Below are 144,179 nucleotides of genomic sequence, written 5' to 3'. Positions count from 1 at the left end.
TCATGACTTCTTCCGAGCTTCACAGGGACCTTCAGAAACTAGATTTGAGACAGGGGGACCTTCTCATCAGTATGAGCGCCATGAGACCGCTAGTGTGCCAGTATTCATCACATATCAGAGGGGCACTATACATTTGTTTGCAGCAGCAAAGCGAGTGTTATCTCCACCCGGGGTGGAAGGGGCCTCGCTTCCGACATCAACACTACAGGTACAGGACAGAGGTAAGGAGCCAATGTATGATGAGGGGTCATCAGGTGAACGAGAGACCGACTCTGTTCTCCTTCATGATGATGATATAGATACGGATCCGCAAATTGCACAACTTAAAGAGATCATCCAGTAGCAACAAACAGAGATCCAAGCCTTATCCCTTGACTTGGAGAGAGATAAATGGAATATGAAATACCTGGAGCAGAGGAACAAACAACTTGAGGATTGGCAAGCTAAGATAGAGTTGCAACTGATCAAGGAAAACCGGCAACACATCATGGCAGCACAAGGCAGACCTATGGAGCAAAGAGATGAGGACCGGGAGTATGTTTTAGAGAAAGTGAACATTCACTTGGAGCAGCTATTGGAGAAGGCTAATAGGGAAAAAGCAATGCTGAGGCGCATGACTCACCATTACATGGCCCGAAACATGAGCTCCAAAGCGAGAATCAGGAGCCTAAAGACGAAATTGAGAAAGGTGACAAAAGGACAAAAGAGGCAAAAAGAGCAAGATCGGCTCTGAATCTTGGCCGAGGCCTCTTTGGTCCAGCATGACATGTGATGGAGAAGGTACAACCCAAATTTCAAGAAATTTGGAGCACATTTTTGCATTTTGAAATTTTTTTGCACAAAAAACAGGGTTTTTCTCCCTGTGCGTCGCGCCACTCGGCACGCGCTTTTGCTAGGGAGCTCCAAATGACAAAAAGTTTATATTTTTGGATTTTCCATGGAAAATCATGACTTCTGGTGCATGGCCAAGAAGTTTGGGCAAGTTTTGAGTCCTCAGGAGGTCAAAAACACCCAAAAAATGACCTCTCTGCCCCTATTTTGACACACAGGAAGCAGTCTTGGGAGATTGCAGTTTTGGAGGGGCAAATGACATCCAAATTGAAAAATTTCACTTGGGTTGGAAATTAGATAGGCAGGGATTTCCAAAAAGCACACTTGGGCTCAATTTGGACTTCAGGAAGTGCCTCAAAACCACCTCCAAAGTGGCGCGATGCATACATCTTTTGGCGCGGCGCACAGAGATCCAAAGGCCAAATCACTTCCACTCTGCAAGAATTCGATTTGTTTCAGTGTGATTTTCTCCAAGTAATTTTGTCAAAGCCTGTTCAATGAGTTTTGGCTATGGTGCTGTGGTTTATAAGCGAAGACAGTTGAAAGTGAATATTGGTGCGTGGGTGAGTTAAACAGAAATTGCAGGTGGGCCCGCTCATTAACAATATATGTTTTCTCTTCATTAAAGTCACATCTTATTTAAAGCCATGTTATTAAACTGATAGTTGTTATTCAAACGGCCAAAAGGAAGGCAAAAAATCGCCCCAGAAGATCTACGCTACATTTTTGTTTTTTTTTATTGGTCATCAGAGAAATTAAATGTAACGTTGCTCCTATTACTGATGGTTGGATTTCATGTCCGCTTGTAATGATTAAACAATCCCTCAACTTTAGGTCGGTCCACTTTCTCATAACGAAGCTTATTTATTGTATTGAAAGTCATTTGTAAGGGGTTGGAATTTCTGGGAATAGCGTGGAGAAAACCCCAGCATTTTAATTGTACAGTTTTGGCTAGGAGATTAATAGAATGATGCAGCTCTGATTCAGGAGATCCCTATGGTATGGGTTTAGCAATGTGTTACTTCTCTGTTTCATATGTACTTTGTTATGTTTACAGTTCATTCATGATCATTTCCAGTTGAATGTTTTTTAGTGAGAAAGGTAGAATCCATTTTATTGCTCTGTCTTGGAAAAGCGTTCATGTTCTGTGTTTTTTCTTCTGTCTGAAAAGGATTCATCACATATGCCCCTTTCAGCCCCCTCAACAAGCTTCCCACTCCATGTTAATTAAATCTGATTGCTAAACTTCCTGCCTATCTTGCCTCATGAACTATTATGTGTCTTCGATTTAATTTCCCAGCTCATGCGATCCTTTGGTCCCACACTGCCCAGAAAATTTAATCATTCAAAAAATTTCCTTTTTCCATATCTATTTACTAGCCTAAAATCAGTATTTAGTTTAAGTCATCTCAGACCATATTGTTTATTTCTCACTGAGCGTGACCCAGAGAGAGCCCTCTCCTGTTCTGGTAGGGCTAGCTACCAGACTGAGCATGGTTTGTGGTTACCCTGAATTTTTCCTTCCTTCAGCCTAAGGCAGATTTAGGCCCTAACATAGTGGTGACTCCACTGGGGAAAAACAAATTGTTTGTTTGTTAGTCTTCTTTGTCGCGTAAACGGCAGGCTTAACCTACAAACACCCCAATACTTCTGATAATTCTAAGCTTCCGGATGATAAGTTTAGGATTTGATAGGCTGAGTAAGTTGTTCATGTCCTTTTGATTTTTTGAAAATAGCACGCTGGCTTCAAGAAGATATGCTAGAGCTAATCCAGATCCTCCTCATATCTACGAAAATCCCAATTTGATTCCAAGACTTCTTTGTCAAGAGAGCTCTATAACTCCCATGTTCAAATCCCATTCATGTCCTGACATTTTTGAGTATCTCGAAGAGCTTGATTTTGATGAGCAGTTTGAAATATCATTGTTCGAGACCAAATCCGAAAGGGCTGTTGACTCTATTGTCCCCAATCTGTAGTTTCTTGTAGACCTAGAAACTGAAAGGGCTAACCGGTCAATTGATGATTATATTGTGACACAGCTTCAAACTCCAATTGTTAATTCCCGACAAGTTGCACACACTCCTCCAACACCTCCAAGACCAAACCCACCAAGAGTGATGGCTGCTCGTTTTGCACCTCTTGTGCTGCCTCAAGTTTTAGATGATATGCCCGTAGATTATCAAAGCAAAATCCCTTTGTTTGATGGTGCTCCTAACAACATTACCGCTTAGCAACATGTGGATAGGATGGCAGATTTCTGTGACTTTCATGAAATCGATGCAGAAAATGTGACAATGAGGCTCTTTGTACAGACATTTGTAGGTGAAGTTAGGAAATGGTTCAGAGGTTTGCCGGCTGCACGTATCGCTACCTTGGCCAACCTGCAAAGACAATTTTTAGACCACTGGGAAGTGAAAAAGAATCCTCTTCAAATTCTGGCTGAATATGAGCAAATCAAACGAAACGTTGGTGAGTCCGTCCAAGACTACTGCATTAGATTCAATTCTGTTTATAATGAAATACCCGATCATATAAGACCACCTGTGGGGCTAGCCATGATGAAGTTTCCGGATGGTTTTGATGCTGACATGGCTTATCAACTAAGAGAGAGAGAGTCGGCCACAATGGAAGACATGCAGAAGATCGCGGTTAGCGTTGAAGCAAATCTGCTGACCAAGAGGGCTAGAGCAAAAGCAGAAAAGAAGGTCACGGTAAAGGAAGAGTCTTCCTCGATGGATCAATTACTCAGGAAGGTAGAGCAGATGCTTGAAAAGGTGAAACTTGACAAACCTGAGCCACAAGTTAGAAATCCTAACTTCTGTGGCCAGCAGCAGCCACAATATAGAGTAAGGCAGAGAGATCAGTGAGCCCAAGATCCGACAGCATAGCAGCGAGTACAGCCACCTTTGCAGTAAAATTTTGTGCATGGACCGGTGTCTGATGAGGAGGGGAAGGTAATAGGGGAAGAGAACCACTTCTTTACTCCTGATTATTTTCCTATTTACATTACTGAAGATGAGGAGTATGCTGAAAGTTCAGCTGCACACAAAGACGCAGATTTCATTCTAGCAAGTGACATAGTTTTGGAAGAAGAATCAGATGAGTATCAAAGAGGCTATATGAATGCTCTGTCAGCTCAGCAGCGACAATATTCACTTAGAAACAGAGATGTGCCGGTTAACCCAATTCAGAAGAGGAAGGAAGTTTCAGCATCAAAGAATGATTCATCAGTTGCACAAAAGAAAGGTAAAGAGGCACTTGATCCTGATAGCAGCAAATCACCATCAGCAAAAAAATCAAATCAGCAAATTGTATTGAGAGAAAAGGAAAAGAAAGAAGTCCCAGTCAAAGAGGTAGAAAAGATTTCCGCTTTTAGTTTATAGAATGAAATTTCTAAATTGAAGGTATCCATTCCCTTGACTGAAATAATGAGGAACAACAGTTATAGAGGGAAAGTTTCTAAAATTTTGAATTGTGATCCAATGTCTGATATGGTGAATGTCGAAGATGATCAACCCGAAATGATTTTTGGGCCAGCGTTGAATGGTGAGTCTCCAGATAGTGATGTGCCACCTTTTTATATCAATTTAAGATTGCATGATTTTGTGTTACATAATGCCATGTTCGATTCCGGAGCTTCTCACAATCTCATGCCAAAGGCTATCATGGATAAGCTGGGTTTGGACGTCACCCGGAAATACCATGATCTCTATTCGTTTGATTCCAGCAAAGTAAGATGTATCGGGCTCATCAAAGACTTGGTTGTGAGTCTGGATCAAATCCCAATGAAGAATGTTTTGATGGATATTGTTGTAGCGGATATTCCTCCCAGGTTCGGCATGCTTCTTTCCAGGTCTTGGGTAGCAAAATTGAAAGGGACACTACAACTAGATTTCTCCTATGCAACAATTCTGGTGTTTGGCCAGATGAGAAAACTGTATCAGGAACAAAAAATGAAATACATGATTACAAGCAAGGAGAAACCCATTAATCATCTGATTAATTATGTACATACATATCTAGAGTCTTTTGTTTTGTATTCAGATAGCTTCAATGATATTGATAGTCAGTTAGTAGAAGTAGAAAGTATTCCAGAAATAGCAGCAAATTTCAGAGAAGTTTTGAAGAAAGAAGGATAAGAACAGCAGAACATCGTTGAGCAATCAGCTGAAGGTAATGGACAACAAGCAGGAAAAACAGAGCCAACAGAATTTTATCACTTGGAAGAAGAGGAAGAAGGTTAGTGGACCATGGATTTCGACGGTGCAGTGGGAAATGATGGTGCTGGAATTGGTATTTGGGTACGCAATCCTTTCTCTGCCCCGAAAAAAGTGCCTAGTAATGTGTGGGTATGTTCTTACAAGTTAGCTTTTGATTGTTCGAACAATGAAGCTGAGTATGAAGCTTTGATTGTTGGCCTAAAAATTTTAAGAAAGCTGAATGCTAAGAGGATTGCAATATACGACGACTCCGAATTGGTGATTAAGCAGGTCAAAGGCGAATATCAAGCAAAGCATCCTCGGATGCAGGCTTACCGGAATGCAGTTCTAGACATCCTGAAATTATTTTCAGAATATACCTTAACATGTGTGCCTCGTGTTCAAAATAGCATTGCTGATGCTCTTGCTAAGGTAGCCAGTAGTTTGAAGATTCCAATGAACTCCAGTGATAAATTCGAAATCCATGTCAAGCATCGTCCGACTGTCCCAGACAATCAGAGATATTGGCAAGTTTTCCAGGATGATGAGGAGATTGATGATTTTCTGCAAAACAAAGGTAAGTTCAAAGAAACCGCAATTGATGTAGAAAATGACGATGGTAAAGATGATGTGCAAATCAATCAAATGGACGTGTTGCAGCTAAAGGATAACATTATTCCTAAAGGATTGATACCTTTAGAAGAACTCTTTGATCAAGATGACGTAGCCCGCAAACCAACATTGCAACCAACAGAGAAAGGTGTTGAAGAGGTCAACATCGGAACAACTGCTAATCCTAAAATGGTAAAACTGTCTAAAGCATTGCCACAAAAGATAAAAGCCAAATATATCAGTTTGTTGTCTTCATTTGCTGATGTGTTTGCTTGGGACTATTCTGACTTGAAGACATACGATACCAATATAATTCAGCGCACTATACCCATTAAGCCTAATGAAAAACCTTTCAGACAGAAGTTGAGAAGGCTAAATCAAAAAATGCTGCCATCAATTGAAAAGGAGATAAATAGGTTGTACAAATCAGGAATCATTGTTCCCATCAGATTTTCGGACTGGATCTCTAATTTGGTGCCCGTACGAAAGAAGACAGGTGAGATTTGCTTGTGCATTGATTTTAGGAATCTCAATAAAGTTTCATTGAAAGATAACTATCCACTGCCCAAAATGGATCATATACTTCAGCGAGTAGTTGGAGCATCTCGTATGTCACTACTCGATGGTTATTCTGGATATAACCAAATTTCTGTCCATGAAGATGACCGAGACAAAATAGCGTTCACCACTCCGTGGGGAACTTTTCATTACGCTAAAATGCCTTTTGGTTTGAAGAACGTGGGTGCCACCTTTCAACGGGTAATGGACTTGGCTTTCGCAAATGAGAAGGATGTCTTTTTGGTTGTGTACCTTGATGATCTGACAGTGTTTTCCAAATCAGATGAAGAACACATGTATCATCTGAAAACTGTTTTTCAAAAGTGTAGAAAATATGCCCTGTCGCTGAATCTGAAAAAGAGCTTGTTTACCATGGAGAAAGGCAAACTACTTGAGCACATTATCTCAAAAGATGGCATTCGTATTGATCCAGCACGTGTACAAGCGATTCAGCAAATCGATCTGCCCCGGAATAAGGAGATTCAATCTTTCAATGGTAAAATGAATTTTTTACGCTGCTTTATACCTAATCTTGCCGAACACCTAAGAGAGATTACAAACATGCTTAAGAAGGACAACCAAGTGAAGTGGATGGAAGAGGCTGTAAAATCTTTCAATTTAGTCAAATTGGCTCTTTCCTCAGCTCCAGTTCTAATCAGCCCGGAATACACTCAGGATTTCATATTGTTTTCATTCGCTTCGGAGCATACTATGGTAGCCGTGTTGATGCAGAAAAGAGATGATCACGAAAGACCAATTGCTTTCTTCAGCCGAGCTATAATAGATGCAGCCTTAAAGTACAACATCGTTGAGAAACAAGCCCTCGCACTTGTGAAAGCATTGAAATATTTTCGGGTATGCATTTTGCATTCTCATATTTTGGATTATGTTCCTAACGTTATTGTCAAAGATGTTTTAGTGCAGACAGATCCAGAAGGAAGACGAAGCAAGTGGATTGCAGCTTTGTTGGAGTATGATATGGAAATAAAGCCCACAAAGCTTGTTAAAGGACATGGATTGGCAAAGTTAATGGTCGAATCAAACTTGCACGCCTTAGACATAAATCTGATCGCTGCTATGTCTGATGAGAATGAGGAAGGTTTGTCAATCTAGGTATCTGAAATTTTTGCTCTTTCTTCGTGGTATTCAAATATCATATATGTGCTTCAGAATTTGTCACCACCGCCTGGCATGACTAGAAACAAAAGTAGAACTCTCAAATTAAAGGCTGCTAAGTTTTGCATTCTAAATTCTACATTTTATTGGAAAGATCCCGGTGGTGTTCTGTTGAATTGCTTGGTGGAAGAAGAGGCAAAGCAGGTCATGGAGGATTTCCACGAAGGAGATTGTGGTGGTCACCTTTTTTGGAAAAAAACAGCAAATAAAGTTCTGAGAGTGGGATACTATTGGCCGACATCGTTTGCTGATGTATATAAGGTTGTCAAGAGCTATCATAAATGTCATATTTTTGAAGGAAGGCAGAAATTACAGCCTTTGCCACTTAAGCCCATTGAGGTGAGTGCCCCTTTTCAGCAATGGGGGTTGGATTTCATTGGTGAAATTCATCCGGCTTCTTCCGATCAGCATCGGTGGATTCTCATGGCAACAGATTATTTCACGACATGGATCGAAGCAATTCCCACCAGACAAGCTACAGATGCGGTAATTATTTCATTCCTTGAAAATAACATCTTGTCTTGCTTTGGTTGCCCGAATAAGTTAATCACTGGTAACACAGCAGCTTTCAAATCAAAAAGGATGGTAGAGTTTTGTCATAAATATCACATCATTTTGGGTCACTCAACTGTCTATCATCCACAAGGCAATGGTTTGGCGGAGTCTTCTAACAAATCTTTAGTCAACATCATTAAGAAGCTGCTGGAAATCAACAAGAGCTGGCATAAGAAGTTGGTCAATGCACTTTGGGAAAATCGGTTCAGTCAGAAGAAATCCATTGGTATGTCCCCCTTTGAGCTTGTGTATGGAGTTGATACATTGTTTCCTACCTCTCTCGCAGCCCCGGCAATCAAACTTCTTCAAGAAGCCGGCAGTGAAGACGATTCTATACAGAGAAGATTGAATCAAATGATTCATTTGCAGCAGACCAGAGAAGAAGTTTTCCAAAACACATCCAAGTTGCAGGAGAAGATTAAGAAAATTTATGACAAAAAAGCAAAGGCGGACAAATTTCAATTGGATGATGTGGTGCTGAAGTGGGATGCAAGGAATGAGGAAAAGGGTAAGCATGGTAAATTCGAGAATCTCTGGAAAGGTCCCTTCAAGATTGCAGCATATAGGGGGCAGAATGCCTTTCTTCTGAAGGAAATGAACGGGGAAGATTGTCCAAGAGGGCCGATCAATGGTCGACTGCTCAAGTGGTACCATTTCTCAGTTGTTTATGCTGCTTCCATTGTCACTGTAAATACCATTTTATTTCAGTTTTGGTTTGAGTTTGTCTAGTCAGTATTCGAGTCATTTTAAGTCCAAATTTGAGTCAGTTCAAGTCAAGTTTCAGTCAATAAATGGGTCAAGAGTTTTTTGTTGTTTGTCGAAATAATGACTCCATAGCCCAATGGATGAAGGCACTATCTGCTCTCCCAAAGATCAACCGTTCTTGGCACCTCTGAGGAGCTACCATCCCCCATTGGAGCCAATGTTAGAGTCGGTCTTGTCAGTCCTCCGTCGGAGATCAAAACTCTTTCTGCATTTCATTTTTAGGTGTCTCGCTCCATTCACTCAGCTGCATTCCGCTAGGGGCATGCCATAATCTGACGGAAGGGTCTTGTCAGTCATTACCCCTCATGCTTTGTACCTGCTGGCTCAGGTCTGTTCATCAAAGTTCATTAAATGACAGTCAATATTTGGTTTTTTGATGAGGCAAAAAATCATGTCAGTCATAGGTCTATGGTTTCATAAGTAGTGTTTTCAAAGTACCCAATAATGCCAGCAGGCCAGAGGGAGGTTCAACAAGTTTCATCTCTAGATTTTCATCATCCATAATGCTCAAGGGTGATTCCTCTTCAAAACTCTGTTTTGAAGAGGAAATCGTCAAATTAATGTTTATGATAAATATGTAAATTTCTCCACCATGAAGTACTTCAAAAGCTGATTCTGATCATCCTTTTCCAAATTCCATGTCGGCTACCCCTGCAAAAAAATTGCCAAAAATTTCATCATTTTAGTGAAAAATCCAAAAAAGGAATGTGAAATACAAAGTTGCATTAAATTGTGGAAAAAGTGCCAAAACAAAACATTGCAAAAGTGGGTTTTGAAGAAGCAAAAATCAAAACCATGTCTCCATGTCTTTATACAGATTTTCTCATAAGAATCAAAGTCATTTTACATGCCAAGGTTGGACAGAAGCACTTCAAAGTGAATTGGGTGAGCCAACGCACATTTTGGGCAAAGTTGGAGGTGTCTTGACAGGCACGGTGCATATAATAGGTGATGCAACGCACTGGGCCAGCGCGGCGCATTGGGCGCGATCCTCCATTGCAATTTTTAATGGGTGCGGTGCACCGGTAGTGCGCGGTGCATAGAAAGGGCGGCACGGCGCATGCAGTTTAACACCCAAAAAACGCCCGACATTCCTCCAAATCACCATTGAATTTCTTGGACGTGCCAGGTAGTGTCGACATCTCGCTGGTTCATCCATTTTTGTGTGTTGTGTGATGGTGGTTTATGGTTTCAAATGCTTGAAATAAAATTTCCAAACCCTACCTCTAAAAATCCTTATGTCAATTGCTGTTAAGGGTTTCAAATTCATCGTTGTGTTACCAAGGTTCCCCTTCCATCCCATCTGTCCCTTTTTCCTTCATTCCTTTTTTTTTCTTATACCATATCCCTTTGGATGTCATTGCCCCCTATCCCCTAAATTTACTAAACCCTTATCCCCAATTCCCTTTCACCCATTGTCCAATGTAAAACCCCAAACCCTACCCTATAAAAAGTTCCCAAACCCTCCTACATTGCCCTAAATAAAATCTATCCTAATACTCCTAATCCCTTCATATTTTCCCTCTCTAACAGTCCCTTGTTACATTGCTTCCTTGGTGACAGATTTCAACCATATTACAACAGCAGTCCAACACACTCTTGCGACCAGCATTCATTTCTCCAAGCAATTTTCATAGCATCAATTATGTCATCTGATCATTCATCCGACTATGAGGTGGAAACTCATAGTGACTCACCCACGGAAGAACGTGCACCCTGGAGGCCTCACAATGGTGGCAGTCATGTTAGAGAAGAAACGACTACCCTCACAGAATTGCAGGCCTGCCCTTTTTCCATCTCTTGTTTTTAGTTTCAGTCATGTTATGAGTTTTGTGAAAAGGTTGCAAATGTTCAATTTCACCATGAGTTGGCTTGCCTATTTGTTCTACATTTGCATGGTGCTCAAGTTACTTTGGCCGGTGTTACTTTCACACTTACACCGGACTCTATCTCATTAGCTACCGGCATGCCTATTATTGGAGAGCCATGGAACAAGAGACAAAAAGTTGACCGAAAGCATTATGAGCCATATGTTAAACCTAGTTTCTTGAGGTAGCTTAAGAGGGTGTTTCCCTTCCGATATCTTAAAGATGAATATGCCCCTCTAATGAAGTTAATTATGAAGTATTTCAGTTGTGAAGGCCGTTTCTCCCGGTTATACGCTTATCACATCAGGTTCCTCATGCATTTCTCTCGGGTACGCATGATGAACATCCCATATTTCATATGCCGAAACATAGAGAGGATGACCGCCCTTGTGCAACACAAGACCCCTGAGCAGCAGTTCAACAACATTTGTCATTTTGCTCTCATCAAGATTTTGGTGGTGCATCAGCTTGATTTACAGGGTATCACTTGGGATGATTTCATCTCTCGTGACTTCTTCCGAGCTTCACAGGGACCTTCAGAGACTAGATTTGAGACAGGGGGACCTTCTCATCAGTATGAGCGCCATGAGACCGCTAGTGTGCCGGTATTCATCACATATCAGAGGGGTGCTAGACATTTGTTTGCAGCAGCAAAGCGAGTGTTATCTCCACCCGGGGTGGAAGGGGCCTCGCTTCTGAAATCAACACTATAGGTACAGGACAGAGGTAAGGAGACAATGCATGATGAGGGGCCATTAGGTGAATGAGAGACCGATTTCATTCTCCTTCATGATGATGATACAGATACGGATCCGCAAAGTGCAGAGCTTAAAGAGATCATCCAGGAGTAGCAAACAGAGATCCAAGCCTTATCCCTTGACTTGGAGAGAGCTAAATGGAATATGAAATACTTGGAGTAGAGGAACAAACAACTTGAGGATTGGCAAGCTGAGATAGAGTTGCAACTGATCAAGGAAAACCGGCAACACATCATGGCAGCACAAGGCAGACCTATGGAGCAAAGAGATGAGGATCGGGAGTATGTTTTAGAGAAAGTGAACGTTCACTTGGAGAAACTGTTGGAGAAGGCTAATAGGGAAAAAGCAATGCTGAGGCACATGAATCACCATTACATGGCCCGAAACATGAGCTCCAAAGCGAGAATCAGGAGCCTAAAGGCGAAATTGAGAAAGGTGACAAAAAGACAAAAGAGGCAAAAAGAGAAAGATCGGCTTCGAATCTTGGCTGAGGCCTCTTTGGTCCAGCATGACATGTGATGGAGAAGGTACAGCCCAAATTTCAAGAAATTTTGAGCACATTTTTGCATTTTGAATTTTTTTTGCATAAAAAACAGGGTTTTTCTCCCTGTGCGTTGCGCCACCCGGCGCGCGCTTTTGCTAGGGAGCTCCAAATGACAAAAAGTTTATATTTTTGGATTTTTCATGGAAAATCATGACTGCTGGTGCATGGCCAAGAAGTTTGGGCAAGTTTTGAGTCCTCATGAGGTCAAAAACACCCAAAAAATGACCTCTCTGCCCCTATTTCGACACACAGGAAGCAGTCTTGGGAGATTGCAGTTTTGGAGGGGTAAATGACATTCAAATTGAAAAATCTCACTTGGGTTGGAAAGTAGACAGACAGGGATTTCCAACAAGCACACTTGGGGCTCAATTTGTACTTTAGGAAGTGCCTCAAAACCACCTCCAGAGTGACACGACGCATACATATTTTGGTGCGACGCACAGAGATCCAAAGGCCAAATCACTTCCGCTCTGCAAGAATTCGATTTATTTCAGTGCGATTTTCTCCAAGTAAGCTTTTCAAAGCCTGTTCAACAATTTTTGGCTATGGTACTGTGGTTTAGAAGCGAAGACAGTTGAAAGTGAATATTGGCGCGTGGGTGAGTTAAACGGAAATTGCAGGTGGGCCCGCTCATTAACAATATATGTTTTCTCTTCATTAAAGGCACATCTTATTTAAAAGCCATGTTATTAAACTGATAGTTGTTATTCAAATGACCAAAAGGAAGGCAAATAGTCGCCCCAGAACATCTACGCTACATTTTTGTTTTTTTTTTATTGGTCATCAGAGAAATTAAATGTAACGCTGCTCCTGTTACTAATGGTTGGCTTTTCATTTCCGCTTGTAATGATTAAACAATCCCTCAACTTTGGGTCGATCCACTTTCTCATAGTGAAGCTTATTTATTGTATTGAAAGTCATTTGTAAGGGGTTGGAATTTCTGGGAATAGCGTGGATAAAAACCTAGCATTTTCATTGTACAGTTTTGGCTAGGAGATTAATAGAATGAAGCAGCTCTGATTCAGGAGATCCATGTGGTATGGGTTTATCAATGTGTTAGTTCTCTGTTTCATATGTACTTTGTTATGTTTATAGTTCATTCATGATCATTTCCAGTTGAATGTTTTTTAGTGAGAAAGGTAGAATCCATTTTATTGCTCTGCCTTGGAAAAGCGTTCATGTTCTATGTGTTTTCTTCTGTCTGAAAAGGATTCATCACATATGCCCCTTTTAACCTCCTCAACAAGCTTCCCACTCCATGTTATTTAAATCTGATTGCTAAAATTCCTGCCTATCTTGCCTCACGAACTATTCTGTGCCTTCGATTTAATTTCCCAGCTCATGCGATCCTTTGGTCCCACACTGCCCAGAAAATTCAGTCATTCAAAAAATCGCCTTTTCCATATCTATTTACTAGCCTAAAATCAGTATTTAGTTTAAGTCATCTCAGACCATATTGTTTATTTCTCACTGAGCGTGACCCAGAGAGAGCCCTCTCCTGTTCTGGTAGGGCTAGCTACCAGACTGAGCGTGCTTTGTGGTTACCCTGAATTTTTCCTTCCTTCAACCTAAGGAAGGTTTAGGCCCTAACAGGATGCATAAAGGCATAAGTCACATATTAACTAGATGAAATCAACATAATATTTCCTCAGATGGAATATGAGGCAGTTGAAAAAATGAATGGAACTATGATTATGAGTTCCTGGGAAGTAATATGTGAATAAAGACAAAGGAAGAGATTATGAGAAAATGAAACTATGGAGAAGGAAATAAACATCCTGTGACTAGAAGAATTGACTATGATATCCCCATGGGAAAGCTATGAAGACCTTGGAAATGTCTAAAAAGAGAGAAGACCCTTAACAAAGGAATATCTTGGATATGTGTCAATATGAATGTAGGATATTGATGTTGCAACAAGAATATGTCATGATGAAGGGCCATCACAAAAGGTAATTTTTGATTTGATGTTCATTTCTGATTTTTGAACAATATCTAGATGGGCTAATACATGGCTACAGAAAGAAAGGTGTGGATTTCATCTACAAATAGTATTCATGTGATGGGATGGAAGATCCTAAAGGATACATGATGTAGAAAAGGTAATTGTATGAGGAAAAGCCAGATATGGTCTAATGGATCACTCTCTAGTAAAAGGAAGAAAGACATGACTGCTCTTATTTGAGAAGGAAAGTGATGAATGGCCGATGCCCTGAGAAAAAGTCTCAAAGATGAAGACTCCATAATTTAAAAAATGAAATTCATGACATTGAATAGAGGAGCACTTCAAGCAGCTGAAGGTCCCATCATCTCCACCAAGGAAGAAATAGTTGTTGCTGGAAACAGGTCCCTAATTAAGAGGGAGCCTGGAAGCAAGTTTCTAATTAAGAAGAAACTTGGAAGCAGGTCCCTAGCTAAGAGGGAGCTTGGACAAGTCCTTGGATAAGAGGGAGCTTGTGTACATTCCTTTTATAGGAATTGGTACATTCCTTCATTGGAATGGGTATATCCTCCCTAGTTGAGAGGGGGAGATAAACACGTCATTATTGTCTTCACTTGGGAAGAAAAGAATGGAGGATTGGATAAGCACCTGGCATACGATACTCTTTGAGGATGTGGTCAGGAATCCAAGATAAGAGTAGTCGTAGAGCACCAATATTCTTTGAGGACTAGGAATCCAAGATAAGAATAATCGTGGAAGGACACACTGTGAACACCCAGGTGGGGTATGCTCCTGGAGAGGCAATGATGAAGGTGTCTATAAATCATTGGTCTCACCAACATTGTGCTCTGATCTTGTGGAGATATAGAGATATTAGTCAAGGCCTTTCTATGTGACAATGTTGGATGATATGATGCTATACAGATGGGTTACCAATCCGACTCTTCTTATGATAATTCTTCATATTGAGAATGTCCAAGTACCTTGTATGGATTATGAATACCTCCCTAATTAAGAGGGAGTGTTGGAATATGTAACTAGGTTTAGTCTTCATAATAACATATGTAATCATGATTTTATGTATTTGATGTAATGAGAAAAATAAATTTATTATTGTTGATCTTGAGGCATGGGTTTCATGCTCAAGAGAGTTTATTTTTAGATTAAGTTCCCATTGAGAGATTCTAGGTCTTATCATCGAGTCTACAAGTCTAGGGAGTCATTGTCATGTATGAAGGACCCTTCTTGGGCATGTTACATATTGTAAGAAAAATTATTTTGAGTCATTATAAGAGTAAAAAAGACACTGCAAGAGCTCATCACAAGTGCACAACAAGTCAACATTCAAAAGGAGCTATAGATCTATCTAGAATAATATGTCGACCTAAACATGACGACAAGTCTGCTAAAATATATGGGCAAGATGACTTATAAAGGAGGACTTGACCTCACTTGAGAAGGCATCATTCAAGCATCCAAAAAGGAGAAAGAAGTGTGAATAAAGGAAGGAAGGAAGCCTCTCATCTAGTTAAGAGAAGGAGAAGAAGATCGAAGGTTTTTAGCATTTTTTTTTGGTCCCCTACTTGCATGTGTGACTACAGCTAGGGTTTATACAATAGGATTACATCAGTCCTCTAAGGAGTCGAGACAAAGGTCAAGAAAATGGCATCATTACTAGCCAAAGTCATAAGGAGAAGTGTGCAACCATAGTGAAGGAGAAGAGCCACATAGATCTACTCAATCAATCTCACACATGTGACATCTTGACAGTTGGAGGTAGGTGGAAAATTACAGGTCTGTGAAAAAAGGATGAAATTTCATAGAAGCTGAAATCAGAAGTGCAGAAGTCAGTTTGACTAGCATTGACTTGAAGAAGAATAAGAGTTGTTCAAGGAATCCTTGTGACTTGGTATTGGATAGGTTCTTAGGTCAAGGGTCTTGGTCTTGGAATTCATCAACTGAATATTTTATAAGAAGAAGAATTCAATGGGTTTTCCTCTCAATATTGGAGAGGTTTTCGCCCTGGATGATAGCCTATATCTGGTGTCCTTTATCTCATCGTTCATTATGTTTTGGTAACTGTTTGATGAAAAGAACTTAATAATTATCAAGCTAAAGAATATTATAATTAAGATAAGTAAGGAGTATTCACAAGCAGTTATTATCAATAAAGAAATCACCTTCACTTGCTGCCCTAAATTTCTCAACACAATTGTCATTCAGTTTCTTTCGAAACCATTCCCTATTCATTTTTCATGACTACTATGGAGCACAGGGGTTATAATCTAGAGGGATCAAGTTGTAATAACATACAAAGCCTCTGCTTGCAACCCTTATCAATTATTAAGATGAAAGCAGAGACCTCCAATGGAATATTCCCCAACAATGCAACATTATCCTATTCATGGTTGAGGAAATGAAAAAGCTTCAAGCCCAAGTGAATTGTCAAGAAGATAAGATTTATGCCCTTCGTTAACAACTAGTTGAGCTTCAAATTCATAGGAATGAAGGTGATCAACGCAACACTATGAACAACTCTCTTGGAGGCCAGTATGATGAAATGTCTATTGATCCACCCCCCGTCTTATGATCTCATACTAGAAGTTGTGTTTTTGTCTGGTCAACTTTTTCATGTTTATAGTTGTCACTTAGTTGGTAAAATGTATGTTAGCATCTTTTATTTTTTCCTCCCTTAAATAACATGCATCTTGGATTACAATGTAAATATTTCCCAGGTATTTTGCTACCACTGAATGCAGATTTAATAGACAATCTACTCAATGTTACTTACATTAAAAAAAAACAAAAAAACAAAACAAAAAAAACATACTTAGCATTTAATGGGAAAAAATATGTCAATAAATAGATCATCATCATCCCAAAAACACTTGCATCCCATTTATTGAAAATAATATATTGGGAGACTTTTTTCAAAATTAAATATTATACTATCAATATCAACCCAAAAAACTTAATGCCCCAAAATGTTTAAAGTATAAATATTGTCATGGAAATAAATCTAAATGTCAATTCAGAAGAGCTCTCGATGTATGTCCTTATATATATATATATATATATATATATATATATATATATATATATATATATATATATATATTCCCTCATTCTTTGTATTAAGAGAATGTGATTTGGAATGAGTTAAAATCGATTGAGATGATTCAATTCTTGGAAGCTCTTCCAAGGGCTTATTTCTGTTATCTCCTTTTGGAAAGTGGGTCTAAGGCAGAGGTTTTTTGTCAATTTTAGGTAGATAGTGAGCAAAAGAGGTAATTGAGGTGACAAGTAGTTCATTTATAGGTGGAAAGGGTGGATCTGTTGGGCTTGTTGGTCAATTGATGATACTATAGGGCGATCTATAAGATTATCTCCCCAACCACGGTTTGAGGCTATTTTTCAAGGATGTTGATGATACTTAGGTGTGGCTAAAAATGGGGATTTAGAGGGGCAAATGGCTTAGGCAAAGCTTGTTGTCCACCAATGCTTAAATGCCATGTTTGATTCAACTGGTTAGTCTCATTTGAGTTTACATCAAAATGAATGGAAAAATGAATTTTTGTATTCCTACCTTCCTGCCAAACAAATAAAGAAACTCATCTAAACAAGTTGCATGAAATTAATTAAAGATTCTCAATTATAAAATGCAATATGCCAAAAAAAAGTACACTTTCAAATAATTTGTGTAATATGTTTTAGTAAAGTCCAAACTCAAGCATAGTAAAACTAAGAACGTAAAGAGGAGAAGGTGAAAATGAATTAATTCATGATGAAGGGAAAGACTCATAACAACCTTGACTCATGCATAGAAATGTATTATCCATATAATTAATTCATCCTTCTTATTATGTAATAACTTTCTTCTAAAACAATATGCCAATCATATCTAATCCTCAAAACATAGTGCTTCTAAGATGCATATTTATGCAATAGAGATATGAATTCATAGGGTCCAATGAATGAAAAATAGTAAGTATGGGTGACAACAAAAACCTAGAATGAACAATCTTCTACCAACATTTTAATTATTTTCATAACTACGAATGTTTTATTAATAATAGAAGAAATCTATGGTTTAAAACAAGACTTTCATATTGTGAACCTCTTTGAAATTAGCTATTTCAAACATGGCTAGATTGAATATCTCAGCTCAACATTTTTATTAGCTTTAGAAATGACTTAGGTATATGGAAAATAATAAAAAAACTAAACCACTGAAATTTTCAATATTTTTCATAAGGAAATAAAATTTCTTTATGATCCAAGATACAACCTTCCAAAAAATATTTTCAAAAACCCGTGGGTTATCTTAGTAGGGTAAACCAGGCAAAACATTGTAGCAGCAATCTCAAAAATACGCTAATGCAAATTATGCCATAAATCCCAATCTTTTTCGTGAGCATGATATACAAAAGAGCAAATTTTTTCTTTTTAAACAATAAAAATCTAACATGAAAAAACCTTGTTATTTTCATCGTTGAATATTCTTTAAATCTAGTTGGTCATCGTATCGGGTAAGCGAGATAAAAGAAAGAGTGTTTGATTTTAACAGTAACCCAACATAAAACCCTTCTTTCTTTTCACATTCCATTTAAAACATAACAAAATTCCTCCCTAACAAAGTGTATAGAGTCATTTGGTTGGATTGGAGTGAACATAGTGAAATGTGAAAGTATGAGTGAATGAAAACAATAAAATGTGTCAACGCAGAACTAACACATGTTTTCAATGGCCCAAACACCGTTTTCCATACAAGACAATTGATACTAGTATCATACATCTTTGAAGGAGGGAGAAAATGCATGGAAATGAACAAGTTGAGGCCAACTCATTTTACTTAAATTCAATACAAGCAAACATAACAATTTATCAATGATTTTGACTTACTGAATAAGAAATTCCTTTATATTTCATAAAAAAAATTCATGAAATATGAAAACAAGCTCATAACACCATACTAAATCAGGCCAATATAAAACATTTGATAAGGAAATCAAGCTACAACAATACTTAATTTTACCGGCACACAAACTACTCACCATTATTCCAACCTCTCCTTTTGTTTCATAACACATCTTGAACTTAAATACCTTCCAACATTTTGTTGTGCAGTGGCAAAGGTATTCGTACAACTCCGAACCTCACATACCTTATTAACGACAAAGTAGAATATCCAAATGAACCAAGTTTATGAACCCTAATGAACTTCAAGAGAGGAAGGTGAGCTGGAGACCAACGCCATTAATGCACCACCAAACTCAAATTTAATGCATATCTCAATGTGGTGCATACAAAAACCAACCTCAATACCTTATATTATAATTTCAATATTTCAACATCATGTATTGAGAAAATTCAAACTCACATAACTTACCATACACCTTACATCCACTATCATGTGTCAACACAAGGTTGAAGCATATGATATATCATATCAATATGACATACAACTTAACCTTTATACCATGTACATTTATTTGACATCATACAATATTCTTTAAAACATGACACTTGCCATATAACATACATTCTTTCAACTTTACCTTATGAACAACATTATAACATATATGATTAACATACTTTGTATGATAGCCATACAGTATGAGCCTTTTCCAACCTTTCATATATGCCAAAAATATATACATATGTAAACAAACTTTGTACCATGGGTATATTTGGAATTAAATTCATTTTTGAAACTTGCGATAGCGTAATATTATGCACCTATCATGGAAATAGACCATCAATAATGTATATTTGAAATAGAAAATTTCATGCCATAAAAGTCACATCAATCACTCATAATACGGGACCCCACCTACTTTAGCTTAGGAAAACTCAAGAATATCAAGCTTTCCAATACTTTGCAAACCTATATATATAGCCAAATAATGCATGTGCAATGGAGTTGTGGGAAGCATATAAACAATCAAGGAGAATCAAGGAGAAGAGCATTAGAAGGAGTTAAATTGAATTTTTAGGTGTTTCAAAGGTGCCACGGGCCAAACATTGTCCTTTGAAGGTTTAAACATTGATTTATAGGGATATGTTCACTCAGATATGGTAGTTGATATAGATAAGAGGAGGAGCACAACAATGTATGCTTGATAGGTGGAACAACAGTAAGTTGGATTTCAAAATTGCAAAGGATTATTGCACTTTCAACAACAAAACTAGAGTATGTTGTTGCTACAAAGGCTAATAAATAGATGATTTGGTTATAGAGGTTCATGGAGGATGTGGGAAAAAAGCAAGTGAATAGTCAGTTTCATAGTGACAATAAGAGTGCCATTCATCTTACAAAGAATTTATCCTTCCATTTTAAGACTAAATATATACAAGTTAGGTACCATTACATATGATCAATTGTGGAAGACGTACAATTGAAGTTTGAAAAGATACACATTAGCCAAAATCCTTTAGGCATATTAAAAAAGGTAGTAATTGAGGAGAAAATGAGTTCCTACCTAGTTTTAGTTTCTTTTCAAGCATGATGGTGAAGATGGGAAACTTCCCAAGTCCAAAGTTGAAGTATAGTCTAATAGGAGTAGTAGTGATGGAGTTGTTGTAATTAGTCTCCAAGTGAGAGATTGTTGGTTGTCGATCATGATTGTATTTCTAATATAGAGGTATTATTTTAGTTTCATTTCGACCCTAGTTCCTAATGAGGGGGTTTAGGGGGTCTTCTCCCACCATTATTGCCACCAAGGGATCTAGTGGGGGAAACAATGATATCTTGGAGCCCTCCCTCCCTAACAGGGGCTCAGGGGAACACCCTGATTTTTTTTTGGGAAAATTTTCCTTCTAAAATATTGTAATTTCTTAGTCAATATGGAACATTCATTATTAGGTCACAAATATGATGGTATAATTTATTTAGAGGGTTTTCCCCTAGAAGGCAACCCTATTCTTATGAGGTCATTGTATTACAATGATGTAGTATTGAGAAAACATTGTAATTGAGACAATGTAGATTGTGAGAGTGAAGAGGAGGTTGAAATGAATGTGTTGTATGTTGTGTCCTTTCACTTTGTTGGATGGAATAAAAGGAAGGAATAACTATTTCACTGTGAACATAGTCCAAATTGGGTGAAATAATTATATTGGCCTCCTACGTATTATGTTATTTATGTTTCATTTATTCATTCGTTTTGATTTTTTTGTTCCATGATATTATTCCTAACACAACCAAGCTACCCATTGTGCTTATGGACATAATTTGATATCAATCACCAATACTTTCATCCACCAAAAGTAGAGGAACCAAGTTTCATCCACACACTTGGGAATACAAAAAGCCCTCCCAAGGAGGAGGCTAAGAAGACCAACTACTCCAAGGTTTTCTCCCCTTGTGTCATAAAAGGCCTTCCCATTGAGGTAATAGAGTATTTCATTCATTCCTTCATATGTTTGTTTTATCGTTGTTCATTTTATGTAGTTATTTATTCATTTATTTAATAGCATGTATGTTAGAATAGATCATTTACTATATAGCTAAGGCTTCTAGTTTATTTTCTACATTTGTTTTTGGTCTACCACAACCCTAGATTAGTGAATTTCGCTAACTGTTGTTGTAGATTCCACATAATAGAACTCTTGTATCTTCTTGTCATAGTATTTCTTAGAAAATAATTTTTGTTGGAAATATTTCTTGAATTGCTTCGAAGAAATACTTCTCTCATTAGTGTGCTTGACTTGCTTCAATGGATCCCACCACATAGAATCCTTTCCTTGTAGATAGTATGCAACAATAATGGCTTCTAGATTGGATGAGTAGCCATATAATTGAAAATATCCTTTGATCCCAAGCAAATAAGCTTCAACATCTTCCCCCCATTTGTTTTCACCATCAAAGTTCGGTGGCCTAAGCTTCCTAAGCTCTCCTTGCAAACTATCTAATTCTCACCTCTTTTTTTAATTCCTAATAGGGGACACTTCTAGGATGCTCTTTTATTCTTCAGATGCATATGGCTTCTTAACTAAAGTAGTGGGTGAGTAGTGATTCCTCTGAGTTTCGATAGCACTTCTTGAGTGTATGGCTCTTCTGTAACTATGCCTCTTTTCCCCGAGCTCTTATTAACCTCTCATTATCAATTTTGTAACTCTATGCCTCCATATTCAAAATCCTTATGGTTTGTACCAACTCTAATGGCTCTATTTTGTCTCTAATTCCATTACACTCCATCTCCTCATTTCTTAAACTAATGTTTAGGCTTAACTTCTTCGTCATGACCATAAGTTCCCTATGCACCTTCCATGTCTCCTTCTCAATGTTTCTCTTTAACCATTATCATTACTTGTTCTTTATATGGAAATAATTCTACAAGAAGTTTCCATACAAATGAAATTGTTAAAAACATCTAATTTTCCATCTATAGCATTTATTTTACATTTAGAAATTTGCACATTGTCATTTTCATAATTTAAAGTTACAAATCAATATTCTCAATTTTTGAAGAATCCTAAAGCATTTAGCCATATTCTAATCCTTCATACACTTTTTCCTTTGAATTATCTTTCAAATGACTATACTCATGCCCTGGTCTGAGTTCAGAGCTAAAAGTTACCACTATCAAAATCCACCATTTTTATCCAAATTTTGCACTTCTCTCACTAGCACAATCAAGCTCAAAGGCCAACTTTTATAACCAATAGAATAAAATTGTGCAAGAGCTAAGAATTTTTCTTTATATTGGGCACAGATAACACTCACGTTTATTAATACATATATATTTTCGAACCGGTAAACTAATGCTTTTGGAAAATATTGTGTCAACATGGAATTGTCAACTCTGTCCTTTTTACACTTTCTATACTTAGAATTTTCCAAAACAAATCTCTCTTAAACAAAACAAAATTGAGAAATCGTCATCAATATAAAGTTGTGTGGATCATGGAAGAGGTAAAATGTTGACTCAGATAATTTTTCCAGATCAATGATCTAGGGTCCCTTTCCCTCTGAAAATTCCAACAATCCCCCAAAGTTTTATGAAACAATGGACTTTGACCTATTGTTGCATCTACATTTGAAACTCTTTGAAATTGATTGAATGCTCCAATGGGTTTCATCATGTTTATCCCATTTGTACATTGTCTAGACTTCATCAACATTAGGGTCTTTATTAAGGAGTACCACCCTATTATTCAAAAACCACTAATATGGAATTTTTGAAATCTAGAGAAGAATTGGCTAATGACCCTCATTGACATTTATGGTCCTAACTATGAATCTTTCTTTAAAATTTCACCTAGTTCCAACTAAGTATGCTCTTGTTATGGCCAAAACCAGCTTTTGGTTCCAAACTTTTTTATATCTATTTATTTTTCTCCATTGACATGGCACCCTTATTGATGTGGTATAGCATGAGGCTGCTAAATGTGGCATAGGTTGTAACAACCCATCTTAAGTTACAAATAATGTGATTATTAGCACACATACGAAGTCTGGGTATGCTAGCTACATAAGCATGCATCACATGCATTAGTATGCAAATTGATTTGATCATATGAATAGCTAAGTAAATAATCGTCAAAAGTATTAATTATGTCCCTAGTTATCAAATAATTACCATAAAATATTAATTTAATGTTCATTAATAAAATCATAAATTAAATAATAAATCATTGTGAGTAGTTAAGATCAATTTATAAAACTTTGGACAAGACGTGACAACTCTCGAAAGAACCTCCACTCAAATCACTAGTAAGATTCAACTAATATGTGCACGTTTAATTGAAAGGTCGTGCAACTAATCCAAATAACCATTAAAAATTATCTAATATGTATATTTTATTCAAAGGGAAAGTAACTAAATCACATAACCATTAAGAGTTCATTCATTAACTATTTAATTAAAAGACATGTGACCGACTCAAATATTAAAATATAAATTTGTATGGATAAGGGAAGGGAGTCTTCTTCAAAGGGAAGAAAACCTTCCATTTAGAAATAAATCAAATTGAGAATGAAGGGGGGCTTTTGTAATCTAAAGGTTAACTTCTGTCAATTAGAGTAAAATGGAGGGACAAGCCTTGGGGCTCATAATTCAGCGATAGGTCTACGAGATTGGGTGTTGTTCTTGGAGTTTTGGGCACGGGGCTAGAAGATTTCAACCACGAAGTCTTCTAGGCTTGGGAGCCAGAGAGGCTGATCCAAAATAGGCAAGGAGGAATTGGTCGGTTCAGTAATAGAATCTTAGGACTTAGATTCAGCCACAAAGCAACATCAACCAAGATAAGGAGGTATATATATATATATATATATATATATATATATATATATATATATTGGTATGTTTACTTATGAATTTGATTGAAATAAATATGTTGCTATAAACGATAATGAAATGATAGTATTTCACATGTGAATGCATTTAGATTAGTATGTTTAATTATGAACTTGATTGAAGGAAATATGTTGCTATAATTGATAATGCAAAGGTAGGTATTGCATAGGTTTCCACCTAACAAACTTTTACATGGCCATGTCATCTTTCGTCATTTCTTACTTACCATAAGTCCTTTATGGCCCTCCTTTACCTTCCTCCGCTTTATTTTTATTATTTTATTTAATACATTTGTGAGTGACTTGTACTCCTTGTCCTTTTTCACCACTTGTCACACTTTTTTAACATAGATGGGACAGGTGGTGCCACTTTATCCTAGCATCCTATGTTTGGTGCATTATTATTGGCCGATGTGATTATTGGGGATCCCATCTTTGATAATCTTCAATTGGCGCACAAGTTTCCCTATGTATATCTTAGATCAAAGGTTGATATCTATTATGTGGCCATAACTTGCCTGTGGCTTAATTTTCTCCTATGGTCTCGTAACCGCTTACCACTCTCATATCACCCAAGGGAAACATGGCACCCCAATAATGATTGTGGATGTTATGCAACCCTTTGCAAAATTGCCTAGCATGGGTTCATAAACGCTTTTGCTAGTCTAGTAATTTTCCATTGTGGAACCTATGATGTAACTACTACCAATCCACCCTAACTCCACTTAGAAGCACCCTAATGCCTTCACATCATCTTTCCAATCCATGTTTCTTGTACAGTTCCATTTCACATTTTCTCCAAAAATTCAAAACTAAATATTTCCTAAAAAAATTACAACTACCATGGATTTTCTAGGCTTGGCCTATGTGCCTCGTTTGCTTTCTATATTCATATCCTCTATTGTAGAATTTATCCCAATGGCCTATCAATTTGACATCATTATGCCAATTTAGCTTTGGATTTCATCCAAACTTGGAGAATTTTCTCCCAATCTGATTTCTCCCTAATTTTTTCACAAGCTCAGCTCTATAACCATGAATTTAAAAAACTCATGCCTCTACATTGTCATATAAATGTTGTCTCATACCATATGGGCAATTCAAACTCATAAATTCTTCAATTACAACCTTTGCACAATTTTCCACATAAACATTTTACCAAACACTTAGTCTACAACCTGTGATTTCTTCCTCTACAAGTTTTAGTTTCCAAACCATACACGCCTAGTACAACCATAGTACTATAACCAAAAGCTCTAGTTTCTAGCCCGTATAGTTCTATTGTTGTAACCTGATTGTGGCACCACCTTGTAACATACCCAATACCCTCTGTAAATTGTTAAGGATATGGGGTACATCAGTTTTTCCTTCTATCAACTCAAAATTTTACTCTAATACATTTCTATCCCATTACCAATGAATTAATGTATGCTATTATGACAATGCATCAAACAAAATAAAAATCCCATATTATACATATACAACATAACAACATTTAACTTCATAATACACATGACATTCACTTAATAACATAATAACATTAAATTCGACATAAGAAACAATTAGCTTTGGCACTTATGGAAATTAGATACCAAAAGACCACAAATATCAAACATTCCACCCAACCATAAACTCTGTTGCACTTAATATTTCTACAATAGGTCACCCTTGTGTTGGGGTTATGGGTTCACAAGGACAAATTTGCTCCTATGGCGGGCTCTAGTCCTCTCACAAAACCCATTTTTCCTAATTACTCACAAGTTGTAAACTCCCACAATAATTCCAATCCACCAACTTTCTTTCCCCTTCAACTTGCACAACCCAAGGAATAGGATCCCCTTCTCTACCACATAGTCCCTCCGGCTATCCCACTTTTCTTCAATGCTCTAGCACAAGGCGACTAGGAAATATTTTTAATGGGGACTCCAAGAATTCTTAGTTGTAACGCAATTTTCACAATGACAATTTCCTCATGCACATGGTTCAAATCCCCCTATAATTATGATAATAAACATAACCAATATTTTGTTATAGTCATGGCAATGTGGGCTCTCCTACTAAGCTTCTTGTAGAATAATGGACAAATCTCTCCAACAACTTAAAACCACGGGTTATATTTGCATGCACACAACTAATCGTGTGGTTTTCTAAGAAGCCCACATATCACACTTGGGCAACTTATCCCAAGGTTAATGTGGCTTAGGATATCATAAATTCAAAGACTTAGGCTTATGATAAAGTATTAATATTTTACTTTGGCTCCCCCTTTAAGCCCTCTTGAGCTCCTTTCATTCCTTTATTGTCGAATCATAGTCCCCCATGATTTTGTCTTTCTCATTTGCAGTTAGTGATATATTTTTAATATTAATTTTCAATGTGCAATATTTACACACTGTAATATTTATATACCATATTGCTTGGTTATTTAACATATACACAAATACACATTGTTAATCTAAAGATAAAAAAACTAGATGTTACATCAAATCAAATTGTTTAACCACTTCCATATATGAATATTTAGAACAAGTGGTTGTATTACAACACATACTTCTCACCAACATAAGTGCCTCCCTTTCCTCACAAGTGTTTACATTTAACTGAGTATGGCTTGAGGAAAATGAATTCAATAGAGTGGTCATGATTGTCTGGAAATCATATGCGATTTCCCTAGGTACGTCTGCTATGGACAAAATTACCAAAAAATTGGCCTCCTTAAAGAGCCAGGTTCTCATATGGGAATGACACAAAAAAGATAGGATGTTTAGAGAATTGAAGGCCCTGATTGAGGAGATCATGAGGATTGGGGACTCACTTTCACATTCAGTACCCACTGAACAAACTTTGATTCGATTAAAGGAATTGGAAGGGAGAAAAAGGCACATACTGCAAATACAATAAACAACTTGGAGATTAAAGAATTGGGCTTTATGGATCAAAGAGGGAGACAAGAATACTAAGTTCTTCCATCGATTTGCACGCCATTGGAAGAACTGAAATGCTATCTGGCACATCCAAGGGGCGGACGGGAACGTGGTGCACTCCACGCGGGAGATACAAATAAAGGTTGTTCCCTACTTCTTGGATCTTTTCAAGGCTCGTGGAGAGGTTGATATTGTAGACCAGTGCTGGGGGGTGGAGGAATACCCCATTATGTTTCAAGGAGATACTAATGATTCCCTCTACCGAGTAGTCATTTTGGACAAATTAAAATCGATATTGAAATCGTTTTCCAAGGACAAGTGCCCTGGCATGGATGGTTGGACAGTAGAATTCTTTTTGCATTTCTTTGAGCTCATGGGTCCCGAACTACTGGAGATTGTGGAGGAATCCCGGATCACAAGGCACATGGTTGGTTCCATTAATTCAACTTTCATCACCCTCATTCCAAAATTCCCAAATCCTTCTACATTTTTTGATTTCAGGTCGATCTCGTTATGCAATATCATATACAAAATCATATCAAAAACTATTGCAGAACGTGTAAAGGGGATTCTGTCGGTTCACATTTCTAGGAAGCAATTTAGTTTTCTACATGACAGTTCCATCCATGACGCCATTGGCATCGCCCAAGAATGTATTCACTTCGTACATATAAGAAACAAAGAGGTATTAGTTATGAAAATAGACCTTCGGAAGGCATATAGCTGTGTGGACTGGTCTTTCCTTAGGATGGTGCTCTTGAAGATTGGTCTTGACATACAAAATGTGGACTGGATCATGGCTTGTGTGATGGGGGCATGGTTCGCGGTGCTCATTAATGGTTTCCCATCTGATTTTTCCTGGGCCTGGAGGGGCCTCAGACATGGATGCTCCCTATCCCCTTTACTATTCATTCTGGTCATGGATGCCCTCCGTAGGAAGATAAATTTTGCCAAACGTATCAGGATTTTCTCTCGCTTGAAAATGTCGCAAGAGGTCAGCGTTACACATATTTTCTTCGTTGATGCCATTCTTACTTTTGGGATTTTAACCAAAGGACAATGGATCTCTTTGCATGATATCTTTCATCAATATGGCAAGGCTTCTGGTTTATTGGCAAATGGGCAAAAATCGATTTCTCTACTCTTCTGGTAAGAAAGCGGAGATTGATCATATTGCATATTACTTTGGCATGGGATCCATGCCTCTCGCAGAGAGTTTCACATATCTCAGTTTCAGACTTAAGCCATGTAACTATAGATATGGAGATTGGGCGTGGTTACTGGCTAAATTTCACAATAAGATAAAATGTTGGACCCATCATTGGCTCACTCTTGGGGGCAGATATACTCTAATTCAAGTCGTACTTCAACAACTAGGCACACTTAGTTGCCCTTCTAACTCATATCACCTCTCAGACTCGCTCTATTTTATCTCACTTTCTATGGTCTGGTGCAAATATGGGTCACAAAATTCATCTGATCAAATGGTAACATATCTCCAGGTCGAAGACTTGATGGATGGGGTATATTGAATACTAAATATTTTGGTTGTTCTCTGCTTATCAAATCTCTTTGGAGAGCATTATTTGGTACGGGTATATGGGCAGAGATCACCAGAGTGAAGTATCTCAAATACAAGACCTTCTTGGATTGGTTCAGGTTTGACGAGATTGGCAAGAAGAGTGGATTGATCATATGGCTGAGCTTTCAAAAGATCAAATCATGGTTCCTAAAAAGGATTCATTGGTCTTTCAGTTTGGGTAACAATATCATTATTGGACGGGATAATACTATGGGGGTTCGCAGAGACTGGGGCCTTTCTGATACAACCATCGAGGCACTTCATCAATGGGGCTTGTTCTATCTCGCACAGGTCATTGGCAGTTGGAACGAGATCCATCCTATATGGAAATCGACGAGGGAGATCAATTTACGCGGAGACATCGCACTGGAATGGGATGAATATGTACTGGACCTTAAACGGGCTGGACTCAGTATGAATCAAGGGGGTGACACGTTGATGTGGAGCAGGACTTTGCGGAAGGGCTATGTTGAGGTAGCTAAAAATTATAGGTATATTATGGGCAATATATCCAACTATGTCATTGCCCCTTGGTTACTCTGCATTTGAAAGTGGAACATTCCTTTGAAGATCATATTATTCACATAGTTAGCTTGCGATAACAAGATTCTTACATGGGATAACTTCATCAGACGGGGTTTTCATGGCCCGGGATGGTGTTCCCTCTGTGGTACGGTGGGTGAGTCTGTAACACATCCCTTTTTATGCTGTGATATTTCCAAACAAATATGGATGTAGGTACTCTCTTATTGCAGGTTCTCCTTTTTTCAATTTGATTCTGTGGAGGTATGTATCCGATGGTGGATAGCCACTCATGGTGCTCACAACTATCTCCCCCTGTTTATTTTTTAGGAGATTTGGCGAGCCCGGAACAAGTACATTTTTTATGGGATCCAGGTCAACACTTTTCGCATATGCTCAAAGATCATCACTTGGCTGGAGACACAGGATATTCGCCCCGAGCACACAAAAAATCTAACAGTCAAACTTGTTCACCCACATCTTGACTTGTTGGTTGGCTTCTTCGATGGGGCTGGGTAGCGCGAACGTTGTGGCTGCGGAGCTTCGCTCAGGATCAGTGTAAGGGAACACTACAAATTACATTGGTTTGCTAGCAATGGCACAAACTCCAGAGTGAAGACATGCACACTATGGGGCCTCCTCTGGTTTGCCAAAGAGAAATCCCTGGAGACCTCGCATGTCTATGGGGATTCAAAAACTCTTATTGATGGAGTTCAAGATTTCACATCATATGATCCTCCAAATCTTCGAGGCTCGATGGCTCGTATTAAATCCCTCATTAGAACTTTCCAATTTTTCAACATTTACAAGGAAGTTAATACCACTACAAATACTCTATCTAAAGTTGGTCTCAACGATGAAGAAGGAACCATAAATTACTGCCACTATTTGGATGGGACTAGTTGTGAAATGGGAACCATCAATTGACCATAAAAATGATAGACTAGTCTTTTTAGGCTTGCTCTTTTTGGATATGTCATTACAGGTTGATATAGACTTAATAATCTTTTTGATATATTGATAGTAGTGCCTTAGCTATTTTCATGAAGATTTATTTCCGATATTAGAAATAATTATGACTCTTCAATATAGATGGCTACATCATGTGAATGTACTCTATGTATTTGGTTGATGTATCTGTGTAATCTGATATTGATGGATAGACACTATTATGATCTCATGATCGACATATATGTACTAGTTTTGGTCATTAATATATTACCAGTGGTTCTTCTGGAAAAAAAAAAAAGTGCCTCCCTTTCCAATATCAAATTACATATTCTTCTTAAGTGACACTTGATCATGAAATCACATATTAATTTTGATTTTTATGGCAACCCATGATCTTATCTTGTTACTTCCAAAAGCCATTGTGTTATGATTTTCCTGACACTTAATAACAAAGTTGAAAAGATGACTTGGATTTATTGAACAAATAAAGAATATGATATTTAATTTTAAACAATGGCAAAAGCTGTGAAATGGAAGCAAAAATTAATAGATAGAAAAAATAAAATAAAACCTAAGTTAGAAAATTATAACTTGATTTAAAATTTAAAACTTTTAACAACATTTAATTAGAAAAATAATTTCATTTAAAAACTAAATATTTTTAAAAATTAATAAACAAAAATGTAATTAAACAATACTTCAAATATATATAAAATTGTTTAAATAATCAAAATTAAAATTAATAAAAATATTAAATTCACTAGAATATTTTATTTAAAAGTGTTAACTATATCTTAACTATATCTTATAATTATTATTATATTATATGAGTAATAATATTATTTATTATTTTATAATATAAATGATTATATCGCAAGTTAGAATATAAAAAACTGAATAAAAAAATATGGTGTACCAAAAAATATTCCTTATGGGCACTAGGTTTGTTATTAAAGCAAACCTGGTAAGTTGTTCAGGTCAGCCTATATTAAATTTAACAATGTGTTTCAAATGTTAATTTTTAATATGTCCATGATGCACCAAAAAATATTCCTTAACAACATTAGGTTTGTTATTAAAGCAAACCTGATAAGTTGGTCAGTCATATTTTAAACTTAGTATATATTAAATTTAACAGTGTTTCAAATGTTATTTTTAATATTTCGGGACAGCTCACTAAAACTCAATTAGTGAGTGAAGCAATGTGAAATAGTTTGTTATTAAAGCGCATTAGGTTGGTTATTAAAGCAAACCTGATAAGTTGGTCAAGTCATATTTTAAACCTAGCATATATTAAATTTAACAGTGTGTTTCAAATGTTATTTTTAATATTTCGGGGACAGTGCACTAAGGCTCAATTAGTGAGTGAAGTAATCTGAAATCAGTGCAAAATTAAGAAATCCAAAATTCAAATCTCCTTACTAACTCTTAACATTATTTAATTTTAAATAATGTGATATATTTGAAAAAATGATAACATTCCTTTATAGCATTATGTTCACTACCAAAGTTATGTTCAAGGTGATTAGTAGGTACGTGTGTCAAAGGTTCCTCCGGGATTAAGGAAAAAAAAAACCGTTACTACAGAAAATAATGTGATGTATTTGAAAAATTATAACATTCCTTTATAGCATTATGTTCATTATCAAAGTTATTTTCAAGATGATGGGTATATATTATTTGGTAAGATAACCAAAACATGAACAAAAAAATGTCATCACCGAGAGGCGTGTCAAATGGGAACCTAACATTCCTAGAGATAAGCATTATGTTCATTATCAAAGTTATGTTCAAGATGATGGGTATATATTATTTGGTAAGATAACCAAAACATAAACAAAAAGTGTCATTACAGAGAGGCATGTCAAATGGGAACCTAGAGATAATTAGGTATGGTAGCATACTCTAATAACGATAGTTTTACTATTTTCTCAGGGCTTATTCAGCAAGCTTAACTTGAAAAAGATGTAAAAGTAAATTTCAGTAGAAGATTCATGTTCAAATCTCCAAAATTTCTAAGTCATATTTGGTGTGGACTTGTCACCCAAATACAAACCCAATTGCCAATTCATAAGATTCAGCTCCTCGATCGGATCCTACAGAGTCATGTACATCATTTAAATGAGGAAAGTTTGGGCTCGTAACAAAATCTGAAACAATTATTGTAATATAGCTGTATGACAGAAATCACAGTAGTTGGGTCAGTATTAGGGATGACATCCCAACAGAAAATAGACATGATGCACGAGCAATGCAAAAGTAGCTTGGGCTTGCAACTGGTGAATTGATTATAAAATCTACAGTGGCTCGGATGGCTCCATCCAGTGGACAAATTGGCCTAAACATCTGAGTAGATTATAAATCCATAGTAAAAAAATGAAACAGCTCTTCAATTTGCACACAACTTTAAGATGCAGTCAGTCCAGGGTCCAATCCTGGATCTCGCTATTGTGATCGTGGATTTCTCTACTGTGTGCATTGTTAATCGCCTCCCCGCATGGATGATTCTGTGATTGGCCATTCAGTATTGGCGGGCGATTTCTTCTTTTGCAGGCCACAATTGATGGATTTGTTGAATGCTCCCCTGGCCGCAGCACACAGCGCTACTAGCACTTGATCAAATCCCTTTTCAGTGTGGTGCCGAGGGTATTAAATCGTTGTGTACAATACTCCATTTGAAGGGGTTTGTGCATTAAATTATAATGTTACATGGAAGGGTTTCTTGTCTTACACACATTTAAGGTCCTATATATCAGATGTTAGGGTTTCTATGTCAGATATCACTTCCGATGTTCTATAAATAAATTCTATGTCAGACATCAATTCTATATCAAACTGTAGCTTTAAATTAGATTATATAGTTGTAGATCTTCTTAGTTTTGGCATTTTATTTTTATTTTTTTAAGCTAATTTGATCAGAAATTAAAGATTTCTTAGAACCACAATTTTGAGTTATGGAATTTGCATGATTTGAATGCTCCAAGGGTTTTTCAGAACACTGAATACATTTATATACATTTATGCATTCAAAAACACATTTTAAATAACTAAAAACCACAAATTCACCAAAAATTTTAATATAGAAAAAATTAAAACACCTTATAATCATAATATATCTATTTAAATTTATCATTAACAATTAAATAAGTTGTGATAATAGACTTGTTCTATCTTCTATATGATCAAGCTACTGCAAGGCACCTGAGCTCTGAAGAGAACAAAATGCACTTTGAAGAGGTGCAATCACCTCTTTAGTTTCAGGCACATAATTTTAGAAAGCAGTCAGTCAACCTGAAGAAAAAAAGAATAGATACATCAATCCATCATAGTTTACTGAACACTAAATGACGATGCAAAAGATTGTGTTTCTTACAGAAACAAAAAGCTGAAAGATAATGTCTCTGCTATGAACTCATGAAATTACACTGGCAAAAATCAACAGTCTCAAGTATTTTCAACTAGCCTGAAAGAAACTGTACAAGATCTGAGAAATTTCTTTTTCACTTTGCGTGCGCATTTACGGATCGACGCACCATTTCCCAGTGCTCATAAGTTGGGATAAAATTATTCAGACGAACAACCTATTTTAATTTCTCACAGGATTCTGTTACAGAATAATGTTACTCGGGTAAGTCAAGTTAATTTTCTCTAAAACCTGTGCTTTTCCCTACGTTCTTTAAGCACCTACCTAATTGTAGCAGCATGTGAAATAAAGAAAGGGAACGGTGGTGCTGAATTTATCAGTTCAGGGTGGCATTAGAAGAAGCAAACTTTGCTTAGAATTGCACTGGGTTATCAAATCTGATTTCTGAGCCTGGAAAATTAGCAGAGCTTGGTAAGCATTCTTTGGCTCGCTACCAAGCAAAAGTTTGATAAAATGTTTCCTATTAATATAAACAGACACGTAGATATGTAATTTATTTAAAAATCAAGAACAAAAAAGTGACCTCAAAATTCAGAAGCCACAAGCACTCAGTAAACTAAGAAAATTGGGCTGGTAAACAGATACACACCTGTTAACCTAATATAAGTCCCTTGGGCATAGATTTAGCATAGAAGTCTATACAGTATCCAAAACACAATACAATCAAATGGCTTGAGGACCAGGAAAACCCCCGATTGTAACACCACATTTACTCTCTATTCGGTAGAGCATCAAACACAAGGGTTCATCCCAGGCTTAGTGAATTTCATCTCACTTCTAGGAGAAGGAATATATATATGTATAAAGGGAGGTTTATTAGCTATATTAGTACCGCAAGAATAAAGAGTCTACTTCTAGGAGATTTATCACCTTACTGAGAAAGTACCTAAGTGGTTTATTAGTTCCAAGGAAAGTCACTTAGGGGTTTATGTGACCTTTCAACTAATTCTTGTGTATATCCTTGTGGTTTATCAATTGGTTAGCCACTACCCAGGTATTTAGCAACTCTCTCTGTAAGCACTAGATTGGTTTATCAACCTTGGCTAGCACATGAGTGTCAACAACTCCACTGAACTCTCTTTGGCCAATCAATTCATGTGCTTCAGTAAACATAGGGAATACCATCCCAAAGCATAACACAGGTTGTAATAGGTTATATCTTCATAGTGGATTCACATTAATTGCCAATTCCTACTTTGTATTGTCCTTTCTAGCTCTCTCTCTCTTTTTCTCGATTGCTACATTTTTTGTTCACTTGTTTAAATGAATCCATAACGCCTGAATATTTGTATTTTCCCTTTTCTCCTCATTAGGATTCTCCCTCATACATTTCCAGATGTTGACCATGCCCACATCTCTACGAGAACCGAGATTACATGTTTGTCTTTTACTTAGGGAGCCCATTCCTCAATTCAATGTTACACTAGTAGTGCCATAAATCTATTAGGGATAAAGGTGGTGAAATAAATACAGTGGTTTGGGTTTACAAACAACTCTCCTGCTTATTCCATTGAATCCATTTCCACTTCCTTCAGCGAGTCAATGTGTTACATTTCCACATTATTTACATGAATTATAATTCATAGCAATATTTACTAGCGGGATTAGGCTTTAGCAAAAATCGTTATCACAAAAGACATCAAATTGGTGTATGAAACCTTCTATGTGACACTGTTTGATGTATGAGACCCTCTTTTCCATGGGACAAGGGAGCCATCAAATTGGTGTATGAGACCCTCTTGTCCGTGGGAGAAGGGAGTTGCCTTCTACACAATGATTTCATTGCTAAAGCCTATGGAGGTGTACATGGTATATGAAACCTTGTGTATGAGACCCTCTCTTGTTTGTGGGACAAGGGAGCCACCAAATTGGTTTATGAGACCCTCTTGTCTGTGGAACAATGGAATGGCCTTCCACACAGTGATTTCACTGCTAAAGTTTATGGAGGTGGACATAGTTGGTATATGAAACCCTCTTGTCTATGGAACAATGGAATGGCCTTCCATAGTGATTTCACTGCTAAAGTTTATGGAGGTGGATATAGTTGGTATATGAAACCCTGTGTATGAGACCCTCTTATTTGTGGGACAAAAGAGCCACCTACCACACAACAGTTTGACTACTAATGTATATGGAGGTGTACATAATCTACCCGCCTCTAAATTTGAATTATATCCTTTTATGTGGAAACACATATTTTTAATCATTTAACCCACTCAATAATATATTGTAGATATTGATTGTCTTATTAAACTCTTTAACATTTTTTTAATATTTTCTATCCAACATTACAATGACTAAATCATTTAATCTTTTTGAAACATTAATTACAATTTTTAATATTTTTTTTAATATACATAATAAAAAAAATAATATATATATATATATATATATTTTAATGTATGAGTAAATGGTGCAACTCGAAAAAAGCAATAGTTTTAATTCCAACTTCATCATTTTCCAGCTATTATACAAGACCTTTCTTTATATATCTTTCAGGATTGGTCTCATTGTAACTTATGGGTAATGATTATTTGTTTAGCATTGTTTAGCCATTGCAAATTTATTATGCCAGGATGTATTTAATTTCAGACAATCTTGAAATTTGATTCCCTTTACTTACTATAATTTATCGGATATCATTATTTTTTATTAATGTGTTTTCATTATTTTTTATTAATGTGTTTTTTTAATTGAAATATAATTATTTTTTATTAATACATCTTTTAAATTTTCTTTTATTACCATTTCTAAATATGGCTTTTTGATTTTTTTCCATGAGAATAATATTGTTTACCATCATTAAATTAAAATTAAAATCATGGTTCATTAAAATCATTTTCTATATAAAAAGCTCAACTTTATTTTAGTAAACTCTCTATTTTAATTCTAATTCTAATTAACTACTTTCTGCTACTTTCTTTTGAGCTTTGTAATATGAGGATGTCAAATTTAAGGGGTTGTCTTATTTTTTTTGGTATTTTTCTTTATTTTAGCTTAATTAATAAATGGCTGTTTTTATTAACTATTTACCTTGCATTTTTTAATTTGGTTTAAGAATTTATTTCTTTTTTAAATTGGAATTATATGGTAATGATATTTTGTATTCAGTTTTTTAAAAAAATAGTTAAGGAAATATAATATTTTAATTTAGATTTTTAAAAATATTTTTAATTTAATTATGGGAATCAATTTATATGAATAATATGATATTGGATGTAAATGATGTTATTACATTAGTATGATTTGTTTTAGTGTAAAAGATGTTTAATTAATGAATGTTTAGGTAAGAAGAATATTATTTAAAAAATTAAATTCTAGTATTAATAGTATGCAATTGATCAAACTAGGGGTTGTTGATTCATCACATGCATGAGCTTCTAGATAGTCTCATGCCACACTCAAATAACCATCCATAACATCTTGTCTTAAGGTTAATCATTAACATATTTACACATGCTAGAAGATTAGAATCAAAATCATCATGATTGTGCATAACATAATCTTCAAAATAATGCTAATTGGAACCAAGCAGATAGTCATCATCGTGATTACATGTAATCATCAAATAGGTGCATCACCAACATCATCACAACCAATAATAACATCAATTTGATCCATCACAATCATCATCGCGTCCCTTATAATAATAGTAAAAATAACATGATCCTCGACTTGAGGTCTTTAAAGAATAATTTGTGACAACCCCGATTAGTTACATTTATGTATACAATGTAAACAATTTGATAAAAAGAGAAATGGGTTGAGTAATGAAATACAGATTCCAGAGTGTTGTGGTGATTACTTGTTGTGAATAATATTAATGTACAAAAAACTTAAAATTAAGAAGGGTAGGCTCTCATCTGGCAAGAAATGTTGGCCTCTCATTATAGTAAATAAAAATTGCATTTAAAAAACCTTGGGAATAGCTAGACAAGTGGAAAATATTGCATTGGCTGACAAGATCTTGCTAGAAGGAGTTATTGTCAACATGAGGCAAGAGAAAGAGCAAAATCAAACTGTTGGAAATAAGGTAGCTCAACAAGGAATTTGAACGGTCAAGGGACAACATAGCAGGGAAGAGGAACTTGAATTGTTGGAGGAATTGGACAAGAAAGAGGAAGAGAGTTGGAAAAGAGGAGAGCGCAGGCAACAATAAGACAAAGAGTTGGAAAAAAAGGGAAGAGTGCAGGTAGCTATGGAAGAGAGAGAAAATCAAATTCCAATAAAAGATTAAACAACAAAGGGAATGATGTTTTTGGTTTGGCAAGGGAGTAAAGAAATCACCAAGTGAGGAATTAATTCCCTCTCAAGTTCCCATTGGCCAAGAGGGTGGAGATGGCGTTTCTCAAAAAATCCTTGAGGGCTAGGGTGGAGGAATTAATCTTGGAAAATTCCTGTATGATTATGTTTCCTTGCAATATCTTGATTTTATTAAGAGTTCTAGAATCCCTGAAATTGAGTGGAACTGCAGTGTTGAGTTTTGAAAAGTGGAGACAACTAGTCTCTACAATTCCTGTGCATTTTGTTGATTTCCATTCGATTGGTGGGTGGAGTTGGATGAATCTCTAGAGTCCCTGGTTCAATTGATGGATGTGTTTAATCCCTGAAGCAAAAGATCCCTTGGCCTTTGGAATCAGGCTCAGGGGTGACATCTGCAAGTGAGACTTGGTTGAAGTTATCTATGTTGGGGTGGAGAGTCATAGTCCCAGACCTAGTTTCCCATTAGTTTTGAGATAATTATCTCCTATGTTCTCATGAGACAACACACACACACACACATATATTTTTGGTTTGAAGATGTTATTGATGGCATGGTTTATGATTTCACTATCTATATGATTGAACAATGTGTTGTTGTCACTGTTTTAAATGTACTGGAACAACATGTGGCAATATTGATCATGTACTTGTAGTAACCAACATGGAAATATTTCCTATTACAGTGATATGATTTTGTCTAATTACAAGATTGTGTATGTTTATGTTGTAGCGGCTACAACCACCCTCCTGATCCAGGTGGCTCCAGACACATGCAGAATTCCAGGAGGACTCATGAAGGGTAAACAGTCTAAGTGTTTGGATTATGCTCAAACCAAGTTCATGTTAAAGATATCATCGTCATGATCGTGGTGGTGCGAATGGTTCGTCAATCCGAGTCCGGATGAGGAAATTAAAGGCAGTCAAAGTTTTGGTTGACTTTTGCTGACTGGGCAGGATTAATGAACACATAATTTGGAATTTTTCCAGAGGATGGAATCCGGCCAACTCCAGCCGGATTCTGGGCGAAATTGTCACCTTGTTAAAATGTCTTCTTCGGCCTAAAATCGGGATTTTAAAAAATGGCCATGCTGTTTGTTATAACAAAAATTATTTTAAAAAAGGGTGGTGGGCCACCAACCCTGCCACCCCAACCCTTATCAACTATGCATAATATTGGAGGGGCAGGCCATTACCCCTTGCCCCTCCCACCATATTTGGAACCACGTGTTTTGGGCGGGCAAAAGACCGTGCGTACGCGGAAAGGTGGGTCGGCCCTTGGGGTACGGACCCAACCTCAAAGCCACCGCCCATTTAATAAGGAAACGAAGCCGGTGACAGGTGGGGTGGGTGGGCCACCCAAGGCGGGCCCAACCCACCTCCTCCACGACAAGTGGATCCATAACCAATTTGCCAAACAATGTGTTTGTAAACTTTGCCCGCCTTTTTTATATTTAAACTCAGTCATCAGTGCACCCAGGTAGAGGAGGAGCACACACATAGTTCAAGGCAGCATGGAGAAACCAGGAGTGGGCACGAAAATCGAGACGTAGTTTTTTAATTAATTTATTGCAGGTGGAACCATGATTGAGCAAAAATTCCAGGAGGGTGAAATTTTTGTAGTGTCCAAATTGGACAAATTTTATGTCGATCTTACACCTCTCAACGATGCAAACCTAATTGTTGTAGGGAAAAGTATCCGACTCGGATGACCCTATCCCACTCTAAGGGTGATAGTACCTCAGCAACAACTGTAAAGAAAACTACTTAAGGTTTACTTCTTTACGAAAGCAAGAGAGAATGAGGAAATGCACTAACCGTTGCCTTGCGCTTAATGTCGAATCCAAACTCTTCTCTTTGGCTGCTTGCTCCCAGCTCCTTGCTCTTTTGCTGGCCCAGCTACAATGAGATCCTGCAAAATAACAAAGAAGGAAACTACAAGAAGCATGCAATCATAACTGATTCAAGGATTAGCATAAATCAAATATACAATTATCACAATATATCATTGAAACAAGTGCATATAGAAGAACCTCAATAGCTTTTATTAATGAAGAAGTAAAGTTCTGAGAGAGTTACAACCATTGAAGGCCCCAATCCAGCAACACCTCCCAGCAGAAAGAATTTCTCCTCTTCACCTCCTTCAAGCAATCACCCAATAGCTCTATAGTGAAACCAACATCATATCATTACTTTGCACAAAATTCTAGCCTCCTGAGCTCATAGGAGAGAGCTCAATATATAGATGAATTGAGAAAGGATGAGTCAGCTTGCAACTGATGTGTAGCTGCCTTGTGTCCTCTCTCTCTTTAGTTGATCTTCAGTTCTTGAGTCCACTTGGAGAACCTTGCTTCCACTTGGAGAAACAGAGCCTCTGACTCATCACAAGGCGAAATCCCTGATCCAAGTGTCATTTTTGGAAGATTCCAGAGCAATGACTCAGTGTGCCACTTGTCCCATCTCGTTCAGCGCAGGTGGCCTTTGTTCCACTTGCTTTGCAACGTAGGTACACCATGGAGGAGTTGAGTTTCAGCGCAGAAGCCTAGTGGAGCACCTGCTTTGATTTCAGGATTGCTTGTTTTTGAGTGTTTTCAGGTGGAGAACTGATCTGAGAGCTGTTGGTTTGCTGACCTTGTTCCTCTAGGGGTAGGAACATCATGTTTAGGGACTTTGGATCCCTTGGATTATTGACAATTCATGCCTGATGCTGCAAGGCACAAAATTGTCTATAACAGATGCCCCCTAAAGTATGAGGTCGTTTATCGGGTGAAATGCTTTATTAAGAGGATCCGAAGTTCATTCAATCTGCTGAGAAGTGTCCTGTAATAAGATACAATACAATACATTATTTTTCATTCTTTTTCATGATCTAGCTGAGGCGGGCATTCCCATGCTCAGCTTTATAAATACATTTTGGTACATAGAACAGACGATCGTCTGATGATAGACTGATAATTCTCTGCTGTAATTATCATCCTTTGAGAAGGATGATCATCTGCTGCAATGATGTACATATCAAATGTCTTTATATCTTGAATATATATCGCAGCCCGGATGGATGAAACTAGACCCGGGGTCTTCAATCTCTTCCGATCTTCACTCGATGCACAAGTCGATCCATGTGAGAATTTCTTGAAGTCGAACATGGAAAGACATCGCTTGATTACCGGTCAATGATGTAAACCGTTAACAAGCGTGAGAGGAATCACCGATAAGGATGATGACCCTCAAGGTACGGCAGTACAATTCACATGGTGGGAATAAAGGACTTGGCGTCGACCACCATGCAAAATCTTTTGGTCGAAGGTCATTGATGTATACCTGTCACCGGAAGTGAGAAACTTGCCATTGAGGCATGCAAGCTTCAAAGTACTGAAGGGGGTGTTCCTAGATCAACTCCTTGGATAATGAGCTGATGTCGACAAGGAGCGATCCGTCAAAGGAGGGCCTTAATGAATCCCACATCAGTGACACGGAACGGAGCTAGTGATTGCGATGAGGTGAAAACAAACTGTGATGTATGATTCAGGGTGGCGGTCATGAAATGGATGAAGGACAATGTATGGCAGTGGATGGGACACGGTTGACTCTTTGCAGAACAACATCTCTTGAACATATAACGACACTGATGTGATGGATTGGTAGCATTACCCCAAATGTGGATGGTGTGGCGAGGACCATGGTGATGAGACCGGTGAATGAAACAACCCAACCCGATGTGATACAGAGGACAAAGTGTCATGTTCAAGAGCGACTTGCTACCATTAAAGCTGTGAGGTTCTCCCAATTTTTCCCCAGTCATTGCTGACTAGTACCTCTTTATTTTTATCAAGCTTGAGGAGGATAACATATGCTTGTTCTATAACCTGCCCTTCGGGCAAGCCCATCGCTATGTTTTAACGAGCCTAGCGATAGGGAAACTCGTTCTCGTCTAAAGACAAGTTTGTCGCTATTTAATGAATTTAACGAGTCTAACGACAAGGATAACTCGGTCCTTTTCATTTTTAGAGAGTCTGAAAAGGTACATAAAGTCAACTCCAAAATTCCTTTTTCGTCATCTAATCCCTTAAGTCCGAAAAAGTATAAAACAATACAGAAGGGATGAATTTTCGATTGCTTTAACGAGCCGAACAAAACAAGCGCTCGATCTTTTTGTGCAATAATCCCTCAGGTCCAAAAAGATTAAAATCTAGAGGAGGGATAACTCTTCCGGTCGTTTAACGAGCTGGAAGGCCAAAACTCGGCAAACTTTTCATATTTTACGAGTCAGTGAAAAGAGCTCAAAGAAGACTCGTCTTTTGAGGAACGAGTGATGAACAGGGCAGCAGCAGATTCCAGGTACAGGTTGGAATATTCCAATCACGGCAGTGTCACAAGGATGGCTAAGCGAAATCACTCTTCGCAGCTGTTCCTCAAAATGGGTAAACAATCATATGGAGATGAACGATTGGCCAAATGAACGGATGGAGGTGACGGTACACAAACACGACCAATGGTTTTTATATGGCTGTCAAAGGTTACATTTACCAAGGTTATTTACCGGGATGGGTTCGTTTTTTAATGAGCTTGAACACTGCTCAAACTTATGTTTATTTTTTAACGAGCATGAACTATGTGCTAAAACTGCTCGGACATAAGTTTGCATGCCCCCAGCATAATAATGCAAATTGAGGTGCATGCCCCCCAAGCTTCATTGCATCCAACTCGGTGGTTGGAATGAAGGTTTACCTCGGGGATTTGTTTCATTTTTTAATGAGGTTGACACAAGATAAGAACTATCCTCGATTCCTTGTTTCATTTTTTAACGAGGTTGACACAAGATAAGAACCGTCCTGGGAGCCGACAAAATATCTAGGAATCTTCCGAATCCAACCAGAAGATTGGATTATATTTCATTTTGTAGGTTTCCACCGTGGCCACTCCCGCCAGATTACTTGGAGGCGGTAGGGCGAAAGTACCCATTAAGGCAGGGTCTTTTAGGAGACCTACTCCGATATTTTGGAGCAAATGATTCCTTCCATGGATCATTGGAATGCTTCCTGTAACTTGTGAACTGTCGTGGAGAAAAGTTTGTTGGTCAACGATTGTAATTCCTCCTTGGAAGGGGAATGCAATCTTCCTGAAGTAGGTTGACACAACTGCGGCCATGGCATAGATCCATGGTCTTCCAAGTAGGATGTTGTAATCGAGGTTTCCATCAATTACTTCAACATCAATTCCTACTGTTTTGCCCCCCAGTTCAACTTGCAGGTTACTTAAAATCCCGTATGGAGTGTATGATCGTCCATCAAATGCTTTTAACGTCGTCGACGATTTCAACAAGGGTGGTGAGCCTAAATCTTTCCAGCAACTCATCGACATAAGACATGTAGATGCCCCCTCATCAATAATTGTTCGATGAACAGTTTTGTTGAGGGCTTTCACTTGAATAAGGAAAGCTAGTTGAGCTGGTAACTGAGGGTCATATCCTTTATGATCAAAAGCCACAAGATTGGAATCCATTGGGCCAATCCCACCTATTGCTGATAATAAAGCTTTCTCTTGGGAGGGGCAATCTTGTGGTACCTCAAGTGTCGACATAGTGGACGGCGATTGGGCCAGGTCCTTTACTATATTATAATTCTGTGCTCCTTTGGCATGAGGATTAAATGTCGATTTGTGTACTACTCCCTTTGGCGACTTTATCATTGGCTCAGGAACGATGGGTGGCACAACTTCGGTCAAAGTTGCTGTTGAACTACTAGGTCGTTCATTAACCTTGTTGTTCGACAGCTTTGGATTTCCATAATCTTTACTCCTTGTCAAAGCATTATTCTGTTGCTTTGAGGTAGACAACATAAGCACTTGGGATCCGGAAGCTTTTTGATTAGCAACCAGATTTTGACTTGGATTAGGAAACGGATCAGTCAATACTGCTGGGGTTTTTGAACTCTTGAAGAGTTTCTTAACTTCAACTATATGTGGACAATATTTCGTCCAATGATCCTCATCGCATATATGACACCCTGCCGGGGGTTTCCTTTTTCTCCCTGTCTTTTTCTTCTTGCCCCCTGGTTGCTTCAGTTGTTTGCCCTTGTCGGTCGACATGGCATTTATTTCTGAGGCAAGAAGTTTTTCATTTGCATTTTGACTATAAATTTTGTGCTTGCCAATCACGCCCTCGCCGGCGTGAGAGTCATTGTTTGATTTAGGAGGAGGAGGAATTGAGAAATCCGGTCTAGGGGCGTCAGGTATTTTGTCGTAGAGCATGCCAGACTGAGTATAAACCAAGTCTAGATATTGCGCACGAGCTATAACTTGCTCTTTTGTTACGACTCCCCCCTTGGCCACATCTTCCGTTATGGCCGGAAGTAATGACTTTATAAACCATTCAGCTAATAGCTGATCGGGAACATATGTTTTTACCATCCTACGACGACGTCGCCATTCATGTATATGATCAGATATATGAGTGGCCGTTGTCTGTTTGAAGTTGGTAAGGAGTTCTGTTCCCGTTTCATACCTTATCGGTAATTGAAAATGGGTTAAAAAGGTTGTAGCTAAGGCACTGAAGTTGTCGAACGAAGCTCTAGGCAATTCAATGTACCATTTTGCCGCTGGACCCGTTAACGTCCTCTGAAAAAGGCGAAGTCTTATTGAATCATCATTCAGGGTGTTTGATGAACACCATAGATGGAATGTCATCACATGATTCGACGGGTCTTCACCTGGATTTCCATTAAATTTAGGAATGTCTGATGGAAGTTTGTGCGGAATCGCTGGCCACCAAGGGGCATAAGCAATTGGATCATTCGTCAGCCGGTTTAGATCTGGTAATTCTAGAGTTGCTACAAAGGGCAACTATTGATTCAGGTTAGGCGAAGCATATCCAGGATAAGATGGAATCGCCTGAGCAGTGGGTCTTTGCATACCAGCATAATGTTGGCAACTTTGACAAGGTTGATGGGCATAACCATTATAGTATGGTTGCCCATTACTTACAAAGACTTGTTGCTCAGGTCCTTGATATGATTGCTGGAAATGCGGTTGTTGAGTTCGAACCAGCTCTGGTTGTTGGACCATTTGCTGATGCCCAATACTCGATGATTGACCAAGATGAGGAGTCACAGTACTTGTTTGATCCTGAGTCGCTCCAGATAAGGAGGCACTGACCTGAGGTTGCGATTGAGATGTCGAGACAAGAGGCTGTTGTATGGCAACCTGAGAAACTTGGGATTGACATACAGTAGGCAGCGCTTGTACTTGCGACGCAATCACCATACCAGGTATAGTGGCAACATTCGACACAGGGTGGACTGGTTGCATTGAATATGCAACTCTTGGTTGCTGAGGCAGTATTGGTACCCATCCGCTGGATGTATTTCCAGTTTGACCTGAATTTTGTTGTAAACTCCCATATGGTTGTTCTCCAGGGGAGAACAATGAAAAGGCATACTGTCTTCCATATGGTGGCAATCCAGTACTTAAAGGGCAGATTGGCCTTTGAAGACACGTTGGATTGATTTGTTGAGTTTCAACATAAGAAATACCAGATGATAATCCGGACGAAGAAATAGGAACTAACCATGTCATCGTCCCTGATGGGGCTCCGGCTTGTTGTTGATAACTTGCCGGGACAGATGTGTCGGATGACACAGTCCTGGATGTCGACGGTTGTTCAGACATATCTAGTCTATCCAAGAGATTTTCTCGCGACTCTACAAGAACTTACACTTGTGGTGGACTAACTTCGAAGATCAACGAGGGAAAGGTGATGATTATTCCGCTTAAAATAAATTTATCAACGACGCTTTAGACACAACTTACTTTTTCATTTTTTAAGAGTCGAGAAAAAGCTAAAGATGACTCTAGTCTCCTTCGATGTATTAACGAGCCCGAAGTGACAAATGCTCGGTTGGACTTTTTCAGTTATAGAGTTTGAAAAAGGCCAAAAGAAACTGCTCTGGAGATCTAGGCAGAGGGTGTGCCAAACCTTTCGCAAAACCACAGAATACGTTTTACGGTACGGGTGGTCGATCTTCGTGAATGCTGTGTTCACTGCATCGCGATCAGTAGGGCGGCCGACACGGCTTCCTATGGATAAAGGCTTTGTTCCTATAGGGGTCTCCCAATATATACTCGACGGTACGTGGGAGCACAAGTCCGTATTAGTGCCACCGACTCTCAGGAGGAATCACCCACCTTCTTCGAGATCGACAGTCACTACGTTTAACGACGCCGGAACACGTCTCTAGCTTAGACCTCTATGTGTTTGCGTTATGTTTCAATGCGTTGTTAGGTTCATTCAGTATATTTTAAGTTGATCTTTTTAAAGTTTGCCTTTCAAGGTTCACCACGAGATGTATATGAAAAATTCCTAAATGCAGCCTAAGATGAGAAGCAAGCTTTTTCAAATCTTTTTGACTGATGAAAATCTTAACTACTGAGGCAGAAGAAAGGCATATCTTTTCACACAGTTCATACAACACAAACTAATGCACTTTCTCCTAAATCATCATGCAAACTTTTTTCAAATGCAAAATGCACAATGCATGTATTTTCTTTTCCCTTTCTTAATGTTGATGTATTACAAAAAGAAAGTTGTTATATAACTTTGATTTCGATTTTCAAGCGAAAGTAAACAAGCTAGTCCAAAATCAAAAGACACCTTAAGATTTACTTGTTTAAACACTGGAAATGCATGAAATCAAACCATAATGACGAAAGTAAAAAGACTAATCAGCTATGGACACCAAACAAGCTAACTCTTTAGACCAGCAAAATGCCTAACACAGGTTCAGATCTAAGAGGCCAAAGCAAGACTGGTTAACTTTCGTTATGGGAAATTGTAAATGATGTAAGAAATACAAAAGAACAAGTACAATTTCGTTATATAACAGAGGCGGAATGATGGCAAGTAAGGTTGGTTTCAGAATAGGTACAAGAAAGACAACTTGCTGCAAAAACTATAGTGAAAACAGGCAAGAAAAAGGGAGGAAACCCCAACTGCACAAGGAAAAATTGGGCCAACGCAGGTGCTGCTCAGCCAGTCTGGCTCTCAGCGCAGGTAGCCCCTTCGGGACCTGCATTGCAAAGTAGGTAGCCTGTGTACTACCTGCTTTGGAAAACGAAAGTTGCGTTTTCTCAGTTTCCGGGTCCCAATTTTCTCAAAAATGCACAGTTTTTGCTCAAATCAGAAGCAATCAATCAAGCACACACTAAGGGATGACAAGGAGGATGAAAAGCTATCACTAAGAGCTTACAAGGATCCTTGTAGATCAGCTCTTCAAATCATGAACATGCTCAGAAATGAGCTAGAGTAGCTGCCCTCTACTTCGCTTTTGATATAGTCAAAAGCTTTTCGATTTGGTACTCTTTTGTTCAAGAAATGAATAGCAAAACACTACAAACAATCAAACAGATACGATCCCCAGTGGAGTCGCCAGTTTGTTGTAGGGAAAAGTATCCGACTCGGATGACCCTATCCCACTCTAAGGGTGATAGTACCTCAGTAACAACTGTAAAGAAAACTACTTAAGGTTTACTTCTTTATGAAAGAAAGAGAGAATGAGGAAATGCACTAACCGTTGCCTTGCACTTAATGTCGAATCCAAACTCTTCTCTTTGGCTGCTTGCTCCCAGCTCCTTGCTCTTTTGCTGGCCCAGCTACAATGAGATCCTGCAAAATAACAAAGAAGGAAACTACAAGAAGCATGCAATCATAACTGATTCAAGGATTAGCATAAATCAAATATACAATTATCACAATATATCATTGAAACAAGTGCATATAGAAGAACCTCAATAGCTTTTATTAATGAAGAAGTAAAGTTCTGATAGAGTTACAACCATTGAAGGCCCCAATCCAGCAACACCTCCCAGCAGAAAGAATTTCTCCTCTTCACCTCCTTCAAGCAATCACCCAATAGCTCTATAGTGAAACCAACAGCATATCATTACTTTGCACAAAATTCCAGCCTCCTGAGCTCATAGGAGAGAGCTCAATATATAGATGAATTGAGAAAGGATGAGTCAGCTTGCAACTGATGTGTAGCTGCCTTGTGTCCTCTCTCTCTTCAGTTGATCTTCAGTTCTTGAGTCCACTTGGAGAACCTTGCTTCCACTTGGAGAAACAGAGCCTCTGACTCATCACAAGGCGAAATCCCTGATCCAAGTGTCATTTTTGGAAGATTCCAGAGCAATGACTCAGTGTGCCACTTGTCCCATCTCGCTCAGCGCAGGTGGCCTTTGTTCCACTTGCTTTGCAACGCAGGTACACCATGGAGGAGTTGAGTTTCAACGCAGAAGCCTAGTGGAGCACCTGCTTTGATTTTAGGATTGCTTGTTTTTGAGTGTTTTCAGGTGGAAACTGATCTGAGAGCTGTTGGTTTGCTGACCTTGTTCCTCTAGGGGTAGGAACATCATGTTTAGGGACTTTGGATCCCTTGGATTATTGACAATTCATGCCTGATGCTGCAAGGCACAAAATTGTCTATAACACTAATGGCACAGTCAGTTTCCTCATTTGAGCAGCGGATTTGCAGAGGACCCAGAGGAGGGAATCTTTGAGGAATCTAAAAGATTCCTTAAGCCCTAGATTTTCACTTTCTCAGAATTCAGAAATTTGACAATCGATTTTGCACTATTCGACGCCACAAATCTAATGGTGCATTCAGATTTTCCATTTGATCATTTCATTTTCAGCCACTTTTCAAAGTGGAGTGTAGGTGTCAGCATCCATGTGTGAGCAGTTTTCAACGAGATTGAAGGTACAACCAACTTCAGCAGTTTGACATCCTCTTCTTCAGATGGCCTCAGGATGTGAGGTGTATGTAGTGTGTTCATGTACTTCTTTTGCTATGCATTGTTGCGCAGATCCCTGTTTGATGATTGATGTGGGAACTTGTTTTCTTACTTGTTTCATGATTCCTGCTTGATGTGACATGAAATCATTTGTGGGATGTACTTATTGTCATGATTCATCATGTTTCATTTGAGATCCCTCTATCATTATGTTGATGGGATACTCATGTGTTGCCATGTATGTCTGCATTGAGATTCTTTTTATGCCATGTTGGTGGGATGCTCATCATGCATGAGTTTATGTCATACTGATAGGAGTCCTTTTTGACTGAGAGTTCCCGCAACGGAACATCTCTTGGAGCCACTCCTATGTGAGGGAATTTTCCTTGTATGATAGCGACATCACCTCTTATGTACATCATCACTATTAACAACACTTAATGCAGCGGCCTACACCATCTTGACACTAGGGCCCAGAGACGTAGTCCCTCTTGGACGAACTCCGTTATCAACGGCTTATGTTTTCATGTGTTGATGAATGTCATGTTCCTCTTCTTTACAACATGCAGATGTATTCATTTATGTTCTTTTAAAAATGAAATTTAACACATCACGAAAGTAAAAGGTCTTGGAAGGGTCCTTTGTCACACCTGGAACCGAATCAAGTGGTATCAGAGCGGTCTTTGCGTGAATGTGAATTACAGACGTGAACAATGGAATGTGCAGCAACAGAGGATGAAAAAGCGATATATGAGACCATGCTCAAAATTTCCAAAAGAGTGGAAATAATGTATGAAACTCTACAGAAAGAGATAGAGGAAAAGGAGCGATTGCAGCTTAAGTTGCAAGCCACGGAAGAGGTCTTGGAAGAATTGAAGCACAACAACCAAAACCTTCAAACAGAGAATGTTGAATTGAAGATGTGTCTACATGAAGAGAAAGAGGAAAAACATAGTTTGCTACGACTGTTGCAAGCAAAGGAAGAGGCCTCAGAAAAGTTGCAGCGTGACCCATGTGAGGTAAAATGCAATTCTCTGAATTCATGTATATGTCTTGATGATGATTTTGCTGTTTTTGAAAATCATACCATAGGAATTGGCTCCAAACTGTTGAAGAAAATGGGGTATGAGGGAAAAGGCTTGGGTGTTAATTGCCAAGGCATTGTCAACCCCATCAAAGTACAAGAATTACCCCATCAGGCAAGACTTGGGTATGTTAGAAAGGAAGTTGGGGAATGCGCCAAGACAGCTAGTGAACCACCAACAATAGATGATGAGAAGCCCTCATCAGTTCTCTCCAAATCGACAGAGGAGGTAAAAGATGTTGATTTCATTTCAGTTTCATCTTTACATAGTATGATTTCTGTTGGAATGTGGAGATCCCAATTACAGGGACAAACATGAGGCTCGTTACCAGGACGAGGCACGAGGAGGAAAAAGAACTTGGTGTTAATAACCAAGGCGTAACTCAACCATTGGAGGTTGTGCAAAGACCTCAACTTGCAGGCTTGAGATACACCAGGGGAGAATGCTCGAAGGTGTCAAATTCTTTCGAGATTTTGTCAAAATCATCGAGGAAAGAGAATGATGGGAACCCATTCCCATCATCCCATGGTAGTTTCCATTGCAGGGAAAGAGCTGAGGCAAGCTCTCATCACCATACTTGCAACAAGGAAAGGTATAACCACTCCCAACATTCGAATGTTCATTTCGATTATAATCATGTTGTTAATGATGAGCATAAAACGTGGCATTAAAAAACATGTACCTTTTTTGGATTACATAACCATATATTTTTGAATTGTTGGAAAAGAATAACAACACACAAAAGGATGAGGCATGAACGACCCTCTCAACAACATGTGAAGAAACATGTTAAGAAAATTTGGAGGAAGAAGATGTATTGCAGTCATTGCAACAGAGGTGGCCATCAAAGAGTCACTTGTTGGAGGCTCCATTCAGAGCAACGCCTTAAAGACAAAGTGTCGGTGCATGAACCAGGTGAAACGATTGTTCGACAAGCAAAAACACCACAAGGAAGCAACCCATTCACATTGATAAGTGAAAAATGGTTTCTAGATATGTTAGCTTGTCATGGTCGTGCTTTTGTAAATCATTTGTTGCATTTTAAAATGTAAAAGTGATGATGTGTTTCCATCACTTGCTAAGCAACAATGATGTTTGGTCTTATTTTGAGTTGCATGATAAACTGTGAAAGTGATGTCGTGTTTCCATCACTTGTCAAAACAAAATAGTGTTTGGCCTTATTGTTGTAAATCATGTGTTGCAGTGATGATGTGTTTTCCATCACTTGTTGAAGCAACAATGATATGTTGGCCTTGTTTTCGTAGCTGGGGTATTGTGTCCATCTTGATGTAAACTTGACCACTGAGTATGTGTTATAAACTCGTGGCAAGTATGGGATGATTGGGTCATTAGTTGGTCATGTAAGTCAAGCATATAATTTGAAAAACAATGTACTACAGGTTGCGGAGGTTGTAGGTGTCGCCTCATTGCTTAAGGCTCCGAAGAACAAAGGTGAAGGAGATGGAAGCGAGACATTTTCAGGATGCTTGTGATGCAGACAAGGTACATAAAAGTTGCAGATTATTTTTCATGCTTTTGGAGGACCAAAAGCTCCTCAGTGGGGAGGATTGATCCAGGTGGCTTCAAAAACATGCAGAAGTCTAGGAGGACTCAAGGAGGGTAAAAATTAAAAGTGTTTGGATTATGCTTAAACCAAGTTCATGTTAAAGATCTCGTCATCGTGATCATGGTGGTGTGAGCAGTTCGGCAATCCGAGTCCAGATGAGGAAGATAGAGGTAGTCAAAGTTTTGGTTGCCTTTTGTTGACTGGGAAAGATTAATGAAGACACAATTTGGACTTTTTCCGGCGGACAGAATCTGGCCAACTCCGGCCAGATTCCGGGTGAAATTATCACTTTGTTAAAATGTCTCCTTCGGCCTAAAATCAGGATTTTAAAAAATGGCCATGTTGTTTGTTATAACAAAAGATTATTAAAAAAAAGGGTGGCGGGCCACTAACCTTACCACCCCAACCCTTATCAACTATGCATAATATTGGAGGGGTGAGACACTACCCCTAGCCCCTCCCACCATATTTGGAACCACGTTTTTTGGGCAAGCAAAAGACCATGCGTATGCGGAAAGGTGGCTAGCCCTTGGGGCACGGACCCAACCTCAAAGCCACCGCCCATTTAATAAGGAAACAGAGCCAACGAAAAGTGGGGTGGGAACCCCTTTTAAAATTAGAGTTTTGTTATGTAAAAAAAGGAGGGGGCGGGGTTTGACTGCCCAACCTCCTCCACAACAAGCGGATCCATAACCAATTTACCAAACAGTGTGTTTGTAAACTTCGCTAGCATTTTTTATATTTAAACTTAGTCATCAATGCGCCTAGGTAGAGGAGGAGTGCACACGTAGTTCGAGGCAACATGGAGGAACCAGGAGCAGGCACAAAAACAAAGATGCATTTTTTTAAATTAATTTATTGTAGGTGGAACCATGATTGAGCTGAATTTCCAGAAGGGTGAATTTTTTGCAGTGTCCAAATTGGACAAATTTTATGTCGATCTCACATCTCTCAGCGACACGAACTTGATGGCGCAGTCAGTTTCTTAATCTGAGCAGCCAATTTGCAGAGGACCCAGAGGAGGGAATCTTTGAAGAATCTTAGGGGAATCTAAAAGATTCCTTAAGCCCTAGATTTTCACTTTCTCAGAATTCAGAAATTTGATAGTCAATTTTGCACTATTCAACGCCACAAATTTGATGGTGCATTCAGATTTTCTATTTGATCATTTCATTTTCAGCCACTTTTCAAAGTGGGGTGCAGTTGTTAGCATCCATGTGTGAGCAATTTTCAACGAGATTGATGGTACGACCAACTTCAGTAGTTTGAAATCCTCTTCTTCAGATGGCCTCATGATGTGAGGTATATGCAATGTGTTCATGTACTTATTTTTCTATGCATTGTGTTGCACAAATCCCTGTTTGATGATTAATGTTGGATCTTTTTTTCTTACTTTTTTCATGATTCCTGGTTGATGTGACACGGAATCATTTGTGGGATGTACTTGTTGTCATGATTTGTCATGTTTCGTTTGAGATCCCTTTGTCGTTATGTTGATGGGATACTCATGTGTTGCCATGTATGCTTTCATTGAGATCCCTTTTATGCCATGTTGGTGGGATTCTCATCATGCATGAGTTTATGTCATACTGATAGGAGTCCTTTTTGACTGAGAGTTCCCGCAGCGGAACATCTCTTGGAGCCACTCCTGCATGAGGGCATTTTCCTTGTATGATAGTGACATCACCTCTTATGTACATCATCATTATTGAAATCACTTAATGCAGTGACCTACACCATCTTGACACCGCGGCTCGGAGACATAGTCCCTCATGGACGAACTCTGTTATCAACGGGTTATGTTTTCATGTGTTGATGAATGTCATGTTCCTCTTCTTTACAACATGCACATGTATTCATTTATGTTCTTTTAAAAATGCAATTTAACACATCACGAAAGTAAAAGGTCTTGGAAGGGTCCTTTGTCACACCTGGACCTAGATCACCTCCAAAATTTTGCCTTAGCTTCGTTTTGGAGCCTCCCTAACGAACATCCTCAGCAGCATGTCTTGCACTATCAAGCACATCATCTTCATCTGTTTCATAGAGTCATGTCAGCCTGTGCATGAAAGTTTGTTCCACCCCCTTCACATGATTCTTTCCAGACTTAGTGTCAATTTTCGGTTGAGCAGCTCTCTATGGGAATTGCACAATTCTAGAGGGGAACCATCCTTCCCTCCAGAAGTTGTGCAAAGAATTGCATAATTATTTCTAACATTCTTCCTCTAAAAAATTGTGCAATTCATCCAAGGATAGTTTCTCAGCCCAGAAATTGCGCAATTCTAGGCAACAATCACCTGTTTCTCCCAGAAATTGCGCAATCCCTCTCGGACAACCAACCCAACAGCTAGTAGAAATTGTGCAAATCCACCTAGGGAAACCTGCTGGGCTCAAAAATTGTGTATTACAATCAGACAGGCTTCCTTGATAAAATTGTGAGGTCTGACCCAAGACAGCTGCTCAGCCCAGAAATTGTGCAATCCTAGGAGACAATCACCTGTTCCTCCCAGAAATTCCACAATCCCTCTAGGACAACCATTTCTGCTCAGCCTAGAAATTGCGCAGATTTTCATCCCAGGCTTGCAGACCGATGCATGTGCCTTCAGGTTGACCGGCTCCCTCCAAGACTGAGAAAAATTGATTTGCATGCATGGACTGCTTCTCCAAAAGCAACATGCAAAGGCATCCCTTGATTCAGGGATCTACTTTTAGCAGCTGGAGGTTACATGCAAGGATCATTTTAGAAACCTCCCGCCAAGTGTCGCTTTTCCTAGATTTGTGGCATGCGCGTCACAACCTCGATTTTATAAAAACTCATCAACCAGACACTACAGAGTTCATTCCTCACATCAACCTTGTAGCTCTAACACCTCATATTTCATCTAGGAGTCGTCGGCACATTCAACTTAGATGTTTCGGGATAAGCTTGCTTTTCATGTCTTGTGCGATGTTTCTGTCACTTTTTGTGTTTCGCTTTGTGTGAGTGCTGTCTGCTTGATTCAATGAGCACTTACTTTTGTTTTGATGTATGTTATATTATACAAGCACTGTTTCAGTTTTTGTTTGCATCTCACTGTTGTTACATGCATGACATTGTTTTTGCACGGATGATCGCCATTGCGGCGACTCGCTTCACAAACATGCATGCTTTCCTGTTTTCTGAATCCTGCACTTGTTGTTTGTGTGTATAATCATTCACTCTTGTTTTCAGTCACCCGTCGGCCGTTCTAGGCTACCTTGGCCCGGACCGTGCCTTCCCCGGCTAGCATTGTGCATTTTCGGAAGTGAAGGCTCTACCTTCCCTCCAGAAATTGCACAAGTCTGGTCCAACACTGACCTCCAAGCTTGCATTACGCAATTCTTGGACGCAGTGTCCTATTGGCCCCAGAAACTGTGCAATGCAGTTTGCTGGTTGCATGCCATTGTTGACTGAAATTGCGCATTGTGCAGTTTCACTCCTCAGCTGGCCAGGCTGGACTGTGCATTGTGTGGTTCCAATAGTCAATCAGCCTCCTGACAACCCGGACTATGCCTTGCATAGTTTTGGCAGTCAATCTCCCGACCTCATGGTGGAAATTGCGCAACCTTCATGATCAATCACATAGGTATGGTGCAAGTCAGTCCTCAAGTTTGTTTTGGTTTTCGACTGACAGATTTCTTGTCATGAGTGTTTCTATGCCTCTAGGTATCACAGGTGTTCATCTGCCTCTCAGCAGCTCATGTACAATGGCTTCCAGGAGAGCAGAGTCGAAGACACCATCCAGAGTACACTTGGGGATGCAATTGATCAAGTGTCTATGAACTTGCCTATCTATGAATACATCAAGTTGTTCATGGATAATTCAAGATGAAGTGTCAACAACGTCACAACAAGCAGCACCATCAACAACACTAGAAAGTAGCACACCTGCACGCAACGAGTGCAAGAGGAAGGTTGTTGACAACACAAAGGTGGAACAAAGTTGCAAGCTCAAGCAGATCTACTTATGATGAAAGCAACTTTGGAGACTGAGGCTATGAGGTGACAACGCGACATGAATATCGCGCGAAAGGAAGAGAGAGAAATAAAGAAGGAGTTGCATGTACTGAAGCGAAAACTTAAGGAAGAACAGGAGCTGCACAAACAAGAGAATGAGTTGCAGCAAGAACAAGTACAACAGGGGCCACAACATGCAGAGACGGATGAAACTGTACATGTACAAGTTATAGATCCATCCTAGCAGTTGGCACAAAGTAGACAAGGTGAGAAGTGTTGTTGATCGCATGCAAGGGAATTCAGCAACATGCATGTCATTTTGCACACGCATGTGATCCCACCCATTTGGCACACTCACCGAGGTGAAGAAAAGAAACAAGTCTGATTGGAGCTAAAATGTACTTCGACAAGTTAATGTGCATGGTCACCAACACACACTTGGAGATCATCATAGACATTATGCATCAAGATGTTGCTGGTCTAGCCACACTCAAGATAATGATGCACATTCTATCAAACGAGTTGGACAAAGGGACCATATCAGTGTGCCCAGATGCAATAGAGGCAAGAGTTCACTTTCAGCATGATGTCACCATTGAGTGCACGAACACCATCACCAAAAGCTTGTATAGGCTTTTGGTCAGCCATGCTTCCAATAGGAGTATCTTAGAGAAATCTTAGACAATATTGTAACGAGCCTTGGCTTCTCCACTGTGCAGAGCTAGTATATCTCTTTGTAGGAGCAGGCAGTTGTGGCTGTAACATTCCGCTATCAGAGATAGTGGTTGGACATGGATGTATTGTATGACTGGAACTTACACTTCTTAATATAACATAGCCAACACGTTTCATGCATATGTCATATTGTATTCCAGCTATCTTGTTTACTCTAAATGGTATTAATGCATGCATATATGGACTATTTTGTATAAGTATGTATGAATCTTACTAAAATGTGCTGATTGGTTTAAACATCACTTTGGATTTCTTGCTAAGTTGCTTTCTAGTTGGTGATGCATCTTCGCTCGTGTGTTCCCTTCCAAGCTGCGTACTATTACAGGTTTCCAAGGGGTGCACTCACCCCACTTTCCATGTGTTAGAACTGTTCATGCACCTTCCTTGACTCGTCGCAGCTGTCACACCCTTGCTACCAACAGGGACATCTTACTTGCCTCTATGCGAAACTGCAGTCAAGGCGATACCGTACGACCCACTGCTAGGAATCCTACACCAAATGGTCTGAGGTCTAATTGGGACTTCTTACTAGGCAGATCCCCTGACATGTTGGCGGGTCCAGCACCGTCAACAATTTACTGTGTGTAAAATTGTCGATTGCAAGCTGCATGAGGATGTGAATGAGTAATTTCATGAGATGCATGGTCTTACACTAACATCATAAATGTGGGGATTATTTCATTATGATGGTGTTGGGTTGCACTAGTAATAGTGATTGCTTAGTAGTGTCAATGGGCATCATGGAATGATTGGTAATCTTGTGTTGCTTGCATGTTTAAAGTGCTATATAAGTTATGGCAGACTTGTTGCATGCAAATTGGTACATTCATGATTGAAGGGGATTCTTGATGTCATCTCTTCTAGTTGAATTTTGTAATTTAATTAACCATGCATGAGTTAATGAGTTTGGTTACTTAATTGCTCAGTTGATAGGGTTGTTGAGCCAAAGAGAGCAAGTTTTCTGCTTTGTTAATAAGTTGCTACAACTCCCTGTATTTTTGGAAGAAATACACTTATGTTATTGATTTGTTATTATTCTTATGACTACTTTTTTCTCAAGTTTGTGCATAAATTTCTTATGAGTTTAATGGTCATCAGGTGCTCGAAGCAATGCTTAAAAATCCTGCTAAGTTAGAAAAATGATAGTTGTGTTGAAGTGTTGGAAATTGCTAAAAAATTAAGTTAAAATTGAATTTTTTTATAGCTGGTCAGCCAAGACAAAGGTTAGGTGGTTGGGAAAAGGTTCAGACCTCTGGCGGGTTATTGCCCCAACTCAAAGCAGTCTGACATGGCTCTCCATGACCCGCAGGTTGGGAGGTCGAAGGGGTCAGGGAGTTAGGAAGTCAGCTAGTCAGGAGTCTGGTCAACCCCGACCCAACACAATAGAACATTGGGGAGATTGGGCCAACCATGACCTAGGTCAAAGGTTAGGGGTTGGGCCCGAACTTTTCAAATTATGATTGTGTCACTAATGGGAAAGGGCTAACCCCAACTTCCCTTGGGATTCATACCTACCACGTGGACTTGTTTATGGTGGCCATGCATCAGGTGCCACGTGGTTTCGCCAAAATGGGGTATGGACTTATCACCTGCCACATGGGATTGTATGGTGCTACAACATGGAGGTCATGATGATATGACAAGGTGATTATGGTCTATCTTTGAAGGGCCATAACTTTTGATCAAAAAGTTGGATTGAGATGAAATTTATATCATTGGAATCGTCTCTATGAGACGAATGGAATGATGTTAATTTGAAATTATGGAAAATGTTATCTCTCGACAATTTTTCTTGGTTGTAATAGAAAACTCCCTAAGGTAACCTTTTAAAACCAAGCTTGTAGATTGAAGGCTAGCCCCTTCAATCCAGAGAGGGCTCTCTCTAACAACCTAATCACTAAGCTTTGCAACTAGTTTTGTCTTCAAATAATGACTAGATCTTCAATAGGGTTTTCGGATTTTGAGTGTGGTGGTTGGGATGAAGCAATTAATCCATTGGGAAATGAGGTCAACAAATAAAGTTTTAGATGTAGCTACCAAGATCTTGACTGTATGAATCAAGAGGAATAGATGCAACATATATGGAAAATTGTAGACATATCAAACATCATCTGAATGGTAGTAGAAGGAGAAAAAAATCCACTATAGCAGGGAATGAAACTTGAATCCTGCAAGCTTTAGGAGAAATAGTGCATATGTCTAAATCATATGAACTAGAGCATTAAACTAATGAATTTAGTCACATAATCTCATTTAAATACTAGAAGATAATAGATAAATGATATCAAATAGAAAGGAAACTATCACGAAAGAAAACTGATTGAGCATACCATCACAAGAATCTTGGTATCAAGAACATAATATCCTAGTCCTCTTGGAACTTGAAAATATGAATAATTTGATCACACACACAACAAAATAATACTTTGTTTCAAAGTACAACCTCTCTTCCTTCTTTTTCATTCAGTATATAGGAAAAATACATAAATTTGAGATCCACAATGTTTGGGGAAGTATTAATTACAATAAGCACGAAGACACAAAAGAAATGGATCTTAAAAACCTGTTCACCCATCTTTAGTATGATCCCCAAGTCGAATTTGATGAGGTGGCCTTTAGCTGTTGACTTGACATTTTTATAGGAAATAGAATTTTGAAAAATCTAGCAAATTTCTGAAAAATATGCTGCCAAAATGCATTCATATCTCCCAAAACATGACATATTTGTAAAAGCAGAAAGTTTTTTTTTTTTTTTAAATCCTTTCATTCCTCACAAAAACCTATTTCACATTTGGAAAATTCATCTTCATATTCTCGAAAACTACGCCCAAAGTGGATGGCTAAAACATGAAATAATTAAATATTTAAATTGTGAAAAGTAGGTTGCAAATATTCCTTCATATCCTTTAAACCAATCTAGCTGGATAAAAAATGAGAGTTTTTATTTTTACTTGTTATGCTACCAAAAAAAAACCTCTTTTATTTTTTATAAATTCATCTCCATATGTCCGCAAACTGCATTTGAAAATAATGAATAAAATAGGAAAATAACAGAATTACAAAATCTGGAAAAATAAGCCTTAAATATTCCTCTGTAATTTCTAAACCATGACACCTGTTATAAAACTAAAGGAGGTTTTGGTAAATAATATTGTTCCAAAACAAAACCCCTTTTAGTTTTTTAAAATTCATCACCACTTATTTGAAATATGTGTTTGAACATAGTGACTAAAACAGGAAAAACGTTGGAAATTGTCATTTAGGGCAAACAATCATTTTAGGGTTAAATTAAAAATCTCTCTCTTAGGCTTGAAAAATCTTCCTAATCTCATATAAAGGTTTAATAAGGGTAAATGTCCTTGAAAAATAGTTTGTAAACTCATAATTTTAAACTTGCTATGGGCGCTACAAAATATTTTCGTAGTGCCACCTGTAGACTTATGATAGGTTGATTTTGCTGCAAAAACTTAGGGAACACTTAGGATTAGGTGAAATAACTATTTAGAAATGTTCCTAAGATTATTTTGTATTTCCAAAAAAAATAATCATAGGCCATTACATTACCCCTTGCACAATGAATTGATAATAATAACTTTTGGACCTTTAGGAAAGGTACAAACTTGGTGCTAACAGAAAAGTTGAAAAAAGTAAAAAAAAAAAGATCTCGTTCCCATTGTTGTACCTTGGGAGATATATTAATAGATTAACCACCTCTTTTTAAATTTGGTTGGGTTTATGGGTTAGGAGGGGTGTGTTTACTGGTGGTATCAGAACATCCAAGTTCAACACTCATACTGGATGGTCTCTATCATTGAAAAGTAATAAGACAAGCATTTAGGTGTTAAAATTTGGGTTGTATTTAATTGATGGCATGCATGAATGATATTCTCATTTTTTGGTTTATGCAGTAGCATGGGCTAGTAATTAATATGTTTTCATTGTTATTGATGGCTAAACATATTTGTGTTGACAGATATAAATTGTTGCGATGCAAGCAAGTATATTGATGCTAATTATTTGTTGATCAATTAATATTATGGTGCTAACATGGATCGTTGTTACAACTGGCCTTATTATAACAACTTTGCAAAAACTAAACTCATGGCATGATTTATTGTCATTTATTTACTTTATCATGTATCTAACAATTGCATGTGAATGACAACACATCATAAGCAAGAAAAGACATGGAAAGACAAAGAAATGAGGATAGGAATGGTACAATACAATTTTGATCAGTCATAGCATGGGTATGAAGAAGTAACGATAAATGAAGAAGAGAGATCAATTGGAAAAGGGGGAGGGAAAAAATATCTTGACTGGACAGATACCTTGCAAATCTTAAAGGCTAAGATCTAAATCTTCAAAGAAAATAGTGAAATGTTGATAAAGGCCTAGGAGAGGCAAGTTGAGGTGAATGTAGTCATACTACAAAGCCTCTAAGAATTGTAGAGGAAAAAGCAACATGAGCTGGGGACTAGTCATAGAGGCAAACAAAACTCTTTGGGGTCAAAAGAGAAAACAAATGGAGCAGATAGTGGTAGGTCTAGGAAGAGTCACAGAAGGGAATGTGAGGACACTATGAGAGAAGATGCATCACTCTGTAGACATTCTAGTTCTGCTACTAGGAGGTATCATCACCATTCTCATCATCATTAGAGGAAAGAGAAAGGGATTATTGCCTAAAGAATTTAAGAAGGAAAAACCAATCATATTTGATGGAGAGATGATGAAATATAAAGATATAGAAACATGTTTTCTTGGCATAAAGAAATTCTTTAGAATTCATGACTACTATGAAAATAAGAAAGCAAAAGTGGCCACCTATAGTTTGAAAGGAAAAACAAAAATATGGTGGGAATATTTCAAGAATTTCAAAATCATAAATGAAGAAAGGTTGAAACAGAGTGAGTTTGGAGGCTTCTTCAAAGACAAGTATTTATCAGAAAGATATTATGATAGCAAGGAAATGGAATTTTATGGGCTAAAAATGAGATAATTATCAGATGAAGAATACATTACTATATTTCTAGAATTGTTGAGATATGTGCCATATATCAAGGAGGAGAAGACAAAATTTTAATGATTTATCAGTTGAATTCCCATGTCATTTAGATATTGCATTGAGTTTTATGAACCTAAAATTTTAGATGATGCCATAAAGAAATCAAAACACTGCTATGAACAAGCAAATCATAGGCTATAATTTAAAATTGATTGGAAAGTAAGGAGCAACATTAAGGATAAGAACAAATGACCCAAGAAAATTGTGCACAAGAAGGAATGAATTCACACAACCAATGCAAATTGATCTCAGGGAAAATTTGGTCCAGTTTCCAAGGGTAGTTTGCATCAACTGGAAGGAGAGAAACGTAGGTTTGAAAATAAAGAGTGATTGAAATGCTAGACATATTGGGAAAATCATGGAAAGAGGGATTGTCCACACCCAAAAAATGCAAGTCCAAAAATTTACTGCACCCAATAAGCTCGTACTATGGGGGATGTGCCACAGAGTCTGTCCAACATTTACGTAACTTTGGATAACTGCCAGGCAGACCACCAGGAATCCATAATTGAGATGGAAGGTAAGTTGTGTAGTCAGATTATTTCTATTTTAATTGATCCCAGTTCTAATTACAACTATATCAGTTTGGAGCTCATGGAAAAATTAAAATTGGCTAAAGAATTGCATGCAAAACCATGGTTAGTTCAGTTGGAAATAAGAACAAAGAGAAAAATCAGTTATTGGGTGAAATTGTGTGCATTTGAGCTTAGCGACATACCAACAACACATTTAAATTTGTTGTCATTGGGTGCATACAACATGTTAATGGGAATGGACTATTGTACATGCACAGAACTAAAGTTGGCTATTTTGAAAAGGTAATTGAATGCCTAAATGATGCTGGAGAAAGAAAAAAATTGTAGGGTAATAAAAAGCCAACTCCAATGATGTTGATTACATCCATGCAAGTGAAGTGTAGTTGCCAAAAAAACTACATATTATTTTTTGCACAAATTTTCAATGATGGAAAAGCAAATGAAAACATTGGGTAAGAGAAAATTGAAGTGCTAAAGAGGTGCCTCGTGTTCCAGAAATACAAATACACGTTTCCAACTTATATCTTGGGACTAACTCCTCATAGTTAAGTTGATTTCTCTATAAAATTAGTGCCTAGAGCAGCACCAACGTCTAAGGAACCATATCAAATGAGTAAACTTGAGTTGGTTGAGTTAAAGATACAGTTAAAGGAGATGCTTGAAAACATGTTACATATGGCCAAGTGTATCACTATGGGGAGCTCTAGTAATATTTGTGAAGAAAAAGTATGGGACACACATACTTTGTATTGATTATAGACAGTTAAACAAAGTGATAATCAAGAACCAATATCTGTTGCCACAAATTGATGATCTATTTGACTAGTTGAGTGGAGCAACGATCTTCTCCAAGATATCGGATTTGAGGTCTAGGTATCATCAAGTGCGCATCAAAGAAGAATACATCCATACGATTGCTTTGTAAACAATATATGGGAACTATGAATTTTTAGTGGTACCCTTTGGGCTTACTAATGCCCCCTGCCAATTTGATGTGTTTAATGAACAATGTGTTGCATCATTACTTGGAAAATTTTGTGATTGTCTTAGTTGATCATATAGTAGTATACTTAAATATTGAAGAGGACCATGAAAAGGACCTAACTGCAATTCTACAACTATTGAGGGAACATAAGCTTTATGCAAAACTCAACAAGTGTGATTTCTTCCAGTCACAGATACATTATTTGAGGCACATTATCTCTAAGGAGGGTTTATCAGTTGATCTGGAAAAGGTCAAGGCCATCATGGAATGGCTAACATAAAAAAATGTGAATGAGATTAGATCATTCATGGGATTGGCAGGCTACTATAGGAGGTTCATTAGAAACTTCTCCAAGATAGGCCATTCTATCACATCCTTGCAGAAGAAAGGAAAGAAGTTTGAATGGAAAACTGAATGTGAAAAAAACTTTAAGAAGTTGACACAGTTACTCACTAATGCACCCATGTTGAGGATTATAGATCTGGACAAAGATTTTGTGATTTGAACAGATGCTTGCAAAGAAGGGCTCAGTGGAGCCTTGATGTAGGTAGGTTAGGTAGTTTGATATGAGTCACGAAAATTAAATGAACATGGGAAAAACTATGTGAATCATGACCTAAAGTTACCTGACATTATTCATGCATTGAAGACGTGGAGGCATTACCTCAGCAAAAATTTCATGCTCATGATAGATCACGGTGTACTCAAATATGTGTTTGATCAACCTAAGTTGAATGTAAGACAAGCTAGGTGGTTAGCTATGCTTAGCGAAATTGAATTTGAGATATAGTACATCAAACGAAAGGAGAAGAAGGTTGCAGATGCAATCAATAGAAGAATTCAATTGAATCACATGGAAATCATAAGTTCTTCTGGAGTGGACCAAGTAAAACGGATCAAGCATGTTGGACAACATGATGAGAAATATCAACAAGTGTAGGAGAAGCTACAATAATGTGGTTAGGATGAGGGATATCATCTCAAAAATGAGGGTATAATTATATTCAAGAAAGGAATCTATGTACCAAATAATGATGATTTGAAGAGGCTTACAATGAGAGAGGTCCATGTAAATCCATATTTCATCCACCCAGGATACCAAAATAATCTCATGAGCAGGAAGAAGTTTTATCATTGGCCTAGTTTGAAAAGGGTGGTGGCTGATTTTGTTAACAAATGCATAAAATGGAAAAAGGTGAAGGTCAGATGTAAACATCCAATAGGCTTATTACAACCCATTCACATTATAGAATGTAAGTGGGAAGTTATCTCCATGGACTTCATCATTGAATTTCCAAGAACCCCGAGGTAGCATGATGCAATTATGGTGGTGATTGACAAGTTGAGAAAGGTGGCTCACTTTATAGCAGTTAAATCCAACAATTTTGTTAGTGAGGTGGCTCAAATTTTCATAAAGGATATTTTGAAGTTGCATGGAGTTCCCAAGAAATTATTTTAGATAGAGATTCCAAGTTCACTTCCAAGTTTTAAAAGGAATTGTTTGTAGGATTGGGGACAAAGTTGGACTTTTATTACAACTTATCATCCACACACAGATGGGAAAACAAAGAGGAAAAATAGAATCCTTGAAGACATGTTGAGGATGTATGTGATGCACCAAAAAAATAAGTGGAAAGAGTATATTCTACTTGTAGAGTTTTCATACAACAATGGGTACTAGGAGTCTCTAAAGATGAGTCCAAGTGAGGCATTGTATGGAAGGCATTATAATATTCATATCAGTTGGAGTGATTAAGTGAATAGGGTCCTTATTGGGCTTGATATGCTAAAAGAGATGGAGCAATAAATGCAAATCATTTGGTAGAATTTAAAGGTGGCATAAGATATGCAAAAGAGCTATGTGGATCAACATAGGGTGGATAAGGAATTCCAAGTTGGGGAAACATGTTTACTTGATAATTAAACCCAAGAAAAGTTCCTTGAATATTGGGCCATGTGCCAAGTTGGCACTACAGTTTTGCAAGTCTTTTCAGATACTTGTAAGGATAGGACCGGTGGCCTATAGGTTGCCAGAATTACCTCCATCATTTAAAACCCATGATGTTTTCCATGTTTCTTTGCTTAAAATATATGTACAAGATTCTAATCATGTGATTGATTGGTTTGTGCTATATATGGAACAAGAGGGAGAATTCCACCCAGAGACACTATGTAACCCAGATTGGAGGAGCCTCACACTCTGGAATAGACCAATAGAGAAAGTTAAAGTGTAATGGAGACACTTTGGGCCCGAGGAAGCCACTTTGGAAATGGATAATTTAATGAGGGTAGTATATCATTTTTTGTTTTTCGGTTGAAGCAAATGTATATAATTGTAAATATCATACAAAGTTGTGTATATAAAGCTCCATAAATAGTATGTGTTTGTTTTTAAGCATGTCTTTTGTGTTGCATATGGACAAAGAACACCGAGGACAATGTTCCCCCAAGGGGGAGGGGTTTGTGACAACACTAATTAGTTACATTTATGTATGCAAGGTAAACATTTGATTAAAAAATGGGCTAAGTAATGGGACACAAATTCTAGAGGGTTATGGTGATTACTTGTTGGGAATAATATTAATGTACAAAAAATTTAAAACGAAGAAGGGAAGGATGCTAGCTAGCAATAAATACAGGTCACTCACTAAAATAAACAACAACTGAATTTAAGAAACCTGGGTAACAACTGGACAAGTGGAAAACATTGCATTGGTTAACAAGATCTTGCGGCAGGATTTACTATTAGGAGGAGGCAAGAGAAAGAGAAAAATCGAACTGTTGGAAATAAGGAAACACAACAAGGAATTTGAACATTCAAGGGATAATGCAGTAGGGAAGAGGAATTCGAATTGCTAGAGGAATTGGACCAACAAGAGGAAGAGAGCTTGAAAAGAGGAGATCACAGGGAAAAACAAGAGAGAGAGAGTTGGAAGAAAAGGGAAGAGCACATGCATTTATGGAGGATAGAGAAAATCAAATGCCAAGGAAGAATGGACAACAAAAGGAATGAGGTTTTTCAGTTGTTAAGGGAGAAAGAAGAAATCACCAGGTGAGGAATTAATTGCCTCTCGAGTTCCCATTGGACAAGAGAGTGGAGATGGTGTTTCTTACAAAATCCCTGAGGGATGGGGTGGATGAATTAATCCTGGAAAATTCCTAGAGGATTTTTGGATGTTTCCTTGTTGTATTTGATTTTATTGTGAGTTCTAGAATCCTTGAAATTGTGTGGAACCATAGTGTTGAGTTTGAAGGGTGGGGATAACTGGTCTCTAGAATCCTTGTGCATTTTGTTGATTTCCATTTGGTTGGTGGGTGGAGGTGAATCAATCTCTGGAGTCCCTGGTTGAACTGATCGATGTGTTTAATCCCTAAAGAAAAAGATCCATTAGCCCCTCGAATCTGCCTTAGGGGTGACAACTGCAAGTGAGACTTGGTTGTAGTTGTATATGGTTTAGTGGAGAGTTATAGTCCCATACTTAGTTGCCCATTAGTTTTGAGATAAGTATCTCTCATATTCTCATGAGAGAAGAAATACACACACACACACAGATATATATATATATATATATATATATATATATATATATATATATATATATTGTTGGTCTAAAGATGCTATTATTGATGGCATGGTTTATGATTTCATTGTCTATATGATTGACCAATGTGTTGTTGTCCTTGTTTTAAAGGTACTAATTTTAGGACTATGCATGTTTACTGTGTGTAAAATTTTGGATTACAAGTTACATGAGGATGTGAATGAGTAATTTCATGAGATGCATGGTTTTACACTAACATCCTGGATGCAGGGATTATTTCATTATGATGGTGATGGGTTGCATTGGTAAAAGTGATTTCTTAGTAGTGTCAATGGACATCGTTGAATGATTGGTAATCTTATGTTGATTGCATATTTAAATTTTCATATAAGTTTTGGCAGACTTGTTGCATGCTAATTGGTACATTCATGATTGAAGGGAAGGAGAGTATTGATTCCATCCCTTATAGTTGCATTTTGTAATTTAATTAAGCATGCATGAGATGATGAGTCTCATTCACTTGATTGCTCAGTTGATAAGGTTGTTGAGCCAAAGAGAGAAAGTTTTATGCTTTGTTATAAGCTATTACAAATCCCTATATTTTTTAAAGAAATTCACTAAAAAATGCTATTGATTTTCTATGATGATTATGACTGATTGTTTCTCAAGTTTGTGCATAAATTTCTTATGAGTTTAATGGTCATAAAGTGCTGGAAGCAATGCTTGAAAACCCTACAAATTTAGAAAAAGGATAGATTTGTTGAAGTGCTGGAAACTGCTAAAAATTAAGTTAAAATTGAACTTTTGTATAGCAGGTTGGCTAGGTTGGAGGTCAATAGGTTGACCAAAAAGTCATACCTCTAGTAGGCTACCGCCCCAACGCATAGTGGGTTGAACTAACTCTCCATGACCCGTAGGATGGGAGGTCAGAGGGGTTGGGGATTCGGGAGTCAGGTCAACCCCAACCCAACGCAATACAATGTCGAGGAAATTGGGTCGACCCCGACATAAGTCAGAGGTAGAGGGTCTGGCCCAACCTTCTAAAATTATAAATGCATCACCAATGGTAAAGGGTCGACCCCAAATTCCCTTGGGATGTGTGTCTGCCACATGGGCTCATCCACAGTGGTCATGCATTAAGTGCCATGTGGGTTCGTCATGGTGGAGTATAGACTAATCACCTACCACATGGACCTTTGTGGGGCTACCACATGGAGGTCATGATGATGTGGCGAGGTGATTATGGTCTATCTTTAAAGGGCCTTATCTTTTGATCTGTAAGTCAGATTGAGGTGAAATTTATATCGTTGGAATCGTCTCAATGAGACAAATTCAAAGATGTTGTTCATTTGAAATTCTATAATTTTTTTATAAAGTCAAAAATTTTAGATACCATTCCCATGGTTGTACCTTGGGAGCTAGGTCAGTAGAGTAACCACCTCTTTCTAACTCTGGTTGGGTTTATGGGTTAGCAGGGGTGTGTTTACATGATGTATGTTCCAGAAGGCCATATCAATGTTAAGATAAAGTAAAATACAGTCACCTAGAACATGGCACTTCATTGAGGACCTTCAATAAAAAACCACTTGATGCACCAATATGTGATATTTTTCTCCACCTTTCGGTATAACAAGAAGGTGATCTCTTGTGCCATAATCATTGGGATTTAGGATAATATCCAAACACATTCGTACCTTATTGAATACAATAGCTTAAAAAGGTAGGATCTGTATGATATCATTTGCATGCCTATCAATAAGTCCATTAAAGGAGTGGACCACCTTGGAGAAGGCCGTTGTAAGGCTTAAAGGAACTAAAATGGAGCCATTTATAAGAACAAAGAAAGATGCGTAACTCAAACATCCTTCAATCCAATTAATAAAAGGAAGCACACATGTTGTGTGGGTTAAAATGAGTCTAAGAAATGACCACCTATTGTAGCGACTACAACCACCCTCCAAAATTTTGCCCTAGCCCATTTTAGAGCCTCCCCACCAACCTTTCACATCACTTTGTCTTGCTTCATCAAGTAATCAAGATTTAGTGTTTTCCATGCATAAAGGCACCCTATTGATCAAAGTTGATCCATTCCCCTCACAAGCTGCTCACCTGGACTTGGTCCAGCTGCAGGCTGAGCAGCTTCCCCTTGAAAATTGCGCATTTCGTGATGGAAACCAACCTTCCCTCCAGAAATTGTGCAATCTTCTCTGACATCCTGTTGGGCTCCAGGATTGCGCAATCTTGCCAGCCAACCCTCCCAATAGGATTTGCACAAATTTTCCCTGCAGTAGGCTATTCAGCCTAGGATCTGCACAAATATGGGTAGCAGTTAGCTGCTTTGCATAGAAATTACGCAAACCTCCTGGGCAGTCAGCCCAGCTCCCAGCCAAGAATGCACATTATTCCCATGTAGTTGAGCACTTGCATGCATGGATAGTCCGGTTGACCAGTTCCACCCGGGACTGCGAAAACTTGACTTGCATGCATACATGACTTGATCTTCCTAGAATAGCAAGAGACAACATGCAAAAGGCATCCCATGATTTAGGGAAATATTTTTAGCAGCCGAAGGTTACATCTAAAGTTGTTTTATAAGTTTCCCTCCAAGTGTTGTTTTTTCCTAGATTTGTGGCATGCGCGTCATGAGACCAATATTATTTATTTGACGCATCAGATCTCATTCATTCACATCGATCTTGGAGCTCTGACACCCCACAACACATCTAGGACTATTCAACACATCCAACTCAGCGATTCTTGAGTAGTGGCCTCAACTTGTCTTTTTCAACATTTTTGTCACTTTTTGTGTATTCGCTTGTCTGAGTGTTGTTTTCTTGATTTATTTGAATGCCTAATTTCATTTACATGTATTCTAGCTTGTCCTAGCTCTTTTTCAATTTTTTTTGCTATCTCATTGTTTTCACATGCATGGAATTTTTTTGCACGGATGTTCGCCCAACCGGTGAACTGCCTCACCCACATGCATCTTGATATGTTGCTGAATTTTTCATTCATGTTTTGCATGCACTGTCAATCACTTTTTCTATCACTTAGTGTCGCCATGCATTTACTGTCTTAGTTGCTTTCAGTTTCCCGTCGGCGAGTGGGGCCAACTTTAGGCTGAGCTCTGCCTTCACCAAGGTTGCATTGCGCAATCTGGGGAAGGAAGGCTCACCTTCCTTTCCAAAAATGTGCATTCTTGCCCAGCACTGGCCTCTAGGACTGTTTTGCACATTTCTAGAGGATAGTGGCTACTTGGCCCAAGAAATTGCGCAACTCTGTCCTTGGGCCAGCAATCCTTCCAAGTTGGAATTGTGAATTGCGCAATCCCAACAACCACATGCCTGACTGGATTGCACATTTTGTTGATCCAGCAACCAGTCCTACCTCCCAGACAACCCAGACTTCATTTTGTATAGTTCTATCTACCAGTCACCCAGCCTCCTAGTAAAATTTGTGCAATCTTGCTCATTAGTTTCCTAGGTATGCGATGTGTCCTTTCCCAGATTTGCTTTGTTTCCACTGACATATTTCTTTCCATGCATGTTTCTTATTTCTAGATCTTTCACGTGTTCATCTATCTCAATGGATTCCAAGAGAAAAGGATCTTAGGAAACGGATGGTATTGCAGCTGGAGTAGCAGCTGAACAGGTGTCTTCTGGTCTACCAATCTACGAAGATACGAAGTTGTATCTAGATAAGTACATCAAACTGAAGTGGCAAGAGGTTAATGAAGCATTCGCAAGAACTTTTGGGGAAGACCTCGAAGAATATCATGTGTACGTGAACATTCACCAGTCCTACTTGTATTGAATTGCATGCAGATACCCCGCGTTCCTTTGCGCGAACGTGATTCACTAGATCGTCTCTCACACTGACACCAAGACGATGACCTTGAGCAGTGTCAGTGGCATGAATATTGCAACCTTATGGGCATGATATTACGATAAGATGTATTAGTTGGCCAAAGCCGTGACTTTCATGACCCCTCCATTCAACTTGCCCAATAGCAGAGCTCACTCTAGAGACATTCTGAAGGATTGGGTAAAGGAGCTAGCTCGCTTCAGGATGACAGCCAACCAGATCTACAAGACAAAGATATTGAGGAAGGCATACCAATACTTGGTCATATTCGCATATCGATTGAGTGCCAAGCAAGCACTAAAACCTTTCCCCAGAGTTGGGTGATTGCATTGGACCAAATGGCTAGAAAAGGAAGACCATGCAACTGGTCTGGCATACTGGATCACTAGCTAAAGAAACAAGTCACGAAGGATCGAAAGTCACCCGAGGGTATACATGTAGAGATTTATATGTCTTCTTACATTCTAGATGTAGCCTTTGCCCAACATGAGTTCCCGGGCTTGGAGTTGGCATGGTCACCGATGGAGACTGTTGTGAACACGTATTTCAAGTTGTTGTCCGAATGCAACTTCAGAGGAGTGATCATACGACTTTCCGACAATTTTGTCACCCTAGTGTACAGGTTGATATCGGAACAGGATCCACCCTACATGTCAGAGGAAGCGATGAAGGCATTGCAGATTGGTATGCCTCATCATCCGGCACGTTCATCTGAGTGTTCAATGTAGAGAAGCCTCCACATGTTCTGCCAAAGTTTTCCTTGGACATACTTGTCATGCAGGAAGTAGCGTACCATATCTCAGTAGGATTGATAACTAGACTGCAGCGGAAGAATAATACGCCTTGGCCCACTCTTCCATTGCGAATTGGGTTATATGAGATCCAAAGTATCAAGCAAGCAAATGTCGAAGAATAACAGATGAAGAAGTACCTGTTCGACCTCCAAAGCTTCAACCCATATGACCCACATTGCATTGTGAAGGATCATTGCATGAGGTTTCAATTCAACTGGATCCATGGGGCATTTCATTGGGGCAAGGAAGACTCGTGGAGGTATTGTTACAATTCCTCCAGACCCAATGAACAACTTTGCTTAACCGTAGAGTGGTTAGCACAACAACATGAAGTGGCATCACAGAGAGCACCAACAACAAAAGTAGTAGCAACAACAACAGAGGAAAAAAAGGCAAGCATACATGTGCGCGCAAAGGGAGGAGGAATATTGTCAACTGCGTGGAGGAGGAGCAAAGCTGCAAGTTTCGAGTAGATCCACTTGTAGAACAAGAAGCTATGTCTATTTAGGTAAAGAGGTAGCAACGCAACAAGCACATCGCGTGACGATAGAGGGATAAGAAGAGAATGGAAGAATCAGAGAAGGACTTGCATGAGCTAAGGTAGAAACTCTGGAAAGAAAAAGAGTTGCACCAATAGGAGAAGGAAGTGCAGAAGAAACAGATATAGCAGGGGGTGCATCACGTGCAGACATATGAAGCAGTGCCCGAATAGGTAGTTGATTCATCTGAACAACTAGCATCAGGCGAACAAGGTGAACCATCATAGGGGAAAGACTTTGCTCATGAGATAGAACATGTGCTTGAAAAGTTGGATGTAGACATGGAGCAATATGAGTTGGAACATGATATGGACCTCATGCCTCACCAAAAAGAGGTCAACTCACCCACTTCATTACATCCTGATGATGAGCAAGTCTCAAATGACCAAAGGGGAATTGAGATCCTTGGTGGTCAGCCGAAAGCAGAGATGCACAACATCTCCTTTGACGAATCTCATCAAAAATTTGTGCAGTCTCAGAGAGTATTGACTTCAGAGGACCAAACATCCCCTATGCAAGTTGAAGAACAAGTGATCGTGACTGATGTGCACAAGCATCCAACTACTTTGGCTGATGCAACTAGAGTGTATGCTGAAGCCACTTGCTCAAGTGTTCATTTCCTCATAGTTGAGAATGAGTGAATGACGAAGGAACTACAGGTGGCCAAGCAAGGAGCAGAATTGGTGACAATGTCCACTCGAGGCGAACTAAAGAAGGAAATACTAGATGAAGTATTGCCCCGGGATACAATTATGCGAGCATTGTACTCCAAGTTTGGTATCGTGCACCAAGCAGTTGTCCATCTCCATGGATGGCAACAGTGATGTGTGAGAAGATCATGCATCTTGAAGAAAATACATGCTGTTGTTCATAACATGCAAGCATGGATGATGAAGTACAAGGGAGACCCGCTTCACTTGCCAAAGAAGATGAAAGCCAATGTGGTCGAGCTGCAAGAACGTATCCAGAGTCAGATCCTGAACTATGAAGACCTACTGCAACACATCACTAGCATATAGGCTTCCCATGCACGAGTATTCAAGAGCATGGATGTTATAGAGTACACCCACGTGATCCCATCACTTGGGACTCTCACCTAGGTGAAGACAAAGAATCAGGTCTGATAGGAGCTTGACTCGTACTTCGACGAGTTGATGCATACCACCACCAGCCCAGACTTGCCAATCAGACAAGTACATTACTGGTCTGGCCACATTTAAGACAATGATGCACATGCTCTTAGATGAGTTGGACAGAGGAGCCCAAGTAGTGTACCTAGATGCTATGGAGGCAACATTCAAGTTTCAGACGAATGTCACAACAAAACACATGAACATTATCAAGGACTACCAATCTTGGCATCAATATGTCACTATTGATTAGCATGAGGATGCTGAGCAGTTAGACTTCTATGGTTATCTAAGTCCGCATGATGTCTAGTTTGGCTTGTTCAAGCCATTTTTCACATGGGTACATGTGCATTGTAATGTTGAGTCATGTCAAGTGTAAGTCAAGTCTCAATAGTGGATATGACAATCATAGAGTAGGTGAAGAGTCATGAGGGTAGTTGAATGGTCACAAAGGGGAATGTCAAGCGTCACCCCACCCTTTGCTATAAATAGTCCCTCATAACTCATTGTATGGGCTTTTGGTGAGCCAAGCTTCTGATAAGACTATCTTGGATAAAGCTTGGACAGTATTGTAACACGCCTTGACTTCTCCACTGCACAAAGCTAATTCATCTCTTTGGAGGAGTAGGCAGATGTGGCTATAATGTTCCATTGTTGGGGCTAGCAGGTTTACATGGTGTATTATATGATTGTGACTTACACTTCTTTATGTAATAAGAGCTAGCATATTTTCATGCATATGTTGTTATTGTAGTTGGACTGATCTAGTTGCCTTAATGATATATGTTGTTTAACTTACGTACTTGTGTATGAACTCATTCACATGAAATTATATGGATCTTGTTGTTAATGTGTTGTATATGTTGTTAATGTTATCACCATCCGTGTCGACTGCTCTGCCGGACACCAGACAAACCTTTCACATGAACCTTGGTGTAACAACTGTAGCACTCGTCTCGGAATGATTCGTAAGTGTTGTATGTGTTATCTTACCTTGTATGATGTGACTGCCACATCTGAGTGGTTGGTTCTGCCGGAATATGTGCATGTCCTTTTGTGTTGTGTGTTCCTAGCCGAGTTGGGAATGATCCCTTTCAACCTGGAACTCACCTTCACCTCCTTCTCCCTTTGAAGTGTTAGAACAGCTCATACACCTTCCTTTACTCACAGCATCAGTCACACCCTTGCTATTGAAAGAGTTATCTTACTTGCCTCTGTGCTACATCGTGGTCAAGGCATTACCTTACGACCCACTAGTAGGACTCCTACACCAAATGATCTAAGGTCTAATTAGGACTTCTTACTGGGGAAATCCCCTTGACATGTTGGCGGGTCCAAAACCGTCAACATTTTTGGCGCTAGAAGGAGGGCTTGATGACAAGTTGTGTCCTCTCATCCAGTTTTAAACCTTTGCATATCTTTCATGGAGTCTTGCACTCTTCTTCCCCAAGGTGTTTTTGAAATTGTGAAGATGTCTCTATCTCGGGGAAGCTTTTCGATCTCTTGTCCACTCACATGTATGATGGTGAAGGCAAAGTGGCTTGGCCTGAGCACTTACATAACTTTCTTTGCATGATTGATGAGGAAGATGAGTTTTTTGATGAACAAGCCAGTTTGTTGCTTTCATACACACTTTGCAAATCTCCATTTCGTAGGGTGCTTAGCCTACAGGCTGAAACCGTGCACTCATTTGAGAACTTCTATGATCTTATTGAAGACACGTTCTATCATTTTTATCCAGAACATCTTGATTGAAAATTGTTACAAAAATGGAGGGCTCCGCATGGATCCGTTATTGATTTTTGGCAGTGCTTCCGTGACTTGCAGTTTCAAGCTCCGAGGAGCCAGATGAAGTTTTCTTATCTTTGGGACCAGTTCGAGTATTGCCTTAAGAAATATGCCTGTCCCAAGAGGAAGCTTGAGATCAAGCCTCGCTCAACATTCTTCATTGATGGAACTGCACAATCTCATGTGGGAGCAGGAACTGTCTCAACTGACTGTCTGCCTCCCTCTCATTCAACAACTCCACCACTGCCCAGTGATGTTGAGGATCATGCTCACACACCTGTTCATCCTTCACACTCTCCCAACATCACTCCACTCAATTTTCACGCAGATTTGGTTGTGAGTCCTTCAAGTTCTCATTTGCATTCTTTTCTTTGACCTCCGTCTTCACACTTAGGTGTTCCTCCGAATGATGTTGTCTTATGTTCATCCATTCCAGACTCTTCACTTGTTGTGAATGAGGAACAAACCATTGACGGAGTTGGTGTTGCATAGCCAACATGCATTGTCATTCATGAAGAGTATGAGTGGGAGCTTGAACATCAACACTCGGCGAAGGATGACTCCCTTCTATCTGAGCTCCCTCCATTCTTTCCTAACCTCTTTGGTGAACCTTCCATCCATGATTTTGCATGTTTGTCTTCATCCACGGATGCACCCATTTTTCATCACTTGTAGGACTCACCAGATTTTTATCTATCATTTGACAACGGAGAGGATAATTTACTCGTTGAAAATCCGCTTGATCCTTCATCTGTCTTTTCTGGAAACTCTGAGAATGAGTTTGTTCACTTTTCATCTACCCCTATGTTTGATTAATCTGATCATGAGGATGCCAAGGAATTCATTGATTTTTCTGATCATGGCGGTCGTGATCCATTTGCTTCAATTTTTTATCATGATCATGAATCTATCACAATTGATCTTTCAAAGCCACCGGTGTATGATGATCTACTTGATGATGAAGTTGGGACACCCAAGACTGTCGAGGCACTTCAGCCCGAGTTGATGGTTATGTCAGGCCCTTGCTCTCTTGGGGTTAGTCTCACTTCCAATCGTGAAATTGTTCAATCACCCAAGGCTCCTCATCACTCACATATATGCATTAAATATCCATCTCACAAATAGATCACACCTCCTCCACTCGAACTGCATGATCCCATTTCTCATGCATTGGAGGAGTCTTACATGTCATACGCGACGCAAGTTATCTTCATTTCTTTCATTTTCTTTCATTTCACAGTCAACAGTGTGCTTATGCTTCAAATTTGCACATAGTGTCACACAACACCATGATAATTCCATGGGTTGTCCGTCATGTAGTTGCACTCACTTATGTCCCATGGGAACTTTGAAACACGAAGTGTGGTTGTCTTTGTTGTTATATCTTTCTTTCTTGCTGGTTCGTACAACTGGGTTGCTCGCGGACCAAGCCTTCATCAACATGGGTCTACCAATGTGCCAATGGCTACATTGGAAGTATCACTTCACATGATCAGGGCCATGCACCTTTAGTGTAGGAGTAGGAGTAGTGTTTTCTTTCAGTTGTTTGCTTGCATGCTTGTTTGCTTACATGCTTTGTTTACTTGTTTGTTTGCTTGCTTGTTTTCTTACTTGCTTTGCTTTCACTTTCGCTTCTACTTTTGCTTTGCTTTGATGTTTGTTAGTTCGTTTGTTTCGTTTCGTAGGTTAGTCTTGCATGAAACCATGTATGACTCTTGAAGCAAGCTGGGTAAAGTACAAGAGGGCTTGTACAACTATCACTACTTGGTTATCTGTCATCTTGCCTCTGTATGATGAGCTTGTTACTTTTATTCCATGATACATCGAAGGAAAATACATACTGTTCAAAGTGAACCTTGGTGAAAACACAATGCTTGCGCGCTAACTAGTGTCACCTTCTCTAGTTGGTTGTTTTTGGGTTAACCCTTGTCAGCTCAGTCAAGTAGATTAAGGTGAGGGGGAAAACCTTAATAGGCACGTCATAGGTACAATAAACTATCTCTCTGCTGGAACAACCTCCTATGCTCTCAATAAGTTGGGATCCCTCTTCCGCCTCTGGAATGAATAAGTGTTATGCACAATGAAAATGAAAATGAAAAGTAAAAAAAAAATCAAAATGAAAAATAAATAAGGTGAAAGAAGAGAAAGGCTTCCTACGCAGGGAGGTGATCCAAGTAACTTTGTCGGGGTACTGACTAGGCTCACTGGCAGCGGAGCCATGTTTTTGTTCCTATGTGACTCCACCGGGGTACTATCCAGGCCTGTTGGCAGTGGAGCAACACTAGAGATGAAACTAAGACTTTGACGACTATATTGCTTGTGCACCTATATACTCCTCAACCCTAATCGAAACAACTATGTTGCCTTGGCTTGGAATGTGTGTCAATAAACCAAGGGCTTGGCAGATGCTACATCTTACAATCAAGTTAGTGTGAAACCAAGATGAGCTAAGAACTGAACAATACTTTCGGAGGTGTTAGACTTTCTTTCCACGAACAAGGTCTATGTAGAGAGCTGGAGTTCTACCAGTGTGTCACCAAGTGTTGTAGCGGCTACAACCACCCTCCAAAATTTTGCCTTAGCTTATTTTGGAGGCTTCCTACCAACCTTTTACAACACTTTGTCTTTCTTCATCAAGTACTCAAGATTCAATGTTTTTCATGCACAAAGGCAGTTGGTTGATCACAGTTGATCCATTCCCCTCACAGGCTACTCACCCGGACTGGGTCCAGCTGTAGGCTGAGCAGCTTCCCCTTAAAAATTGTGCATTTCTGGAGGGCAACCAACCTTCCCTCCAGAAATTGTGCAATCCTCTCTGAAAGCCTGTTGGGCTCCAGGATTGTGCAATCCTGCCAGCCAATCCTCCCAGCAGGATTTGCACAAATTTTCCTAGCAACAGGTTGTTTAGCCTAGGATTTGCACAGATCTAGGCAACAGTCAGCTGCTCTTCCCAGAAATTACACAAACCTCCTGGGCAGTTAGCCCAGCTCCCATCTAGGAATGCACATTTTTCCTAAGAAGTTAAGCACTTGCATGCATGGATAGTCTGGTTGACCAGTTCCACCGGGAGTGAGGAAACTTGACTTGCATGCATGCATGACTTGATCTTCCCGGAATAGAAAGAGACAACATGCAAAAGGAATCCCATGATTCAGGGAACTATGTTTAGAAATTGGAGGTTACATGCAAAGTTGTTTTAGAAGTTTCCCTCCAAGTGTCGCTTTTTCCTAGATTTGTGGCATGCACGTCATGAGACCAAACTTATTTATTCGACGCATTAGAGCTCATTCATTCACATCGATCTTGGAGCTTTGACATCCCACAACACATCCAGGACTCTTCGACACATCCGACTGATCTATTCACGAGTAAGTGGCCTCAACTTGTCTTTTTCAACATTTTTGTCACTTTTTGTGTATTCGCTTGTGTGAGTGTTGTTTGCTTGATTTATTTGAATGCCTGCTATCATTTACATGTATTCTAGCTTGTCCTATCTCTATTTCAGTTTTCGTTGCTATCTCACTGCTCTTGCATGGATGAAACTATTTTGCATGGACGTTTGCCCAACCGACGAACAGCCTCACCCACATGCATTTTGATCTATTTGCTAAAATTTGTATTCATGTTTTGCATGCATTGTTAATCACTTCTTCTATCACTTAGTGTCACCATGAATTTACCATCTTAGTTGCTTTCAGTTTCACGTCGGCAAGTCGGGCCAACTTTGGCCTGGGCTTTGCCTTCAACAACGTTGCATTGCACAATTTGGGGAAGGAAGGCTCTCCTTCCTTTCTAGAAATCTGTATTCTTGCATAGAACTGACCTCCGAGACTTTTTCACATTTCTGGAGGACAGTGGCTGCTTGGCCCAACAAATTGCGCAAATCTATCCTTGGGCCAGCAATCCTTCCCAGCTGGAATTGCGCATTGCATAATCCCAGCTTGACTGGATTGTGCATTTTGCTGATCCAGTATCTAGTCTTGCCTCCCAGATAGTTGAGACTTCCTTTTGCGTAGTTCTGGCTATTAGTCACCGAGCCTCCCAGTAAAATTTGTGCAATCTTTCTCATTAGCTTCCCAGGTATATGTTGTGTCCTTTCCTGAATTTTATTCATTTCCACTGACATATTTCTTGCCATGCATGCTGCTTGTTTCCAGATATTTCAGGTGTTCATCTGTGTCAATGGCTTCCAAGAGAACAGGATCTCAAGACACTGATGGTATTGCAGTTGGAGCAGCAACTGAACATGTGTCTTCTGATCTGCCGATCTACGAAGATACGAAGTTGTATCTAGACAAGGACATCAAACTGAAGTGGCAAGAGGTTAATGAAGCATTCACAGGAACTTTTGGGGAAGACCTCGAAGACCATTAGGTTTAGGTGAACATGCACAAGTCTGGCTTGTACCAGATTGCATGTAGATACCCTGTGTTCCCATGCGCGGACATGATTCACTGGATCGTCTCTCACACTGACCCCGAGACGATGACCTTGAGCAGTGTTAGTGGGATGAAGCTTGCAACATTTTAGGCACAAGATTACGATGAGATGTATCAGATGGAAAACCTGTGACTATCATGACCCTCCATTCAACTTGCCCAATAGTAGAGCTCATTCCAGAGACATTCTGAAGGATTGGTAAAGGAGCCAGCTCGCTTCAGGATGACACCCTACTAGATCTACAAGAAAAAGATATTGAGGAAGGCGTACCAATACTTGGTCATATTCGCATGTTGATTGAGTGGCCAAGCAAGCACTAAAACCTTTCCTCAAAGTTGGGTGATTGCATTGGACCAATTGGCTAGAGAAGGAAGACCATGCAACTTGTCTGGCATACTGCCTCACTAACTGAAGGAACAAGTCACGAAGGATCTACAGTCACCTGAGGGTATGCATGCATAGATTTATATGTGCGCTTAAATTCTAGATGTTGTCTGTGCTTGACATGTGTTCCCGAGCTTGGAGTGGGCATGGTCACCGGCAGAGACTATTGTGAACACGTATTTCAAGCTGTTTTCTGAATGCAGCTTCAGAGGAGTGATCATACGACTGTCCAACCATTTTTTCACCCTAGTGTACAGGTTGATATTTGAACAGGATCCACCTTGCATGTCAGAGGAAGCGATGAAGGCATTTCTAGGCATTGCAGATTGGTATGCCTCACCATCTAGCACGTTCATCTGAGTGTTCATGGCGGAAAAGCCTCCGCATGTTCTGCCAAAGTTTTCCTTGGACGTACTTGCCATGCATGAAGTAGCGTACGATATCTCAACAAGATTGATAGCTAGACTACAGTGGAAGAAGAAGGCCCCTTGTCCCACTCTTCCATTTTGGATCAGGTTATATGAGATCCGGAGTGTTAAGCAAGTGGATGTCGAAGCGGAACAAATGAAGAAGTACCCATTTGATCTCTGAAGCTTCAACCTGTATGACCCACATTGCATTGTGAAGGATCACTCCATGAGAGTTCAATTCCATTGGATCCATAGGGCATTTTAGGCCAAGGAAGACTCATGGAGGTATTGCTACAATTCCTCCAGACCCAATGAATAGGTCGGCTTCATCGTAAAGTGGTTATCACAACAACATGAAGCAGCATCATGGAGAGCACCAACAATAACAATAGTAGTAGCAACAACAGAGGTAGTAGAGCTAAGAATACCTATGCGCGACAAAGGGAAGAGGAAGATTGTCAACCGCAGGGAGGAGGATCAAAGATGCAAGTTTTGAGCATATCCATTTGTAGAACAAGAAGCTATGGCTATTCAGGAAAAGAGGCAGCAACGTGACAAATGCATTGCGTGAAGGCAGAGGGATAAGAAGAGAATGGAAGAAGCAGAGAAGGAGTTGCATGAGCTGAGGGAGAAACTTCAAAAAGAACAAGAGTTACGCCAATAGGAGACGGAAGCACAACAACAATAGATACAACAGGGGGTGCATCACGTGCAAAGAGACGAAGCAATGCTCGTATAAGTAGTTGATTCATCTGAACAACTAGCATCAGGTGAATGGGGAGAGCCATCACAGGGGCAAGACTTTTCTCATGAGATAGAACTTGCACTTGAATAGTTGGGTGCAGACATGGAGCAGCAGGAGTTGGAACAGGATACTGACCTCATGCCTCACCACAAAGAGGTTGACTCACCTGCTTCATTGCATCTTGATGATGAGAAATTCTCAAATGACCAAGGGGGCACTGAGATCCTTGGTGATCAGCTGGAAGCAGAGATGCACAACATCTCCTTTGACGAATCTCATCATAGATTTGTGCAGTCTCAGAGATTACCAACTTCAGAGAAACAAACATCCCCTGCACAAGTTGAAGAGCAAGTGATCGTGACTGACGTGCACAAGCATCCAACTGCTTTGGACAATGCAACTAGAGTGTATGCCGAAGCCACTAGCTCAATTGTTCATTTCCTCATAGCTGAGAATGAGCGAATGGTGAAGGAATTATAGGTGGACAAACAAGGAGGAGACTTGGTGACAATGTGCGCTTGAGCCAAACTGAAGAAGGAAATACTAGATGAAGTATTGTCCCTGGATATAGTTATGCGAGCATTGTACTCCAAGTTTGGTACTGTACACCAAGCAGTCATCCATCTCCATGGATGGCAACAATGATGTGTGAGAAGATCACACATCTTGAAGAAAATACATGCTGTTGTTGATAACATGCAAGCATGGACGATAAAGTACAAGGGAGCCCCGCTTCACTTGCTAACGATGATGAAAGCCAATGTGATCGAGCTGCAAGCACGTATCCAGAGTCAGATCTTGAACTATGAAGACCTACTGCAACTCATCACTAGCATGCAGGCTTCCCATGCATGAGTATTCAAGACAATGGATGTTATAGTGCACACCCACACAATCCCATCACTTGGGACTCTCACCCAGGAGAAGACAAATAAGTAGGTCCGACAGGATCTTAACTCGTACTTCGATGAGTTGATGCGCACCACCACCAGCCCAGACTTGCCTACCATTTCAAACATCATGCGAAAGTATGTTGTTGGTCTGGCCACATTGAAGAAAATGATGCACATGCTTTCAGACGAGTTGGACATAGGAGCCTGAGCAGTGTAACCAGATGCTATGGAGGCAAGGTTCAGGTTTTAGATAGATGTCACAACAGAACACACAAACACTATCAAGGACTACCAGTCTTGGCATCAATATGTCACTGTTGATCAGCACGAGGATGTCGAGCGGTTAGACTTCTATGGTTGTCTAAGTCTAAATGATGTCTAGTTTCGCTTGTTCAAGCCATTGTTCACATGGGTACATGTGCATTGTAATGTTGAGTCATGTCAAGTGTAAGTCAAGTCTCAATAGTGGATATAACAACCATAGAGTAGGTGAAGAGTCATGAGGGTAGTTGAATGGTCAGAAAGGGGAATGTCAAGGGTCACCCCACCCGTTTCTATAAATAGTCCCTCGTAACTCATTGTATGGGATTTTGGTCAGCCAAGCTTCTGATAAGACTCTTGGATAAATCTTGGACAATATTATAATGCGCCTTGGCTTCTCCACTACACAGAGCTAGTTCATCTCTTTGGAGGAGCAGGCAGATGTGGCTGTAATGTTCCACTGTTGGGGTTGGCAGGTTTACATGATGTATTGTATGATTGTGACTTACACTTCCTTATGTAATAAGAACCAACACATTTTCATGCATATGTTGTTATTGTAGTTGGACTGCTCCAGTTGCGTTAATGATATATGTTGCTTAACTTACGTACTTTTGTATGAACTAATTCAAATGCAATTATATGAATCTTGTTGTTAATATGTTGTATATGTTGTTAATGTTGTCACCATCTGTGTCGACTGCTTTTCCAGACACCAGACAAACCTTTCACATGAACCTTGCTGTAACAATCGTAGCACTCGTCTCAGAGTAATCCGTGAGTGTTGTACGTGTTATCTTACCTTGTATGATATGACTGTCGCATCTGAGTGGACTGCTCCATCAGAAGCTGTGCATGTCCTTTTGTGTTGTGTGTTCCTAGTGGAGTTGGGACTAATCCATTTCAACCTGGAACTCACCTTCACCTCCTTAGTCATTATCCCTTCGAAGTGTTAGAACCTCTTATACACCTTCCTTGACTCACTGCATCAGTCACACCCTTGCTACTGACAGAGTTATCTTACTTGCCTTTGTGCGACATCACGGTCAAGGCATTACCTTACGACCCACTGTTGGGACTCCTACACCAAACGGTCTGAGGTCTAATTGGGACTTCTTACCGGGGATATCCCCTTGACATGTTGGTGGGTCCAACACCGTCAACACCACCCAATATCATCATAAGCCTTGGATAAGTCCAATTTAATAACCACTAAGGGAATTTTTTTTTTAATAGAATGCAAACCTTCTTGAGAGAATTTGAAAATCTCAAAGATCTACCATCCTCTAGAAACCTTAATTGTTCTAGACATATCACTTCATAAATAATTTGCTTCAACATACATGCAAGCACCTTCGAGATAATCTTGTACTATATTGTGCTACATTAGATATAGGTATAAGATCATCGAAGGAGGAAGGTTTATCCCTTTTTTCACTAAAGGCCAAATGATTACATGTAATCGCCTTCAAACTCTTCTAACAATTTCAATTCTTCAAACACAACTAAAGTGTCATCTTGCATTCGTCTACAAAACCCCCAAAGAAAACCTATGGACCAACTATTCAACCCCTCCATTTTTCTTTTTTAAAAGATAAAATAATTTCTTTAAGTCCCTCTTTAGACACCTAAGCATATAGATTGTCATTACTTATTAATGCAAAAATTGTGGAAAGAGCTTAAAAATATTAATAACCTTTTCAACATTTGATTTTTCTAGTTCGTGTAAGAAAATTTTGAAGTAATAAACTGTGAAATCCACTAGTTCTGTAAAAGTAGAATCTTTTCTACCATAATCTTTTTACAGTTCACTAATGGTATTCCTTAATTTCCTATCTTTGGAAAAATCTTGAAATAAATAAATAAAATAAAAATTTTGTTTTCCTATCAGGTAAACCACAACACTCTACTCTTCAATCTTCACTTCATCTTTTCCCATTCAAATAAATAAAACTCAACTTGAATTGTTTGCAGATGTAGAAATTCCTTGTAGATTCAAACTGATAATTGTAATATGCTAAAACAATAGACTTGAATCTACTATACTCATCAGTAGAAACAATTAAATGACCGCGAAATCACAAAGCATACAAGAGAAAGAACTCAATCAACACATTAACACAATGATTTCTTGGGGAAGGCCACAACTAAAAACCCATGCTATCTGTATATTGCATTAGTAAGAAAATATGAGAAGATTATAATGCTTTTCTCAAGCTCGAGCAACCTTTGCATTATCTCTATCTATCTCACACCTTCCTAGGCTGACTATGACCAACACTTAGCCAATTTCCTAGCTTTCCAAGCTCTTACTTCCTTGCATTGTTCCTCAAGGAATAGCCCCTTATTAATTAGGTAAATTCCTCAATTAGAATTGCATAATCCTCATAGGAATTCCTATGACTGCATGCACCACCTATACAATTCAGATGATTATACAACTGATAATACACTTTCCATGAACTCCAATCTCAATTGGGTCTTTCTCAGATTTGACATGCATGAGTTATTTATGAGTGAATATTCAATTTACTGGTTGATCACTATAAGGAACACCACACTGCACTTTAGGAAGCATCACACTACACTTCAGGAAACACCACACTACTAAACCTCCCACTAGTTCCTCCATCAGTTGGAACTAGTTTAACTGACTTAGTTAGACTGAATTAATTAATTGCAACTCAAAATAAACTCAACCAGGGCTCCTATAATGTAGGATACACTCTACATGACTCTAGTTAGACCTTCAACTTGAATTAACTAAGCCAACTAAGTCAAATTAACTTAGTTAACTAACACAAGTTTTCATGAGATGTGGAATTACAAATTTAATCCTAATTTAATTCAAGGAAAAAATTTAAAGCAAGATATTTCTTGATGTTATTTTCAACATTTCTTGTTGAAATTTTCAACACTCCTCTCAACAAGGAATGGGTTCACATATATCCTAATAGAGTATTTTGGAATGTATTACATGCAACACTTCTCACTATTGTTGTTGCTATTGCAACATCTGCAACTGAAAAGCTTCCAAAAATAAATAAAATCAACTAAATCAACTATATCTACAACTGTCTACTGGGAAAAACTATGTTGATGTTGACTCTTCTATTGAGCCTTCTGCTTTGCTGTCAACACTGCTCTGCACTCCTCAGTATTTGACTGACATTGATACTCCTACTACTGAATACTATGGGCCCCTGTAGCAAGGTAATGATCCATGAGACAAACACACCTCAATGGACCCTGCCCAATTTCTGAAACTCTCAAACTAAGGTTTCATACCGCCCCACCTCTCACCTAGAGGTATGGTTGCATGTGCTCCCTATTCCCACTTGGCTCAAAATTTTCCCCTACTGGAGGTCTCTGTTAGAGTGTATGTCTCCACTTGGCCTCCTCTCTGCTTCTCCAATTATGGCTGCTCCACAACTTGTTGAGGCTTCTTCTGAGGCTGCATGTTGAGAGGTAATTCATGCTCCCTCTCAACCACCAAGTCTCTAACCTTTGCCTTTCTCCTCAAGGATTTTCATGCATCTTGTACCTCAAGTTCATACAGGTTCTTGACTCGCACACCGATCTGCTTCACCTGTCTCGTGGTGACGTGTCTAAGGAAAACCTTTCCTTTGATAAATATCATAATGTAGCCATAGTCTTCCAATACCATGACATAAAAAATATTATTATTTAGTCCTAGAACATACATCACATCTGTGAGTCTAAGAGAGGAGCCAGACTCCCTCTGAAAAGTAATTGTATTGTTACTGGTATCGATATACCTCTCATCATCTCCAAACTCTATGTTATACTTGAGGTCTTTCTCCTCTAGGTCACTGAAGAGATATTTATTCCCTGTCATATGGAATGAGGCACCATTTTCGAGATACCACATTTCCATTATTGTGATTTCCATACATGTAATGAGAGTAAAATCAAGTTCGAATTGTGAAGCTAGAGCTTTGCTTGCTGCTGATACTACAGGCTCCTTCTTGCTTGCTTTCTTTTCTGGGAATTTCATGGCATAGTGCTTGAACTCGTGACAATGAAAAAATTTGATGTTGGACAAGTCTTTCTTCTTTCCCTCCTCACCTTGGGACTTGTTTCCCTTGGATTTCTTTTCTTTTCTTACTAATGCAAAATCCTATTCCACTTCATTGGATGAGGTCCCATCTCTGGTGTTCTGCCAAATCTCTTCTTGCATCAAGTCGGACTACAAACACTCCCACTCTGGTAGCTTCTCCCTCCCATTTACTGAGTCCTGGTAGCTATGTTAGATATTGGGAAGGCCTATAAGTGCTAGGCTGACTAGATCATATTCAACAACTATAACATCGACACTTCCAAGCTCATCCTGACATTCGGTGAACTTGGTCAAATAATTTGGCATTTTGTCGCCCTTATCCATCTTGATTTTTCTGAGCTTTTCCTTAAATGCCAACTTCCTGTGGTTACTGTTGTTTTGAAACAGGTCTATCGAGGCCTTCCACATCGTATATGGAGTCTCCTTATCATGGAGGTTGGAGACAATATGATCTCAAAATCCTTCTAAGATAATCCTTCTTGACTTTGCCACACATTTTCTCCACTTTGCTGGATCTTCAGAATCATTTGTTGGAGGCTTAGGAATACCTTTGTCCATTCCTTAAGCCTGTTGTCTTACAACACTGCTTCCATCATATCCTTCCAAGAAATATAGTTCAAACTACCCTCAATGGAATCTTTGAGTTTCAATCCGTAGAACGGCATCCTACTGGATCTGAAGTATGATGCTGCAAATTCGATTTCACCTACAAAATACAAACTCATATTCTTCTCTTCTAGAGTGAATTATGCTATGATACCATGTAGAAATTCCTTGTAGATTCAACTACTTATTGTAATATGCTAAAACAATAGAATTGAATCTACTCTACTCATCAACGGAAACAATTAAACGATCGCGGAATCATGAAGCATACAAGAGAAAGAATTAAATAAACACATTAACACAAAGATTTCCTGGGGAAATCCACAACTAAAAACCCTTGCTATCTGTGTATTGCATTAGTCATAAAATATGAGAAGATTACAATGCTTTTCTCAAGCCGGAGCAACTTCTGCACTATCTCTCTCTGTCTCACAACTTCCTAGGTTGACTCTAGCCAACACTTAGCTAATTTAATAGCCTTCCAATCTCTTACTTCCTTGCGTTGTTCGTCAAGGAATTAACCCCCTATTAATGATGGAAATTCCTCAATTGGAATTGCACAATCCTCATAGGCCTTTCTCTAACAATATAAACTTTGAAACGGGAACTGTAATTACCCATTTATTTCAGGTAGCAAAAGAATCTACCGATTTTGAAAAGTGTTGATTCAGAATATATATATATATATATATATATATATATATATATATATATATATATTAGCATAATTTTTGACACTTCAATTTTTCTTATGTACATTATTTTTAAAATGTTAGTGATTTTCATGCTGATTTTGAAAAGTGTTGATGCAACGTCAACCCCTTTTTTTATAAGACTTATTTTTGACTTTAAATTTTCTAATGTATTAAGTGTGAATAATTATTTTCTAAATTTAACAGTTTTTGAAGTAGTCGTCTTCTTCATATTTTTTTGTTTTTCTTTTCATATTTTTTTGCATAGTTAAAAAAAAGGTAGATATTTTAAAGTTTCGATCTTCTATATATTTATATATCATTAATTAATATTTCAATGCACATAAAACAATTCACTAAAAAAACAATAATTTTTAATAGTTGACATAAAAATACACATTTTGAATATAGATATAACAAAAAGATTTACACATTTTAAGACGTTTTTGCTAAAAATGACATGTCAAATAAACAATTTTTATAGGAAAATTTTAACAAAAAATGGTTAAAAATAACATTTTTTTATGAATTTCATGTCAAAAAACAATAATAATCACAGGTTTTTTACAAAAAAAAAAAAAAAAAAAAAAAACGATTCACATAAAAGTTAAAGTGAAAATCACATAATACATATATTAAACATATAACAACAATAATTGAATACTTATTCTTCTCATAAAATCTCAAAGTTAAAACATTACAAGTATAACTAATTAATAGTTACAAAAATTAAGCTTGATTTCCAAGCATAATTTACATTTAATCAATAATATCAAGTAATCTATAGTCTTCATCTTCTAGAGTTTCATTATTGTTTTCTTCCATAATATTTTATGCTCAAGTTTGGTCATTTTCCTCTTCTAATGGATCTTTGATGTCTGCGAATCTCCAAATGGATGTCTTTCTAATCATTCCATTTAATGGTGGTTGAAGTTCCTTTGCCTTCTTTTCCACATGTGATTCATTAAAATCCCCTTTCCTCAAACCAACTTCTTGCATTAATTCTTTGCTGAATAAATTTGCACTGTAATGGGTCTTTTTCAATGGCAATGTAATTTCTTCCTTTTTGTAGGCAACATGCTAGTGTTGTACCTAATCATCAAGTATAAAAGAAATAATGAAATAAATTAGTATAAACACATGAAAAATAAAAAAATAATATATTGAAATTCAATTTATATAATAAAACTTACGTGAGCCTAAGAATAAATCCAAAACCCAATCTCATTCATTTGAACATAAATCTATAAGATAGTTAATAAATGACTGTGGTTTTTGATAAATGTTAACTATCTTTCCTTTTTCTTATTTATCTTCATATGTTAGTTTTTTACAACATCATGAACCAGTACTTGGCTATGACTCTTTCCATCTACCCAATTCAAAAGCATAGGCTTATAGCTATCATATTTAGTCCAACATTCAACATGGATGAACTCACAATCACTTATAATTGATTGATCTTCGTGGTTAATAAGATTTGACTTTTTCCTGTAACATGAAATAGTAAAAGTTCAATTAACTTGTACATAAATGATTTTTTTAACATTATTCAAACATACAATTTCAACGTCTTACCATGTAAGTTGCAACCTTGAGTTTTCTTTTCCCTTGAATCGTGTCAATAACATTGCAAATTGTGTGTCTGAATCAAATGTTAGAAATCTCCATAATGGTGATGTTGTGACTTCTAGAAATCCCGAAACCACTTTACTAAGAGCTTGATAAGTATAAAGGTCACTATCATATTCAATGTTTGGGATATTGAAACCATGAGGAATATCTACAATAACTAGGGAATAATCCATTTTAGGCATGAGTTTTGAAATTTGTTCACAATCACCTTGTATTATTTGATATTGGATAGTCTCAGGCCAATTCCAAATGAAATTAGTAAGACTAGGATCAAGTTCAACATTACTACGATGTTGCTTTCTCAGTCTTTCCATCTTGATTGTTTCAATAAAGTTTCTGAAACTATCTGGTGCTCCATTTACATCCTTCTTCATCTTTAATGAAATAAACAAATATATGTATAAGTTATAAAATAAAAATAGTATACACATGAATAAAAATGAAAGTATAAATTAACACACCTTTTTAAATGCAAGATAACTAGCATTTGCACCAGATGTTGCAAAGGAAACGCCGTAAGGCATAAATTGAAGAACACAAATACAAAAAAAGAATACTTTGATAAAGAATAAAAATATATTGAATGCTCAAATCAATGCCCCATTAACTGAAACCAGTTAGTAGACATATCTATCAACATTAGGATTATACACAATGATCAAGAAATTTCCCATATACAAACAACACCTTCCACAACAACCTTTTGTCACATCCACATTTTAAAAAATGCCTTGGAACGTGATTGGAATCTCCCATATTGTCTTTTTCATTATGCAGATAAATCTTCCATATTGCTATTTTCATCATGAATATTGTTAGTTCATTGTTGTAAAGTGTTAGTGTGTTAAATTCAATACTATAAGTTTGACAAGCGAAAAACATTCCTCAATTAGCATAATATGCATTTTTCTCTCACCGTGTATTTTTCAGTCATGCATTACAAAACTTCCATCAAAGAGCACAAGTAATAGATTAACATGTATTTTCCCTTCATTATTTTCATCATAGAGCCAAGAAATCTACGCCTTATCTATAAAGTAACAAAAACATTTTTAAATAAGTTTAATATTTCAAGCCAGTGTATAACCTATAAAGTAACAAAAACTTTTTGAAATAAATTTAATAGTTTAAGCAATTGACTAACCTAATTTAATAAATGAAAAATTCTCAAAGATGAATTATATTCCATAATAAGAGAGCCAACATTGGAGCCCATACTTTCATTGAAACGAAAAGAAACACAACCACTTGTTAAGAAGAAATTCAAGTAATAATAATAAAACAAAAATAATAAACATTAAAGTATAAAATGGTATGAATTCCTAAAACAAAAAATACTTGTGCCATTTTGACTTCTTTTGAAGTTGAAAATTCTTCGGAGAAAGACGAATTTCGAGATTTTTTCAATTTTAGGACTCGAGCTCAGACAGTCAGATTGCTGCCACTCCTCCTTCCATATTTCCCTGCAGATTTGATTGAATGAGACCTTCAAGCATCAATGTACCATTACAAGGCACCATGGCCCGCTGGCAGAGAAAGTAAGTTGTGAGCTGAACATCCCATGGCTAAACACCGTGGCAACACCTATCTCCTATGTAGCATGTGCATTAAGCTGCAACCCTTGAAAGCACGTTGGCTCCTAAGGAGTAGGGTTACTGACTAATGAATGATCCACATACATGGTGGACCAATTTTTGTTGAAATTTATGATTAAATGGATTGAAATTGTAGAGCCTGATTGGCACTGATGGATTCAATAACAAATATCTACTTCACTCTGATTATGCACTGTGGGTTTCATATACAATTTCATGGAACAAACAAACAATTTGATTAAAACTGTAGATTGTGATGGTATAGCTGGATTAAAAAATAAACATATACTGCATCCTGATTTCTGCAAGATCATGAAAATAAAAAAAAAAAATTGGCTATAATTGTATTTGTAGATTTTGATAGCATAGAAGGATTTAGTAACAAACAACTTACTGCACCTGAATTATGTCAATTGTGACATACAATTTTCTCAATCAAAGAAACAAGAATATTTTTAGAAATGAGAGCCAAGGTCGCTATTAAATGCACATTCTACATAACAAATAGGTAGAGCCAATTTCTTTAAATGAGATTTTTTGGAGTTTCCTAGTGAAAAAATTTGTGGCCAAATCTTGATTTGTGTTGTTTAAACTGGTTTTTTAATTGCATATATAGATTCAACACCCTCAAAAATCCCTGGGCACTTTCCTTGTGAAGAGTTCACCTCGACAACGTGTGATTTCAATGAATCCCTAGCAGATTTTAGACAAATTTAATCAGAAAAATTTCCAAAAAATCACATTTAAAAACTATTAGAATCTAAAAATATCTTGCAATCCTAAAAATAAGAGCAAGTTCAAACCATTAACCTTGCTGTTATCTGCCAGATTCCTGAATATATAAAAATTCCCATGGTTTCCCCTATAAGCCCCTATAAACAACATTTTCTCACCTAAAATTAAAGCACTGCTATGAAAGAGAGGGGAGACTGCAGGAATCACAAACAAATGAAAGAGACTATTAAAAATTGTTGCTTGTTGCAGATTCTGTTTCTTTCTTGCTTGTAGTTATAGTATCTGTCCTTACCTTTGAGTATATTGGCTATGAGATAAGAAGTGAAGAGAAGCAGAGGACACCATTAAAGCAGCAGTAGTAGAGGAGGTTTCGACTGGGGCGACTTGGGAACAGATCCACATTACTCTAAACTCTTGATTTCTCCATTAGTCCTGTGAATGTGTTGCAAGGTCACCCCAGTTGAGCCTACTCTATCTCATTTATTCATGTGAGACCAATATGCAGGGGAAACCCTTTCTGAAACTGAGTCAATGAATCTATGTAATTTATAATTTATTGAAATGAGATTGATAGAGAAGGAGAAAGGAACCGAAATCTGGTAGTACAAGCAATACACATGAAGTGCATATATGACCCTGAGATTTATGTTGAGTTAGGTCGAAATTAGATGGTTTCACACACTGTCGGTGGAAGCAATGAAAGGGCTTAATCTCCTCCATATTTAGGTTGAAAGGACAATGCCACGATGGGAGGTCAGTATGCAATTGCAATGTATGGAATGTACTCCAGTACTATTTTTACTAGAAAGAAATTGAATAGTACACACAATAATACTTTATTATAATAATAGAACGAATTGAAGTATAGTAAGGTTTGAAGGTGTCAAAGCCAGTGTGAATGCTGACGTGTCTATGAGACTCAGTTAATACAGTGACTATTGAGACTATGACATTAGCTAGGGACTTGTACACCAAAACCAGTTTCTGGCCTGATAAATCTTTTGTTCACGGATGATATGTTATAAATCATATACATTTCACAACTTGCTTGACCATGGTAAGATAAGCACCGTACCTACCTAATGTATAAAAGAAGACTGATAAGCAGGAGGAGGGGCAGGTAGTCCACTGCCAAAGTGATGGTTGCTGTAATTAGTAGAGTAATTGTAAGAACCGTGCTCTAATATGTCTGATTTTGAGTTCGAGTTAGTAAAGAAAAATGCTTAAATTTAACTATGTGCTCCTTCAGCAACCATGATGTCATGGTGACTTGGGAGCTCCACAGGGAATTTGTGAATTTCTAACCATTACATTAACCCACTTGCAACTTCTCTCAGTAATTCTTTCCTCGCATCTCTATTAGATACTTAATAGACATTTTAACATTGGATAATGTCTAAAACACAGGGAGAATATCAAGGTCTACAATGGAATTTATTGTGAGTATTAAAATGTTTAGATATTTGTTTTCAGATTTCTAATATAATCCCATTGCAGCAGAGTGAGGTACAAATGCTGGAGAATTCCTAAAACAAAAAATACTTGTTACATTTTGACTTCTTTTGAAGTTGAAAATTCTTCAGAGAAATAATCCCAACAACAATGTTAAGATACACACAATAATCCCAAAATAGGGACATCCAGTTATGCCACTGCAGTAAGATCACCTGAAATATCACATAGAGAACAGCCACAAACCAAAGATCGCCCATGTGGCATGGCACTGAAACCATTGACAATGTTAGTAACAAGGTGAGGAAGGATACTATAACATTAGCCAGGGACTTGCACACCAAAACCAGTTTCTGGCCTGATAAATCTTTTGTTCACTGATGATATGTTATAAACCATATACATTTCACTTTGCATATGTATAGAAGTTTAGTTTGGCTAAACTTAACAGAAAGGAAGTATATCTCTAGGTGATAATGACAACTCTTCCATGTTACACTTAAGCTCAGTGCCTTGTAAGGATTTTGTGCTAGAGGGTGTAGATTTGTGTAATAGTAGATAAAAATCAACTCTCTAATACCATTTTTAAATATTTCTAATAAATTTTTATATTTCTAAATCAAATTCCATGAATTTGCCAGAATTCTTAATTCCATTTCTAATTTGTAAATAGCTGCACACATATGTTATTGCAGTTTAGGGTGGGATAACTATGTACATTGTTCCAGGTGGGAGAAAACTGTGCATACATTGATAAAGGAAAAAAAAAACCACTTGCTATTCAGAAAAAATACCAAAAAAAGTCGTGAAAATAAATTAATATAAATACATACCGGCCTTGATTTTTAACCATTAAAAAAATTAGCATTTATTTTTTTCAATATAATATAAATAACAAATAAAAATCTTCAATGAAACGAGAATCGATAGAAGGAAAATATTGAAATTGAAACTATGTGGCATGTAAGTTGTCTGAGATTTGAATATACAAACTGAAATTAATGAACATCAGTGACATTATTTCTTCAAATCTCTACTCATTGGAGCCAATGCACAATATATTCGTTCACAAATTCCAAATACAGTCAAAGGACACACAATAGACAGACCAAACGCAGAAGATAGTCTTACACAATTTTCAAGTATTGATATCATTATCTGATTGGATACTCAATCAAAGTAGAAAAATAGACAGATACATTCAGACTATTCACGTTCAGTGCAAATATGTAAAATGCAAAAGGGAAACCCTTACACTCGCAGCAACCCTCACAACCACCAAGGAAAATACATTGTTTTCAAACAAAAGATCAAGCAGTGTACGCATGTTGCCTCATGATCTCAATAGAACAGGAGCTCCAGTAAAGCACATGTCCACATAATAGACTATCATTACAACACATTATCAAAAATAATATTCTTTCGTATTGTTCTGTTGATGAAAATTTCCATATAAAGAAGTTCTGAATAGGATAACTTTACTTTCTGATTCAAAAATGGTTTATGAATGGAGCCTTCCATAACTTATTACTTAAATAGGAAAATGAAAAAAATAATGGCATCTCATCAATGACCCACTATATCAATTTGTACTCTGCCAAGTGAATGAAACAACACTAAAAATTATGGGTGTATGCTTTCTGCTCAATGAACCCGATTACAAAGGGCATTATGCATTAAAACGATGTGAAATCTAAACAATATAGAAAGGTAGAAACGATTTACAGTGTGCCACAATAGAAAAGCTAAGATTAGTGACATGAACATGTCATCAGATTAAATACTTCAGAATGTGAAGAACGCATAAGTCAACTGCCTTACTTTGTTATTAACAGCATAAAAACAACAAACCAACGAGGCTGCAAGTACTTGAAGTTTGATCATAACACTTTCGGATCCTTTGTATTGACATATATTGACTCTCTTTTATTAGGAATTCCTATGTATTGCCATATATTTACTTTCTCATCTACCAATACACCATCAGATGAGGAATCCCAAGCACAATCAGAGAGAGGGCCTTTCATCTACAAGGATGCCACAAGATAAGGAATTCCAAGCACAATCGAGGAGACGACAAGCAGGCATGAACACCTCATAATACCTCTTGGGATGACAAGTTGGTTGAAGAATCATAGTATATTGAATCTTATATTTTACCATCGACTAATCTTCACAACTAATGTGGAATTGTGGAATTGTAGAAACTCTTCCAAGAAACCACAAAATAAGTATCTGTCACACATCGATTAAAAAGGCTACACTGAACAAAAAGACATAATCCAGTTTAGTGCATCCAGTGTCCACATATATAATAGACAAATTTGGTGTATCGAGGAGGTGTATAGTTGGAAAATATAATAATTCAAGTCATTTTACAACTATCAAGTATCATACAACATCAATATAACAGTAAGGTAAGCTAGTAAATATAACATTAAAATGGGTTGACTGGTATGTTTTAATCAATACCACCATCCATAGTAAGAACCATTTTAATCAGATTTTCTCTTGGATCAACGCTTTTCTCTAAGCTTTCAATTAGAAATAGATTTCATGTTGAAAATAGATTTTCAAAAAGTGGTTGACCAAATTGCAACTTATCCAAAATTAGTGTTAAGAATAAATTCAATACAAGATGAATGTGTGTCCTTGGAGGGTAGAGATCCTAACAAGGTCTCCCACGAATCTATAAACATGATATTATTTTTGTCTCTGTCATGCATCTCCATGAAAGAAATAAAGAAATTACTAAGCAGAAACAATATAAATAGAATAATAGTGTTGTACTTCAATATGGTCTCAACTGGTAACTAAATGTAAAGTAGTTGCACCTCGGCTATTTTTGCACCAAATAACCACATTGAGAGGATGGTGGTTGACTTCTTAATGAACCCGATTACAGAGGGCATTATGCATTAAAAAGATGTGAAATTTAAACAATATAGAAAGGCAAAAACGATTTACAGTGTGCCACAACAGAAAAGCTAAGATTAGTGACATGAACATGTCATCAGATTAAATACTTCAGAATGTGAAGAACACATAAGTCAACTGCTTTCGTCAAAGCTCTACTCATTGGAGCCAATGCACAATATATTCGTTCACAAATTCCAAATACAGTCAAAGGACACACAATAGACAGACCAAACACAGAAGATAGTCTTCCACAATTTTCAAGTATTGATATCATTATCTGATTGGATACTCAATCAAAGTAGAAAAATAGACATATACATTCAAACTATTCACGTTTAGTGCAAATATGTAAAATGCAAAAGGGCAACCCTTACACTACAAGGTGGGTCAGTGCATCTCAAGAACTAAACCAATAAGAAACAACCCTCGCAGCCACCAAGGAAAAGACATTGTTTTCAAACAAAAGATCAAGCAGTGTACGCATATTGCTTCATGATCTCAATAGAACAGGAGCTCCAGTAAAGCACATGTCCACATAATAGCATATCATTACAACACATTATCAAAAATAATATTCTTTCGTATTGTTCTGTTGATGAAAACTTCCATATAACGAAGTTCTGAATAGGATAACTTTACTTTCTGATTTAAAAATGGTTTATGAATGGAGCCTTCCATAACTTATTACTTAAATAGGAAAATGAAAAAAACCATGGCATCTCATCAATGACCCACTATATAAATTTGTACTTTGCCAAGTGAATGAAACAACACTAAAAATTATGGGCGTATGCTTTCTTCTCAATGAACCCGATTACAGAGGGCATTATGCATTAAAAAGATGTGAAATCTAAACAATATAGAAAGGCATAAACGATTTACAGTGTGCCACAACAGAAAAGATAAGATTAGTGACATGAACATGTCATTAGATTAAATACTTCAAAATGTGAAGAACACATAAGTCAACTGCCATACTTCATTATTAACAACATAAAAAAAACAAACCAACAAGGCTGCAAGTACTTGAAGTTTGATCATAACAATTTCGGATCCTTTGTATTGACATATATTGACTCTCTTTTATTAGGAATTCCTGTGTATTTCCATATATTTACTTTCTCATCTACCAATACACCATCAGATGAGGAATCCCAAGCACAATCAGAGAGAGGGCCTTTCATTTACAAGGATGCCACAAGATAAGGAATTCCAAGCACAATCGAGGACAGGGCAAGCAGGCATGAACACCTCATAATACCTCTTGGGATGACAAGTTGGACAAAGAATCATAGTATATTGAATCTTATATTTTACCATCGACTAATCTTCACAACTAATGTGGAATTGTGGAATTGTAGAAACACTTCCAAGAAACCACAAAATAAGTATATGTCACACATCGATTAAAAAGGGTACACTGAACAAAAAGACATAATCCAGTTTAGTGCATCCAGTGTCCACATATATAATAGACAAATTTGGTGTATCGAGGTGGTGTATACTTGGAAAATATAATAATTCAAGTCATTTTGCAACTATCAAGTATCATACAACATCAATATAACAGTAAGGTAAGCTAGTAAATATAACATTAAAATGGGTTGACTAGTATGTTTTAATCAATACCACCATCCATAGTAAGAACCATTTTAATCAAAACCAGGGCTTTTCTCTTGGATCAATGCTTTTCTCCCAACTTTCAATTAGAAATAGATTTCATGTTGAAAATAGATTTTCAAAAAGTGGTTGACCAAATTGCAACTTACCCAAAATCAGTGTTCAAAATAAATTCAATACAAGATGCATGTGTGTCTTCGAAGGGTAGAGATCCTAACAAGGTCTCCCACGAATCTATAAACATGATATTATTTTTGTCTCTGTCATGCATCTCCATGAAAGAAATAAAGAAATTACTAAGCAAAAACAACATAAATAGAATAATAGTGCTGTACTTCAATATGGTCTCAACTAGTAACTAAATGTAACGTAGTTGCACCTCGGCTATTTTTGCACCAAATAACCACATTGAGAGGATAGTGGTTGACTTCCTTAACAGCTCTGTTAAGATCTGCGAGCATCTTCCTTTTAATTCCTTGGGTTTTCAGCTCTATAAAGATCTGCTCGCTTTTTCCTCTTGATCCCCTAGATTTCAGGTGAAAACAGAAAACAGAGATCACATTTCCTTCTCAGCACCCCTTCTAAGTGACTCTTCTCTTCTCCCATTCCTCCAAATTCTCCTTGCCAATGGAAAACTAGGTCTTAGTAGAGTTTGAGCATTGGAAACAAGAGGATGGGCCAATATTCGTCTATCCAATGGGCAAAGTGCCTGGGCTGGGATTCAAACCCTCAGACGTGATTCCAGGATTCTCAGGTTTCCTCCAATTTCTCCTTCCTAATGGAAAAGTAGGGCTAATTAGAGTTTGGGCATTGCCCAGATTGGTCTATCCAACGGGCAAAGTGGCTGAAGTGGAATTGAAAACCTGCAAAGTGGCTGAAGTGGAATTGAAAACCTGGGATGTTTGCTTCTCCTTCTTGATCCCCTGGTTTTCAGGTGAAAATAGAAAACATAGATGATGCCCACATTTCCTTCTTAGCACCCCTTCTCAGTGACCCTCTTCTCTTCTTCTCCCATTCCTCCAAATTTCTGCTTGATAATGGAAAACTAGGGCTTGGTTGGGTTTGAGCAATGGACACAAGAGGATGGGCCAATATCGGTCTATCCAAAAGACAAAATGTCTGGGGTGAATATCAAACCAAAGACGTGACTCCAGGATTTTCAGGTTTCCTCCAAATTCCTCACTGCTAATGGAATACTTGGGTTTCACATTGCTAATGTCAGGATTCTCAGGTGATTCTCAGGTTTCCTCCAAATTTCTCCTTGCCAGGATTGCAGCATAGGCCCAGATTGGTCATTCCAACGGGCAAAGTGACTGGAGTGGAATTGAAACCCTGGAACATTGTCCCAGGATTCTCAGGTAAAGCATATATACTGGAATGGGGGACGAGATTTGAACCTGAACTAATTGTGATGCTTATACACTGGAATGCGAGAGGAGATCTGAACCTGAGCTAATTGTCATGCTTAATATACTGGAATAGGGGAGGACATTTGAACCTGAGCTAATTGAGATAAACTGTCACATATCTACCACAAAATCACAGCCTAATCTTGCCCAATAAAACCAATCGTCTAGATAAGTAGCCTAATTGCACAATCTTTGTTTATAAAAAGATTTCTAAAAAATAAATAAAAGATAATGACCTTTCTCTACGTAGCAAAATTGCTTTGTCACCAAAGTCCGGAACAAAGATTAAGAGGTCAGGAAATCCACAATACATTTTATTAAAAAGACATTTTCCATTCGGCCAGCAAAATGTCCATAAAAACCTAAAGAAAGAAGAAATGAGAACCAATCCAACTGTCTATTATACATAATTAATTTACTGTAAATTTCTCACATAGAATCTATCCTGCTAGACTTAAATTAACAACTAACAGCAATCAGTAGACTTCTAATCATTGATAATGATGATTCCAACCTGTGTCTAGAAGAGGGGAGATCTACACAGAGGGCAACTGTAGTTCTCATAGTCGATCCACTTATCCAAACACTCCATATGGAAAACATGGCCACATTTAGCTAGCCGGCTAGAAGAGGGGAGATCTACACAGAGGGCAACTGAGTAACCATCTCACTCATTTTTTAACGATTCGAGAACGAACCGTACGAGGGTTTACCCTCCGGAACAGAGCACAACATATTTTCCAAATATCTCCCCTCGAGCTCCGTGACCCCGCTCGTTGATGTGCTCTGGCTGGTAATAGCCCTAGGCTATTTCTCTGTCTCTGGCTTTGTCACCAAAGTCCGGAACAAAGATTAAGAGGTCAAGAAATCCACAATACATTTTATTAAAAAGACATTTTCCATTCGGCCAGCAAAATGTCCATAAAAACCTATAGAAAGAAGAAATGAGAACCAATCCAACTGTCTATTATACATAATTAATTTACTATAAATTTCTCACATAGAATCTATCCTGCTAGACTTAAATTAACAACTAACAGCAATCAGTAGACTTCTAATCATTGATAATGATGATTCCAACCTGTGTCTAGAAGAGGGGAGATCTACACAGAGGGAAACTGTAGTTCTCATAGTCGATCCACTTATCCAAACACTCCATATGGAAAACATGGCCACATTTAGCTAGCCGGCTAGAAGAGGGGAGATCTACATAGAGAGCAACAGAGTAACCATCTCACTCATTTTTTAACGATTTGAGAATGAACCGTATGAGGGTTTACCCTCTGGAAGAGAGCACAACATATTTTTCAAATATCTCCCCTCGAGCTCCGCGACCCCACTGGTTGATGTGCTCTGGCTGGTAACAGCCCTGGGCTATTTCTCTATCTTTGGCTCTATCCATGGATCGCTGGAGGATCAAATTTGTACTTCTCAGGGAGTTAGGGAGTTGCAACTACCTCAACATAATTGAACGACTCAACATGGCTCAATCATCTAACATATCATCTAATGGTACAAAGTCATGACACGTAGGCAGAGAGCAAAGTTGATTTCAAAGGGAACGCCTTACGGTGTAAAAATCTTCTAGTGTTGATGTAGAACTTGAATCTGAGTAGTTGTGTACAACATCATCCAAACTATCTCCATTCAACAATGTAACCATTTGTTCTTGTATTCTCATATAAACCTTGTGACTGAATAAATAAAGTAAAAAATGTTAATATAATGATATGTATAACAAATACTAAAAACAACAATGTGTTATATTTAAAAGAAACTTATAATATAGAAATAAGTCAAAATAATTCAACAAACTTACTTTTGAAATTCCTCACACATTTTGTCCAATGAAAATTCCCCTGACTTCACACAAGATAATATTGTTTTGACAAGCTTTTCATCCTTCACTCCTTGCAATGATTTCCAAGGTGTGATAGCGATATCTTATAGGAGGATCTTCTTTTCAGGACCTGATTTACTGCTGCTACATATCAATGGTTTAAACTTTTTGACCTTTTGGTTTTTTATGCCAATGTTCTCAAAATTTAATTTGCCACCTTTTGAATTGATTTTTTCCTCAATTTGATAACCTATTTCCATACAACATTCCTTCTGAAAGGCTAGACTAACTTTTGTCTTATCCCCACCACATTTTTCTTCAAATTCATTATGAATAAATCTAACCCTTTGGATGAAATTCATAAACATCTTATACTCATTATATGTATTATTATCCCATGCTAATAAGTTTTCTTTTGTATCTGTTAAACCAACATAAATGATATAGTTCATTGTTTCAAAACGCGGGTTATTGGGATATTCCTCCAAAAATTTCCTTTGAGCTTCTAGAAAATGGTTCCCCCTCAAGTACATAATATTTGTATTCAAAACATTTTGACTTCTCAAATTCTTCTTTGTTGGAAACTTGAATTGGATCAACAAAAAGCACATAATCAACCACGTGAGCATATGGATTGTACCTCATCAATTTTTCCAAGTTGTGAACATGCAGGTGGTGTGACTTTCTAATTTAATATTTAAATTGTCCTTCTTTTGGCTTATAGAATTGGATAACATTAAGTTGAAATGTATGACCACCCTCAATTAAGTTTGTCTTCGTCAGTTGATGTCGAATGGAATTTTGTTTTGTTTTAATAATGCCATCCTCTAAATCATCTCCTAGTGTAATGATTTCCTTGATTCCTTTTGAGTTTTCACTACGATCTTCACTACTGGCCATCATTTTTTCATAATGATCAACTTTTAATTTCTTCCTCCTATCCGTTATCATATTTTCTTCTACATAAGAAATCTCCTTCTCATCAACTAGAAGGGAGACATTCTTGGGAATTTTTTTTTTGGCCTTTTATGGCTCTTCTCCTTTCTAACATCAGTTCTAATCTCATCCTCAATAATGGCAACATATTCTTCAGTTTCCTCATCTTCAAAAGTGAGATGTCTAGCTTTGCTAGATTTATCCACTATAGACATTCTTTGTTGATCCCCTGTATGTAGTATTGTAGCATCATGAAGTACTTTTTTCTTCTTGTTTTTCATATCTTCTTCTAGCCTTGAGTAGAAACTGCCAACAACATTCATAATATCTTGCTCTATAAAATAAATTCCCCCCAACATAATTGAAATACCCTCAGTAAAATTTTGTCAAACAAAATATAATATTTCAACAATAACTAAGTTATAAAGAATATAATGATACAATTACAATAACACAAACACATAAATATAAATAAAAATACTTACGATATTTTATGCAATGTTGTTTATGATTTGTTTACATATCTTTGTAGAATCATCCGTCGTGTCATACATCGACAATGAAAACTGATATCCAATGTTGTCATGTGACTTGGGCGGTTTTGTATGTACATAAACAACTTCAATATTTGACATCAAACATATGTCTAGTACTTTTCCCAACACCTCATAACTTTCACCATTATAGATCGTACCAGCATATACATATATCTGCATATTTTCTTCGCCTTCTCTATCTTTCACAAACCGCAAAAATTTTGTATGCTTCACTTCTTGTGATTTATTCTAGTAAGAAACCAACTTCTTTTCCTTTGAGGAGCCACTTGTTAGATTTTTATTCATTAGCTTGAAAAAAAACCCATTCCTCCAATTTTTATTTTATTTTTATTTTTACATTTTTTCCCCCAGCCCCCTGCCTTCTACGGGGCCGTTGTGCTATCGTTGTGCATGCCCGCTTGGGGCACAATGGACCCTTGGCAGGCAGGGGGCGTTGTGCCTTAGACGGGCGCACCCACGGTCGGGCGTGCCCACCCAAGGCACAAACACTACCTGTGCCTTAGGTGGGCACACCCGACTGTGGGTGTGCTCGCTCGCGGCACAACGAGTGTGCTAGGGCATAGCGACCCCCTAGTAGGCAGGGAGCCATTGTGCCTTGGGTGGTGTGAATTTCCCTCTTACCTGCCAGGGGGCTGCTGTGCCCCGGGCGGGCGTGCCCACTAGTGGCACAATAGCCCCCTGATAAGCATGGGTTGATTCTGAGAATTAGCCTCTGCCATCCAGGGGGCCGATTATGAGAATTAACCCTTGGTAAGAAGAGGGTTGATTTTGAGGCATTTTTCCCTGGGCAAGCACGCCCGACCGTGGGTGTGCTTGCTTGTGACACAATGGGTGTTCTTGTGCCTTGGGTGAGCGTGCCTGCACGCCCGTTGTTTCACGTGTGGCATGCCCATGGACGAGCGCGCCCGTCCAAAGGAACATGAGTACTTTTTCATTAGGAAGGCATTCCTAGTCATAGGCATGCTTGCCCGCGGCACAGAGAGCGTGCTTTCCTGGCACGCTTGTTGTGCCGCAGGCAGACACACCTACGTTTGGGCATGCCCAACCAAGGCATAACATCCCCCTGCCAGGCAGGAGGTCAATTATTAGAATCATTCTCCCGGCAGGTAGGGGTCGATTTTGAGAATCGACTCCCTGGCCTGCCAGGGGCTGATTCTAAGTATCGACCCCCTGCCTCAGAATCGGTCCCCTTCTTACCAGGTGGCCACTGTGCTTTACACGGGCGCATCCGACAATTTTCGTGTCTACTTGACACGCCTTGTCTGCGGCATAGCAGGCAGGCATGCCCACGACTAGGTGCGTTCGCCCAAGGTACAGGTAGTCTTGTTCCTTAGGTGAACATGCCCGGCTGTGGGCGTACCCACCCACGGCACACCGTGCATGCACACTCCTATGCCTTGGGTGAGCACGCCCGTCCATGGTCGTGTGCACTTGTTGTGCTGCGAGTGGGTACTCCCATGGCTAGGTGTGCCCACCCAAGGCACAATAGCCCCCTGCCTGCCGATTCTGCTAGGGGGTCGTTGTGCCACCAGTGGGCATGCCTGCCCAGGGCACAACAAACCTTGGAAGGCAGGGGGTCGATTCTGAGCCTACCAAGCAACACAGAATCATCCCCCTGCCTTCTCGGGGGCCGTTGTGCCACTGGTGGGTGCTCGCCCAGGGCACAATGATCCCCTACCTGCCAGGGGGCCACTGTGTCGCTTGTGGGTGTGCCCGCCCAAGGCACAACGACCCCCTGCTTGCGAGGGTGTCGTTGTGCCCTAGGTGAGCGCACCCAAGTGTGAGCGTGCCCACCCAAGGCACAGGACTCCTGTGTCACAGGAAGGCACACCATGCCCACTAGCGACATAGAGGCCTCCTGCCTGCCAGGGTGCTGTCGGGCAAACCTGACCCATGTGATTTTTTTTTTAATTTTGAAAAGGAACATATGTTTCATTAACTAAATGTTAAAAAAAATGGAATGATTTTTTTTTTTTTAAGACTTTCACCAAGTGGTATTTGAACATAAGTCCACCTAGTTTCAAAAATTTCCTAAGTTTTGAATTAATAAATTGAGCTGCTCCCCAAGGCAAAAAAAATAAATTTAAAAGAAAATGATTTGTGGGAATATAAAAAACTATTTTCCCAAAATTTCTCATTGAATGGTCAAAGTAGAAGGGAAACTAACCTTTGAAATGTGACAATCTCCTATTGAATGTGTTGTCTATGAAAATCTAGTTGCTCCACAAAATCTCTCCAAACATTTTAACGAAACCTCGAGAAGCCTTGATGTGATGTGAGGAATAGTGATAATGAAAATTATTATATAGCGAAAGTTACAAAATTGTTTTATCGCTTCTTGAATGTGGTATTAAAAACAAAATTATAAAAACTTAATATATAGTTAATATTATGACGATACACTAATTTATGTTACATGTGGGATAAAAGATATAATAAAAATAAAAATAAAAATGAATTTCTAGTAAATGTTATATAATTTAAGTGAAAGATTTAGTTTAATTTTGAAGAAATGTATTAAAAAAAAAGTGTGGAAAATTTGAATGGAAATTAGGGTCAAAATTTTCAAGAGAAAATTTTAGTGGAAAATTTTCATGTAGAAGAAATTTTGGAGGGAAATACTTCAAACGAATTTTTTTTTTGGGGGGGGGGGGGACTTTGGAGGGGAATTTTCATTCTTTAAGCTATATATTATCATTATGAGAGAGTGCATTTGTATCATTCAACCTCTTATGTTCGAAAGTCATGGATTCTTCTAATAGTGAAGTTTCTCTTTGTGCAGCATCAACATCTTCGTTGCGTAACAACTCTATTCATATTGATGAATATAACGAAAAATTCTTTCACTATGAATAGAGAGTCAAATATTCCACTTAGTCCTAATCCTAAGGACTATGAGAGAAACATTGATGAAGGGCAGGATGAAGAATTTCAAATAAATAGAGAATCACATTTTCCATTTAGTTCTAATCCTATGAACCATGAAAGTAGCAGTGATGAAGGTTAGGATGAAGAATTCTCAATAAATTGAGAGTTACATTTTCCACATAGTCCTAATCCTAAGGACTATGAGCATAATAGTGACAAAGGGTAGGATGAATAATTTCCAGTAAATAGAGAGTCACATTTTCAACTTAGTCCTAATCCTAAGGACTATGAGAGCAGTAGTGACAAAGGGCGGGATGAACAATTTCTAGTAAATAGAGAGTCACATTTTCCACTTAGTCATAACCCTAAGGACTATGAGAGCAACAATGACGAAGGGCAGGATGAATAACTTCCAGTAAATAAAGAGTCACATTTTCCACGTAGTTCTAATCCTAAGGACTATGAGAGAAACGCTGACAAAGTGAGGGATGAAGAATATCTAGTAAATAGAGAGTCAAAATTTTCACTTAGTCCTAATTCTAAGGACTATGAGGGTAGAACTAATGAAGGGTAGGATGAAGATGATGAGGAATATCCTCCAAGTCAGTATTTCAAAAGCACAAATGATGGTAGCGAAAAATTTCCTGCAACTGGGGATGGTAATGAATATTTTTCAAACAATGATGGTGATGAATTTCCTAACTATGTTCAAAATTATCATAGTGAAGATAATATTCCTCCTAATGATGATGAAAATGCTTATACAAATAATGATGAAATGATGGAGACATTGCCAACAAATATTGTATCTAGGAGTAGGAGTAGACCTTTTTGTATCAATCCAAGATGTTCTAGTTATACAAGGGGTAGAGCAAAATATCTCACGATAAGTTCTATTAGTGATATCATTTCAAGTGAATGTTGTCAAAAGGATTGTTTGAAACACATGGTTTCAAGTTTGCATTGGATAAAAGGAAGATATATTTGTTAATGAATAAAAACACACAAAATTGATATTCAGTGGGGTGCATGCAATCTACATTTTCAGGTTATGATTATCATATAGGGACTTTATTTCTTTGTATAAAGGATTTCAAAATGTTTCATTCAATTGGTAATTTTCATTTGTCAAGAATCCAAGAAAATTGGGAAAAAGATCCCACATTTTATTCAGAAGTATGTCATAAACAAGAGTTTGGGACATTAGCAAATACTGCAATGTCATGGATGAAAGACTTCTTTACAAATCATGGAGAGTGTATGCCAAATAAAGACACAATACATATTCCAGATAATTTCTCAAGAAGAGAAATCTACAAATTATACAAAGAATATGCAGAAGGTGTTGAAGGAAATGGTCATTTTATTACTTATCAATATTTTGTGAAGATATGGAAGAAAGAATTCAGCAATGTTTGTATTCCTAAGAAGACAAGGATTGGGGTTTGCATTACATGTGCTTCTCTTAAATAAAAAGGGATAAATTTCAAGGGGCAGAAAGAGGTAAGCATTCATAACATTATTTTTTAAAATTGTATAGTCATCAACTATGAAAACATATTTATTAATATATTTCTTTTATGTTGTGTGTAGATTCCATTGTCAAAGCACTTCAAGAGCATCGCGAACAATAAACAAGTGAAAAGAAGTTGCACAAGAATAGAAATAAGTGTTATGATAATCCAAATAAATATTGGGTTGGATAATTGATGGTATGGACCTGTTGTAGCGGCTACAACCACCCTCCAAAATTTTTCCTTAGCCTGTTTTGGAGCCTCCCATACCTACCTTGCACAACACTTTGTCTTGCTTCGTCAAGTACTCAAGCTTCATGAGTTTTCTTCGCACAAAGGCAGCCTATTGACCATAGTTGATCCATTCCCCTCACAGGCTTCTCACCAGGACTTGGTCCAACTGTCGGTTGAGCAGTTTCCCCTTGAAAATTGTGCATACCTGGAGGGAAACCAACCTTCCTTCTAGGAATCGCCCAATCCTCTCTGATAGCATGCTGGGCTCCAGGATTGCGCAATCCTGCCAGCCAACCCTCCCAGCAGGATTTGCACAAATGTTCCCAGCAGCAGGCTATTCAACCTAGGATTTGCACAAACCTGGGCAGCAGTTAGTTGCTCTACCTAGAAATTGCTCAAATCTCCTGTGAAACCAATCTAGTTCCCAGCGAGAAATGCGCATTTTTCTCCAGCAATCGAGCGGTCTCTTGCATGTGTAGCTGAGTTGACCGTTTCACTCCAGGACTAATAAAAATAGACTTCCATGCATGGGCTGCTTCTCCCAAGGAAGCATGCAAAGGCATCCCTTGTTTTAGGGATCTATCTTTAGCATTTGGAGGTTACATGCAAGGAGCAATTCCGAAACCTCCCACCAAGTGTCACTTCTCTTAGATTCGTTGCATGCACGTCACAACCTCAATGTTATCAAAACTCATCAACCAGATGTTGCAGAGCTCATTCCTCACATCAACATTGTAGCTCTGACATCCCACATCACATCTAGGAGCAGTTAGCACATTCAGCTTAGCTCTCTTGGGGTAAGCTCGCTTCCCACGCCTTCCATTGCATTTTTGTCGCTTTTTAGGTTTTTTCTTGTATGAGTATTATTTTATTGATTTATTTGAATGCTTGTTGTCATTTACATGTATCCTAGCTTGTTCTAGCTCTATTTCAGTTTTCGTTGCTATCGCATGCATGAAACTATTTTGCACGGAAGTTCGCCAAACTGGCGAACTGCCTCACCCACATGCATATTGATTTTTTTGTTGATTCTTACATTCATGTTTTTCATGCATTATCGATCACTTCTACTATCACTTAGTGTTGCCATGCATTCACTAACTTACTTGCTTTCAGTTGCCCGTCGGCAAGTTGGGCCAACCTTGGCCCGAGCTCAGCCTTCACCAAGGCTGCATTGTGCAATTTGGGAAATAAAGGCTCACCTTCCTCTCCAAATTTTCTCATTCCTGCCCAGCACTTCCCTCCAGGACTATTTTGTGCATTTATGGAGGACAGTGGCTGCTTGGCCCAAAAAATTGCGCAAATATGTTCCTGGGCTAGTAGTCCTTCCCAGTTAGAATTGCACAATCCCAGAAGTTAGTAGCTAGACTGGACTGTGAATTGCGAAATCCAAGAAGTTAAAAGCTAGACTAGACTATGCATTGCATAGTTCCAGTAGTTAGTTAGTCTTCGAATAGCCCGGACTGTGCCTTGTGCAGTATTGGGAGTCAGTTTCCTGACCTCTCGACTGAAGTTGCGCAACCTTCATGATCATTCACCTAGGTATTTCACAAGTTAGTTCTTATGTTCATTTTGGTTTTCAACTGATAGATTGTTTGCCATGAGTGTTTCCATGTCTCTAGGTATCGTAGGTGTTCATCTACCTATCAGCAGTACAAGTACAATGGTTTCTAGGAGAGCAGAGATGAAGACACAGTTCAGAGCACACTTGGGGATGTAGTTGATCAAGTGTCCATGGACTTGACTACCCACGAAGACATCAATTTGTTCATAGACAAGGACATCAACATATGACATCAGTAGCATCACAATGAGAAACATCATGAACAACAGCTAAAGACAACATACTAAATGCAATGAATGTAAGAGGAGGGTTGTTGACAACACTGAGGCGGAACAAGGTTGCAAGCTCAAGCAGGTCCATTGATGATGAAAGCAACTTTGGAGACTCCGGCTAAGTGACGACGCAACATGAAGATCACATGAAGGCAAAATATGGAACAAAGAAGGAGTTTCACATGCTGAAGCAACAACTCAGGAAGAACATGAAGCTGCACAAATAGACGAATGAGTTGCAGTAGGAACAAGAACAATAGTGGGCGCAACATGCACTCACAAATGAAACTGTGCTTGTAAAAGTTAAGGATCCATCCCAACAGCTGACACAGAGCAGACATGGTGAGCAGTTTTGTTGATCACATGCAAAGGGATTCGGTAACATGCATGTCATTGAGTGCGCGCATGCAATCCAACCCATTCAACACACTCACCAAGGCAAAGACAAGAAGCAAGTCCAGCTGGAACTGCACATGTACTTCGGCAAGTTGATGCACATGATCACTAGTACACACTTGAAGATCAACATGGACACCATGCATTAGTGTGTTTCCAGTTTAGTCACACCCAAGAAGACCATGCAAATGTTAGCAGACGAGTTGGATGAAGGGGCTGAACCAATGCACCGGTTGAAACAGATGCAAGAGTTCGCTCAACAAGATGTCACCATGAGGTGCATGCATACCATCACGGATGACCAAGCTTGGCATCAGCTCACCACCTTCACCATCATGAGCATGTCAAAGAGTTGATCTCATCATGGTAGACTGAGTGTTAATGATGTCTTGCAAGGCTTGCTCAAGCCATGTTGTCTCACATGAGTACATGTGCATTGTAAAGTTCAGTCATGTCAAGTGTAAGGAAAGTGTCAATGGTTGGATGTAACAGTCATAAAGAAGGTGAAGATTCATGAGGGTAGTTGAACTGTCACAAAGGGGAATGTCAAGGGTAACCCCACCCTTTGCTATAAATAGTCCCTCATAACTCATTGTAAGAGCTTTTGGTTAGCCAAGCTTCTACTAAGGCTATTTTGAAGAAGGTTTGGATAGTATTGTAATGCACCTTGGCTTGTTCACTCTACGAAGCTAGTACATCTCTTTGGAGGAGCAGGGGGATGTGGCTGTAACATTCCACTATTGGGGCTAGCAAGTTTACATGGATGTATTGTATGGTTGTGACTTACACTTCTTTATACAATAAGAGCCAACACATTTTCATGCATATGTTGCTATTGTAGTTGGACTACTCTGGTTGCCTTAATGATATATGTTGTTTAACTTATGTACTTGTGTATGAACTGATTTTTATGCAATTATATGAATCATATCGTTAATGTGTTGCATATGTTGTTAATGTTTTCACTGTCTGTGTCAATTGCTCTACCAGACATCGGATAGACCTTTCACATGAACCTTGCTATAACAATTGTCACACTCATCTCGAACTGATCCGTGAGGTGTTGTTCGTGTTATCTTACCTTGTATGATGTGACTGCCACATCCGAGTGGACTACTCTGTAGGAAGCTGTGCATATCATTTGTGTTGTGTGTTCCTAGCCGAGTTGGGACTGATCCCTTTCAACCTAGAACTCACCTTCACCTCCTCCTTTCGAAGTGTTGGAACCTCTCATACACCTTCCTTGACTCACTGCATCAGTCACACCCTTGTTGCTGATAGAGTTATTCTACTTACCTATGTGTGACACCGTAGTCAAGGCATTACCTTACGACCCACTGTTAGGAATGCTACACCAAACGGTATGATGTCTAATTGGGACTTCTTACCGGGGAGATCCCCTTGACATGTTTGAGGGTCCAACACCATCAACATTTATGGCACTAGAAGGAGGGCTTGATGACAAGATGTGTCCTCTCATCCATTTTTGAAACTTTACATATCTTTCATGGAGTCTTGCACTCTTCTTCTCCCGAGGTGTTTTTTGAATCGTGAAGTTGTCTCCATCTTGGGGAAGCTATCTCAGGGAAGCTTTTCGATCTCTTTTCCACTCACACATATGATGGTGAAGGAAAAGTGGCGTGGCCTGAGCACTTACATAACTTTCTTTCCATGATTTTATGAGGAAGATAAGTTTACTAATGAACATGCCAATTTGGTGCTTGTATACACACTTCGTGAATATCTATTTCATTGGGTGCTCAGCCTACCGGCTGACACCATGCACTCATGTGAGCACTTCTGTGATTTTATTGAAGACATGTTCTATCATTTCGATCCAGAAAATCTTGACCAGAAACTGTTACAGTAACGAAGGGCTCCATATGAATCTGTTATTAATTTTTGGCAGCGCTTCCGTGACTTGCAGTTTCAAGCTCTGAGGAGCCAGATGAAGTTTGCTTATCCTTGGGATCGGTTCAAGTATTGTCTTAAGAAATCTGCTCGTCCCAAGAGAAAGTTTGAGATCAAGTCTCACTCAACCTTCTTCATTTATGGAGCTACACAATCTCATGTGGGAGTGGGTACTATCTCAACTAACTGTCCACCTCCCTCTCATTCAATAGCTCCACCATTGTCTAGTGATGCTGAGGATCATGCTTGTACACCTGTTCAACCTTCACACTCTCCCAACATCACTCCACTCAATTTTTGCATAGATTTGGTTGTGAGTCTTTTGAGTTCTCATAGGATTTCTTTTCTATGACCTTCATCTTTTCACCCGGGTGTTCCTCCGGATGATGTTGTCTTGTGTTCGTCCATTCTGGACTCTTCACTTGTTGTGAATGAGGAAAAACCCACTGACGGAGTTAATGTTGCACAATCAACATGCGTTGTTATTCATGAAGAGTATGTGTTATAGACATTTTTGTGCCTTACAGCATTGAGCATGAAATGTCCATAATCTAAGGGATCCAAAGTCCCTAAACATGTTGTTCCTACCCCTAGAGGAACAAGGCTAACAAACCACAGCAATTCACAAAAGTTCTCCACCTGAAATTGCTCAGAAACAAGTCAATTCAGGATCATTTCAGTGGCTACACTAGCTGTCTGCGCTGAATGTCAAAGCCAACACTGGCTACCTGCGTTGAATGTCAACTGGAACAAAGGCTACCTGTGCTGAACGAGAGTGGACAAGTGGCAGGCTCATTTCTCAAGGTGTCAAGACCCAGGAAGCTTCCAAAATGACACTTGCCTCAGGGAATTCGACTGGTGATGAGTAAGAGGTTCCAAATCTCCAAGTGGAAGCAAGAACCTCCAAGTGGACTCAAGAACTGATAGAGGGAGAGGACACTAGTCAGATCTCAAGCTGACTCATCCTCTCTCCAAACATCTATATATGGATCTCTCCTCCATGAGATCTAGAGGCTGGAATTTTGTTATTGCAAAGAATTGTTGTTGGTTTGAGACTGGAATCATTGGGTGCTTAATGCTTTGAAGGGGGAAAAGAGGGGAATTCCTTTTGCTGGGAAGAAGATGCTAGATTGGAGCCCTCTGGGTTGTATCTCTTCCTGAACCTTGTTATTCATCAATAAAGCTATCTTGGTTTCTCCTATATGCTGATGTATTTTGATGTATGAATGTATTAGTGTATTTGGTTTATTTCTAATCCTAAACTAGTTATGAATGTGAACATCTGTTTTTGTGTAGTGTTCTTCTCTTGTCTCAAGTAGTTGTTCTCTTGTCGCAACTAGTTGTTCTCTTGTGATCTTGCAGGAAGTTGTAGCTGGATAAGCAAGAAGGCAAGTAGCTGTGAACACCCAAAGAGAAGGGAGATTGGATCGAGGGACAAACGGAAGACACCGATAAGTCTATTGATCTCTCTTCTTTCACATTTCATAAAGGAAGAAACCAGTATAGCTGTACTCATTTGTTGCTAAGGCACTGTCACACCTTAGGTGGATAGGATCGTCCTGCATAGGCATTTTTCCCCACAACAAATTGGCGACTCCACTGGGGACATTTGTTTAGTCATTTTATTTGTGTTTCTATCATTGTTTGCATCATAGACTTGACAGCAACAGTTGAACTGCATTTTTCCCGGATGCAAAGTAGACAGTTGCTGCTTTGATCCAGTTACTGGACTTGTCTATGATCTCAACAATGGATTCACAAATGATTTGATGATCCTTGTGATAGATCTTAGTAGCCCTTCAAAGCATCCCTTTGATTACACCTTGCTTGTTGCTTTTATTTGGCCTAAAACAGTGAATTAAAGAGCAATCTGTGACCCAGAACCTGAGGGAAACGAGAGTTTCTCCTTCAGCGCAGACCCAGTGAAGGGATTCTACATTTCAACGCAGGTCCCATGAAGGCTACCTGCGCTGAATGTCAAAACCCCTGTGTTGAGGTTGCGCTGAACCAGTTTGTCCTTGTGCAGCTGGGGTTCTTTGCTCTGTTTTGCCTTGTTTTGATCTCTTTTTTTTGCAGCCTGTAACCAGCATAGGTACCAGTCTGATAACTCCTTTTCTCTGCTTACATTCCGCCTCCTTTTGTACAAAAAGACTGAGTGTTTTTATGTGTTTGTGGCGTCATTTACAGTTTTCCTTTGCATGAGTAAAATAGTCATCCTGTAGCCTTTGATTCAGATCTGATTGATTGTGATCTTAGAAGAGAGTTCATTGGCTGTTTGCAGATTGATTATACATTTACTTTTTCTTATTGGTTTGAATTTGTCTCTTTTAAGTGTCAAAACAAGTATTCATTTTGAAAATCATTAAGTGTTGTAATCTCTTCTACCCTCTCTGATTTCGAAAGAGTGAACTTGTTTGTATTGATCATTTAAAAGAAAATTCAAAGTTGTACAAAAAGCTTTCTTTGTAGGCATCAATACTAAGAAAGTGGAAAACAAACACCTGCATTGTGCATTTTGCATTTGATAGTTTGTGTTATCACTAAACAAATTTCAAAGGAAAAGGGTAAGGTAAGAAAGATTTGGTCTTGGTTATTGTCATGCTCCTTTCATGCATAAGAAGCACTTGGCAAACTCAGGGTTAACATACATAAAAGTTCTTTGAAGGCTCAAGCAAGGCAAGCAAGTTTCAAGGCAGATGAGAGGGAAATTTCAAGATAAATAAGCTCAAGACAGTCAAATTTGGCATGTAAGCTGTGTTTTTGAAATTACACAGCAGTTTCGTAGCGCGCTACGAAACTGCTGTAGGTGATGCCTAATGCACAACAGTTTCGTAGCATGCTACGAAACTGCTGTAGCTACATATTATCATTCGATGGGCCAATTTTGAAGAACAAAGGGAAATATTTTTGGAGCAAGGTACACCTGGCATGGAAAACAAAATAATCAAATGCATTTTTATGCAAATTAAAAGAAACAAAGAAGGACATTTGTGAACTCCAAAATTTCATGTTATGAAAATAGCAGCCAACTTCCAAGGGGATTACCAAGCAATGGAAAACTCATCTCTGAAAATTAAAAGAGGTTTTCATTATTAAGATACTAAAGTACAAAAACCTCTTCCACTTTCCTCAAATCCATTACGATCTGAGAGAAATTAATGACCAAAGTTGCGCTACGAAACTGCTGTAGGTGCAGTTTTTCATCTCCTGTTTTACACCTGTTTTTCAAAGACACATTCTGGGCGGTAGGGAAGGTGTTTCAAAAAACAAAGATAGGTTTTTGTTCAGAATGGATTGATTCACAAAATTCTCCTTCAGTTTTTCCAAATACAGTTTTTATGAGAATTTATGAGCTCTGTCCCAAGACCTATTTTTCAGCTAGAACAGAGCAAGGGACAGTCTCCTAGTTTCTAGGAACCACAAAGGGATGAGTCATCAAGGGCCAGCTGGAAGGTTATGAGCACCATCAAATTCGACTTCATGGAGTTTTAGGTGTAAAATAATGTTTTAAATGTTTAGATAAGGTTGTTGTAATCATAATAAGGAGTTACACTCCTAGTTGTATTAGGTCTCTAGGATTCCTAGTTAGCTGTCCTTTGTATTAAATAGTTAGTTTTAAGTGTCAATAGGTGTCAAATTAGGAGGAATTCGAATTCCCCTCATTCTGGAGGAAGGAATCTACGTGAAATCTATATATGGGAGAAGAACTAATGTATTAGGGGTTGGAAAATTCATGGAAAAGCTTGTATTTGGCCTATGTAAGACTCATTTTCAGTAATACATGCTTGACTTTACTTCTCAGGATTCATGAAGGATTTTTTATGCTCAGAATATGTGATGTTGTCCTTTTCTTAATTCTTACAATGGTATGGATGTATAATCACTCAGAATTCACTGAATGTGCTCTGACTTCCTGTATACATTTATAAACTGTGTGGTCCCATATGAGTTTATGTTCTGAATGTTTAAATGTTGAATGCCCTGACTTCCATGTAAGGTTGAGTTCATTGTTATATTGAGGTGTTGTTGACTCCATAAGACCAATGGATAGTTTTGTTTAATGTGTTTCCACCATTCATATCTTTCACAGTTGTTCTATAAGAGTTAGCCATCTTATCTTTAATCAAAATCATTAATCCATCAAGAGAGAGCCCTCTCAGGTTGAGGAGGCTAAGCCTCAGCCTAAAGTAGGTTGAAATAGTTACTTGAAGTCTTCCTGGTCTGTGCCTTCCAGGGCCTGATTTTGAGATAACAGTTTGCATGTTGGATTTAGGAAAAGTGCATTAGAGTGTGCTGATTGCTCTTTGAGAAAAGATGGTGTCTTTCTTTTCCCTTAGTAGCTAGGATTTTCAAAGTTGAAAAGATATAAAGCTTGCTTATCATCTTTAGACTGCATTTAGGAATTTGTATCATACATCTCGTGGTGAACCTTGAAAGGAAAACTTTAAAAAAGATCAACCTAAAATAAATTGAATGAACTTAACAACGCTTTGTAACATAACGCACAACATAGAGGTCTAGGCTAGAGACGTGTTCCGGCGTCGTTAAGCCTGGTGACTATCGATCTCGTGGAAGGTGGGTGATTCCTCCTGAGGGACGATAGCGCCAGTACGGATTGTGCTCCCACGTACCGTCTTATATATATTGGGAGACCCCTATAGGCATAAAACCTTTATCCTTAGGAAGTCGTGTCGGCCGCCCTACTGATCGCAATGCATTGAACACAGCATTCAGGAAGATCGACTGCCCGTACCCTAAAAAGTATTCTGTGGTTTTGCGAAAAGTTTGGCACACCCTCTGCCTAGAACTCCAGAGCAGTTCCTTTTGGCCTTTTTCAGACTCTATAACAGAAAAATTCCATCCGAGCATTTGTCACTTCGGGCTCGTTAAAACATCGAAGGAGACTAGAGTCATCTTTAGCTTTTTCTCGACTCTTTAAAAGTGAAAAAGCAAGTTGTGTCTAAAAGCGTCTAAAATTCATTTAATTCGGAAACACACTTTCCCCTTTTGTATTTTGGTTGATCGAGTAATCCACAATCGTGGAAGAAAGTCAATTAAAGCCTCGTCGTTCGCGGAGGCTTACGAGTCAACCGTCTTTGTCTCCGGAATCGAAAACAGTACGGACAAAGCAAACTCGTTTAACCGGTTCGAAATCTCCTATCAAAGTTAGAACAAGTGTTCCAACCACATCTGAGATTCCGGTTACTCCAAGCATTTCTGGAAACCCTGCCTCTATAGAAGAAGTTCAACATCCACAGAAGGACAGTAACACTGATCCTAGTCTGGGGGCAAATACTTGCCTTACTGAACCAGTTCCATCTGTAACCGGTTCAGAGAGTCTTGCTCCTCAAACAACTGTCGCTGTCGATTCAACCCCTTCTTCGACACCAGAAATATTTTACAGCCTTGACAGTCTTCCTCTTCCACCTGGTTTGATTGCGATAGATGAAATTGTAGAGGATCCGCAAGCAAGTACTCCAACCCATTTTGGAGTCGGGATCACTCTATTTCCTTCATCAGAAGTTAGTCCACCACAAGTGGAAGTTCCTGTAGAATCGCTAGGCAATCTATTGGATAGACTCAAAATGTCTGAACAACCGTCAACATCTAGGACTGTGTCGAACGACATAGCGACAACAGAAGCCCCTGCCGTCACTCCGACAATGTTTGCCGGCATACCATCTGTCCCGACTAGCTCGCAACCGCTAGAAGGAGTCCACCAAGGGAGTATTTCGACAGTGTGGTCCGTTCCAGTTTGTTCATCCGGAATAATATCCGGCAACTCTTATGTTGAGACTTGCCAAATTGATCCATTTGGAGGTCAATTTGGGCAATCCAATCCCCAAGGACAACCAATCCCCTTGAGTTCCGGATTGCTACCGTATGGGGGGCAGTATGCCCTTTCATTACCCCCTCCGGGAGGGTATCCATACGGGAGTTCACAACAATATTCAGGTTATACTGGAATTACATCAAGTGGTTGGGTACCTATGCTACCTCAACAACCAAGGGTTGTATATTCTATGCAACAGTGTGTACCTATGACGAACATCCCGACCACACCGGCTATTGTAACATTGTCACAAGTTCAAGCGATGCCTGTAGTATGTCAGCCTCAGATTTCTCAGGTTGTAATGCAACAGCCCCTTGACCCTGGGACACAACCACAATCGCCAACTGGTGGGGCGACACAGGTCCAAACGGGTACAATTACCCCACACCTTGGTCCAATAGTTAGTATAGCACAACAAAACATGGCTTCACAACCATGGCTGGTGCAATACCAACAACCACAATTCCAGCAAGTGTACCAAGGTTCTGAGCAGCAGATCTTTGCAAACAGTGGACAACCGTATATTCAAAACGGTCAAAACCAACCGCTTTACAGTGGTCAAGTCCACCAACCGTATCAGTCATACCAACATCAATTACATTATGCTGGTATGCAAAGGCCCACTGCTCAGGCGATTCCATCGTACCCTGGATATGCTTCACCTAACTTGAATCAACAGTTACCATTCGTGGCAACTTTAAAGTTACCCGATTTACATCGGTTAACCAACGATCCGATTGCTTACGCCCCTTGGTGGCCAGCGATTCCTCACAAACTTCCATCTGACATTCCTAAATTCAATGGAAATCCAGGTGAAGACCCATCGAATCATGTGATGAATTTTCATCTGTGGTGTTCATCAAACACCCTGAATGATGATTCGATAAGGCTTCGCCTTTTCCAGAGGACGTTAACGGGTCCAGCGGCAAAATGGCATATTGAATTACCTAGAGCCTCGTTCGAAAATTTTAGCTCCCTAGCCACGACTTTCTTAACCCATTTTCAATTACCGATAAGGTATGAAACGGGAACCGAAATATTAACCAACTTCAAGCAGACAACGGCCACTCATATATCCGATCATATACATGAGTGGCGTCGTCGTCGTAGGATGGTGAAAACATACGTTCCCGATCAGCTGTTAGCTGAATGGTTTATAAAGTCGTTACTTCCTGCAATAACAGAAGATGTGGCAAAGGGGGGAGTCGTAACAGAGGAGCAAGTTATTGCTCGTGCACAATATCTAGACTTAGTTTATACTCAGTCTGGCACGCTCTACGACAAAATACCTGACGCCACTAGACCGGAATTTTCAATTCCTCCTCCTCCTAAATCGAATAGTGACTCTCATGCCGGTGATGGCGTGATTGGCACGGCAAACGCGAAATCGACAAAGGCTTCGTCTAAGAAAGCCTGTAAGAATTCGGATCAAAATGCAAAAGATGAAACCAATCAACCAAGAAGCAAGAAGAAGCAAAACAAAGGGAAAAAGAAGAAAAAGGGTGAGTCATCTCCTGGAAAAACTTCTTCAAACCCTCCTGGAAATAGGAAATATCAATGTCAGATATGTGATGAGGATCACTGAACAAAGGATTGTCCATACAAAGCTGAGCTGAAAAGGTTCTTCAAAAGTTCGCAAACCTCAGCTGTGTTAATTGATCCATTTCCCAATCCAGGTCAAAATCTGGTTGATAGTGGAAATGCTTCCCCGTCTCAAGTGCTTATGTTGTCGGTTTCAAAACAGCAGAATGATGCTTTGATTTCGACAAGGAACAAAGATTACGGGAATCCGCAGCTGTCGAACGACAAAGGTAAAGATCAACCAAGTAGTTCGACAACAACTTCGACAGAAGTTGTACCGCCCATCATTCCTGAATTAACAATAAAACCGCTGAAGGGAGTAGTACACAAGTCGACATTTAATCCTCGCGCCAGAGCGGCGCAACATTATAACATAGTGAAAGATTTGGCCCAATCGCCATTCGCTATGTCGACTCTTGAAGTACTACAAAATTGCCCATCCCAAAGGCAGGCTTTGTTATCGGCTATTGGTGGGGTTGATCCTAAGGATTCCAATCTTGTATCCTTTGATCACAAAGGATATGATCCTCAGTTACCAGCTCAACTAGCTTTCCTTATTCAAGTGAAAGCCCTCAACAAAACTGTTCACCGAACAATTATTGATGAGGGGGCATCTACATGTATTATGTCGATGAGTTGCTGGAAAACTTTAGGATCTCCAACCTTGTCGCGATCTTCGACGACATTAAAAGCTTTCGACGGAAGGACTTATACCCTGTACGGTATCCTTAATAACTTGAAGGTTGAATTGGGAGGAAAAACAGTAGAAATAGATGTTGAAGTCATCGATGGGAATCTTGACTACAACATCCTACTGGGAAGACCATGGATCTATGCCATGGCTGCTGTTGTGTCGACTTATTTAAGGAAGATCGCATTCCCATTTGAAGGAGGGATTACGATTGTCGACCAACAAAACTTCCTCCCTAATGGTTCACAAGTTATAGGAAGCATTCCCATGATCCATGGAAGCAACCACTCGCTTCAAGACATCGGAGTAGGCCTACTGAAAGACCCCACATTAATGGGAACTTTCACACTTCCACCTGCATTATATATAGGGGAAGCAGCATTGGTAAGAGCCTGCAACATGATATCTTCCACGAAGATCTCAGAAGACGATATCAACATGGATCATGCAATGGTTTTGCCTCCAAGCCCCATTGAAATATTGTAGCAATCAATGTTTCGGGGATGGGATGCGAACCCAAATCAACGCTCATCAAGCGTTTGGGTAGATAGGTCTAGAGAATATGGTACCCCATTAGATCCTTGGTCGAAAGTACATGGGACTGATGAAGGAATCCTACAATCAATGTTGATTGAGGGGGCACCATGGAATGATTACCACCATCGTTCCCTTCTTCCGGAATATGAAGAAGACACTCAACATGACCTTTATCACCCTTCAGTTTTTGAATTCCTAGCAAATACTGTAAATACGGTGGATTCCGAGCGAAACTTGTCCAATATTGAAGAGACTATAGCCATAAATATCTCGACCAAAACAAATGTTGTAGAGAATATTTATGTCAGCAAAGGTTGTTCCCCTTCAGAACTGGAGATATATAACGCTCTTTTTCGCGAATTCAGAGATGTCTTTGCCTGGTCATATGATGAAATGCCAGGCATTGACTTGAGTATCGTTGAACATGAAATTAAGATGTATCCTGATGTCAAACCAGTAAGACAACGGCTTCGACAGGTGCACCCCAAGAAAGCCGCTGCCATTAAGGCAGAAGTTGAAAAACTTCTCCATGCTGGCTTCATCTACCCGGTTCCTCTAACCGATTGGGTATCGAATATTGTTCCTGTTATGAAGAAACAAGGGACAATTAGAGTGTGTGTCGATTATAGGGATGTAAACCAAGCTTGTCCGAAGGACAACTACCCTACACCCTTCATCGACCAGATAATTGACGAATGCGCCAGATGTGAAATCTTTTCATTTATGGATGGATTTTCTGGGTATAATCAAATAAATATCCGCCCACAGGACCAGTCAAAGACTGCATTCATCTGTCCGTGGGGCACATTCGCTTATCGAAAATTACCCTTTGGTTTAAAGAACGCAGGGGCGACGTTTCAGAGGGCAATGAATTATGCCTTCCATGACATCAAGAACATCGTTCAACCTTATCTCGACGACCTTCCAGCTCATTCGAGAAAGCGGACTGATCATCCGCAGCATTTGAGAGCGATATTTCTACGTTGCCGACACTACAAAATAAGACTCAATCCGCACAAATGTGTGTTTTGCATCGGTTCTGGTCGTTTACTTGGCTTTGTAGTCTCTAAGGATGGGATTCGGCTCGACCCTTGTAAGGTTCAGGCAATCATTAATTTGCCTCCACCTTCAAATTTGCTTCAGATTCAGAAACTCCAAGGGAAAGCCAACTTTCTGAGGAGGTTCATTCCAAATTACGCACAACTTGCTAAAGGTTATACTCGTCTTTTGAAAAAGGATGTACCTTTTGTCTGGGATCAGGAGGCGCAAGCTTCCTTTGATGCTCTGAAAGATTCTCTAGTAAAAGCATCATTAATGTATGCCCCAAACTATCAAAGAGATTTTAACCTGTATCTGGCTGCAGCAGATACGACCATTGCGATGGTTTTAGTTCAAGAAGTCGATGGAATTGAACATCCTATATATTATTTAAGTAAAAACTTGAATGAAATAGAAAGCAAATATTCTTACGTTGAAAAGCTAGCACTCGCTGCTGTTCAAGCGATACAAAGATTTCGACATTATGTCCTCTTTCGGAAAACTACCATTCTATCAGATTGCAACCCCATGACTTATATATTGTTGCGATAGTTTCTGGGGGGAAAATATTCAAAATGGATAGCGATCCTTCAAGAGTTTGATCTGGAATTTGTAAAATTCAAATCAAAGAAAGCTTTATTTTCGCAGAATTATTGTGCGATCTCCCATCGTCATCCAACGATGAAACATCAAAAGATTCAATCGTGGACGAAAGTTTGTTTCTGATATCTGCAAGCAATGAGTGGTATGGGGATATAATAATTTATCTCCAAACCCAAAAATTCAGGCCTGACACCTCTCACTTAGAACAGAAACGTATACGATACCAAGCGAAAGACTACATGATCGTTGGTGATACGCTTTACCGTCGGGGTATCGATACAGTTCTGAGGAGGTGCCTCACCCATGAAGAGGCCAAAAAAGCCCTGAATGAATGTCATTCAGGTGTGTGTGGGGGGCATCAATCTGGATATGCTAGAGCACAGAAAATCTTACGAGCAGGATATTTCTGGCCAACCATGTTCAAAGATTGCATAACCGCAGTCAGAAGTTGCCATGCTTGTCAAATTTTCGATAGCAAAACAAGAAGACCACCCGCACCTTTACAGCCGATAGTTGCTGTTGGGCCCTTCGCCAAATGGGGCATCGATTTCATGCAATGTAACCCCACCTCGACCGCTGTTGACTATTTTACCAAATGGGCCGAGGCGATGCCTACATTAGATAACACTAGTGAAACAGCTGCCCTTTTCTTTTTCAATCATGTAGTCGCCAGGTTCGGCATACCACAGGCTATAGTTACAGATCATGGGTCGCATTTTTGCAATCACATGATGGTCGAATTAGCTGCCAAAATAGGGCTATCTCACGACAGCTCTACCCCGTATTATCCGCAAGCCAACGGACAAGTTGAAGCAATCAACAAGGTCCTGAAGCGTATGTTGCAAAGGATGATCGGGGTTCACAAAAGAAGGTGGCACCTAATCCTGTACTCAGCCTTGTGGGCTTACCGAACATCGGTAAAGAACGTGACCGGGTTCACACCTTTCCAACTGGTGTATGGCCTGGAAGCAGTCTTGCCAATCCAGTACGAAATTTCGTCGCTTAAACTCGCAATTGATCTCCTCCCCGGAACTTCGGAAGAAGAGGCTCGTTTCTTGGAATTAATCCAATTGGATGAAACCTGTCGTGATGCCGCTTTGGCTAACGAAGCCCATAAGAAACAAGTCAAGGTGCAGTTCGACAAAAATGTCAAACCCCGTTTCTTCTCAGAAGGTGATTTAGTCTTGCTTTATGACCAAGAATCCGATAAATTGGGAGCAGGTAAATTTAATTCCTTATGGATGGGCCCCTATATTGTTAAACGAGTGTTAGCAAAAGGAGCCTACGAGTTAACGGATTATGACGGAATTCCACTGGCGCAACCCCGTAATGGGTTGTACCTCAAGCGTTACTATGCTTAAATAGTAACCTGTATGCTTTTGTTGTATTTTGTTTTCGCTAAAGTGTTTGTTTTGGTCGAGTGATCCACCTTTTTACATTTATTGCAGATGTCAAACCTCCTGGAGACATGTGTTGGATATGTCGACGGAGCAAGTCGTAGTTCGCGGAACCTATCCTCCGCAGCCTGGGCCATTTTTTATCCAAGCGGCGAGTTAGTAAGTTTCAGAGGTGTGTGTATTGGGCAATCAACGAATAACATCGCTGAGTATAGCGCGTTGATAGAACTACTCTCTGATGCCATCACCCGTGGTATACGCCGACTAATTGTCAGGCTAGACTCACAGCTCGTAATACTACAACTCAATGGTATATATTCCGTTCGCAATCCAGCTATTTATCGCATGTTCCTAAGGGTTAAGATTTTGGAAAGACAATTTGATTCAATTCAATACCAGCATATTTCCAGAAACTTAAACACATTAACCGACTCATTAGCAAACTATGTGTTAGATAGACATTTGCGACATTTATAAAAAGAGACACATCATCAATGTTGTACATATGGATCATATAACTCAACCAGAATAAAACTCGAAAATCAAAATATATATAAGTTGTTTATCGTTCATACATAATGTTCTGTAACCAAGACAAAATCGTTCATATGACCCAAAAACTCAAAAGTGCTAGGGGGCACCCTAGCCTAGTGATGCTCATGATAGCACGTCACGACCTGTGCAATCATGTGCAAGAGACGAGTCCATCGTCTAGGCACACCAGTAGTATGCCGCTGCAACTGTAAAGGTAACTCATCAGTCCTCACATCGGGAATGCTGAGAGTAAGGCTCTCAACCTGCTCCTGCACAGCTGTAAGGGTCTCAGCTACGTCAAGGTCACGGAGAATAACTCTCCCAGCAGTCTCCCCTGCTAGGGCAGCAACTGGCGCTCTCAGGCGAACTGCTGGACGAACAGGACCAACATCTGCATGCACACATGAGTTTGATTAAATAAAGCACAAGGACATTATAAATAAGAACAGTAAACAGTAATATGGTCGAAGATTTTACCAATAGCGCCCCACTGTTCGCCATCCGGCAGTACCAAGTCCGGATCACCTCGGAAATCCATACCAACATATGGATACTCGGAATAGACCATCTCCTGACGCTCGAACCACCTGAAGAAGGTATCAGTAAAAGAAATCTGAGATTGACCAGCATGCCTAGACATGTGATCAACCCATCTCTGCATGCGTGGCTCGGTAGGAGAAGGCAAGTCGAGTGCAATATACTGAGGCTGCATCAGTGGTATTTTCTCCAAGGCAAAGGCAGTCAGAATAGAACCAAATCCAAAGTTCTTCAGCTTCCCGCCCTTTACCTTGTTCAACTGACTTTTCATCTGAAGAAGTACTGCATCACACCAGTTGAATACTTTCGGTTGGAGACACTCCAAGGCGTGCTGCACATAAGATATGTTGGCAACATGTAGAGATGCGCTACCGGCCATCCTACCAATAGTATACAGAATGGACCTGAGAGACCTGTCAGTAATCTCACGGATAACAACCTTGCCGTCTCTGCTCGACTAGGACCCCTCCCTGCAATACTGGCGGACATAATCTCTCACGGAATCATTCCCTCTGGCCGAACCTGACAAAGAAATGGGGGCACCCCGCCTCAACAAACCAGTCAAGAAGTAAATGTCTACCACGGTCAAAGGGATGGATTTGCTCCTGATCTAAAATACTTGGTTAATAGGATCCCAAGCATCAAGCATATACTGCAGTAAAGAGATCTGTGCTCTCATACTAGAGATACGGAAGAACTTCAGCAGGCCACAGTTCCGCAGCGCGTTCACCGTGACAGGGTCATGGAGGGCAATCATGTCCTCCTCTTCATGTTCTCATTCTCGCCATGTGAGGGTCATTTTGCTTAAAAGTCCCTGCAAAACAAACAAGAGAAAGAGTAAGCTCCTGAATTTGATGAGAAACTCGCAAAATTTCATCAAAAACTGTGCAATAGAACTTCTTTTCTATGATCAACGCAATTGGCAAGTGTCCTACCTGCGTTGAAGGTCAAACTGCCTTAAGGCAACTTGACATTCAACGCAGGCTTCGAATGGACTGCCTGCGATGATGGCAGAGCGCCCTAGCAAAACCCCAGGGGCTCATGGGAACAGGAAAATAGGCACAGAATGGAAAAAGGAAACCATGAAAAACAAGAGCTAGAGTTTAGCTCCTACCTGGTCCAGACGGCGCCGAAAATCGTCAGCAGAATCTCCCGGAATCAGCTGGTGAAAGTCAAGGGGGAAGAGGCACCTCCAAAGCTCCAACAAACCAAGTTCAAATGAAATAGTAAAATGAGAGGTCAAAACACCTTTTAATTGCTTTTTACGTAGTTCAAAGCGAAATATTAGGGTTCTAATCTCATTTCCATGCAAATATTATTCATTTCTAACTAGTTTGATGCAGCAATTGAGGATACAGTACTATCTTTGAAAATGGCAAAGCGAGTCATGGTAAAAATCAAAGACTTGACCATATAATATCGAGCAGTTTTAGCACATAGTTCATGCTCGTTAAAAAATAAACATAAGTTCGAGCAAATGTTTCCACCCGCGTTTAAGCTCGTTAAAAAATGAACTATCCCGGTAAATAACCACTGTGAATGTAATATCATCAGCCATTAAAGCCTTGGTCGTGTTTGCACCATCACCTCCACTTTTCCATTGGCCGATCGTTCACCTCCATATGATTGTTTACCCATTTTGAGGAACAACTGCGAAGAGTGATTTCACCTAGCCATCCTTGTGACACTGCCGTGACTGGAAAATTCCAACCTGTACCTGGAATCAGCTACTATCCCTGTTTATCACTCGTTCCTCAAAAGACGAGTCTTCTTTAAGCTCTTTTCAACTGACTCGTAAAATATGAAAAGATTGCCGAGTTTTGGCCTTCCAGCTCGTTAAAGGACAAGAAGAGCTATCCCTCCTCTAGATTTTAATCTTTTTGGACCTGAGGGATTATTGCACAAAAAGATCGAGCGCTTGTTTTATTCGGCTCGTTAAAACTATCGAAAAATCATCCCTTCTGTATTGTTTTATACTTTTTCGGACTTAAGGGATTAGATGACGAAAAAGGAATTTTGGAGTTGACTTTATGTACCTTTTCAGACTCTCTAAAAATGAAAAGGACCGAGTTATCCTTGTCGTTATACTTGTTAAAATCATTAAATAGCGACAAACTTGTCTTTAGACGAGAACGAGTTTCACTATCGCTAGGCTCGTTAAAACATAGCGGTAGGCTTGCCCGAAGGGCAGGTTATAGAACAAGCATATGTTATCCTCCTCAAGCTTGACAAAAATAAAGAGGTACTGGTCAGCAATGACTGGGGAAAAATTGGGAGAAACCAAAGAAAACTTTGATGGTAGCAAGTCGCTCTTGAACATGACACTTTTCCTCCGTACCACAATCGGGTTGGGTTGTTTCATTCACCGGTCACATCACCATGGTCTCGCCATACCATCCATATTTGGGGTAATGCTACCGATCCATCGCATCAGTGTCGCCATATTTTCAAGAGAAGTCATTCAGAAAGAGTCAACCGTGTCCCATCCACTGCCATACATTATCCTTCATCCATTCATGACCGCCACCCTGAATGATATGTCACAGATCGTTTTCACCTCCATTAAAATCATTAGCTCCATTCCGTGTCACTGATGTGGGATTCATTAAGGCCCTCCTTTGACGGATCGCTTCTTGTCGACATCAGCTTATTATCCAAGAAGTTGATCTAGGAACAACCCCTTCGGTACTTTGAAGCTTGCATGCCACAATGGCAAGTTTCTGACTTCCGGCGACAGGTATACATCAATGACCTTCGACCGAAAGATTTTGCGTCGTGTTCGACGCCAAGTCCTTTATTCACACCACGTGAATTGTACTGCAGTACCTTGAGGGTCATTATCATTATCGGTGATTCCTCTCACGCTTGTTAACGGTTTACATCATTGACCGGTAATCAAGCGATGTCTTTCCATGTTCGACTTCAGAACATTTCTCACATGGATCGACTTGTACTTAGAGTGAAGATCGAACGAGTTTGAAGACCCCGGATCTAGTTTCATCCATCCAGGCTACGATATATATTCAGGAAAGATAAAGACATTGACATGTACATCATTGCAGCAGATAATCATCCTACTCAAAGGATGATAATTTCATCAAAATTATCAGTCTACCATCAGACGATTGTCTGTTCTATGTACAGAAAAATGAATTTATAAAGCTGAGCATGGGAATGCCCGCCTCAGCTAGATCATGAAAGCAGTATGAAAAATAATGTATTGTATTGTATCTTATTACAGATCTCCTCCCAGCATTGGATGAACTTCGGATCCCCCTAATAAAGCATTTCGCCCAATAAACAGCCTCATACTTTAGGGGGCAACTGTTATAGACATTTTTGTGCCTTACAGCATTGAGCATGAAATGTCCATAATCTAAGGGATCCAAAGTCCCTAAACATGTTGTTCCTACCCCTAGAGGAACAAGGCTAACAAACCACAACAATTCACAAAAGTTCTCCACCTGAAACTGCTCAAAAACAAGTCAATTCAGGATCATTTCAGTGGCTACACTAACTGTCTGCGCTGAATGTCAAAGCCAACACTAGCTACCTGCGTTGAATGTCAACTGGAACAAAGGCTACCTGCGCTGAACGAGAGTGGACAAGTGGCAGGCTCATTTCTCAAGGTGTCAAGACCCAGGAAGCTTCCAAAATGACACTTGCCTCAGGGAATTCGACTGGTGATGAGTAAGAGGTTCCAAATCTCCAAGTGGAAGCAAGAACGTCCAAGTGGACTCAAGAACTGATAGAGGGAGAGGACACTAGTCAGATCTCAAGCTGACTCATCCTCTCTCCAAACATCTATATATGGATCTCTCCTCCATGAGATCTAGAGGCTGGAATTTTGTTATTGCAAAGAATTGTTGTTGGTTTGAGACTAGAACCATTGGGTGCTTAATGCTTTGAAGGGGGAAAAGAGAGGAATTCCTTTTGCTGGGAAGAAGATGCTGGATTGGAGCCCTCTGGGTTGTATCTCTTCCTGAACCTTGTTATTCATCAATAAAGCTATCTTGGTTTCTCCTATATGCTGATGTATTTTGATGTATGAATGTATTAGTGTATTTGGTTTATTTCTAATCCTAAACTAGTTATGAATGTGAACATCTGTCTTTGTGTAGTGTTCTTCTCTTGTCTCAAGTAGCTGTTCTCTTGTCGCAAGTAGCTGTTCTCTTGTGATCTTGCAGGAAGTTGTAGCTGGACAAGCAAGAAGGAAAGTAGCTGTGAACACCCAAAGAGAAGGGAGATTGGATCGAGGGACAAACGGAAGACACCGGTAAGTCTATTGATCTCTCTTCTTTCACATTTCATAAAGGAAGAAACCAGTATAGTTGTACTCGTTTGTTGCTAAGGCACTGTCACACCTTAGGTGGATAGGATCGTCCTGCATAGGCATTTTTCCCCACAACAGTATGAGCGGGAGCTTGAGCATCAACACTTGGTGAAGGATGATTCCCTTCCATTTGAGACCCCTCTGTTCTTTCCTAACACCATTGGTGAACCTGCCATCCATTATTTGGATGTGTGTCTTCATCTACGGATGCACCCATTGTTGATCTTTCACAAGACACACTGATGTTAGCCCATCATCCAACAATGGAGAGGACCAATCATTCATTGAAAATCCACTTGATCCTTCATCTGTTCCTTTCGGAAATGTAGAGGGTGAACATCCTTCCTTATCATCTACCCTTCTGTGTGATTCATCAAATAATGAGGATGCCGACCAACATTTTGAATTTTTTGATCTTTGTTGTCATGATCTCTTCGCCTCATCATCCGATCATGATGTTGAATCACTCATTTTTAATCCATATAAGCCACTGGTCTACGAATATCCATCTTTCAATGAAGTTGAAACCCCACAGACCGTTGAGGCACTTCAGCTCGAGCTGATGGTTATGTCAGGCCCTCGCTTTTCTGAGGTTGGTTTCACTCCTGATTAGGAAATTTTTCAATCACCCAAGGCTCCTCATCACTCATCTGTATGCATTAAAGATCCATCTTAGACGCAGATCACACTTCCTCCACTCGAACTACATGATCCCATTGCTCATGCATTGAGGAGTCTTACATTGCGAGAACTCGTGTGCGACGCAAGTTATCTTTGTTTCTTTCGTTTGCTTGCATGTCTCAGTCAAGAGTGTGCTTATGCTTCAAAGTTGCATGTAATGTCACACATCACCACGATAAGTCTACGGACTGCCTGTCATGTACATGCACTCACTTATCTCCCATGGACACTTTGAAACATGAAGTGTGGTTGTCTTCATTGTTATATCTTTCTTGGTTGCTAGTCCAGACAATTGTGTTTCTCATGGACCAATCCTTCACCAACATGGGTCTACCAATGCGCCGGTGGCTGCATTGGAAGTATCACTTCACGTGATCAGGCCCATGCACCGTCCAAGTGTAGGAGTAGGAGTAGTGTTTTCTTTTAGTTGTTTGCTTGCATGCTTGTTTACTTACATGCTTTGATTTCTTGCTTGTTTATTTACTTGCTTCACTTTCATTTTTTCTTCTACTCTTGCTTTGCTTTGTTGATTGTTAGTTCGTTCGCTTGTTTTTTTCATAGGTTAGATTGCATGAAACCATGCGTGACTCATGAAACGAGCTGGGTAAAATGCAAGAGGGATCGTACAACTATAACTACTTGGTTATATGTCATCTTGCCTTTGTATGATGAGCTTGTTACTTTTAGTCCATGATACGTCGAAGGAAAATACATACTGTTCAAAGTGAGCGTTGGTGAAAACACAACGCTTGCATGTTAACTAGTGTCACCTTCTCTAGTCGATTGTTTTTGGGTTAACCCTTGTCAACTCTATCAAGTAGAGTAAGGTGAGGGGGGAACCTTAACAAGCACATCAGAGATACAATAAACTAATTCTCTACTGGAACAACCTCTTTTGCTCTCAATAAGTCGAGATCCCTCTTTCGCCTCTGAAATGAATAAGTGCTATGCACAGTGGAAAATAAAAAAAATGAAAAGTCAAAAAATGAAAAAATGAAAAATGAATAAGGTGAAAGAAGAGAAAGGATTCCTGCGCAGGGAGGTGATGCAAGTAACTTTGTTGGGGTACTAAACAAGATCACTGGAAACGGAGCCATGCTTTTGTTCCTATGTGACTCCACCACATTACCGTCTAGGCCTGCTGGCAGTGGAGCAACACTAGTGATGAAACTAAGATTCTAACGATTATACTACTTGTGCACCTATATACCCCTCAACCCCAATCGAAACAACTATTTTGCATTGGCTTGGAATGTGTGTCAATTGACCAAGAGTTTGGCAAATGCTACATCTTACATCAAGCTAGTGTGAAGCCAAGACGAGTTGAGGGATGAACAATACTTCTGGAGGTGTTCGACTTGTTTTTCATGAACAAGGTCCATTCAGAGAGCTGGAGTTCTACCAGTGTGTCACCATGTGTTGTAGCAACTACAACCACCCTCCAAATTTTTGCCTTAGCTTGTTTTGGAGCCTCCCCTATCAACCTTGCGCAACACTTTGCTTGCTTCGTCAAGTACTCAAGCTTCATGATTTTTCCTCGCACAAAGGGAGCTTGTCGATCACAATTGATCCATTCTCCTCACAAGCTGCTCGCCAGGACTTGGTCCAGTTGCAAGCTGAGCAAATTTCCCTTGAGAATTGCACATTCCTGGAGGGAAACTAGCCTTCCCTCTAAGAATGACGCAATCCTCTCTCACAGCCTACTAGGCTCCAAGATCGCGCAATCCTGCTAGCCAACCCTCCCAGTAGGGTTTGTGCAAATTTTCCCAGCAGCAGGCTGTTCAACCCAAGATTTGCAAAAATATGGGCAGCATTCAGCTGCTCTGCCTAGAAATTACAAAAATATCTTGGGCAGCCAGCCCAACTCCTAGCTAGAAATGTGCATTTTTCTCTAGCAGTCGAGCAGTCTCTTGCATGTGCAGCTGAGTTGACCTGTTCCCTCCAAGACTGAGCAAAATTGACATGCATGAATGGTTTGATTCTCCCAAGGTAGCATGCAAAGGAATCTATTGTTTTAGGGATCTATGTTTAGCAGTTGGAGGTTACATGCAAGGAGCAATTCCGAAACCTCCCACTAAGTTTCGCTTCCCCTAGATTTGTGGCATGCGCATCACAACCTTGATGCATCAAAACTCATCAACCAGACGTTGTAGAGCTCATTCCTCACATCAACCTTGTAGCTCTGACATTCCAAATCACATCTAGGAGCAGTCGGCACATTCAGCTTAGTTTTTTTGGGATAAGCCCACTTCCCATGCCTTCTGTTGCATTTCTATCACTTTTTGGGTTTTCTCTTGTATGAGCATTGTTTGCTTGATTTCTTTGAACACTTGTTGCCATTTACATGTATACTAGCTTGTTCTAGCTCTGTTTTATTTTTCATTGCTATCTCACTGCTGTCACATGCATGAAACTGTTTTGCACGAACATTTGCCCAACCAGCGAACTGCCTCACCCACATGCATGTTGATCTGTTTGTTGAATCTTTCATTCATGTTTCGCATGCACTGTTGGTCACTTCTGCTATCACTTAGTGTCGCCATGCATTCACTGACTTACTTGCTTTCATTTGCCCGTCGGCAAGTTGGGCCAATCTTGGCCTGGGCTTTGCCTTCACCAAGGCTGCATTGTGCAATCTGGGAAAGAAAGGCTCACCACCCTCTCTAGATTTTCACATTCCTACCTAGCACTACCCTCCAGGAATTTTTTACACATTTCTGGAGGATAGTGGCTGCTTGGCCCAAAAAATTGTGCAAATCTGTGCTCGGGCCAACAGTCCTTCCCAACTGGAATTGCGCATTGGAAACCAGACTGGACTATGAATTTCACAGTTCCAAAAGTCAGTTAGTCTCCCAGTAGCTCGAACTGTGCCTTGTGCAGTCTTGGAATTCGGTCTCTCGAACTACTAGCCGAAATTGCGCAACTTTCATGATCATTCACCCAAGTATGTCACAACTTAGTTCTCATGTTAATTTTGGTTTTCAACTGACAGATTGGTTTCCATGAGTGTTTCCATGTCTCCAGGTATCACAAGTGTTCATCTGCCTCTCAACAATGCAGGTACAATGGTTTCCAGGAGAGGAGAGACGAAGACACCATTCAGAGCACACTTGGGGATGTAATAAATCAAGTGTCCATGGACTTGACTACCCATGAAGACATCAATTTTTTCGTAGACAATGACATCAACATATGAAAACAACAACATCACAGCTAGCAGCAGCTAAAGACATCATACCAAATGCAATGAATGCAAATCCATTGATGATGAAAGCAACTTTGGAGACTCCGTCTATGAAGTGATGATGTAACATGAATATAGCGTGAAGGCAGAATATGGAACAATGAAGGAGTTGCATGTGCTAAAGCAATAACTTAGGAAGAACATGAAGCTGTGCAAACAAACAAATGAGTTGTAGTAGGAACAAGAATAACAGTGGGCGCAACATGCACCCACGGATGAAACTGCGCCCATACAATTTAAGGATTCCTCCTAATAGCTGACACAGAGTAGACATGGTGAGAAATGTTGTTGATCGCATGCAAGGGATTCGGCAGGAATAAATGTCATTGAGCATGCACATGCAATCCAACCCATTCAACACACTCACCAAGGCAAAAACAAGAAGCAAGCCCAACTGGATCTGAACATGTACTTCAACAAGTTGATGTGCATGACCACCAGTACACACTTGAAGATCAACACAGACACCATGCTTTAGTGTGTTTCCTATTCGCCACACCCAAGAAGACCATGCGCATGTTAGTATGCGAGTTGGATGAAGGGGTCGAACCAATGCACCAGTTGCAACGGAGGCAAGAGTTCACTTCAGCAAGATGTCACCATGAGGTGCATGCACACCATCATGGATGACCAAGCTTGGAATCAACTCACCACCTTCACGATCAAAAGCATGTCAAAGAGTTGGTCTCATCATGGCGGACTGAGTGTTAGTGATGTCTTGCAAGGCTTGCTCAAGCCATGTTGTCTCACATGAGTACATGTGCATTGTAATGTTGAGTCATGTCAAGTGTAAGTCAACTGTCAATGGTTGGATGTAATAGTCATAAAGTAGGAGAAGACTCATGAGGGTAGTTGAACTATCACAAAGGGGAATGTCAAGGGTCACCCCACCCTTTGCTATAAATATTCCCTCGTAGCTCATTGTAAGGGCTTTTGGTCAGCCAAGCTTCTACTAAGACTATTTTGAATAAGGCTTGGATAGTATTGTAACGTGCCTTGGCTTCTCCACTACAAGGAGCTAGTGCATCTCTTAGGAGGAGTAGGCAAATGTGGATGTAACATTCCATTGTTGGGGCTAGCAGGTTTACATGGATGTATTGTATGGTTGTGACTTACATTTCTTTATATAATAAGAGCCAACACATTTTCATGCATATGTTGTTATTGTAGTTGGACTGCTCCGGTTGCCTTAATGATATATGTTGTTTAACTTACGTACTTGTATATGAATTGATTTGATGCAATTATATGAATATTCTTGTTAATGTGTTGCATATGTTGTTAATGTTGTCACCGACCATGTCCACTGCTCTGCCAAACATCAGACAAAAATTTCACATGAACCTTTCTATAACAACTATCACACTTGTCTTGGACTGATCCATGAGTGTTGTTTGTGTTATATTACCTTGTGTGATGTGACTGTTGCATCCGAGTGGACTGCTCCGCTGGAAGCTGTGCATGTCATTTGTGTTGTGTGTTCCTAGCTGAGTTGGGACTGACCCCTTTCAACCTAGAACTCACCTTCACCTCCTTCCCCTTTCAAAGTGTTCGAACCTCTCATACACCTTCCTTGACTCACTGCATTAGTCACACCCTTGCTGTTGACAGAGTTATTCTACTTGCCTCTGTGCGACACTGCGGTCAAGGAATTACCTTACGACCCACTGCTGGGACTCCTACACCAAACGGTCTGAGGTCTAATTGGGACTTCTTACCGAGGAGATCCCCTTGACATGTTGGCGGGTCCAGCACCATCAACAGGACCATAAGAAAACACTTCTACCAAATTGTGTTCACACACCCAAAAATTTATAGGAGGAAATTTGTATTCAGTTTCACTTGGTTGATTATATATATGGTCTTCAATGGGAAAATGTTGCCAAGGGTTTACTTCACAACTCCAAATATTCATAATGATGCAAATCTGGCAATAACCATAATTCAGGATGTACTTCCTCATTGGTCTAGTAATCTCCGTGAAGTTTTGTTTCTACAATTGGACAACACTTGTCGTGAAAACAAAAATCAAATTGTTTCTAGATATCTAAACATGTTTGTTGAATTAATATTTTTTTACAAGGTAAAGGTTGGCTTCCTTCTCTTGGGCACACTCATGACCATATTGATCAAATGTTCAGTCGTTTTTTAGTCACGTTGAGGAGGAAGGATGTTGGGAGCTTTCCATGATTAATTGAATGTATTAAGAAATCATACATGCCAAAGCCTATTTTTCATGTGTTGGAAGAAATTGTTGACATGCAAAGGTTTATTCTGGGATCACATGGTGAGGAGAAATGCATTGAACAAATTAATGACATTAGCTTCTAACATCAATTCTATATCAAAAAAATTGATGGGAAAACACTAATATGAGGCAAGAAGTATTCAACTACTGTAGAATGGGTCTTGTTATCATGTTTGATATTTTTGTAGTTCATTCTAGATCATCCAATATTCGCGTCAAATATCTTGTTATTACAATCGGTTGCTGAAGTTCGTAATGCACGAAGGCGGAATATAGATATAAACTATTCTAATTTCTTGGAAGAAATTAAAAAATATATTAGATATACATATGGGTAATTTGATGTTGATGATTCAGTTTGGTGGGAGTCTTTTTTCAATAATTAGAGTGATATCATTTCAAGATCAACAAATGAAGATATACTTTTGAATACTCCATTTATTTGGCCACAAAATGTGTCAAATGAACATGAGGAAAGAAACATTATTGACAACAACAATCCCAAGGTATTATTAATTCTTCACATGTAGAGGAAAGAGAAATATATATTGGTTCCAGAAGATCTCATGCACAATGTGAAGCCATGGAAGGCCTTTACAAGGGTTCAATACAAGATATTAAGGAGGGTTGCATGATTGCAACGTTAACAGATGGAGATGCGCATGGCTATCCATTCTGGGTTGCCAAGGCTATAGTGGCCATTACAAAAAATGAATATGTTGCAGGTGTTGAAGTACATTGGTATGCCACAAATATACCTATCCAATAGTGTGTACAAGCCAGATATGGTAGTTGATAAAAAAAATTGGTAGAAAGAAAAAAATAAAGGGTACAAATATAAATCATCGCTGCACAGACCTCTTAAAATTAGAGGATGTTGACATACTTGTTTATGAATTCAATTTAACAAAGAGAGGAATTGTTCGCTTCAGGACGATAGAGATTTTGAAGAGGATTCTACCAGAAGAATAGTGTTGAGACGTGAGTTTGTTGAACCCAATTGTAGATCTAGAAGACTTTTAAAACCTGAAATGGTGGGCACGCATGTTGACTCAGATGGGGCACTAGTTGATGAAAGAGAATAATATGGAACATCTTCATCTGCATCCAGTCATTCATTTGAAGATGTGAATTTTGATGGTGTGCAAGAACATATGAGTGATTTTGAATAATTGTCTAAGACATTTTCAATAAATGATGTTTGCATGGTAACTTGAAATAAATATTTTAACTTCCATATGATGTTACATGAATATATAAGTCATTTTTAGGTTTGTTGGATTATATGTTTTAATTATGTTGGGTTTATTTGTTTAGAATCTCCACAATAACTTAGAGAAATGATTTATGTTTCATTCAATCTACAAGTATTGATATTTTGATTAATTTAGTCATATAATTTGTTCATAATGTCATGGTTGAAATATGTTGAAAACTTAAAGTTTTTTAATTCTATGGTTGAAAAATTGTCAATTTTTATATATATTTAATGTTATGGTTGAAAACAATTAGAATTTTATAGATTTTTAGTGTCATGTTATTATATGTTTAACAACATGGACGAAAATTGTTGGAATTTTAATGTGTTTCAGATGCCATTATTTTATCTTTAACGCCATTACTAAAAAATGTTGAAATTATACCCGGAAAAGAAAAATATTATTCTGTCAACAACATTAGTGTGTTTTTTTAATTTATTTTGCCCAAAAAATTTGGTTTTACTGCCATTTTTAAAAAATGTTGAAAATTAACCCTAAAAAAAATAAAGCATTGTTCTGGAACACACACTTTTCGTTTTTGGGTTGTTTTTCATGTTTTTTTGGGGTTTTTTTGTCTAGAGTTCTCATTTTGAGTTTACAGTTCCAATTTCAAAGTTTACATTGTTTTCTGACTGCATGCACCACCTGTACAATTCAGATGATCATACAACTGATAGTACATTTTCCTTGAAGTCCAATTTTCAACTAGGTCTTTCTCAGATCTGACATGCATGAGTTATTTATGAGTGAATCTTCAGTTTACTAGTTGATCACTATAGGCCACACCACACTACTAGACCTCCCACTAGTTCCTCCATCATTCAGAACTAGTTTAACTAACTTTAACTCAGTTAGATTGAATTAACTAATTACAACTCAAAATAAACTCAACCAGGGCTCCTATAATTTAGGATACACTCTACATGACTCTAGTTAGACCCTCAACTCGAATTAACTAAGCCAACTAAGTTAAATTAACTTAATTAACTAATACAAGTTGTCATGAGATGTGGAATTGCAATTTTATTCCTAATTTAATTCAAGGAAAAAATTAAATCGGGATCTTTCTTGATGCTATTTTCAACATTTCTTGTTGCAATTTTCAACAATAGACAAGGCATATATTTTCTTCTCAACCTCATTAATGTCTAGATAAGAATAATTGCATTTCTCTTTTTCCCATCAAGTGGCTCCTTCTTAACTATTTCAAAAGTTTTCATTAAAATGAAACATCACTGAACCTTTATATGTAGGGCCATATTTCCTCCATTCACCCTTTACCATTTTTTGAAAAATCATCATCTTTTAACCAATATGAATTGAACATGAAAGGAATTGTAGGCTTCCATCATACTTTTCAAATTGTAGAAAAACATGTACATGATTTGAAACCCCCTATACCCAATCGATGTTATATATTTATCCACTCTAGTTATTATTACTTCTAAAATCATAAAACAATCTAAATATTTGGATACCCCTTCTATGTTCAACATGGAATTTCTCCATATGGGCACTGGTTCAATAGGATTAGGATCTTCCAAACTATAACTTCCGTTTTTTCCAAGCAAGCAATCCCTAAAAGGATCTATCCAAGTGACTTCTCCCCAAACTTCCCAATTTTTAAGAACGAAATTGGAGTCCCCTCCAAATATTACATATTGTTTTATGTAGAACTTGAAACTCAAATAAAGCCTCCCAAAATGGTTGTCTTTCAAGATAAGGGCCATAAACAATACTGAGTGAAAAAGGCATTCCCATCTTCTGAGAAAATATCTATATTAAAATTTCATCTTGAATTTTCTAAAGAGAAAGCCCAATTGTGACATGTCACTAAGCCCCCACATTAATTTACCACATGAAATACAAGAAAGGACAAATCTTTTAGTATGGAAGAAAAAATATGCTTTGAATTCTCCCCATTAATCATACTTTCTTGGATTAACAAAATATATGGCTTGTGAAAGTTTACTAGATGGTTTAGGGTGATTTTTTAAGGATCCCCCATTCCCAAATGTTAAAGGAAAGAATTAAAATTTTTAACTTTGTTTGGGTTATTACATTCTCTAAGGGCCCCGATAATAATCATTCTTTTTCACTTCAATATATTCCTTTAGATTTTATTTTTAGCAATAAAATAGGTAAACTTTTTACCCACAGATGTAGAGTACCCACCTACTAAAAACCAAATAAAATGATTTAATGTAAACAAAATTTATGCAAGAAACATGCCCAGACATCCTCATGCATCAAATGAAAATTTTAAAATTCATGAATGCATCTTATTCAAGCAACAAAACAATATTCATGTAAACATTTATACAACAGAATTAACATAATAAAATATAACAAAGAACTTGTGTTTCAATGGAAGAACCAATTGGTTGCAGACAAGGGATGTTCATCCTAACCATAGGCTTGTTGTTCCATTTCTATGAACTGCATGCCACCCTCAAGTTTGGCATATGACTCAACAACAAGGTCTAGCTCTCTTGGTTGTCATTGTCCACAGATAGTATCCCAAACCCCATATTGTCAGTCCAATGACAATTCCAATCCACCACTTCTCTTTCCCATCAACTTGCACAACCCAAGGAATAATACCCCTTCTCTACCACGTAGTTCCTCAAACTATCCCACTTATCTCAGGGGATCCACTGCAAAATCACCTAGGAAATCACTTAGCTAGGGACTCTAGGAATTCTCATCTATTCTAGGAGTGCTCACAATAGCCTTCTCAAGGATCTTGGGCCATTTCCTCAATAGGAAATACTTACAAGTATACAACTTAACACTTACTGGGACACAAGCTATTTATCACAAGAAAATAGCCTAATTCTTAGCATAAACTCATCCCCCATACAGTTTTTTCCACACACATGTTCGTTTTTATTTTCCAACACCCAACTTTCCTTCTATTATCTAAAAATATATTTTCAAAACTCACTAAAATTTATATTCGAATTTTCTTTTCTTTCATGCAAATTTGACCTTCACACTTCCCAAAAGAGGTGGTTGTACTCAACCCATGCTTTTACAAACCAGTAAGGTGGATTTTCCCACCATCCACTCTTACATGCATTTAATGCTCACGTAGATAATTCAAAGGAGGTAAACATTAATAATACAATAACTTAGATTAATATGCATGTGGAACCTCTTAGACCCCCTTTAGCCCACTCTCTTTTGGAATCACAGGGTCCCCAAATTACCATCCTTCCCGTATCATAGCCTATGATTTATTTCATTTGTAATTTCAATGTAAAAAATTTACATAGCTCATCCATTGGTGATATCAATCAATACAAGCTTTGTCCTACGGGATATTGGCTCACCAACCTAAATCATATTAGCACAATTACAACATAATTTATGAGGATTAAAACTAACAATGTTACAATCCTCTCACCTTTATTTTTGCACCATCCTTAGTGCACAATACTATAAAGGTGTGCATACATAATATAATGCCAGTCTCTCTAGCCATTAATCTATATAGGATCTCCAATCCAAAACACAAATAATGATTTAAAAATTTAGTTATATCTTGCAACAATTACAACCAACAATATCTCTTTTCCCTTAGTTATCTCTAGGGTTCTGAACATAAATTGGCTAATATGTCTCAAAATTGTAGCTCCAAGAACTCTAGTTGCAACAATTTCAAATTTTATCGACACCTACAACAACTCCAACCAACAATATTTAATTCCCCTCAACTTGCACATCTAAAGGAAGTGTTCCCCCTTCTTTACACCATAGTCCCTCAAGTTGACCCACTCCCCTTCTAGACTCCAAGATAGTTTGGGATGGAAATCTCAGATATGCGGCCCTAGAAATTCCTATTGCAATAACAAAATCTCCAAAATTTCAAAATAATTGTTGGCATCCCTTTTGTATATCATCTTCTAGATCCTATTTTGTTTTCTTCTAAGTTGTAACAAGTCCACTAGACATTACTTATTCCATGTATTTATTCTTGAATTATGTTTCTTTCTGGTGCTCTTTTTTCCAAGTACTAAATTCATGCCTTGATTCCTTTAATTGCTCCTATTGCATCCATCAAGAAAATATACATGTTATTAGTCATTATAAATGTTATCTTAACCATAAGAGTTATCAACTAGCAATGTAACATTTATTAAAAGGCAATTTGTAATCATAAATCAATGCTTATTTGTATGGCTATTACTATGGTTCACAAAGCTGCCACGTGCAAGAATTTAGCCTATGACACACCCTCATAATTCTAATCACCATGTCATGTGCATTTTAAAGTTGAATCTCCCTCACTATACTTACCTTCCAAGCTCAAGCATTCCCTTCACTACTACATAGTCCCTTAGACCATCCATCTTGTCAAGGCTTTGCACAAAGAGAGCACCAACTTACCACCAAAAATTCACTAGTAGTGTATAATTTATGGAAATCATAAGGTTCCAATGTCATAAAAATTCCCTTCCTGAGCTTTCCAACTTCAATAGCCATTATCTCACCTATATCACACACACACAATCATCATCAGATATCATCACAATAGTTTAACTTATTAAATTCCAAATATGTTTCATATAGGAAACCAAAATTCCCAAGCATGACATGTGATATCCCATGCTTGATCTCCAAATTGTATGTGTATGAAAGATACTTAGGCCGGCGAGCCAGGTTATGTTGAGGCTTGAGTGCTGGTATTTATAAGTGTGTTGGGCTTGTGGCCCAATGTACAAAGATATGTATTGAGTCCAAAGTGCCTATGTGGGTTAGGTTGAAGAGCCTTTGTGCAAATATTCCATTGAGCCTAGTGGATGTAATATGTAAGCATACTCATATTGATAAAGTAATAATGCAATTACTAACTATGGGACAAAAAGAGTATAGAGATCCAAGACTCCACAAAAGGGAAGGTGAGGGAGCTAGAGGGACTTAGGAAGGGGGTTAGGTCAAAAAATTATTATTTTATTATTAATTATTAACCTAACTTATAAAGGTAAATGAGTTAATGTTTAAACACATTATTATATATAATTCCGTAAAATTATAAGGATGGTTTTATCCTAAGGTTTAAAAAGGGAAAATAGGGCCCTAGATGGGTGTCATGTGTCAAAGGGCACCATGTATATATATAAATACCCATCTACCATTCAAATGAAGGTATTTTTCTAGTGTGATTGTTATGTTTTCTCCAAGAAGAGAAATGTGTCTGGCTACTGAATCCTAAGAATCCTAAGTGGTTCTAGGTATGAGTTCACTTCTCCCTAGATTTCCTAGAGGAAATATGGGACTTTGAAAGGATAATTTTAGGGATATATATACCTATGTGGAGCCTCAAGGGAACCTGAAGTCCTCGAAGGGAAACTGGAACTCCTAGAAACTAGAGGGATCTGAGACTCCCTGGTTAGCCTGAGTTGGAAGCCCTAAAAGGATAGTGGCATAGACCAATGTACTGAAAGTATACTGTTGCAATTATAGAGAAAGGGGTGAACTACTTTCGATTGTGTAGGTTGATGGGGGATGAGAAATTGTAGGTTGGAGTGCTTTTGGGCTTTGGTACCTTAACTTTGACCATGTTTGGTGTTGGTTATGTACCATATCCAAATTTAGGTAAGCCTTTGCCCATGTGGATTCATAGCCCAATCTCAAGGGTGATCCACTATTGAAAGCACTAAAGCAGTGGAGTCTATGGTTGGAAGGAACATTTTGAGTCTGTAGTCAGTGGGTGGATTTGTAAAAGATGAGTACTTTTTCTCTGTAATTTTGTTGAATTCCATGATGTTATGTTATATTATGTTATGTTATGTTTCTTCCATATGTACATGCTCTCATGTTTTATATTTGTTTCTCTCATTTAGATTATTATATTGGTTATGTATATACATATAGTGGCATATTATATGGGAAAGTTCATCATTTATATTATTAGGGCCTATCTAATAGTAGTGTGACCTAGCTAAGGGATGGTTGGGAACATTACATGAGCCCCCTCTTAATGTTTGGCTCTCGCAACAGTAGTTATGGATCTTCCTTATGGACTTACATAATTTCCATATCCAAGAACATTATTCCTATAGTCTTTTCAACTTTCAGTTAGCTAAACAAATTTTCACTAATGCACATCATTATTTTATTGCAACATTTTCAATATCCCATGAAGTGATCTTAGAATTATAACATGTTAATAATTCAACCACTTAAACTATTAATTACATTAAATAAAAAGGATATATTTCATTATTTATGCAATATCAACACACCTAGCTTTTCCATAATGAAATCAATTATGATACCAAAAAAATAATGTGTCAATACCCAAGACCACATCCACTTAATGCATCCTTACATTGATCCCCAAATACCATATGTTTATATCATGCATTCAACCACGAGAATTGGAAGATATAGCCAATTCCTTGATATATCATCTAGCCTATTCCTAGTACTCATTCAATCATTTTAATACCTTCCTCTTCAACTCATGTACAACAACAAGAATATAATCATTTCTTTCTCTTTGGTGTCGACAAAGAGGTTGCAATCTAAACATCCATTATAAATGGGAAGACCATTAAGCACCTGCATATATTTGTAGCCCTTACATATCTAACCACATCACAAACTCACATATGGCTATCTTTATTGGCATCCATTTTGTACAATAGGAGTATATCCTCTAGCTACCTAGTTAAGAACTCATAGCCAATATAACATATCATGCCATTAAATTTCACATGATTTTATTCAAACATTAAATAGTATTTATATGTCTAAGGCTCTCTACCTTAAAAGCATCTAGAAAAATCTCATGCTCATAATGCATATTACTTCAAATACTAAATTTTGATTGAGGAAACTATAATCTCAACTCCCTTCAATATTTTATAAATCGCAAACAAGCAAATGCATACTTGCACGATTGTTATCAATTTAATTGTTGCTACCTAATTCGTTGGTATATTATAGAATCTCATCGAATCCCTTCACTAACCACGTGTTCAACATTTTACCATCCTCATTTGTCTTCATATGTGTTATCACTCAAGAAAAAATATTTTAAATTCTGAACATCAATTTTTTAAATTTGTTAAAGGGTTGGTGTTAGTTTTGGGTCTAGTCTTTTCATCTGGTTTTAGAGTCTAAGCAGTTTGAATAAGAGTCTTGTTAGTAAGTCAAAAGGGCTCAATTCTCTGTTTTAGTCTATCATTGGTCTCATATCTCACATGAATGTCATATGTCAAAACTCGTTTCAAAGCCGAAATTGTCTAGGTGATTTCTTAATGCAGAAACCTTGTCTAGGTGATTTCGTAGCGCAAAACATTGATTTTGCACTGGACGCGCTACGAAATTGGGGATTTGTTGAGATCCATAACTGATATCATCCAGCTATCATATTTACCAAAATCCGTTGTGTTTACATCAACAGTTTTCAACTTATACACTTTCCCCTGTCGAATTCAGTTGTGATTCGGTGGTTTTTGTCCAGTCTAGCATTTGTTCCCTCGACGGACTGCTAGCCGCCTTCAATTGCAGCCATGTATGCTCCTATTCTCGTTTTGAATGACGTTATAAAGTGGGAGACTAGAAATAGAGTGCGCCATGCAAATATTCAAGCATCAAAGGCTGTTGCAGATATTATTCGAACCACATTAGGTCCCTGTTCTATGATGGGCATATGGAAAGAATGGGAAAAATGTTTACACTAAAGCACCTTCAATAGAATATATCACCATGTTTTATCAGCGTTCACCAATTAGACATATTTCAAAGGTAAAAGTACATGTTCTCTTACTTTTGGGTGCGCTCAGGGTTCCTGTATCAAATGGATTGCAGTATGCTCGAGCTCCGCAGGAGAAGGGGGTGGAAGTAAAAGTCATCATTTTCCCAAATGATGTACACAGCATTGACAGGCTGCAATCCGATTTCGAAAGCTTTCTGAACATTGGACTTTGGTTTAAGAGATTCTTCAAATGAAGGCCTTTGGCAGGCCCATATTCCTCTATTGGTTACGTGCTTGTTTTGTTCTGTAAGATTGTGGATATTAACTAAAAGCATTATATATAGACTACAATGTAGTACTCTGGCTCAAATATTGACATTCACATCTTCAACCAGAGTCAATATCTATGCATGGTGGCAGAAGATTTGACAACATGGCCAACTAAAGGTTGTACAAACAAAGAAGCATGGTACCCACCTGGCCACGGAGATGTTTTCCCTGCTCTTTTGAACAATGAGAAGCTTGATGAACGACTCTCACAGGGTAAGGAGCATGTGTTTATAGCTAACTTAGACAACTTGGGAGCAATAGTTGATCTCAAAATTTTGAATCATCTGGTCAAAAATAAAAATGAATATTGCATGGAGGTCACTCCCAAAACGCTTATAGATGTAAAAGGTGGTACGCTTATATCTTATGAAGGCAGAGTTCAACTTCTAGAGATTGCACAGGTTCCAGAGGAGCATGTTGGCGAGTTCAAGTCGATTGAAAAGTTCAAAATCTTCAATACCAATAATTTATGGGTGAACTTGAAGGCGATTAAGAGGCTTATGGAGGCTGATGCTCTTAAAATGGAGATAATTCCAAATCCAAAGGAAGTAGATGGGGTAACGGTGCTTCAGCTTGAAACGGTTGTAGGTGCTGATATAAGTTTTTTTTTATCATGCAATTGGTGTCATGGTTCCAAGATCACGCTTTCTCCCAGTGAAGGAAACTTCAGATTTACTACTTTTGCAGTTGAATCTTTACACTGTGGAGGAAGGTTTTGTCATTTGAAATCCTGCTAGAGTCAACCCTGCAAATCCCTCCATTGAGTTGGGTCCTGAATTCAAGAAGGTTGGCAACTTTCTAAAATCATTTCAAGTCCATACCTAGCATCATTGATCTTGATAGTCTAAAGGAGAATTCCGCATGGAAATTTTGAAAGACATTGGGACATATTTATAATTGATGGTCAGGTTAAAGATGAAATTGACATAGGGCAAGATGCGGGTCTGGTGAATGCAGAAAATGTTCGATACCTCTCTTCAAGGTGGTGTGTTGCAAATGATAACCATGATCTTACAAATGTGTCAAGGCATGTGGAACAGGCCTGCTCAACTTCAGATTGTACAGCCCTCTTTTCCGGAGGTTCTTGCAATCATATTGGGTCACCAGGAAATATCTCATATGCTTTTAACAACTACTATCAATTTCACAATAAATCAGTTGATAGCTGCAATTTTGATGGTCTTGGGATGATAACAATTGTAGACCCATCAATAGGAGATTGCAGGTTTTTGGTTGCAACTAGTGACTCATATGCTTCTAGCCTGTACAACAGTGTAAAGAAGCATTGGATAGTCCAATGGACATTTCTATCATGTAATCTGACTTTTTCTGGGCATTATGTTCTAGAATGTGTACCTGATAACCGTCTATATATTATTTTGTCTCTAACTGCAGGGTTTCTGATATCTTGTTCTATTTATTCATGGCCACAGGTAAAACAGTGCAAGTTGTGATTTGCATCTATTTTGCCAAACAGCTACTCAATGGCCAAA

At 38.7% G+C, this 144,179-nt stretch overlaps 1 pseudogene; it reads left to right on the top strand.

Moving 5' to 3' along the window:
• The first annotated feature begins 28,825 nt into the window (after window positions 1–28,825).
• On the top strand, window positions 28,826–143,530 carry LOC149250720 (UTP--glucose-1-phosphate uridylyltransferase pseudogene; annotated as a pseudogene).
• Window positions 143,531–144,179: the final 649 nt, after the last annotated feature.

This window comes from Pinus tabuliformis, chromosome 7 (assembly GCF_031772625.1).
Source record: "Pinus tabuliformis cultivar Carrire ecotype Pingquan chromosome 7, CPIR1, whole genome shotgun sequence".
Classification (NCBI taxonomy): domain Eukaryota; kingdom Viridiplantae; phylum Streptophyta; class Pinopsida; order Pinales; family Pinaceae; genus Pinus; species Pinus tabuliformis.
The sequence above is the reverse complement of the archived record's forward strand: the minus strand, read 5'-3'. Positions and strand labels throughout refer to the sequence as shown.